This window comes from Vulpes vulpes, chromosome 14 (genome assembly GCF_048418805.1).
Source record: "Vulpes vulpes isolate BD-2025 chromosome 14, VulVul3, whole genome shotgun sequence".
Classification (NCBI taxonomy): domain Eukaryota; kingdom Metazoa; phylum Chordata; class Mammalia; order Carnivora; family Canidae; genus Vulpes; species Vulpes vulpes.
In genome coordinates, this window is record NC_132793.1 from 45,323,349 (window position 1) to 45,467,527 (window position 144,179).

Genomic DNA, 144,179 nt, shown 5'->3' on the forward strand with positions numbered 1-144,179 from the left:
AAGTCACATCCTCTGCTCTTTGCAGTCATTCTGTGTTCTTCCAGAGCCGCAGTGTTCTCCACTAGAATCTCTGAATGTAGTGGGCCAACAAACAGAAAATGGGGAAGAGAGTATAGAATATTTGGGGGTCATCCTCAGGAGTGGCTGCATCACTTCCACTCACATTCATTGGCCAGACTGGGCCATATAGACCCATCTAACTGCTAGAAAGCATCAGACATGTAGTGCCAAAGAGGAAAATGAACCGAATGGTGAACACATAGTGCTACATCACAGCATGTAGAAAAATGCATTTATCAGTGAACACTATTCCCCCAAACAATGAAACATGTCTACATAAAAACCCTCCTGCATACATTATAATTTTACACATCTCCTACAGAAAAATAAAAAGTATCAGTAGGTATTGATAAATAATAGCAAATAGTGAGTTTCAAGGCCATGTAGAATGGCGGTTAAGAAAGGATGGACTTTAGAATTAGAAAAGGTCTGTGTTTGAATTCTAGCACTACTGCTAGCTGGCCAAGAACATACTGACAACATAATCTTAGGCCAGTTGCTTAAACTTGCGGTGCCTTCAAAAGGACAGTCGTGGGGTTTAAATGATGCAACAAATGCTTACACCAGTAAATGCTGTGACAGGAGGGGTTACATAAACACATACATGTGACAGCCTCTTCTCCTATCTTTTTTTTCACTCCTACGTTCTACTTTTGAGTCCTCTCTTCTTACAAACTGTATTTTCTAATAGCATAGGATGCAATGTCTAATATTTTGGTAGAGTGATGGCAAAATGAAATAATTTTCCATGTTTGGTTTGTTGTAGGTTTAGTTGTACCCCCTCACAAATTCATATGTTGAAGTCCTAACTCCCAAAACCTCAGAATGTGACCTCATTTAGAACTGGGGTCATTGCAGATATAATGAGTTAAAATGAGGTCATACTGGAGGAAGGAGGGCTCTAATCCAACTGACTAGTATCCTTATAAAAGGAGACATTTGGAGACACGCATGCACATGGGGAGGACACAACGTGAAAAGGAAGTAGAGATCAGGGTGATGCATCTATGAGTCAAGGAATGGCAAAGATTGCCAACAAACCACCAGAAGCTAGGAGAGAGGCATGAAATAAGTTCTTCACAGCCCTCAGAAGGAGCCAATCCTGCCAACACCTTGATCTCAGACTTACAGCTTCCTGATCTGTGACACAATAAATTTTTGTGGTTTAAGCCACCCAGCGTGGGGTACTTTATTATGGCAGCCCTGGCCAACAAACATAATATCCAAGCAGTTATTGACTCAAATACACAGGATCCATTTGTAAAATGGCATTTAAAAGTGTAAAGTTTAAAAGTAAAATTCCAATTTCAACATATTTCCAAAACCAATTTTCCACTCATAAATCTGTTTTTGAGCTTACAAAATCAGCAGTTTTTCTTTTCTTTTAAGATTTTACTTATTTATTCATGAGAGACACAAAAAGAGGCAGAGACATAGGCAGAGGAAGAAACAGCATCCCTGCGGGGAGCCCAATGCAGGACTCCATCCCAAGACCCCGGGATCACACCCTGAGCCAAAGGCAGATGCTCAACCACTGAGCCACCCAGGTGTCCCACAAAAGCAGAGTTTCATATGGGTCACCCTAGGATCCATGATTACAGGGATAAAACACTGGCTTTCCTTGCTGTATGTTTAGTGGGGCTCCTGGGAACCCATATTTAGAACTAAATTCACTGATACCACACAGCTGTGGCCCTGGCCAAGTCCCTTACCTACCCTGAATCCTTTTCTTCTTCTAAAAAATAAAGAGGTGACAGATTCTCTCTTTCACCTATGATATTCGGTAGTTTATAGGAAGCCTTGCGGATCCAGGCAGACTTGTAGGCCTGCAGTCCAGGTAAGTGAAAACAAAGCTGCTTATAGAAATCAGCTCTACTAATATAAAGGGATTTAAAAATAATATTGAAAGACCATACTCCAGCAAATTAAATTTCTAAGTAAAGAACACTGAATTTATTAGAAGTGTCAACATTCAGAATACATAATTTTAGCATACTCTAGAAATATTCACTTAGTTTGCTATATTTTATTGTTAATAAAGAAGGTCCTATATCTAGATTTGTCATATGTCATTAATAAATCAGTTATAAAATGCAGATAATTATTTTGAATTATCTATTTACTGTTTAATTATATTTAAGTTTAGGTTCCCCTAAAATGGCCTAATAAAAATTTGAGATGCTAAGTGACTGCTTCATCTGTTTACTCTGTGTATTTGCTGAAAATGATTAGTTATATTAATTGAACTTTTTTTTCCTTTAAAAATCATTTGTGGGTGAGGCTGAATCTAAATAAAATATGCTAAAAATATGCATTATTTTTGCCATTGTGGGGGGTAAAATGTAGTTTGCACTAAAATGAGCAAAATAAACCTTTGTACATGACCATAGAATCAATTTGGTATAATAATTTGATATAACAACTAAACACAGAGTATTAGTACTACCCTGAGAACCAGGCAAGAGGACCCCTGCCTTGGCTTCTGTATATTAATAGAGTCTGTTCTGGCCCTTTTCTGGCCATGCTACTCCATACAAGGGAAGAGGCCCCAGTATATACTTGCCTGGAACTCACATATACACACACACACACCCTTCTTCTTCTTCTTCTTTTTTTTTAAGCTTTTATTTACTTATTCATGAGAGACACAGAGGCAGAGACATAGGCAGAGGGAGAAGCAGGCTTCATGCAGGGAGCCCAATGTGGGACTTGATCCTGGGACTCCAGGATCATGCCATGGGCTAAAGGTAGACACTCAACTGCTGAGCCACCCAGGTGTCCCTACACACACCTCTCTTAGAACACATTCCAGGTATGTACCACTCTAACATGCTTTGCTCAAGGCCTTGGAGCTTGCCAAGCTCCAAGGCCTTTAGAGACCTCTTTCCTGGATCATTCCTGAAAGGGTGACTATCACTGGTGGGCTCACCATTAGGCTTGGTGTGTGGCTATTACCCACCACACTGGCAAAAATAATGCAGTGACTGTCACTGGTGGGCTCACCCTTCGGCTTGGTGTGTGGCTATGAGAGGCTAAGGTGGGGATCAGGATAGTGTGGACTGGGTTGGGGGACACATACATTCCTGTCTGTTAGGAAGCTCCTCACAGTGCTTGATTGAGCCTCAAGTGGTAGAGGGTAAGTAGGGGAAGAAGTCACAGAACTAAATCCCCCTGTGGCTTTCCAGGTTCTTAGGAAGGCACATTGGTCAAGGTAGGGGGAAAGAACAGTTTATCTACAACTTGTCATTGTGAGTTATAATCGTTTCATACTTGAACAGATAGCATGAAGGCCTCCAAGTACTTTAGCCCTGGACCTGGCAAATAAGAAGAGCAAGCTGAGAAACATCATAATTGTATATTGCCACCCTTTAAGTGGTCCATCTATCTCACTAATGATCAATTTGCTACCTTTAGTCACACCTTGCACATAAGAATAAGTGAAATTAATGGCTGAGAAAAGAAACCAAGTGAAGAATAAGAGACTAAAGAAACTCTATAGTGTAGTTCTTCTTCCTCTACTCTGTGGGTTTGGAATATGTTTTTCTTCAGGAAGCTTATGCCCCAAGATGATGACAGTCATAAAAAGTGATGTTTACTATGTGTGGGGCGCTTTTATAAGCGTTACACACATTAATTAGTCATTATAACAATGGCATAGGTGGGTCCTGCAGTAACAGCCTCCCCATTCTACAAGAGGAAGTCTGGGCATGGAGAGAGTGACTTGCCTGCAGTCACACAGCTAGGTGGAGGAAGAGGAGATTTGAGCCCAGGCAGTCTGGCTCCAGAGGCTCCGCTGAAGGATTCGACAGGGCGTTTGTCCACTGAGTCACGTCTGCGCAAACAAATGTCTGCTTCACAAGCAACTAGTTAGCCACTCTTCCCTCTTCACAACCACATCCTTGGGGCAGCATGGACTTTCCAGCAAGCAGCTGTTCTTTTTTTTTTTTTTTTTTAATGGGGGAATGTTTTATTAAGAATAAAAAAAACCACACAACTTCCTGATAACATTTTAGAGCAAAAATGAATAAAGAAGATGCAATATTTCCCATAACAATATCGAAGAAATAACATCAATGAGTCCAGAAAATATCTTTAGGAGAAAACATGGTGTCATTTTGCAGAGTTCTGGGTGAAATCTTTTCTGAATCACCAAATTCAGACATTTGTAAAACAATTTCAGATTAAGTTGTTAATTTCTGTTTACATCCAGTTTAGAAATTACCATGATGATTTCCCTCCATTTATTAGAAAATGTATTTCAATAAGACAAACTTGACATTCTGGATTGGTAAGTACCCTTTGAAATTCCCAGAGATTAATCTAAAGAAAAACTGCAATATCTGTGTGTGTGTGGCGGGGGGGGGGGGGGGAGTATATGTGTAGGTGCCCCAGAAGCATGACACCCAGCATGTTGTGGACTTGACCATTTCCATCCAATTCAGCAGAATTGCTGGTTCACCACATCAGCCCAGGAGGAGGACATATCTTCATTTCAACAGACACCTCCTCAGGGTCCTCTGCTGTGGAGGACAAGTCTCTGAGTCCATGAGCTGTCTCATTCCCTATGAGAGTCTTCAGAGGATGGGGATACCTGCAGGTCTTCTTAGAGAACTCTCGAGGGGACATGCACACAAGTTCCCTCACTCTGAATGACACAATAAACTATTGGTCAGAAGAAACACAATTCCCAGACATAGAAGAAACTCTGATACTTTGTATCTCTAATCTGCCTTAGATATATGAAAACCTACAAAAAAGTGTGATTTGTTCACCAAAATTCCTATTTTCCTTTACTTTCCAGTAAGCATGACATTTCCAAATTTCAATATAGAGTGTAAATACATTATTGAGCCCTTAAATGCCAGTGCAAATGATGAGATGTTACAACTGCACATATACGGTCACACTCAGAGGCATTTGATTGGTCATGCAATAATTTCCATTCCACAATGAATTTGTCAGTCTCTTCTGTAAGAAATACAATGATAACAAAGAGCACCTACAACCTGACATGAAAAACCATTTTGCTAGATTCATGAACTTGGCACTGCTTTCCTGAGGTATAAACCGAGGTCCAAAATTGAAGTGACATGAAATCCAGGAGTCCACCTCTTATGTGTCAGGAGGTGTCACAAAGGGGGTGGTAGCAAAATCTTCCTGAAACCTTGTATTCACTGGGAGGCGGGGCAACTCCCTTTGGAATAAGGGTCCTTGTCAGTTTCCTTGTCTCCAGTCTTAACATAGGAGGTGGGGAAGGGAACATAATATAATCAACGTGGTTCAAGTAGGCTGGATGCAGTTATCTCCTGAAAAATAGACATTTAATTCCTTTTGTACCATTTCCAAGCGACGACCAAATGTGTCCATATTTTTGGGGAGACTTCTCGATCTACATTTTGTGCAAGTAAAACTTTGCACACTCACACGTTATTGTTTCGCAAGCAGCTGTTCTATTGTCAGGGCTGAGCGCAGTGTTTTGGGTTGTCTTCTTTTATGGTGTTTTCTTCTGCTTTTTAAGTGTGGTAGGAAAAAAAGTTTAGTGCAGTGCCCGGCTCAGAAATCCTGAAGAAGGGAGGGAGAGGTGGTAGGAGGGAGAGGGTGAATCCTGGATGCCGCAGGCAAAAGCAACCTAGTGAACCGCTCCTACCCGGCGGCGCTCCCCACAACACCTCAGCCGCTACCAAGGTCGGGGGCTTCGGGCTGGGTCCTCAGGGAGGCTCCTCGTCTCGGGGAGGGCCAGGGTCTCTGCCGCGAGAATTCTGAAGGGTGAGGGGAAAGGGAGACGCCAGACTCGGGAGAGAGAAGCCGCGGAACCGCGCCCACACTGCCTGCTGCCGCGTCACCCACACGGAGAACCTTCCCCGGGCCTCCGAAGCGGCCCGCGCAGGCTCACAGCACGCCCCGCCCCTGGCCCCGCCCCCTGCCCGCCCCGCCCCCCCGCGGCCCCGGCCCCGCCCCCCCGCGGCCCCGGCCCCGCCCCCGGCCCGCCCCGCCCCTCCGCGGCGCCGGCCCCGCCCCCTGCCCGCCCCGCCCCTCCGCGGCGGCCGGCGCCCTGTTTACCGCGGTGCATGGTGGGGCCGTCGCCCCGGACCACCCGGCCCCCCACCCCGCCCAGAACGCGGCTGCTCCTCGGCGGTGCCGGGGCAGGGGGCGCGGCGAGGGCAGCATGCGGCCGGCCTCCCAGCCTTCAGCGCCTCTGGCGAGCTCCGACTACTACGAGAGGCTGGGCCGCCTCCAGCGCGGGCTGCGGGACAGGTACGTCTCCGGGGGCCGGGGCGGGGGGCGGGCCCGGCCGAGGGTCAGCCGGCGCCCTAACTCCGGGGCCTCGCCACCCACCACCTCCGCCCACCTCCGCCGTGTTTCTCAGAGCCCGGGTCCGCCCGGGACGCTCCCCAAGCTCCCGGTGTGGCCTAGAGGACAAAGTTTACCAAATACGGTGCCCCGTCGTCCTTATTGGAGGTCTCCCACCGGAAGATGCGGCCGCGTCACGGAGTTTGCCCAGAAGTGAGCGTGGGAGTTCTCTGGCCTGTCACTCTCATCGCGCCTGTGGATTTCTCTACTCCCCTTCTACATGCCTCCTCCCTTGTCTCTCTTAAGATTGTCATCCCACCCTGACAGCTGCACTGCATCAGTGATGACAGGTCTGGGAGCGCAGGCGGGAGAGTGTGTGTGTGAGAGAGAGAGACAGAAAGACAAGCATATGCGCTGTTGAAATGCAGGAGACATTTTTTTGGGGGGGAACGAGGGCTGGCCGGATTTCCAGCAAAGAGGTGACATTTACAGAAGGAGAAGTCCAGCTTCCAGAGGGTTCATGATACTTTGATTAAGACATGAAAGATGAGAGCCGCTGAAAACATCTAGATCTAAGAGCACAGAGAGAAAATTATAAAGCAATTTACTATAAATAACCACATAAAAGATAAATTGTTGGAACTATTATTCAGCTGCTAAATTAATTGGAGTTGGAAATCTCATTAGTTGACAAGAAAGGAAATAGATATTTGGATCTCTTGATAAACACAGCGTTTAATGAATGTTAAAAGTTACAAAATCATTTCAGTGAAGAGGAGAGCTTTGTGTGTGGCAATTCTAAAATGACAATGATAATTACATATAAGGTAAAGGCAGTAATAGGTGGTTATAAAAAGGAATTATATTCATCTTAGCCTCGATTTAATTCTTGTCAAATATTTATAGAACATCCACAACAGGCCTCCTTAATTGCCCTCACCATATTTTACCCCTTGATCCTTTTCTATATCCTATTTTCTTTCTGACATACTGCCACTCACCCACTCCAGGGACCTCCTCACCTCCAACTTAAAAAAAAAAAAACAAAAAAACAAAAAACAAAACAAAACAAACAAAAAAACACTTCCTGCAGTGCTTTCCCTATGGCAAGTATTGATCAGCCCATTCCCTAATTTATGTTATCTCTATTTTAATAGCACTGTAGATAAATGGCTTGAGTGACTTGCTCCCTGCTTAGAGGGAGAATTCCAGGAGGACAGGAACCATATTTAGCTCTATCTTTAGCTGGTAATAGAGTACCTGAGGTGGAGGAGGAGCTTGACAAATTGTTGAGTGAATGGCAGAAATCCCAAAGTCAACCAGCCAGGACCCAGCAGTTTTGAATGTCATGTATACAACACTGTAGCCACACATTGTCACCAAATCTTGACAATTTGCCAACCAGGGAAAGTGAAGAGTATGATATTTCAAAAATGGTATTATGTCTGCACATACCTTATAATTAAAGGAGAAGACACTGCTCTGCACATCAGCACACCTAAAGTGCTTTTGCTCTGTTAGAAGAGTAGCTTAGTGTTCCTAGGCCTTTAGTTACTTGTATCTCTTAGCCCAAATTCTAATTTTAAAATGTTACTGGTTAAAATAAATAAATAATTAAATGTTACTGGTTTAAATGGCATTCTTTTTGAACTAAGTTCATTGTGAGTTATCATTTTTACTTTCTGTGCTAGGAACACCTGGTGGTTTATAGTCCTTATGGTATAATAACTGTGTAATGATTAGTACTCACTTTATGTTTAACACTTAAAATGTTTTAACTGTTAAGGTGAGGCTGTTGAAATTATATAAGAAATTCAAGTAAAATTTTGTAGCCTAATTCATGGTTCTACACTTGGAGGTTTTTAAAAATTGTTAAGTTGGTACAAAACTGTTGCTGTGTGTTTTCATCTTTCATTTAAAAAAATATTTTTTTAGAGAGGAAGTGTGGAGGGGCAGAGGGAGAGAGAGAGAAGCCCAAGTAGGCTCCTCGCTGAGCGCGGAGCCTGACATGGGGCTTGATCTCACTACCGTGAGATCATGACCTGAGTGGAAATCAAGAGTCAGATGCCTATCCACCTGAGCCACCCTGGTGCTCCTTATTTTTTCATCTTAAAAGTCCATAACTAACTTCTCATGCATAGTAAGTACAGAGGCATATAACTTTGGATGCAGAGAAACGTGGGTTCTGCTCTACAAAGAATTGTGTGACTTTGAGCAGGTTGTTTAGCTTCTCTGAACCTTGGCTGTTCACCAGAAATGAGGAGCACTGAATTACATGTATGGTAAGGCCACAGATTCGTTTTTTTCTCTAGTAATGAGCTTCAAACTAAAAGAGTTGAATGTTGTAGTTTTACAAAGAAACAAGTAATGAATATCATTGTTTGTATCCTATTTGAGTGTTTGAATGTACCTGCTTTTTGTTTAGTTTTGTTTTTTAATCACTCTCACTGACCACAAGGTCTCTAAAACTTCAGAGTCATTTTAAAGGCTGCATCCCTGGGTCATCCCAGCTGCTTTATCAGTCCAGAAATTTCCTGGGGGTAGGAGATAAAAACAGCCTGCCCTTTTCTGGCCTTCTTAGAGCTGGCTCACTGATGGTCTAATATAGCTGGTCTAATAACTGGGCCTTTCCCTGGTAAGTAGTATATTTCTAGCCCAGTTTGTCTTAGCTGAAGTCACACATAAATGTACTTTTACATTCTTAATTTTTTCCTCTTTGAGTATGGTGTTTTCTCTGCACTCTGGTGAAATCAATCATAGAATCTTAAAGAGCCTGCTGGAGTGACTTTGTTACAGTGTGTGTAGTGCCACATGCATGGTAGAAACATGTGAGTGGAATTGACTCTTATAATTGTATAAAAACATCCCTTTAAAAGGCCCATTAACCAGTTTTTTCAATGCCAGTATTGATTCAGAGTGAGATATCATAATAGTCCAGAAATTGATTCTGAGATACTAGCTAAGTGAAGCTGAAGTTGGTATTGAGACAAAAACAGAATAACAAGTGCTTAAAAGGAGAAAAGGGAATCATGTGGCTACACTCTTAAGGACTAGCAGCTGTGTAAACTTTTGAATGGTCGAGGTGAGGGATGCAGGTGACTAAAACCATGGACTATATTATGGGTATACGTCCCAGGGTTGGGTGTTTCAGAGATTCTGAGATAAAGATTTAGTATGTAGGGGTTGCAAGGTCATCTTCCCCATAAACCTTTCTCTGGCTTTTTATTGGAGTAAATATCTTGTTTTAAGTCTTACATTTAAAATAGAAATGAAAGACAGCATTCAGAAGCTCTGCAGCATGGATGAGGAGGTTGAGAAAAGGGCCTGTGATGAGATTAATGAGATTAGCATCATGTTGTACGCAGTGGAAGGCCAGGAAGTGTTTGTAGTTTTTCACCATCTGAAGTGCCATAATAGGTAAGTGTGACTGGCAGATGTGTTTATCTACTGAAGACAGAGGAGCAATGAAGAAGTTCTATGTTCATGATGAAAAAGAACTTGCTGCACAGGAGGTGATGGATTCCTAAAAAGACTGTGGTCTTTTTTCACTAGAGGTTGTAGGTGAATTTTTAAAATTATTTTGAATTAAATTCAAGCTTACAAAAAAGTTGCAAGTATAGCAGAAAGACTTTTAGTATTTCCCTCACCCAGATTCCCACTCTTAACATTTCATTATATTTTTTCTGTTTTTGTCTATCTGCCTGTCTAAAATTATTAGTCTTTTCTGAACTATGTGAGAAACTGCAGATAATGATGCCCCATTACTCCTAAAAACTCAAGTGTCTATTTCCAAAAATAAGGATGTTCCCTGACATGGATGCACCCTATGACTCTCCTAGTGTGGAAATCAACACTGATACCAGTCCACAGACTCCAATCACATTTCACTACCTGCCTATTTTGCCAACTGTCCTAAGACTGTTTTTCTTTTCTTTTCTTTTTTTTAAGATTTATTTATTTATTTATTCATGATAGACAGAGAGAGAGAAAGAGAAAGGCAGAGACACAGGAGGAGGGAGAAGCAGGCTCCATGCCGGGAGCCCGACGCAGGACTCGATCCTGGGACTCCAGGATTGCGCCCTCGGCCAAAGGCAGGTACTAAACCGCTGAGCCACCCAGGGATCCCCAAGACTCTTTTTTCTTTTCTGGACCAGGATCCCATCTGTGTACTCATTTGTTACATCCTTTCAGTCTCCCCCAGTATGGAGCTATTCCATAGTTGTTTCCTATCTTGTATTCTGACAATTTCATGGAGTCCAACTTCTAGAGGGTAATCCTCAAGCTGGATCCATCTAATGGTTCCTCATGATAAGACAATGATCACACTTTCTTGGCAGGAATAACACAGAAGTGAAGCAGGATGTCAGGGCACAAGGTCACAGATACACTTAAGGGTCTGTCTTTGTAATTTAATGATAGATGGCTCACTGTTCATTCTTCATGAACTAAGTATCCTACTAATCATGAAATTTTAGAAGCCGCGAAAGTGACTAATAAACAATTCTAACATGGAAGCAATTATGCCATATTTGCTTCTCTTCTAAGTTCACTCTTATTTTTTTAAATTTTAGTTTAAATTCAGTTAACATATAATATATTATTAGTTTCAAAGGTAGAGTTCATCAAAGGTGGTTCATCAGTAGCTTATAACACCCAGTGCTGCTCAAGGTGGTTCATCAGTAGCTTATAACACCCAGTGCTGCTCATCATATCACATGCCCTCCTTAATGTCCATCATCCAATTACCCAGCCCCCCACCCACCTCCTCTTTAGCAACTCTCAGGTTGTTTCCTAGAGTTAAGAATCTCTTATGGTTTATCTCCCTCTCTGATTTCATCTTATTTTATTTTTCCCTCCCTTCCCCTATGGTTCTGTTTCTATTTTTGTTTTTAAGATTTTATTTACTTATTCATGAGAGACACAGAGAGAGGCAGAGACACAGGCAGAGGAAGAAGTAGGCTCCCCTTGGGGAGCTTCATGTGGGACTCGATCCCAGGACCCTGGGATCACGACCTGAGCCAAAAGGCAGAAACTTAACCACTGAGCCACCCAGGTGCCCCTTTATTGTTCTGTTTTGTTTCTTAAATTCCACAGATGACTGAAATCATATGGTATTTGAGCTTCTCTGACTGACTTATTTTGCTTAGCATAATATCTTCCAGTTCCATCTACATCATTGCGATCTCTCTCTCTCTCTCTCTCTATATATATATATATCATATCTTCTTTATCCATTCATCTGTTGATGGACACTTGGGCTCTTTGCATATTTTAACTATCATGGACATGGCTGCTATAAACATTGGGGTGCAGGTACCTCTTTGAATCTCTATGTTTGTATCCTTTGGGGTAAATACCTAGTAGTGCTATTAATGAGTCATAGGGCAGGTCTATTTTTAACTTTTTAAGGAACCTCTATATTGTTTTATAGAGTGGCTGGACCAGTTTGCATTCCCACCAGCAGTGCAAGAGGGTTCCCCTTTCTACAGCCCTGCCAACATCTATCATTTCCTGACTTATTCATTTTAGCCATTCTGACTGGTGTGAGGTGGTATCTCATTGTGGTTTTGATATGTATTTCCCTGATACCTAGTGATGTTGAGCTTTTTTTTTTTTTTCATGTGTCTATTGGCCATTTGTATGTCTCCTGTGAAGAAATGTCTGTTCCTGTCTTCTGCCCATTTCTTGGCTGGATTGTTTATTTTTTGGGTGTTGAGTTTGATAAGTTATTTATAGATCTTGGATACCAGCCCTTTATCTGATAAGACATTCTCAAGTATCATTTCCCATTCTGTAGATTGTCTTTTGGTTTTGTTGATTGTTTCCTTTGCTGTGTAAAAGCTTTTTATCGTGATGAAGTCCCAGTAGTTCATTTTTTATTTTGTTTCCCTTGCCTTTAGAGACCTGTTTAGCAAGAAGTTGCTGCAGCTGAGGTCACAGACGTTGCTACCTATGTTCGCCTCTAGGATTTTAATGGATTCCTATCCCACATTTAGGTCTTTCATCCATTTTGAGTTTATTTTTGTGTATGGTATAAGTACCTCATACAGGAATTCAGCAAAGTGGCAGAATATAAAATCAATGCACAGAAACCTGTTGCATTTCTATACATTAACAATAAGACAGAAGAAAGAGAAAATAAGGAATTGATCCCATTTATGCAATTGCACCGAGAACCATAAGATACCTAGGAATAAATCCAAAGAGGTAAAGGATCTGTCCTCTGAAAACTGTAGAACACTTATGAAAGAAATTGAGGAAGATACAAAGAAATGGAAAAACAAGGGGCAGGCAAGATGGTGGAGGAGTAGGGTCCCCAAGTCACCGGTCCCCACCAACTTACCTAGATAACTTTCAAATCATCCTGAAAATCTGGGAATTCGACCTGATATTTAAAGAGAGAACAGCTGGAACTCTACAGAGAGAAGAGTTTGTGCTTCTATCAAGTACAATTCGTTTTTAGCCACTCTGCGTTAGGCAAAATGACTAGAAAGAAGAACTCCCCACAAAAGAAAGAATCAGAAACAGTACTCTCTCCCATACAGTTACAGAATTTGGATTACACTTCAATGTCAGAATGCCAATTCAGAAGCACCATTATAAAGCTACTTGTGGCTCTGGATAAAAGCATAAAGGATTCAAGAGACTTCATGACTGCAGAATTTAGATGTAAATCAGGCTGAAATTAAAAACCAATTAAATGAGATGCAATCCAAACTGGAGGTCCTAATGACAGGGTTATTAAGGATAGAGGGAACATTCCTCAGCATCTTAAAAGCCATCTATGAAAAGCCCACAGCAAATATCATTCTCAATGGGAAAATACTGGGAGCCTTTCCCCTAAGATCAGGAACACGGCAGGGATGTCCACTCTCACTACTGCTATTCAACATAGTACTAGAAGTCCTAGCCTCAGCAATCAGGCAACAAAAAGAAATAAAGGCATTCAAATTGGCAAAGAAGAGGTCAAACTCTACTTCTTCACAGATGACATGATACTGTACATAGAAAATCCAAAAGACTCCGCCCCAAGATTGCTAGAACTCATACAGCAATTCGGCAGTGTGGCAGGATACAAAATCAATGCTCAGAAATCAGTGGCATTTGTCTACACTAACAGTGAGGCTGAAGAAAGAGAAATTAAGGAGTCAATCCCATTTACAGTTGCACCCAAAAGCATAAGATACCTAGGAATAAACCTAACCAAAGAGGTAAAGGATCTGTACCCTAAAAACTATAGAACACTTCTGAAAGAAATTGAGGAAGACACAAAGAGATGGAAAGATATTCCATGCTCATGGGTTGGAAGAAATAATATTGTGAAAATGTCAATGCTACCCAGGGCAATTTACACATTTAATGCAATCCCTATCAAAATACCATAGACTTTCTTCAGAGAGTTGGAACAAATAATCATAATATTTGTGTGGAATCAGAAAAGACCCTGAATAGCCAGGGGAATATTGAACAAGAAAACCAGAGCCGGGGGCATCACAATGCCGGATTTTAAGTTGTACTACAAAGCTGTGATCATCAAGACAATGTGGTACTGGCACAAAAACAGACACATAGATCAATGGAACAGAATAGAGAACCCAGAAATGGGCCCTCAACTCTATGGTCAACTAATATTCGACAAAGCAGGAAAGACTATCCACTGGAAAAAGGACAGTCTCTTCAATAAATGGTGCTGGGAAAATTGGACAGCCACGTGTAGAAGAATGAAACTAGACCACTCTCTTTCACCAGACACAAAGATACACTCAAAATGGATGAAAGATCTAAATGTAAGACAAGAATCCATCAAAATCCTAGAGAACACAGGCAACACCCTTTTTGAACTTGGCCACAGCAATTTCTTGCAAGATACATCTAGGAAGGCAAGGGAAACAAAAGCAAAAATGAATTATTGGGACTTCATCAAGATAAAAAGCTTCTGCACAGCAAAAGAAACAGTCCACAAAACTAAAAGACAACCTACGGAATGGGAGAAGACATTTGCAAATGACCTATCAGATAAAGGGCTAGTATCTAAGATCTATAAGGAACCTATTAAACTCAACAGCAAAGAAGCAAACAATCCAATCATGAAATGGGCAAAAGACATGAAGAGAAATCTCACAGAGGAAGACATAGACGTGGCCAACAAGCACATGAGAAAATGCGCCACATCCCTTGTCCTCAGGGAAATACAAATCAAAACCACAATGAGATACCACCTCACACCAGTGAGAATGGGGAAAATTAACAAGGCAGGAAACCACAAATGTTGGAGAGGATGTGGATAAAGGGGAACCCTCTTGTACTGTTGGTGGGAATGTGAACTGGTGCAGTCACTCTGGAAAACTGCGTGGAGGTTCCTCAAAGAGTTAAAAATAGACCTGCCCTATGACCCAGCAATTGCACTGTTGGGGATTTACCCCAAAGATACAGATGTAGTGAAACAGCAGGACACCTGCACCCCAATGTTTAAAGCAGCAATGTCTACAATAGCCAAACTGTGGAAGGAGCCTCGGTGTCCATCGAAAGATGAATGGATAAAGAAGATATGGTCTGTGTATACAATGGAATATTCCTCAGCCATTAGAAATGACAAATACCCACCGTTTGCTTCAACGTGGATGGAACTGGAGGGTATTATTCTGAGTGAAGTAAGTCAATTGGAGAAGGACAAACATTATATGGTTTCATTCATTTGTGGAATATAAAAAATAGTGAAAGGGATTGAAGGGGAAAGGAGAGAAAATGAGTGGGAAATATCAGAGAGGGTAACAGACCATGAGAGACTCCTAACTCTGGGAAACAAACAAGGGGTAGTGGAAAGGGAGGTGGGCGGGGGGTTGGGGTGACTGGGTGACGGGCGCTGAGGGGGGCACTTGACGGGATGAGCACTGTGTGATATGCTGTATTTTGGCAAATTGAACTCCAATAAAAAATATACAAAAAAAGAAAGGAAAAACATTCCATGCTCATGGATTGGAAGAATAAATATTGTTAAAATGTCTATGTTACCCAGAGCAATCTACACATTCAATGTGATCCGTATCAAAATATTGTCGATTTTTTTTTCCTCAGAACTGGACAAATAATCCTAAAATTTGTATGAAACTAGAAAAGACCCCAAATAGCTAGAGGAACGTTAAAAAAGAAAACCAAAGCTATTGGCATCAGAATTCTGGACTTCAAGCTATATTGCAAAGCTGTATAATCATCAAGACAGTGTGGTACTGGCACAAAAACAGACACATAGATCAGTGGAACCGAATAAAGAACCCAGAAATAGACCCTCAATTCTATGGTCAACTAATCTTTGACAAAGCAGGAAAGAATATTCAATAGACAAAAGTCAATCTTCAACAAATGGTGTTGGGAAAATTGGACAGCCACATGCAGAAGAATGGAACCAGACTACTTTCTTACAGCCATACAGAAAAATAAGTTCACTCTTATTTCACAAAGTAAAGATGTGTGTGGTGCTACTACCTAAAATGGCATCTCTTTGATTTTTCTCTTTCGGAATCTTGTTTCTGTTTTAAATATAGGTACAGGGCAGCCCAGGTGACTCAGCGGTTTAGCGCCATCTTCAGCCCAGGGCCTGATCTTGGAGACCCAGGATCCAGTCCCATGTCGGTCTCCCTACAAGGAGCCTGCTTCTCCCTCTGCCTGTGTCTCTGCGTCTCTCTCTCTCTCTCTCTTTCTCATTAAACATAAATAAAATCTTTTAAAAAAATAAACAGGGACACCTGGGTGGCTCGGCAGTTGAGTGTCTGCCTTCAGCCCAGGGCGTGATCCTGGAGACCCAGGATCGAGTCCCACATCGGGCTCCCTGCATGGAGCCTGCTTCTCCTTCTGCCTATGTCTCTGCCTCTCTCTCTGTGTCCCTCATGAATAAATAAATAAAATCTTTAAAAAATTAAAAAATTAAAAAAATAAACATAGGTACACCTTAATTAAGAATAGATTGTGTTCCTAAGCAATGATTTGGTATTTGGATTTTGGACCGCATTTCCCTTTAAAAGAATTTGGTTAAATGGTAGTTTCCATTCTAGATTATGCTAAGCAAAGAAATTTACTTAACTTCTAATATAGCTAATAGTAACTTTTGACATTTTTTAAAAAGGGAAAACATATCTGAAGGAAAACAGAAACTGATAATTAAGAGCTCCCAAAGGGGAACATGGGCTCAGCCCCTTTTCCTCAGCAGAGGAAGGTGACCTGAGGTCCCCTTCTGCTGGACTCCTTCTCTTTGATTCACAGTCTCTCTTTTTTTTTATTCTCCATGCCATTTTTCTTGCAGACATTATGCGATTTCTCTTTTAGTTCATGTTAATTTGGCTTCAGTTGAAACTAGTACTTAGGTGGTAGAGCAGAAACCCCTAAGGTCAAACCCCTTGTAGTTAAAACCCCTCAAGGGCTCTTTCTGGGACTGGCTAGTCCTATTCAACAGTTTTACCCCCCAGCCTCTTGGTTTTGACTATTGCCACCTCCTCTGCTGCCTATTTCCTTTACCTCTTACCAGGCTTGGGTAGAGCTGTGTAGGATAAGCTTTGTCTTCTAGCTTACTGTCAGCACTCACCTGAACAGCACAAGCTAAGTCTTTACTGGAGAGTAGTTCCAGGGAATAGCAGTCAGTGACAAATCATCACCATGATGATTTGTGATGTCACAAAGTTATAAAAAAAGAAAGTTATAAAAAAGAAATTCCTCCAAATTCAAAGTAGTAGGGGACTTGTTCTTCATTAAATATGAATGGAACTAGGTCTACTTTTAAAAGACATGGCTCTTCTCAGGCTTGTCTGCTAGGGAGCAGAGCAAGCTACCAGTCTTCAATTGAAAGTGGATTTGTGCGCGTGAACACGGTGAACCCCACAGTGGTGATGACCCCCATGGGCCAGGCCAATTGGAGCAACCCTCAGAAGGCCAAGACCATGCTGGATCGAATCCCACTTGGCAAGTTTGCGGAGGTGTAGAACGTGGTGGACACCATCCTCTTCCTGCTGAGTGACCGGAGCAGCATGACCACGGGTTCCACTGTGCCGGTGGATGGGGGCTTCCTGGCCACCTGAGTCTCTACCTGACACCCCTGCTCCATGCGGCCCCCCCCCCCCCGCCCAGTTTCTCCAATAAACATGAGTCTTCTGCTCAAAAAAAAAAAAAAAAAAAAAAAAAGAAAGTGGATTTGTGGAAGTATGTTGTCTTGACCCTCATTACTCAAACGCCGCTATCTCAGAAAAATCTGGCCATATTTTATTTTACATATTACTCAAATGCCGCTATCTCAGAAAAATCTGGCCATATTTTATTTTACATATTTATCTTATTTATTGTCTGTCCTTCCCCCTAGAATGTTAGATGCCTGACAGTAGAGGCCTTGGCTGGCTTGTTCACCATGTTAGTTTTCAGGCTTGGAATAGTTACTGGTTCATCAAATACTTCACTCAAGAAATACTTGCTGAATGAATGAACCTACTTTCCAGTCTTTTCTTAGTGCCTCTCTCCCATTTGCTTTGAAAATCTTGTTCTTTTTGCTTCATATTGGTATCATTTTGCTTTTTAGATTTCTATGGTGATTGCCAAATATTTTTGTGTTTTGAGTTTCAAACAGCTGGCATTTTCTGCTTCTTAGGAAGACCAGAGGAGCATTCTCACAAAGGTGTAATTTCAAAAGAGATCATGTTCTAAATCCAACTGCCTATTATTTATCAGTGTAATTTATTCATAAAATATTTTCTTTCTATATTATAGTGAAAAAAAGAGACTGGACCTGGAAAGGAAACTTTATGAATATAACCAATCTGATATATGCAGGTAAGATGTGACAGTAGTAACAGTTTTTGAACCAGTTGGTGTATGTTAATCAATAAAAATACAATCCTAATGTATGTTACAGATACCATAATTGCAGTACTTTTACTGTTCTCTCAGGTCTAATGTGTACTTATTTCCAGTAAACACTGAAATTTAATATAATCACTGTCAAATGTAGGAATAAATTTTGTCAAAATTTCTGTAAAGATAAAAATTATTTTCACTATTTGGTATCTTGTGGTATTTCAAGAATCTATTTGGCTTACATGGCTGAGAGTAAGATGTATTATATAGTCTTTCTTATCTTTTTGATCACAATTTAAACACATCAAGCTTATGTAATGATTAAGGCATAATAACTGTGGCTGACCTTTTAACCAATTGTTGAAGGCAGGATTACGTGATGTCTCATTTGTTCATGGATGTTTGTCAATGCCTGAGAAAGTTATTATGAGCAATGGACAAAATCCATGTATCCTTTCTGGGTTCTTCTAATATGAAGAGCCAACTTTTAATATTTTTAATTCTGTTTTATGGAAATTGAACTTTACCCTTAAGCCAAATATGTGGTGTTACCTCCAATGTTATTCATATGAAAAATTTCTGGCTATGATAGCATTAATTTTTTTATTTAGCCACATTATGAGTGAGAAATGAAAACATCTCATCCAGAAGAAAGAGAAAACTTTAAAAGCAAATCACCTATCAGGTCCATTTGGTTTTCTCATTTGCAAAATTAATTTTTGGTTTTAGGTCTCAGTGTATTTTCAAGGATACCAGTCATGGTGGACAGTGATATGTCCCCAGTAGTTCTAGAAGAAACAAAAAAGCAGTGAGATGGTGCAAGGAATAGTAGTATTGTGGACACCATCACCTCAGAAGTGGGCCCAGGTCTGAGAGCGTCCATAGCAGCTGCCATTTTTCTAGCTTGCTGCCAAGAGGGAAGCCAGTGGGGTTGAGATTTTTTCTGCAGCCTGTTCCTGGCTTCCTGGCGACCTTTACCAAGCTGTCAGTTTGCTGAGTTTGTTCCCCTTTCTTACTTAGCCTCTTGTTTCCTGGAAGATGAAAGGAATGATTTGCTAAAAGTATACTTTCTTTGACTGCCTGACAGGATAAAATCCAAACTGGCTAATGTGGCTATTTCAATATGGGCGCCCCCCCCCCCCCCCCCCCCACCCTCAGAAGGCATTGCCTGAGACAAGGGTTTGTATGTAGATGGTAGTTTATTTTAGGAAGTGGTTACATAAAACTGGTGAGCAAGGCTGGGAAGAACGAAGTAGGAGCTGGTCACTGCTCTGGTGGGCATCTGGTGCTCTATCCTTTCAGACCTTCAGCGGAGCCACATAGACTGCTTCTCTGCTCCTCACAAGTGTTCACTTAAGGGAGGAAGGGAACCGTTTATCTACTGGCAACCCCACATTGGGCAGGAACACCCTAAGAGCTGTTAACTCCTTCTCACATCCATGCTGTGAACTCAGAGGAGCAACCCTGCAAAAGCAAGATACTAGGTGCATCTGAGACAGGTGCTACCAGGTGGCTGCAGCCATAGCTAGCAGAGGAAGAGCTAGGCCAAGAACGTGTGAGGAGGGCCTGCAGATATCTGGCACAACAGTGTACCAGACCCTCCATTATCTGCCCCTAGGTTTATCTTCATCACTCTCTCACCAGCCTCCCCTAACATGTTACACAGAATCTTCAGTGTCAGGATGGCACTGAAGCATGACAGGACTTTTTGGTATCATGTAAGCAGGGGGGCTGTGTTGCCAGGTGCCTCTGTTCAGTCTGAGCCCCACCAGCTCAGACTGGGGACAATTACTTCAACACTCTGTACTGTTTCTTCATCTGCCACATGGGGGTAATGGTAGTTATGAGAACTTAACAGAGCCTTGAAGTAGTATCTGACCCAGTGTAAGAGGCAATAATTTATTATTACTGTTTTCGCCAATATTAGTATAGTTATTTTCTTAATTATTGCCTTTGAACTTACCACCATGCTATTTCCCCTGCTTGAGCATTTCCCCTCATCTTCTCTCCCTGGCTTTCCCCAGTTTTGGGTTACCTCTGTGCATCAATCATGTCTAAGTTAAAAATCCATTTCCACTGGGAAGGCTGTCTTAATCCCCTCAATTAGGTCAGGTTACCCAGTCTGTAAGTAAGAGTCCCTGGCAGTTTTCTTCTTAGCATTCATGACACTGTATTAGACTTATCTAATTTTTTGTTTTCCCTGTTGACTAGCTGAGTGGCTTTCCTATTTACATTGCTGAATATACAAATGGCTGTATGGATGGGTGGGTGGACTTCTGTGGTCAGCTCTGAATGCTAATGTGGGAGCAGGAATGAAACTAGACTTTGGGTGGAAAAGACATGGTTACTGTTGTACACATTCCAGTTGGACACTGGCCACCACCACAGCTTCACGAAGTGCCTGCCTGTGTAGGACAATGCTTTAGGTTCCACCTCCATTACTGTCATTTGCGTCAAAAGTGGCAGACATGGACAGTAGTAAAACTAATCTTAAGTGTTTTGTTTAGAAGGAAAAATGGGGACAGCCACTAAAGTCAGCATAGACTTATTAGCATGATAAAGAATTTCTTGAAAATATTTGACCTAGACAGAGGTTTAAGGTCTGTTGCTGATTAGTTTTTAAGCTCTCCAGCATCTTTGCCAATCTGGTCTTGAGGGTGAACATTTTTGTGATTTTCAACTTAGTTTTGCTTGACAGAACAATGTTGAAAAATTGTGAGCACTGAGTAATACACAGAATTGTTGAGTCACTATGTTAAGCACTTGAAACTAATATAATACTCTAAGTTAACTAGAACTGGAATTAAAATTAGAAACTTAATTAAAAAAGACTGTTGAATTATTTTATTGAACTAACAATATAAATGCTTCATACCAGGTACTCTTATCATGTAAAACTTGTGAAGAAAGAGCTAGAATGAGCAGTGTTGGTTCTGTGGGAAGAGTGGGCTGCACAACTTGAGCCATTCAGTGTGCCTTCTGTTCTGTACCTTGGATGAGTCTCTAAAGGTTTTTTTCACAATTTGAGTAGAATTACAGAGCATATGATAATTTTATCATAAAATATTTTAAAAATATAGCATATTATAGTTCCTCATTAAAAATTTTAATATTATCTAAATGAGAGCCTTTGGGGTATTTTAAATTTTGGAATTTCTTCGGAATTTATGGATTGTGGTTTATAGTTTGATTCTATTTCCATAAAGCAGGTAGTTTTGAAATTGTCTGTCGTAAAAAGAATGCTAATGGGCTATTCATCCGACCATGGCCACATAGATATAGCTCTTGAAATCACATTTAATTTTGAGAAAGAAATCCATATCAATCTTTATTGTGTGAATGTTATAATGTAATCTTATATATATTTCTCAGGAGAGTTACGTCTGGATGTGCTACTCAGTGATGATGCATTAATTTCTTCTCTCTAAAAATGCATGTGCATTCTGCTCTTAGCTTTCAGTATTTGGGTAAAATACCTCCAAATACATTGTCTCGTTAATAATTTTGTTAAAGAAAAGTCTCCTCCTTTGATTTGTCAGAGTCTAACTGCATTATTTAAAAATCTGCTTTTTATTTTTCTAGAGTTAAGCTGAAGTATGTTAAATTAAAGAAATACCTGAAGGAAATACGTGAATCAGAAAAGAAGGCTCATACTCGAAACCAAGACTATTTAAAGTGGTTTGAACATGTCCAAGCTCATGTTGGACACTTTACCACAAATACAGAGAAGCTTCAAGAACTGAAGGTAACTTCTTGTTTTGTACTATATTTCTCTCTCTCTCTGTCTCTCTCACTCTCACTCTGGTCTCTTTTGCTAAAATTAGAAGGAGGTAATAGCAGTATGTATCAGATCAGTGGTGGTCAGTAATGTTCAGTTGTTCATCCATAAGATTAACTGCCCATTTTCTCTGTGGATTACCGTGAGGCTAGGTTTTGATTGTGGAACTTGAAATTGCATTTTTTCAATTTCTATTTTAGTTGAAGAATTAATGAAATAGCTTTACTTTGTTATACTACACAACTTGTACAGGCAAGAGCACTACCCACTACCAGGTTCAGCACCTAGCATATGATATTTGTTGGCCTCAAGATTGAATTTGAGCAACATTAGGGATCCCTCTAGAGTCTACCTCCTTCTTTATTATTATTTTTTAATTTATATTTTTTTCATTTATCAAGTTAACTTTGTAAAAAAAATTTTATTTAAGTTCTAGTTAGTTAACATATGGTATAATAGGGCACCCCGGATGGCTCAGTGGTTTGGTGCCAACTTCAGCCCAGGGTGTGCTCCTGGAGACCTGGGATCGAGTCCCATGTCAGGTTCCCTGTATGGAGCCTGCTTCTCCCTCTGCCTGTCTCTGCCTCTCTTTCTCTCTCTCTCTCTCTCTCTCTCTCTCTCTTTCTCTTTCTCTCTCTCTCTCTCTCTCTGTGTCTCTCATGAATAAATAAATAAAATCTAAAAAAAAAACAAAAAACCATACAATATAATATTGGTTTCAGGAGTGGAATTCAGTTATTCACCACTTACATACAACACCTAGTGCTCATGATAACATGTGCCCTCCTTAATACCCATCACCCATCCAATTTATCCTCTACCCACTTTCCTGCATCAACCCTCAGTTCTCTATCCTTAAGAATCTCTTATGGTTTGTTTCCCTCTATCTCTCCCTCCACCCCCCCCCCATATGTCCACCTATTTTGTTAAATTCCACATATGAGTGAAATTTTTTTTTAATTTTTATTTATTTATGATAGTCATACACAGAGAGAGAGAGAGAGAGGCAGAGACACAGGCAGAGGGAGAAGCAGGCTCCATGCACCGGGAGCCTGACGTGGGATTCGATCCCGGGTCTCCAGGATCGCGCCCTGGGCCAAAGGCAGGCGCCAAATCGCTGCGCCACCCAGGGATCCCCATATGAGTGAAATTATATGGTATTTGTCTTTCTCTGACTTATTTCACTTAGCATAATACATTCCAGCTCCATCCATGTCATTGCAAATGGCAAGATTTCATTCTCTCTGGGGATTTCTTCCTTCTTTAATGGATTATTTTTCTGGGGTCTGGGCTCCTCTGTCCTGGTTAGACAGTGTGTTGGGGAGAGACCAAGGGTAGAACTGGCTCCATAGAGTTCGCCTTTATGCTCCTCAACTGTGTGAACCAGAGCAGCTGCACTCTGTGGCCCTCTCTGATTCTGGGATCCCATTCTGTAAGGTGCTGGGCAACCTACAGCTCCACAAATGATGCCAGGTGTGGAGGGCTAGGCCTTTTTGTCACCATTTGTGCTGGCCAAGAGTTGTTGCTCAAGTTAACCCAACTGAATACTGGTTACAGAAGAAGTTGGCTTCAGTACTTCCCTTTCTCTTTTTTTCCTCTGGGAGTTTCCCACACTGAACCTTTATTTCAAAAACACAGAAAAAGGAAAGTAATTATTATAATCAACATTCATGCAATGGTCTGAATGTTTGTGTCCTCCTGAAATTCGTATCTTGAAATCTTAACCCCCAAATGTGATGGTATTCATAGCTGGGGCCTTCGAGACATGCTTATGTCATGAGGTTGGAGAGCTCATGGATGAAATAGGATGCCATCTAAAAAAAGCTCCAGAGACCTTCCTAGCCCCTTCTACAGTGTGGGGATGCAGTGGTGGTGGCTCTGAATGAGGAAGAGAGCCCTCACCAGAAGGTGACCACACTGGTGCCTTGATTTTGGACTTTCCAGCCTCCAAAACTGTGAATGATACATTTCTGATGTTTATAAGCCACCCAGCCAGTGGTGTTTTGTTATAGCAGCCTGAATGGACTAAGACAACTCACATACTTTCTACCAAGATGCAGTAGGTATAAATATTTTACCATATTTGCTTTGAGTACGTGTGTGTACGTACATTTTTTTCGTGAGCCACTGAAAGTATGCTGTAGACACCATGACATTTCTTCCCTAAATACTTGAGTGTGGATCTCCTAAGAACAAGGAAAGTCTCCTACATAATCATACTACCGTTATTACAGCTACCAAAATTAATAATATCATTTAATATCCACCGATATTTAATTTCCCCAATTCCCTCCAAAATTCTTTTTATTTTTCCAGACCAGGAGCCAGCTAGGATTTGCACATTACTTTTGGTTATTGTGTATTTTTTTGTCTTTAAATCTAAGTTAGTCTCCTACCACCCTTCCTTTTTTTTTTTTCATGACACTGACTTTTGAAGAAGGTAGTCTAGTTGCCTATAGAATGATCCGAATTTGACTGGTATTATTTAACTGAAAATTTGGATTAGACCAGCACTGCCCAATGGAACTTTCTGTAGTGATAGAAATGTTCTCTATCTATACTATTGCTGTCTAATAAGGTAGCCACTAGCTACACATGGCTACTGAGCCCTTAAAATGTGGCTTGTGACACCAAGGACTGAGTTTTTAATTTTGTTAATTTTAATTAGTTAAATTTAAAAAGTCATAGCTGAGGTTACTGTTGCATCCCATCAGGAGGCCTCATGAGTCATGCATGATGTCAGGTGGTCTGACCGGAGTGAGGTTGAGTTTGATGCATTGGTTAATATGACAATCTCTAGATCTCTCTATTATATGGTACTTTTATTCCCTTTGCAACTGAGCAAATAATCTATGGAATGATAGTTTGACATCTTAGCAATATCTTGTTCCTCAACAGCTTTTTACCTAGTGGCTTTAGGATCCATCAGTGATGCCTGAATTAGTTATATTGGAGGTTATGAAATGGTGATTTTCTAATTTGGTCTTCTACTTTATTAGCTGACATTCTTCTATAAAGAAGAGCTTTCTTTCCTTCTTTTCTCTCTTTTTTTAGGTATCACCAGGGACTTGTGAATTTTTAGTGTGTTCTTAGTCACTGTAATTATTCTTTTTGTTCATATTTTCCCAAATTTTGCCTGGGAAATTTCCCAGATTTCCCAGTTTCTCTTGAAATTGGCTTCTGTGTCCTTTTGACCCAACCCCATTAATTCTGAGCTTTCTTTGCTTTGGGGCACAAGGTATTCCAGGTTTGCTGGATGCGTCTCTGCCTCAGACATGGAATTAGCCTCTTTCCCAAGGAGCTGTGGTTCCTTTTAGTGGAGAAGGGTATTTAGAAACCAAGATCTGGAGGTTAGGTGTGCTCAAGCAATAGCAAGTTTTGGCTGCAACACTCTGGGTTTTCTTCTCTTAGTAGTCAAGCAAAATACTTACCATTCAAAAAGCAATTGTTGGTATCAGCAATGTAAATCTCTTTGCTGTTCAGAGATTTCACAGAGAAAATAAAAGTGGTGGACAAAGCAGGGAATGTTGCCTTCTCAATAGAAAAAAGAAAATAATAGAAATTTTCCTTTTATTTTCATATTGATGCTTTACTCAATTATTGATTTCACAATATAGCCAAATGTGAGACGGAGGAATTTGAAAGGGAGAATCCTCTTTTGTAAATATTTTTATATTGAGAGCAGTTGAATTTTCGGTAAGGAATGCCTTTTGAAAACAACCTGTGATGGTTTAGAAGAGCAGACTATGTAGCTACAGTTGGGAAAGCTGTGAGTTCCATGGAGAACTGTATATTGGGAATCACCCTAAGTCCAAGTTGAATGCTTGAAATGTGCTTGTGAAATCAGACAGTGATATTTGAAACTCTAGCCAGTGATACCACTTATCTCAGCAAATTGTGAAGTAAGAGTTTCAGAGAAGGAAATGTTTGTCCCTATTCTTTTCCCATTCCTTTCATCCTGGTGTCCAGTGGTGGTCTTAGGAAGGCTCAAACAATCTGTCTCCTCTTAATCCTGCCCCACTCAGGTCTCAGATCTTCACTTCCTTTACTGGCCGACCACACATAAGCCTTAGGAGAAAGATGTTCTGATGGAGCATATTGTCCACATACTCCAAAATGCCAGGGATATTTCCCCTTGAATAGAGTTCCAGAAAGTGAAATAGTGAAGCAGGGTGCAAGAAGTGGGAATTTGGCCCAAATTAAATTAAGTGCATTTCTCCCTCTTTGTAGGACAATGCCCTTTTTATTATATAATATTAAAATCTTTTTAAATGGGATAAAGGCTTTAAAAAAAACCCTTTCAACTGATTTTATTAATTATACTACTTAATTTGGGGGCCTGTGATCATTTTCAGGGCTTTTAGAGGCTATTGATCTGTCATGTAGGTTTGCAAATATGGTGTTGAGGCTGTGTTGCTACTTGTCAGATAAAGAGGCTGACTACACTCAGTTTAATAAGGTAAATATTACTAGTATTGTGAAGATCATGTTCTTCTCTCTTTCTCTCTTTCTCTCTCTGCCCCCATTCAACCCTTGCTCCCTGCATTAGTGCTTTTGTAGAAGATCCCCAGTTGGTCCTTAGAGCAGTTTTCTTTGGGTGCCCTTTGCCCTTATTTCAGTTTGGGTTCTCCTGAAGTGGACCCTGACACAAGGGTTCAAATGGAAGTAGTTTATTTGGGAAGTGCAGGGAGGGTCAGTAGGCTAGAGGGTAGATGAGACAGGGAAGTACAGGTGGCTGGAACAAGGTGTATTACTAAGCTAACTATCATAGTCAGCATCTGGAACTTAACCCTACACAGAAACCCTGGCAAGTGGTTCCGAACATTTGGAATATGCATACATGGCTCCTGAGCGTCACTGATTGAGGACTGATGGAGAAGAGAAGTAGGTGAAGGGAAATTAACTGTGAGCTCCTTAGGCACAGAGACAGGGATGCTGGGACTTAGGAGCATCCAAAGGGGTCCCAGGCACATGTGTGGAGCATGGCCAGCATCTGTTTCAGCCTCCCACATTCAAGTGCCAGGCATGACATTGGCATGCCAGGGCATTCAGGGGGTCCCCAGTTAAGGAGAGTCATCATCTGGTTATGTCTCTCATCTGCCTGAAATCCTTGAGTGCTTGCTCACCTTTTAGGATAGAGCCCAGATGCTGCTCTCAGCCTGCACACCACCTTGCAGCTCAGCTTTAGGACCCCTAGCACACATTCTCTCTCGCTGTCTGTCTCACACAAATACACAGACATGTGCACATTTTCTCTTCCCCATGTGCCCCCCCACCTCCTTCCTCTGTCCCCATCTCTGCTCACTCTCTCTTCCTACCCCTAGCTCTCCCCACCCCTGCCCCCTCATACCCCCAGAACTCATGCAATCTTCCCTCCACCCCCATGTCTTCCCACCATCCCTCTCCATTTTTATTTCCCACACGTGCACATTTTCTCTCCTTTACACACTCATGTACTCACATGCACCCACTGAATTTTAAACATGCTGAACACTGTACTTGAAAGCACCACATTATTTCCCATCTTCTTCAAGTAGAAGGCCTCTCTCCCTCTCTCCTAAGTCCTGCCTTAGGTCTGTGCCATAGTTATCTCAGTAAGCACTTCCTCCATGGTATTGTCATTGTTTATTTTATTTTTTTTTAATTTTTTTTTAATTTTTATTTATTTATGATAGTCACACAGAGAGAGAGAGAGGCAGAGACACAGGCAGAGGGAGAAGCAGGCTCCATGCACCGGGAGCCCGACGTGGGATTCGATCCCGGGTCTCCAAGATCGCGCCCTGGGCCAAAGGCAGGCACCAAACCACTGCGCCACCCAGGGATCCCCTTGTCATTGTTTATGTGTTTGCCCACCTCACTCTGGGTTCCTCATCTTATTATTTCAATGCTGTCAATGTCTGACCCAGAATGTAGCACATAATAAGCACTCAGTAAGCTTTAAGACTCCCCCCTTGACTGAAAATTAATTCTTCCATCTTTTTCATCTTTGACCATCATCTCATGGACCATGAACAACTATGTGAGAGCTAGTGTTGTCACATTGGTTCTATCCTGTGTTATACCTTCCCAGGAGCATTTCTGTTTAATAACAGAGGCACTTTATAAAGATATAATGTTACTATTTAAAGATGCAATTCTTGTTAAAAATTCAGTTCTTAGATGATATGTGCCTACTGGGGATAAAATTTGAAGAGAACAAATCTTTGAGCTCTCATTTGATTCCTACTGAGCATTGTGACAGGGCATGACCTTTAGCCTTCTGGAAGACAGTCTGTAGCTTATCCTATTTTTTATGAACCAGAATGTATTACTTGTTAATATGCATTAGTTGAATATAAGTAAGTATTCCTCTGTACCTTTTTGTAGAAACTCAGAATTTAAGAGGAAACCCATATACTGGAAAAAGAAGAGAAAACAAAAGATTGTGAACTGTAGTTCTCAGGGTCAAATCAGACAGTTTATGTAACTCTTTATACCAAAAGAGTTGGGTACATGAGGAAGCTGGGCCAGTTGATTTTAAATGTCTGTTCAGTTCTGTAACCGAGAATGTTTATATAATCCTAAGGACCACTGAAAAAAAGGAAGCCTGTTTAAATAGAAGGTAGTGGTGGCATCTTCAGGCAAAGTGATAATGTGATACGGGGAAATTGAAGGAATGTAAGTGGGGGTATGGAAGAAAAGAAGGAAAGAATGGAAAATGAAATGTGTCATGTGCATAGAGAGAAATCCCAGGGACCTGAAAGACCTGGCAGGACCTCCATCTCCTTTTCCCATGACCCCAAATCATCATTAACAGATTTCATCAGTTGAGATAAGATAAAATGGTTTGCACACAGTAAGGAAATGAATAGAAAGGTCCCTCTACATGTAGGTAGGCAGCATCTAGTCCAGTGCTGTGAAGCAAAATGGTAACTGATGGAACAAGTTACCTGATGGGTTGATTCCATGTTCTTAGGTTTATTAAAACAGATTTCCCTAGGGGAGTTGGGAGAAGAGGGAACTGTCCTTAGAGAGGCTATGGACTGGCAGGCACTGACAGGACATGAGAACTTTGCCCCCCTAAAGTAGCAAATCTGACAGATATCTAGGCCACATGGCAAGAAGAGAGCAGGAACCTGTCATCACCAGACAGAAGGATGCAGTATAAGCCCTCATGTATTGTGGAGGTATAATGGGACCTGATCAGAAAAGAAATGGAGAATAAATCATGAAAGACTGATGGGAAAAGCAGATGTGTGCTCTGCTATTTCATCAGACATTGTTAGCTGTGGAAGTTTTGGTAAGACTCATCTATACAGTTTTCCAAAAACTTTTAAACCTAGTACAACCCTTTGTTTATATGCAGATAGAACAGGAGATGGGGGCTGGAAATCCCTGCTCTCCAGTGTTCAGAAGGTGGATTTGATAGATAGTATCCAAGTGTCCTATGTATAAATAAAAGTTAAAGAACAAGGCATTTGTAGGTGGAAATTTGTGGTCCTAGGGGATACAAAGTTATAGTTTGTATCAATTATTAATTTATCATAGCAACTTTGGATTTCAAATACATTGTTCGGTTTTTATTTGCATCACTAATTTAGAGAAGTACCTACAATTCAGTAAATTATTTGGATGCATTGAGAACAATCTAAATTGGACTCATGAAGAGACGTTCCTTACTGTTCTTTATAAAGCCGTAATGCAATTATCAGTTTTTGCTACAGCAAAATGAATTAAACAAAACTCATATATTACATGAGAAAGTACTCTGTCTTTGGAAGATATAGCTCTGCAATGATTCCATAATGAGGAAATCAGGTACAACATGCCTGTTGCATGTTCATAACTGATCTCAAAGAATATGTGAAAATATTTGTAGCCACAGGAATGGAGGATTTTTGTATAACCTATAATTATTTAATAAAGCTCAGTGTTTTTTGTTTTTTTTTTTTTAATTTATCTACGATAGTCACAGAGAGAGAGGCAGAGACACAGGCAGAGGGAGAAGCAGGCTCCATGCACTGGGAGCCCGATGTGGGATTCGATCCCGGGTCTCCAGGACCGCGCCCTGAGCCAAAGGCAGGCGCCAAACCGCTGCGCCACCCAGGGATCCCAAGCTCAGTGTTTTTATTTTATTTTATAATTCACTCCCATTTTTAAGGATGCTTTCCCTTAAAATCTATAAAGTATGCCTTTTGAAAGCTCTTGAGGTTAAAAAGTAAATGTCTCTGAGTCCAAAGAAGTAGATATAGAACAGAAAGATATAAATTGTATTAACTTAATTGCCCTATTTCCTTATCTTTTCTTAGTTTATCGTGTATACTAGCCTTATAAAATTATTGCTTAATCAGGAATCTCTTTAGATCATTACTGTCATCTATCATGTTAATAGCATTTTGATAGAGAAAAAATTCCCTGCTTAACTGTTAATAAAAATGGGGCAACTATAATATCCTTTAAAATATTTTGAGGGAAATAAGTCAATTCTCATTAGGACTGTCTGGTTTTTTGTTTGTTTGTTTTTTGTTTTTTTTTGTATCTCAAATCTCAGGCCAATTACATGTTCAGACTGAGAACTAAGGAAACGGTTTTCCAATTTGGTTATCTCATAGGTGTCTTTCTAATTGCAGTGCATCATAACCTAACTTAGAAAATGTTCTATACTTATCTGTGATGGACCACCATCGGTGAATTTCTTAAGGCTTTAATTAATAACACTGAATCAAAGCACTTTTTATGCCTTGCTTTTAAAAAAAAAAGTCATTTTATGATGGAATCACTTTCATCAATTATAGTACAATAATGAAGCAGACATCTTTATGTAGTTATTAGTGCCAGAGCAAACTTCATTCCTATGGTGTTGATCACTGATGTCTACTATATGTTTTTATTCATAGAAAATGGAATTCATTTCAAGTCGAGGATCTGGCAAATAATATACTCTGTTGCTGTGACTGGTAGGACCATGATACTAATGTAGATACCATACAGATACAAAGTCAGTAGGATTGATTTCTTTTTCTTTAGGACAAAAGTTTTCAGGGTAAACACTGTCTAATGTGTTGTTTTCATACTAAAGTAACTGGATTTTCCTCAGAGTTTGATATAACAAGGTTTTATTCCCTATGTTGATGAAAGATGGTGAGAATCCATCAAATCTTATTTAAAAACCTGTGGCATCTTATAGAACTCAGTTTTTGACATTTTATTTGTGAAATCATCTGTTTTCTAAGATAAGTTTTATTTCTTGACATCAGCTTTTACTTTCTACTTCAGTGTTCTTTTCATGCTCTAATAACTGAAAAATATAGCTGGTTATCATAAGAGCCACCACAAAATCAAAACTTTGTTTATATTTAGAACGAATATGTGGCTCAAATGAAGAAGATGCAGCTACTGTCAAAAGAGAGTCCAGAAGCAAGAGGTGAACAGAAGGATAAAGACAGAGGAAAGGTAATACATTAAAATAATATACCTTCTGTTGACAGAGGACTTCTGGAACATTCCTCTTTTATCTTAGTGTTTTAAATAAAATCATCTTATTACAAAGATCTTTTTGATTAACCTATAAGTATTATTTAAAGACTTTTCCTTACAGAGTATTGCTTTAATGTTTAATTCAATTAAATGTGCTGAAAGGCCATCACGGCAGGCTTAAAAGAGACAAATTCCCAAGAAAACCTTAGTGTCGTTAGCAGGTGAAATTATGTTTGGCTAAATGATGCTTTATAGCTGCTTTTCTCCCCCCTTAGTTCCAGAAATGTTTTAAGTAAAAGGTAAACAAAATGTGGCCTTTTGCTTCTTTTCTTTGTATATATAATTTTGTACATTTTAACCTTTCACAGAGGAAGTGGAAAGAAAAGATTGCATATCTAAGCAACAGACAAAAAGACTGGCAAGGAATACTTAAATAAATTCTGCTATGTATCTGCTGTAATGCAGGCTACTAATCCTGCAGCCTATCTCCATATAAATGATTCTGTTCAAGACCATAGATGTTTTCTCCACTAAAAGCAGTAAAGCTCTTTTAGATGAAATGTCTAAAAACATCTTGTAATAACTTGGAGCATGCTGGCAAGAGTAGTCACTTGTGACTATGTGTGAAACCCCCTCAGCCAGTCGATATTGTAATAAGCAAAAATGGTAGCATCACTCCATTATTCAGAGAAGCCAACAGCGTGCTCGTTCCTTAGGCTGCAGCATTCATTAAGAAAAGCTTACTGGACTGAAAGCTGGAAACAGATGATAACGGGATATGATTTTCATATTTAATGCTTTCCTTGGAAGAGTATGTGTGCTACAGATTGATAGAAGAACCAACTGCTACTTTACTAAAAGACTTTCAGGTTTGCCCTATAGCTACCGATGGAATCATTCAGCCAAGAAATTAACTTTTTCTCCTTTTACCTGCTTTATATATCTGCTAAGCAGGCTGCCTGGCTGCCAGTAAATGTTATTATGCAGTTAACTGTTTGGTATTTAAGACTCTTATCAGAAAAGAAACAGAGGCCACACTATTTTGTTTTTATAGTAGGAGGAAGGTTTTAGTTTTCCTTTTTTCCATGCATTAGCAGGCATTAAGCTGAGTTTATAGGAAGTTTTAGTTTTCCTTCCCAAAGATTAAAAAGTTAAAAAACAGAATTTAGAGCATTCTTTAAACTGTAAGATACAAAACACCAAGGCCCAGCAACCTTGACCTATATAAAAAAGGCCTTTAATGATAAATGATTTCTGTACCATTAGATGTATGCCAAATGTGGTGTGATGTGATAGACTCCTAAACCATTCAGGCAGTGTTTCTGTTTGACATTGGGTCACAAAATAATTGACGTTTTTAATCTATAAACCAGTTTGTTCTTTCTATGCCATTCCTGATAAATGCATTTTAGTATGGCAGTGTCAATGGTACTTAGGTAAAATGGGAGACTTCTTTTTTTTCTATTTGCACTACTGATTCCTTACCTTACATACAGTTATGTAGTCTCCTTTTAAGTTACGTTGAAAATTAGGGCAAGAGACATATAGCTTACAACCCCTTAAAGATGTTACATATAATAATTAGAAGAGAAGTATTTCACTTTATGCTGAGAAGTGTCATCTTCTTAAAAGCTTTGATGATAGACTATGTGTAAGAATCAATTAGGTAACATTTTGAGAAATTTACATCTTGTCATTTTCAATTTCCTATTGATTTTCCATCAATTAAAAGGTAAATACATTTCAGTAAAATGATGAATTGGTTAATCCTTATTATATACCAATTCTAGAACAATTTCTTAGCATATGAGTTAATTTTTTTTTCCCCAGTGGAAATCCACACATCTCTTCTTTAGACAAATGTATTAGTCTCTGTTCCCAGAGATGTCGGTCTTCAGGGACTGGCCTGAAGCACAGTATAGTGTCACCATTGAAGTCAATAAATATGTTCTGAGCAACTGATTTGCGTGAGAAGCCACAGTAGGTCCTACTATGAATTCCAGTGTTTGCCTTCAAGGAGATGCCCTTTCTGAGGCCCAGGGTAGTATGTGATAAATGCTGGTTACATGGGGTAGGCATGTGCTACATGAAGAAAAAAGATGTGCTTCCACTGACATGAGTATCCCAAGGCTTGGTGGAGGAGGTGGCATTTGAACTAGCATGCAGGAATGGGAAGGATGTCAGTCAGGGGGAATATGGTAGACATTCTAAGGTTCAGAGATGTTATGAGTAAAGGAGCAGAAGCAAGAAAGCCCAGTGGGTAGTTATTCAGCCTGGTTAAAGTCTGATATTCTTATAGGGAAGTGGTAGACAATGAGTTTGGAAAGTTACATCATAGAACAACTTAGTACCAGGTGAAGAATTGAGATTTCCTCCTGGAACCCGTGTGTGCATGTATCTATGAATACATGTGTGTGTGTCCATGTATGTTGGGGCAGGTGAAGGCAGGGCTTGTGGATAGAGCAGTGACATCACAGATGTGCAGGTGCAGGAAGATGAGGCTGGTAGTGCTGTGCAGGATGAACTGAGGGAAGGAGTTGATAGAACTGAAGAAATCAAAGTTGGTTCAGACAGGAAGAATTAAGAGCCTAATTTGGAGGTTACCATTGAAGTGGAAAACACTAAGGAGGGGGAAAGGGTTTATCCAATTAGTGATACTTCTGAATTATAAAAGGTAGGATGTCTTTTTTTTTTTAAGATTTTATCCATCCATTCAAGAGAGAGAGAAAGGCAGGCTCCATGCAGAGAGCCCAATTTGGGACTCAATTCCAGGTCTCCAGGATCACGCCCTGGGCGGAAGGCAGACACCCAACTGCTGAGCCACCCAGGCATCCCAAAAGATAGGTCTTTTAAGTGGTTGTGTACTTTTTAACCATAGCAGGAACTTGGATATCTACTAAGAAAAGTCATGAGGTAGTAGTTGTCCATCTTCTTAATGTAAAACTCTAGTTTGGTTTCATAATAGGACATCCAGAGCTTTCATACATCCAATGGCTGCTCTTCAGAGTCATGTGTTCTTTTACAAGAATAAATAATTGGTCTACTCATTCCCCAAGTTGTTTCCACTATTAGTTTACTTAGTAGACTTTTGTTTTTTGGTTAATAGCAAAAAGACAAAGTTGGAGCCCCCCGCCCTCGAATCCTCACAAATTTTACTATAATTTAATAATACTTTCCCTCTATTATATATTGCATTTTTTGTCTTGGGAGTAAACTCTAATTCTGTTAGTCTTTAGGTATGTTCTAGTGCTCAGTTTTTCATATGAGCAATGACTAAAGAATATACATAAAAACACATCAAATCCTATGTACCCAAAAGAGATGCAGATGATATTTGTGAATGAGAGTATAAATTTGGGGGTAGAGATTGTGAAGTTTCTTTGAACTGTTGTACTGTGAAACATATTCTACTAAAAGTAGAACTAAACTAGAGACTTTACAGCTGGATTATACGGCGCTAGGCTTGGCTGGAGGTCATAGGACTAAAGGCTAACTGGGGAGTTCACTTTGCTGTTATAAACCTTCCTGCAAGGGTTACATGGAGAATGGTTATGCAGGTTGATACTTCCACTTCTGATACGAATAGTAACAATGGCTAATGATAATTGCACACTTACTCTGTGCCAGGTGCTACATTAAGCACTTTATATTCATCAACTCATCTAATATATTCAACAATCCTGGAAGTAAATACTGTTGTTATCCTCATTTCATGGCAGGGTTCAGAGGGGTTGATTAACTTGCCCAAAACTACACAGGGAAGCAGAGCCAAAACTCAAATCCAAACCATTTTTACTTTGGCGTCTGTGCTGTTAGCCATCTTGTTTCCCTGCCACTTAGGGTGGTATGGGTGAAATGTTCTTTATAAGTCGGGAGAAATTCCTGATCCAATAAAAACAGCCTGGCCACATCATGCAAAATATTTCAATTACCCATTTAGATGTTGCATTTGTCCCCAACCTTGGGAGAGAGTGAAATGGTTTCAGTATTCCAGCTATGTCGGATGAGCCAAGGAAAGCAGAGTGCCTGTCTCTGAACTGCTCATGTTTCTAATAGAAGGAGCATCTGCTTGAGTAGGCTTGGTGGGGCAGAAGAAATACCTGAAAGCCATACTGAAGAACTTCTAAACGAAAAGACAGATGCGCACCTGGTGCCGTGGTGGAGCCCTGACAGGAGAGGTGGTAGAGTTGTGGTTGGGAGCAGCCCTGATGTAGGGGAGGCACCAGACAAGGAAGACACCCCAGTGTTTCATGATGGAAAGGTTTCACTCCCAGAGGACAGACTGCAGCTCCCAGGAGCAGCCTGACCAAGGCAGGCCATTGTAGGGCCTGGGCTCATCTCCAAGGGCTAAAGTGACCAGTGATATGGAGGGGACACACGATTGAAATAAAAACATCATGGCAAGGGAAAAGGGGTCATAAGACTCTCCTGAAGTATCCATATTTAAAGAGAAATAGATTGGAATCTCATGGAAGTAGAACCTGAGACAAGATTGGAGTGTAAGTGGTTTATCTGAGAGGTGGTCCCAGGAAGCTCAGATAGAGGAGAGAGGAGAGCGATACGACCAGTAGTGTATGACCCAAGTAGGTTACCACTGTGAACACCTGGATCTCAGTTCCATCGGGAATCCTCGGAAGACTGTGTAACACACACCTCAGTGTCCTCGAACCCAGAGGAGGGGCAGGAGAGGGAGGGGCTTATTCCTTAGCTCCTGTCATTGTCTGGTTGTTGTACCTGGCTCCACTCCAGGCTGCTGCACAGCAGTGAGGGAAGCTCCCAGGCCAGTCCTGATGCAGGACTTGATCCAAGGACCTGATCACAACCTGAGCCAAAGGCAGATGCTCAACCACTGAGCCACTGAACTTTCAAAACTACTTTTCAAGTTGCATGGATAGTTCTGGACTCTGAATTCTGTTCCATTGATCTTTATGTATATCCTCATGCCAGTACAGTCTACAATTACCCTAGTTTTGTAATAAGTTTTGTAAGTCAGAAATATTAGGTCTCCAAGTTTGCTCTTTTTTTTTTGGAAAATTGTTTTGGTTATTCTGGGTTCCTCATATTTCCATATGAATTTAGCATCAGCTGGCCAATTTCTGTAAGAATGCCATGCCAATGCCAGTTTTTGGTATACAAGTCTTGTACTTCTTTTTAAACTTATTCTTCTATGTTTTTATGCTATTGTATATAGAATTGTTTTCTGATTTCAGTTTCAGTTGTTTATTGCTAGTGTATAGAAATAATTATTACTATTTGTATATTGCTCTTGTATCCTACATCCTTGCTGAACTTATTACCTCTAATTGTTTCTTGTGATTCCTGAGGGTTTTTTTTTATATGAGATGATGTCATTTGTCAATAGAGATAATTTACTTCTTCCTTTGAAGTCTTGATGCCTTCCATTTCTTTTTCTTGCCATACTATCCTGGCTAGAATCTGCGTGCCTTATTAAGTAGAAGTGGTAAAAGCAGATATTCTTGTGTTAATCCTGATCTTAGGGAGTAAGCTTTTTAGTCTTTCACCATTGACTATGATGTTACCTATGTGTTTTCCATAGAAGCACTTTATCAAGTTGTGGGAGTTCCCTTTTTTTTCCTAGTTTCTTTGTTGCTTTTTATCATGAACATGTGTTGGATCTTAACAAATGCTTTTTCTATGTCTATGGAGATAATCTTTTGTTTTTTCTTCCCCCCTTTATTGGCATAATGTATTACATTACTTGATTTTCATGTTGAATCAAATTTGTATTCATGGCATAAATCCTACATAGTCATGGTATATATAATTCTTTTTATGTGTTCCTGAATTCAGTTTACTAGTATTTTGCTGAGAATTTTCACAACTATATTCATAAGAAATATTAGCTTGTAGTTTTCTTTTTTAAAGACATCTTTGGTTTTGATCTTAGGGACTGGCCTTGTAGAATGAGTTGAGATGTATTGCTTCCTTGCCTATTTTTGGAAGAGTTTATGAAGGGTTGGTGTTAACCCTATAGATTTCTGGTAGAATTAACCAGTGAAGCCTGGTCCTGGACTTTTCTCTGTGGGAAATTTTTGATTACTAATTGAATTTCTTGCTACAAGTCTATTCAGATTTTTTCTTTCTTCTTGAGTCAGTTTTAGTAGTGTGTGTCTTTCCGAGAATTTGTCCAATTTGTCTAGGTTGTCTAATTTGTTGGCATATAATTATTTGTAGTATTCTGTTATAACCTTTTTTATATCTGTAAGGTTGGTCACAAAGCGCTCCCTTTTGATTTCTGATTTTGATAACTTAAATTCTTCTTTTTTTCCTTAGTCTAGCTAGAGGTATGCCAATCTGTTGATCTTTTCAAAGAATCAGCTTTTGGTTTTGTTGATTGTCACTATTGCTTTTCTCTAATTCTGCTCTGATCTTTATTATTTCCCTCTTTATGCTCACTTTGGATTTAACTGGCTCTTCTTTTTAAAATTTCTTTTCTTCTAAGATCTTATCTATTATTTGAGAAAGAGAGCACATGCCCACAGGTGTGCACACATGAGGAGGGGTGCAGAGGGAGAGGCAGAGAGAGAATCTCAAGCAGCCCGTATTGAGTGTGGAGCCCAGTGCAGAGCTTGATTCCCTGACCCTGAGATCATTACCCAAGCCAAAATTAGGAGTTGGATGCTCAACTGACTGAGCCACCCAGGTGCCCCTTCTTTTTAAAATTTCTTAACATGGAAGGTTAGGCTGTTGATTTGAGTTCTTTCTTCTTTTTCAGTATAGGCTTTTACAGTTATGAATTTCCCTCTAAGTGCTGCTTCTTATAGGTTTTAGTATATTGTATTTTCCTTTTCATTTATCTCTAACTCTTTTCCTGTAATTTCTTTTTGACCCATTATTTAGGAGTAATTTTCACATATTTTTGGATTTACCAAATTTCCTTCTTTTTTTTGACTTCTAATTTTATTTCATTGTCATCAGAGAACATACTTTCAACTCCTTTAAATGTATTAAGACTTGATTTATTGCCTAAAATATGGATCTTTCCATGTGCAATTTAGAATATGGATTCTGCTGGTGGTGGGTAGATACTTCTGTATATGTCTGTTAGGTCTAGTTGGTGTATAGTTGTTCAAGTCTTCTATTTCCTTATTGATCTTCTGCCTACTTATCTAGATCTTCTATTTTGTCTGATATTAGTATAGCCACTTCAGCTTTCTTTTGGTTACTATCTACATAGTATATTTTTTCATTTTCCTTTCTTGTTCTTTCAACCTATTTGTGTCTTTGAATCTAAAATGAGTCACTTTAGAGAGCATTTTGTTGGATAATGGCTTTTTAAACATTCACTCTGCCAATCTCTGACTTTAATTGTAGTGTTTAATCCATTTAAATTTAATGTGATTACTAAAAAGTTAAGATTTCGGGGTGCCTGGGTTAAGCATCCAACTCCTGATTTCAGCTCAGGTCATGATCTCAGGATCCTGAAATTGAGCTCCACATTGGGCTCTGTGCTCAGTGGAGAGTCTACATGAGATTCTCTCTCTCTCTCTCTCTCTCTCCCTCCCTCCCTCTGTCCCTCCCCCCACTTTTCTCCCTCTCCCTTTCTATCTCAAATAAATAAATATATCTTTAAAAAATACTAAAAAGGTAGAATTTGATTCTGCCATTTTGTACTTTGTTTTCCATATATCTTTTTTGTTCTTTTAATCCTTCACACTGCCTTCTTTTGCATTAAACATATATTTTCTAGTGTGCTATTTTAATTCCTTGTCATGTCTGTTACTGTGGGTTTCCTGGTATTATAATTAATATTTTAGCTTAAAATAATCTATTTTAGACTAATACTAACTTTAATAGCATGCCAAAATTTGTCTCCTGTATACTCCATTCCTTTCCCACTCCTTTGTGGTGTAGTTGTAGTATAAAGTATGTCTTTATATCTTACGTGCTGCTCATCCACATATATTTATAATTATTGCTTGATGTACTTGGCTTTTCAATCATATGGGAGAAAAAAGTTATAAAAATGGATTTATGCTATCTTTTATGTTTACCAATGTAGTTACCCTTATTAATGCTATTTATTTCTTTTTTTTTTTCATTTTTTTAATTGAAGTATAGTTGACACAAAATGTTACATTAGTTTCAGGTGTACAATATAGTGATTCAACACCTCTATACATTATGCTATGCTCATAGCCACAAGTATAGCTACTGTCTGTCACCATACAGTGCTATTACAGTATCATTGACTATATTCCCTATGCTGAACCTTTCATCCCCATGACTTACCCATTGTATAACTGGAAGCGTATACCTCTGACTCCCCTTCACCCATTTTACCTCTCTCTCCCCTCTTTTCCCGCTGACAACCATCAGTTTTTTCTCTGTATTTATATGTCTGTTTCTGCTTTTTTTTTTTAACAAAAATTTGCTTATTGTTGCATTTATTTTTTATATTCCACATATAAGTGAAATCATGTGGTATTTGTCTTTCTCTGCCTTATTTCACTTACCATAATGTCCTCTAGGCTCTATCAATGATGTTGCAAATGGCAAGATCTAATTCTTTTATGGCTGAGTAATATTCCATAGGGTATGTGCTCATGTGTGTACACATATATACATGCATACACACACACTACATCTTCTTTATCCATTTATCCATACACACTACATCTTCTTTATCCATTTATCTATCAGAAGACACTTAGGTTGCTTCCATATCTTGGCTGTTATAAATAATGGTGTAATAAACATAGGGGTGCATATATCTTTTTGAATTAGTGTTTTTGTTTTCTTTGGGTCAGTACCCTTAGTGGAGTTACTGGATCATATGGTATTTCTATTTTTAAATTTTTGAGGAAATAACATACTATTTTCCACAGAAGCTGCACCAATTTACATTCCCACCAAGAGTGCACAAGTGTTCCTTTTTCTTTCCATGTTCACCAACACTTTTTATTTCTTGTCTTTTTTATTCTAGCCATTCTGACTGTGAGATGATAGCTCATTGTGGTTTTGATTTGCATTTTCCCCAATTATTAGTGATGTTGAGCATCTTTTCATGTGTCTGTTGTCCATGTGTATGTTTTCTTTGGAAAAATGTCTATTCAGGTCCTCTGCCCATTTTTAATCAGATTATTAGGGTTTTTGGTGTTGAGTTGTAGAAGTTCTTTATATATTTTGAATATTAACCCCTTATCAGATGTATCATTTGCAAATATCTTCACTCATTCAGTAGGTTGCCTTTTTGTTCTACTGATGATTTCCTTCACTGTACAAAAGCTTATTTTGGTGTATCCAAATACTTTACTTTTGCTTTTGTTTACTTGCCCACAGAGGCAGACATACTTAGAAAATTGTCGCTAAGACTCATGGCAGAGAGATTACTGCCCATGTTTTCTAGAAGGTTTATGGTTTCAGGGAGGGACAGTATATTTGAAGAGAAGCAAGACCTGGATTCTGATTTCAGCTGAGTGTGTAATGTTTTCTTTCTTAAAATTTGGGCCTCATATTTTCCCATCCATGGAAGAGAGATGTGAATACATCTCCCCATCTATTCTATAGGGCTCTGTGAACTAAATAGTATTAAGTATATAGAAATGCTTTGGTCCCTTTAGGAGAAAAGCACTTAACTTCAAGGTTTCATTATTGTTACTTCCAGTTCTACTTACCATTATGTGTCTGTGATCAAGCCACTGAACCAGTTGCTTCTGTTGCTCCACTCAGCACCTCACCTCTCTTTTTTTTCCATCCCCCTCTCTTTTTAATGAAGAGACAATACTCATTTTCCCCATAGATATGACAGTAAGTTTATTCTTATTTTTTTCTTATTATTTAAATTCAGTTAGTTAACATAGGAGTGCCTGGGTGGCTCAGTTGGTGAAGCATCTGCCTTCAGCTCAGGCCATGATCCCAGGGTCCTAGGATCCAGCCCTATGTCAGGCTCCCTGCTCAACGGGGAGTCTGCTTCTTCCTTTCCCTCTGCTGTTCCTCCTGCTTGTGTGCATACGCATGCTCTCGCTCTCTCCCCCCCCCCCCGTGTGTCAAATAAATAAATGAAATCTTAAAGAAAAAATCAGTGAACATATCATATATCATTAGTTTCAGATGTAGAGTTCAGTAATTCATCAGTTGCATAGAACATGACAGCAAATTTCAATTGCTTTATATGTGTTTAAGATTACTTGAAGATGTTCAGGAAAAACTGCTGTTGTTATTTGCAGTTTGACTGGCAGTTAGGATTATTTTGCACAAATGAGGTATATTTTAATGTAATCCTGAATGTGATTATTTGAAGTTTTTTTTAATATTGTGCATAATACTAGAAATAGAGTTTTGAAACCTCCTCTAGTCCTTTTAATGCATCTTTCCCTTCCTTCCTCCCACTCTTTCTTTCTTTTTGTCTAATATTTCCCTAGCTCTATGAAATCCAAGCTTCTCTGTGAAAAGTGGTTAGAAATTCTAGCTTTTTTTTTAAATTGTAAAATATACTTAACATAAAATTTACCATTTTAGCCATGTGTAAGTGTACCATTCGGTGGCATTAAGTACTTTCACATAGTTGGGCGATGTGCACCTGTTTTTGAAAAATACCAATTCCATAGTTGCTGGGCAATATTTTGTGAACCAGTATTGTTATTCAAATTATATATAGTATGGACCCAGCACCTGGGTGGCTCAACGGTTGAGCATCTGTCTTCGGCTCAGGCTGTGATCCCAGGGTCCCAGGAACAAGTCCCACATGAGGCTCCCTGCTAGGAGCCTGCTTCTCCGTCTGCCTCTGTCTCTGCCTCTCTCTCTCTCTCTGTGTCTCTCATGAATAAATAAAATCTTAAATAAATAAATAGTATGGACTGCATTGTTTTTCTGACTTATTTTGTGGAAGCCACGAGCGAGGTCGGTATTCATTTTGGTGGTCACACTTCCTTTTCTTCACTTCATCTGAGCACAACCTAAACAACCTACCCATTTATCCATAATACATTTAACTCACGTCTCCTTTGGTGTCGCAGGTTGCAAGGCAGGTAGGAATTAACTCGGGGACAGCCGCGTCAAGAGGACTGTATCACCCAGCAACAATCTTTATGGGCCGCCAAATGTCAGCCATGTTGAGCATCAGAGGTTTCCATGCAGAGCAGAAATCTCCCCAGCCCACAAAGAGTGTTTCAATCCCTGACCCACATTCACGCCGACAGCCAGCCCGGAGTGGTGACGTGACAGACAGCTGTGTAGGACAAACTCACAGTGACACACAGCGCTTAAAGAAGTCTGACAAAATAGATGGCAAGACATCTCTTCAGATTGGTGAGAAAATGCCAGTCACAGGCAGCGCATTGTCTGAGGAGGAACAAACTCACTGCTCGCAGATAGGAAGCAACACACATCACGGCGAGAGTAGTTTATCTGAAGGCAAAAAGTCTGCCCAACTCCATTCCCTGTTGCTGGCAAGATTAAGTCCAGAGAACAGAACTACTGATGTAAAGTGTGACAGTTCCAACAGATCAGAGGGATCAGAGGGAGAAATACTGACACAGGAACATATTGAAGTCAAGGAAGAAAGAGCCGGACTGCCAGGTGCTCCCATATCAGCCTCGGAATGCTGCGCATCTGAAAATGAGTGTTCTCAAGAGAAGGGTTCGGCTTGGGAAGGTTGCTCAGGTGGGGTGAGAGGCTGAGATTGTTTGCTGATTTTTATTGGGGTTTAGTTTTGGGGGTCGTAGCAGTCTCCTGTCAGAACGACATACACTCTTTAATTTTATCTCTGTTAGAAAAACAAGCCAGTGACGTTGGCCAGTAAATTCCATTCTAATGAATTCTTGAATATAGGCATGGAAATATTTTACAAGCTAATATGCTGATTTTAAAACCCACTGTGATATTTTAAAATATACTTGTAGTGATTTTTCACATACTATAATTAGTTGTGGGTTGTTTCTACACATCTTTCTTTAGCTGACCAATTCTGCCCTCGAAGCAGAACATGTTCACCTCTCCCTGAAATTAGTGATCGGTAATCTATTCATATCTGCTTTTACAGATCATCTTCCTCCCAGGGACCCAGAGTCACAGAAACCCTTCAGAAAAATGCAGGAAGAGCAGGAAGAGGAAAGTTTGAGCAGCAGCAGCAGCAGCAGCGACCTCACAGTCTCTGTAAGTGAAGATGATCTCATTTTCAAGAGTCCAGAACCACAGCCAAATCCAAGTGACAAGATCAAGGGAGAAGATGGAATAGAGGCCTTAAAATTAATCCACTCTGAGCAAGAAAGAGATGCCCTGTCCACCGAAAAACATAATTGTATTTTGCAAACCCTAAGCTCTCCTGATTCAAAAAAAGAATCCTCCACTAACTCACCAACAAGAGAGTAAGCCATTCAATTTTTTTTATTGTTCTGTTTTTAATTATAGACATTTTTAGAGACCATTCCACTGGGAATGTATTATTGAACCCTTAGCCATAGATGAGTAAGTTCCTTAAGTGTCATGAACAGTCTTGTAGACAAGCTCTAATTTTCTTTCTTTTGTTTTGTTTAATGAAATAGCTTTTAAAGTCTGAATCATGGTGATTGGCAGTTTACAATTATATCCAATCGATCCTTGGTTAATTCGTGAGTTATTTCCCCCCACACCCTGCCCTCCAGCCTTGTAGAAAATAAATCATTTTGAAGTTGTGGTAACAAAGAAGGTGACAAATAGTTAAACTTAACTAGGAGTTCAGCTTTAGAGGCTAAGAACTTTGTATCTAATTAATTTGCTTAATCCTTCTATTCCTTGTCATGGTATCTTATGGTTTAATAAGAGTTTGAGTTCTGCCAAGTGTATTTCTAAGTCAGCTTTCGTTTTCTGAATATAAATATGAAGACCCTGGAATCTTTAATGTTAAATAGGAACAACATCAGTATTATATATTCTGAGCACTTAAAATATCCAACTCATAGGGGCACCTGGGTGGCTCATTTGGTTGAGCATCTGACCCGTGATTTTGGCTCAGGCTATGATCTCATGGGTCATGAGATTGAGTCCCCTGTCAGACTCTGTGCTGAGCAGGGAGTCTGCTTGAAAATTCTCTCCCTTTGCCCCTCACCCCACTCATGCACACACACTCTCTCTAAAGTAAATAAATAAATCTTAAAAAATAATATCTGGGATCCCTGGGTGGCGCAGCGGTTTGGTGCCTGCTTTTGGCCCAGGGCGCGATCCTGGAGACCCGGAATCGAATCCCACATCGGGCTCCCCAGTGCATGGAGCCTGCTTCTCCCTCTGCCTGTGTCTCTGCCTTTCTCTCTCTCTCTCTCTCTCTCTCTCTCTCTCTCTCTGACTATCATAAATAAATAAAAATTTTAAAAAAATTAAAAAAAAATATCCAACCCATAAAAGTTCATAGATGGTTTTCTATTAACTGACTTGTGTAGAGAACATGGAGACTGTTAGAAAACCAATTGTGTAGTGAAAATAGCATCACATCTCTTGTAGGGGTAGAAGGAACCTAAGTTAACAACCCAATGTAGATCTCATCTCTTAAAAATGAGGAAACCAAGGCCAGGGACATAGAGGTGACATTTGAGCCATTGGGGCAGACCTTCTATACAGCTTGCCTCCCAAGCCTCCACACTACCCCCAGAACTTTCTTTCATACCGTGATGGTGTCACTCTTTTCAACCATCTCAGCAACAGGAAAAGCTAAGTGGGCATTCTTGTGTATTAGGGTATATATTCTCTTTTAGAACACTTGTCCCTTTCAATATATTGCTTTTTAACATTCGTAATCTACTTATGTGAAAAGTTCATAGTCTGAATAACTCCAAGCTGACATTCAAGAAGTATTAATTAAGAGCACTCCCAAGGACACAGTACTTGCACTATAGATGGAAGAACTGACAAATTTCCTGTCCTGATTTATTGTGGAAGCAAGCCAAATAGATTTTTCTTGTCATAACACTTTTTTGCCATCAAAGAGGTATAGGTATTACATACTACATCATCAGAAACTTTATTACTGAAGATAACAATCTATTTTGGATTTTGTATTCACAGGCTTCTTTCTATAGCGGTTCATTGGCCAAGTTAGTACTTTGGTAGGCTAACCAAGGGGCTAGTGTATTTACTCAGGATTTAGTCTTTTTCTGAGATGAAAAACATTGATTAGGTGTGTGGAATTAAGAACATACTATCTCCTTTTCTTCTAGATGAATGACTTTTTCCTATGACCTTAAAGCCAAGCTCCTTAGAATTTGGGTATATGGTTTTCCAAAATTTATTAGAAAATATGGGAATTTGGGGAATTTTTAAATATTTGCCTTAAAGAGAATGCCCCCAGAATGAAAGGTCAGTCAGTACTGTTTGATGTCTGTACTATCAAATTTGAGCCTATTGATTTTTTGTGGTGAAAGTACTCACCACGAATAGGTTGAAAGTGGTTTTAAATGATGCTGGTTAACCTGCTGACATTCTCGCTGCTTTAGAGGCCCTACTTTCTCTTATTTGTTCTTTAGCATGAGTTATTCTTCTTTGCACTGTGGGTTATTAGTCTGGGGCTATATCATTGTATTTACACAGCCAACATTGTGACCTCCAAGGTTCATTATCTCAGTTTACTTCAGGGTCTTTTGGGGGCTTGGAGAAAAGTCACTTGAATGAATTTTGGCTAAGAAGGGTGAGGAAGTGGGACACAGACAGACACATAGAAAGATATGAACAGAAAACTGGAACCTCTGATAATGATGATGATAGTTATGTTTTAGCACATCTCTGCCAGCTGAATTGCTGTATTTGAACAGAAAACATGGTCTTAAGCTTCCCGGCAATAAAGGTGAAAAGAAGAGTGCAGTATGCTAAATAGCTCCCATCTGAGGAGAAAACTGAAGCCAAGGACTATTTTTGTGTTGTTTGGTTTTTGTTAGTTTTGTTTAGGAAAAAAGTGAATGGTTTCTTTGAAATATAATTCACATACCATACAATCCACCCATTTTAAGTGTACAGTATAAGGGTTTGGGATACATTACATTACTGATTTATAAAAATTGTACTTATGATATAAAAAACATTTAAAAATTACCATTTTAAGCATATAATTTAGTGACATTTCACCGTAGTGTACAGCCATTGCCACTATTTACAAAAGTCGTTCCTCACCCCAAATATAAACTCCATTAAGCAGTAACTCTCCATTCTTTCCTCCTCCCAGTCTCTGGTAATCTCTAATCTACTTTCTATCTATGAATTTGTCTATTCTGTTGGTAACTAGACAATATTTGATCTCTTGTGTCTGGCTTATTTCTGATCTTAGTATAAGATCTTTAAGGTTTTAAAAAAAAGATCTTTAAGGTTTAAACAGGTTGTAAATATCAGAACTTCGTTCTATTTTATGGTTAAATAATATTCCAGTGTATGGATATACAAAATGTGGTATATTGTGGATATGCCACATTTAATGTTCATTAACATTCATCTGTTAATGAACACTTGGATTGTTTCTACCTAAAAGCCAAGTGCTTTTGAAAAGCTTCATGACTCAATCCTATGGATACTTCCAGATACTGAAAATCAGCCTGTGCTTCATGCACAGCTCCTTTATCACAAGTTATAATTAACCCTTCTCACAAGAAAGCATACTAAAATGAAGCTGAAGGAGAAAACTATCAAAAAGGAGGACCCAGAATCTTATTTTTTAGGAGTAAATCATTTGCTGCAAACGTTGGTACAAAGCTCCATGACTTAAGACATCAGACATTACTTTTCATGTGTTGGGTATGGCCCAGTGTCAGTTGGTGCCACAGAGTAATTTGGCCATATGTCCCTCTTCATCCAGGAGAATAGTTCAACCTGTCACCTGATGCTGGTAGCCGAGTTCCCAGGACAGCAAAAGGGCAAGCCCCAGGGCCCAGATGCTTTATAGTATCTGCCTGAGTCACATTTGCTAGTGTCCTGTGGCTAAAGAAAATCACAGACCCCAGCCTAGAGTCAAGAGGTGGAAAAGTCAAGTCGTCCATCTCTTGATAGGATATGTGGTAGAGTCACATTACAAAAGGCGGGGGGGGGGGGGGAACACAGGGAAAGGAAGTTCATGGTCATCTTTTGCAAACCACCACAGTACTTTAGGACAAATTCAAATGAAGGTAAGCTCAGTGTGAGTCCAAAGGGCAGGAAAGGCTTTGTACCGGTGCTAATGCAGCATCTTGAAAGCTGTCAAGGCTTTGAGTAAGAAGGAGGTAGGCAGAGGTGAGTTAGGTTTGGAGGGAGAGTGCTGGAAGGCTTACAGATGTAGAGAACATGGAGGGCAAGACAGGGTAGAACAAAGGGTGTGACTAAGGCTCACTGAACAGGACTCCTTGAAGTGAAGGAAGGTTTAAAATGGTGCCTGAGACATGGCCGAGGGCAGGCCTAGACTCTCCGGTTAATGAGTCGAGAGTTCATTTTCTATCTTTTGCACACCTGCTGAAGGGTAGTATGGTGAGTAATTTCTTTAGGAGAATTAATATGACATGATTAGTTTCATCAGGATTAATTATCCATGAGGTAGGCAAAATTCTGAGGTGGCTCCCAAATCCTGCCTCCTGGCATACACTCTGTATAATCCCTTTACCTCGAGTGTGGAGTGGACTGTACATCTGATGGATTTTCCTCCCACCATTAGTCTATGTTATATAACAGACATGAAAGATTTTGCAAATATGGTAAAGACTCAAATCAGTTGCTTTTGAACTAATCAAAAAAGAATTATCCAGAGTGGGCCTAACCTAAACAGATCAGCCTTTAAAAAGGGTCCTTATGAAGTTAGAAATACAAAGCAGCTGATATATGCCCCTATTTGCCTTGAAAAAGCAAACTGCCATGTTGGGGAGAAGGCCACATGGCAGGAAATGGTTGGCAGAAAATTCAGTTGCCAACAACCAGTGAGCTTGGAGAAGACCCAGATTTAGGCAAGATTGCAGACCTGGCCTGCACCTTGATTTCTGCATGGTGAGACTGGGCATAAGACTCCACTTACCTGGGTGGCTCAGCAGGGAATCTGCCCTCACTCCTCCGCTGCCCTTCCCCGCTGCTTGCACACCCGCATTCTCTCTCAAATAAATAAATCTTAAAAAAAAAAAAAAAAAAAAGACTCCACTAACCTAGACCCAGACCTCTGACCCATGAAAACTGTGAGGTAAATTTGTGGTCTGTGCAGAATATGTGGTAATTTGTTATGCAGTCATAGACAATTAATACTATCCAATTGAAGAATTAGCATCAAAGATTGTATCTTTGCAAGGATTGTATGAGTAGAAATTGCTACCTGTAGTGACTCAAGGCAGGCTGAATCAGATATGTTCAGGGTCCAGTGTGGTGCTGGGGTGGCAAAGTGGGTGGCCCAGCAGCCATCTGGACTGGGCCCAGCAGCTGATGTGTGCTTTTTCTTGCCGTATACCCTCACCATCTGAGCAAGTACATTTTCAACACATGGCCACATGCAGGTAAGCAGGGATGGAACATGGTAGACTGGTAGGGACCTAGAAAAGTGGCGGGGGGGGGGGCACATCTGCATTACTTAACAAGCAGTTTTTTATGCAAGCAGTATATCTCTGCTTCCTTCTCTAATGAATGAAGCAAAGTATTGAGGATTTTTTTACTTCTCTTTGTTTACAATGCATAATGTTGTATATGCACCTTTACAATATCACAGAATACTTTCACTGCCTGAAAATGCCTTATGCTCTACTTATCTCTCTTTCTCCCTTCCCTCACCCAAACCTCTGGTTACCATTGGTCTATTGTCTCTATAGTTTTACCTTTACTAGAATGTCTTATTTTTGAAATCATTCAGTATGTAGCCTTCTCAAATTGACTTCTTTCCCTAAGCAACATGCCTTTTAAATTCCTTCTTGTCTTTTTTTTATGGCTTGATAGCTCATTTCCTTTATAGTGCTGAATAATATTTTGTTATCTGAATATACCACAGTTTATTTATCCATTTATCTACTGAAGGACTTCTTTGTGACTTATACATTTTGTGAATGATGAATAAATCTGCTATAGACATTTGTGTGCAGGTTTTTGTGCAGACATAATTTTTAAACTCATTTGTGTAAATATCAAGGAGTATAATTGCTAAATTGTGTGGTAAGACTGTGTTTAACTTTGTAAGAAACTGCTAAATTGTCTTCCATGGTGGTTATCCCATTTTGCATTCCCACCAGCAATGAATGAGAATTCCTGTTCCATATCCTTATAAGCCTTTGGTATTGTCAATTTCACTTTAACTGTTCTAATAGATACACAATGGTATATGTTTTAGTTTATAATTTCCTAATGGCATATGGTGTTAAGCATGTTTTCATATACTTTATTTACTATTTGTATATCTTCTTTGGGGAAGTACCTGTTCAGTTCTTTTCCCCAGTTTTTAATTGGATTGATTTTTTTTATTGAGCTTAAGGAATTCTTTACATATTTTGGATACAAGTGCTTTATGAGGGGGATAATGTATTTTGTTCATACTTTCTCCCAGTCTGTGGCTTGTCTTTCCATTCTCTTAACAGTGCCTTTTTCAGTACAGAAGTTTTTTTGTCTTTGTTTTTTGTTTTCTTTCTTTTTTATTTAGCCTCTTCCAGAGTGGTGGATCCCAGTAATGAGTGCTGTCCCCTCCAGGACTGCAGGGCCTAGCTAGTTGGAGCCCCTGCCACCATCTTGAAGCCCCCAAAAGTTTTTTATTTTAACAAAGTTAAACTTACCAATTTTGTTCTTTCATTGTGCTTATGCTACTGTATCTAGAAACTCACCACAAAATCTGAGGTCACCTAGATTTTCTCCTTTGTTATTTTCTAGAAATATTATGGTTTTCCAGTTTACATTTAGATATGTGCTCCATTCTGAGTTAATTTCTGTAAAAGACAAAATGTCAATTTCCAGATTCATTGTCTTTTTGCATGTGGATGTCTTATTTGTTCCAATACCATCTGTTGAAAAGATGATCCTTTTTCCATTAAAGAATTGAATAGTTTGGTGGGTCTATTTCTGGGCTTCTGGGCTTTCTATTCTAAGCCATTTATTGTTTACCAGTACCACGCTGTCTTCTTTATAGTAGCTTTATAGTAAATCTTGAAGTCATGTAGTATCAGTCCTTTTACTTTGCTTTTCTTCAGTACTGTGTTGGCTCCATATAAACTGTAGAATCAATTTGTCAATATCCAGAAAGATAACTTGCCGGGCTCTTGATTGATATTGTATCGAATCCGGAGTTGGGATTCAAAGGGGCACCTGCCTGTCTCAGTTGGTAGAGCATGTAACTCCTGATCTCAGGGTCGAGAGTTTAAGCCCCATATTGGGTGTGGAGCCTGAGAGAGAGAGAGAGAGAGAGAGAGAGAAAGGAAGGAAGGAAGGAAGGAAGGAAGGAAGGAAGGAAGGAAGGAAGGAAGGAAGGAGAGAAGGAGAAAGAGAGAAAGAGAAAGAGAAAGAGAAAGAACGAGCAAGAGTTGGGAATTCAAGTTGGGAAAAACTGACATCTTAACAATGTTGAGACTTTCTATGCCTGAACATGGAGTATCTCTTCATTTATTTTAGTTCTTTGATTTCTTTAATCAGTTTTGTAGTTTTCTTCTTGGAGTTCTTCTTCTACATATATACTGTTAGATTTATTCTTAAGTACTTCTCTCTTTTTTTGGTGCTAACGTAAATAGAGTGTGTTTTTAATTTCAAATTTAAATTGCTCATAAGAAAGCAATGGACTTCAAATAATTTTTTTACATTCAATTTAATTAACTTATTCTGTATTATTAGTTTCAGAAGTAGAAGTCATTGATTCATCAGTTGCATACAACACCCAGTGCTCATTACTTCAAGTGCCCTTTTTAGTGTCCATCACCCAGTTAACCCCCACCCACTTCCCCTCCAGCAACCCTTAGCTTGTTCTTATAGTTAGGAGTCTCTTATGGTTTGCTTCCCTCTGTTTTAATATTATTTTATTTTTCCTTCCCTTCCCCTAGGAGGAGTGAAATCATGGTATTTGTCTTTCTCTGACTGACTTATTTTGGTTAGCATAATACCTTCTAGTTCCATCCACATTGTCCACATAGTTCCATCCACATTGCAATCATAATGCCTATGGTATCATCAACTCTGTTCCAGGCAGCGTTATAACAGCTTTGTAATAACCCATTTATTCCTGTTATCATCACCATTTTACAGAGAAGGAAACAAACAGAGGTTATGTTCTGTCACACTGCAGCTCAGTGAACTTTGAACTCAGCTGCCTACGTCCATAGTCTGCAGTCCTAACTGGTACCCTGGACTGTTTCCCAGTAATCCTCTCCTGCTTAAATAACTGGAGTGTCATCAAGGATAATATTTCATAAGGTTGAATAAAAAAGTTCAGGGAGCAAATTTTTTTTTAAAGATTTTATTTATTTATTCATGAGAGAGAGAGGTAGAGACACAGGCAGAGAGAGACGCAGGCTCCATGTGGGGAGCCCGACGTGGGACCCGATCCCGAGACTCCAGGATCGTGCCCTGGAACAAAGGCAGGCGCCAAACCGCTGAGCCACACAGAGATCCCCTCAGGGAGCAAATTAAATTCTTTAATTAGAAAAAGAAAACTAAGCCATGGCAATTTGACCTTTTACTCTGTCCATACTGATTTTTGTGCCTTCCAGTCTCAAATAAGCTAATGAAATGCTGTGCCCTTCTTCATACTTGAACAAAGTACTTGCAGAGTTGCTGTGTTCTTCCCCACCCCACCTCCCCCACCCCTGCCCCAGAGTAGGACTGAAAGCAAAATGTAATGCTCCATTTTAGGTTAAGTAACATGAAAGCTTTAGTTTCTCAAGGTCGCAAAGATGTGATCACATGGATTGAATATCATCCAATGATATTAATTTAGCCCCTCTTCAAAGTTAGACACAGGAAGGAAGTTCTTGTATCGGAGAAAGATTTGCTACTGGAAATCACATTGTCAGGAATCAGATGTTATAATTGTTCCTTTAGAATTTACCCTCAATTCACTTTAAGAGGAGCTGGAAACATATTGCTTCAGACGTAATGATGCCTTCAGATACCTGTTCTCACTTTTTTTTTTTCCTCACTACTGTCATTTGTTTTTCTTGGACATGACCTCTCACCCTCAGTGCAGGTGGCCCCCTGAGCTATTTCTTGCCACCCCCACAGATTCTGGCCTTTGTTCCCAAAGTAAGGTTGTGCTTTATACTTCTGGAAAAATAACCCCGTGCCAGCAGGTGGGGCCATCGGTGTATCTTCTTCATGTTATACTTGACACATCATTCCCCAGTTTTGCCTTTTCTTCTTCAGTTTTGCAAAAGGCAAATTTCTCTTGTTTCAGCTAACTTATTTGATCTGAAAAATCTGAGACTTTCCTTATCTCTACTTTGGTTAAAACTTAAAAAGTCCAGAATCAGGTTTCCAAGATGGCAGTAGTTCTGAGACATGATCATTAGCAAAATGGACAGTAATCACAATCATTGTTACCTGGTGTCTGTGCAAGAGATTTAAAAAACAAGCAAACAAACAAAAAAAAAACCCCACAGCTCTGTTGACCATTTTGCACCTGATTCCTCAGCTTTTGCAAGCCATCCCACCCTAGCTGCTGGCCTGGGTCGGAAGAGGTGAGTGACCTGTAGCAAAGACAGGCTTGCAGAATAATACTGAGAAGCCCTTGTGAAGGTTACAGCCTGAAGGACTTCTTTAAACATTTTTTGCAAGACGCATCTACCAGTGAATATTCCATCAATTTTTGTTTGATTACTTATTCCATTTCTTAAATGCTCATGTATATATTTATGTTTTCATTCATCTCAAGTCAATTTGCAAATGTATACTATACTAGAAATAGATCCATTTTCTAAGTTCTCAAATGTGTGGGTCTATTTTATATTTTAGAATTTCTACCATGTCAATAATTATGCTCCTTTTCTCATTCATAAGTTTATGTCTGCCCTATTTTTTTTTAAATCAGTCAACCCTGCATGAGATTTGTCTATTTTATTAATTTCTTCAAATCAGATTTGATCCCACCTATTGCTTTTTAAAAATCTTATTAATTTCTATTATTATCTTCATTATTCCTTTATTTCTTTCCTTGGAATTTATTATGTGGTTCTTTTTCTAAGGCTTTAAGCTTCCGCCTAAGTACTGCTTAACTTGTATCCCACTGGTTTTGACAAGTAACACTATCAATGTCATTCAGTTTTAAATATTTTAATGTAATTATCTAAATGTTTCTAAATAAGTATTAAACTTTCTTCTTTAACATAGGCATTATTGAGAAGTGATTTTTTTTTAAGTTCTTAAACATTGGGGGAAAGAAGCATTATCTTTTTATTTTAGAGATCCAGTTTTATCACATTCTTGGCAGAGAATGTGCTCTGAACAGCATCTGCTCTTTGGCCTTTGTTGATTGGCCATAGTAATGGTCAGTTTTTATAAACACTTCTGTGTGCTTGTAAAGAATGTCTATCCAATTCTTTGTGAGGTGTAGAGTTCTGTATGTTTCCATTAGCTCAAACTTATTAATTACATAGTTCTAATCTGTGTGTTCACTAATTTTTGATCTATGAGTTTCTGACCTTTAAAAATCTATTGTTAACCTATTTTTACATTCTTCCTGGATAATATAAGTACCTTAAACACTGTACCCCCATTTACTCCCTGTGTGTCTATTTTCTTTTGTTTCTTTTGGTTTTTAATCACTGTCTTATTTTTCTCAAATCTCTAGTAATTTTTAATGGCTAGCATTAATTTTTATGGAAGCATTTTCAGAGTGATTTCAGACCTAGGAAGTTCTCTGAAGAAGATTTACCTATGCTTCTGGCAGGTGTCTGGAGCAGAAGCAATCTTGGATTCTTTCATCCAGGTATGAGGATTTTGATGGCTTGGAACCAGACTTTGGTCCCTTTGATTACCAAACTATTCTGTTTCACCCTTATCTGCAAAAAGTAGCCCTTTAAGGTTCCAGTTCAAAGTGTGGATGACTTATTAGGGTTCCCTTCTTTAGTAGACCTGAACATCAGTTTTTATTCTCCTAACTCTGTGAAGTTGTCTGAGCTCTGCTTAGCTTCTCAGGCTCTCAGCCCCCTCTTCTGGAATTGGCACATGCTCTTCAAAGAAAAGTGGCCCCACATATTAGGTTCATTTCTTTGAATTTCCTTTTTCTATATTTTGATCTTGTAATTCTTCATTACCTCTCTAATGCTATCAAAGAGATTTTTCAAATATGTTTTTGTTCTTAGTGCAAGGCTTCACGTTCATTACCTAGGATGCCATTAGGAGAAGCTGAAATCCTTGTCATATGCACTTTTAAAAATAAATTTTAGGGATCCCTGGGTGGCGCAGTGGTTTAGCGCCTACCTTTGGCCCAGGGCGCGATCCTGGAGACCCGGGATCGAATCCCACATTGGGCTCCCGGTGCATGGAGCCTGCTTCTCCCTCTGCCTATGTCTCTGCCTCTCTCTCTCTCTCTCTCTCTTGTGTGTGTGACTATCATAAATAAAAATTTTAAAAAAATAATAAATTTTATGATTGAAGTATAGCATAACGCAGGAACAAATCATCATGATACACTGTTTGATTAATTATCACAGAGTGGACATCCCTAATAGCCCTGTTCTATCAAGAAGTGGTATCAGCACTGGAAGCTTGCCCTGTGTGCCCTCTCCCTTCTCCTTCATCATCACTTTGACTCACTGCTGCTTCCTTTCTGAAGACCAAGGAAACCAGATATCACTGGGCCCCTTTTGGTTTTTTTCTTTTTAAGATATTTATTTATTTGACAGTGAGAGAGAGAAAACACAAGCAGGGGGAGTGGGAAAGACAAGGGGAGAAGCAGGCCCCTTGCTGAGTAGGGAGCTCGATGCAGAGCTCGATCTGAACTGAAGGCAGACACTTAACCCAACTGAGCCACCCAGGCACCCCATCATTGGGTCCCTTTTAATTATAAAATGCATAGTTTTGGTCAAGCCTTCCTAATTTGGTTTGCCTTTTCCCCTTTAAATCTGTTACTTGGAAGGTTTTCTTCCCTTCCATTTTATCTTTCTTCCCTGTATGAGTCCTCTCAAGTCTTCTAACAATTTGTCTTTTTAGAATGCACACAGTACTTTCTTGTTTTCCTGTATGCGGTTACTAGAGAGGCTTCTAAATTCATGACTGTCTTTTGACGTGTAGAATATGCTATTTCAGAATGTTGTTCTGTTTTATACCCATTTACAAAAAAAATCATCCAGAATATGAACCTGTTTCTTTACTTTTATTTCTCCTGTCAGGCAAATGCTCTCTCTAGTCCCCTTTCTTTAACTACAGATGATCACAAGAAATAAATCAGGAATGCACTTATTTGGTTTAGAGTTTTCTCTTGCTCTCTGCCTGCTGTAGACATGTTTGAAATCACAGAAGGCATGACAGAGCCATGACCTCTTGTGGTTATGATCTTGGATCTCCTTTTGGCTGGTATTACAATTGACTAACTGAACTTGACTTCTAGTTCTCACCACCTTTATCAGATTAGTGTTCTTCAGCTCCAGCATCTCATACAGTGGCTGCCACATGTTGGCATTTGATACTTAATTAGTTAAAGGCAATGTGACATGGTGGTTCTAGAAGTCAAGATGCAGGGACATCATGAGATGAAACAAATGGCCAACTTGTTTTTCTTTTTTTAAAATTAATTAATTTTTTGTTTTGTTTTGTTTTTGTTTTAAGTTAGAAACGAACTTGTCTTCTGTCTTTCTTACTTCTGATTCTTGGCAATTTGATAAATTCATTTCCTAGCATCAAAGAGTCAGAATCATGACAAAGGGGACATTTTGTTTTACTTAACATTTTTCATTGAAAAGTGTTGGATTAAAAAAAAAAGTGTGGGATATGATGCACTCACTGTAAGTATAGTTTGTACTTAACATCAGTATATAAGGTCACTGCAGAGCCCCAGAATTCTGGGAGTTCAACAAGGAAATCATCATCCAAATGGGTACGACCAGAAGTTTTTCTAAAAAATGGGATACTTTTCAGAAAAAAGATATGGGTATACCTCATTTTATTGTGCTTCACTTTATGGCACTTCTGCATTTTTTACAAATTGAAAGATTAAGACTGCAGTGGGAAGTACCTACAGATGTGGAAACAGCAAGAGAACTAGAATTAGAAGTGGGGCCTGGAGATGGGGCTGACTTGCTGCCATCTCATGAGAAAACTTGAACGGATGAGAAGTTGCTTCTTATAGATGAGCAAGAGTAGTTTCTTGAGATGGAATCTGCCCCTGGTGAAGATGCTGTGAAGGTTGCTGAAATGACAACAGAGGATTTGGAATAGTACATAAACTTAGTTGATAAAGCAGTGACAGGCTTGAGAAGATTGACTCCAGATATGAGATAGGTTCTCCTGTGGGTGAAATGCTATCAAACAGCATTGCCTACTACAGAGAAATTTTTCATGAAAGGAGAGTCAATTAACACATCAAACTTCATTGTTTTATTTTAAGAAATTGCCACAGCCACCCAGCCTTCAGCAGCCACCACCCCAGTCAGTCAGCAGCCATCAACATAAAGGTGAGAACGTCCGCCAGCATAAAGATTATGATTCACTGAAAGCTCCAATGTTGGTTAGCAGTTTTTAGCCATATTTTTTAATTAAGTTATTTACATTGCCTTTTTAGACATAATGCTATTGCACACTTAATAGACTACAGTATAGTATAAAAATAACTTTTATACGTACTGGAAAATGAGAATATTCATTTGACTCACTTTATCCTGTTATTTGCTTTATTGCAATAGTCCCTTTGTTATGATGGCCCAGTACCGAACCCACAATATCTCTGAGGTTTGCCTGTAAACACGGCTGAAAAGTTATCATAAAGGAAAATCATAGACTAATCAGCTGTGGGAATCTCTCTGAAGCAAGCACATGTGAGCAGCTAGAACAGGGTCAGCCTCCAGCCCAGGAAGGGAAAGGCTCAAGGCAGAACCGGGTAGTTTGATTTCCAGTACAGATGTGGGGAGAGGCAGTGAGTCCAGGGGACAACAACTTGGGAGGTGTCCCTTGGAGTGGGACAGTGGTGTTTTATTACACTTCACCTGGCCTCCCTGAAATCCTTTATGTTTTGTTAGAGTGTGACTTAAGGTTGTTCTACGAATTTGATATGCTAATATTTATAATAATAGTGATAATTTCTATTATGTTTGAGTGCCATGCCAGCCTCTGTATAGACATTATGTCATTCATGACAGCAGTCCTATACAGTAGAGGTGCCATTACCTGCATTTTACTGATAAGGGGACCCAGAATCTCTGCAGGGACTGCGTTCCACGAGACGCCATCTCCTACACTCTGGAAGGGCAGGTGAGCCAGGCCGGCTTTCCTACTTTTATGGCTCCAGAGCTCCCTCTTCTGTGGTTCTCCCATAATGTTTCTAAGTGTGGCTTCTTACTTTCTTGGATCTCTTGCCTCTTTCCCCTATTCCACTTTAAGTGGAAAGATTCATTCTTTCTTATTGTCTCAGTTCAGCTCAATTTAGGACTTGCTTCCAGCATTTTCTTCTCAGGGCTGAACTCCGCTGAGAGGGCACTTAGACTAGTAAGGTCCTAGAGTCACAGGGCCTGCACTGCTGCTGCTGATCCTGCCCCCACGGCAGCCTTTGTGTTCTCATCCTTGAAATGGACCTGCAGACCCCCTTTCAGATAGGCTGCTGTCCTTCCAGTGAGAGAACCACCTGCCGATGTGGAGGTTCTCATGTTCTAGGGAACATCTTGTGTCCCTTCACTGTCCCCCCACTTGCTTCTGCAGTCGCAGATGTCATGGTTTGGATTGCTATCAGGAGTTAGTCACACTCCCTCATATTTTGTCATCTAATTTTATAATAGATATTTCCTGTGAGTGTTTGGTTTTTGCTCTCCTAATCATTCTCTTTCATTTTATAAAGGGAATTCTGAGAAGTTTTTTTAAAAGACCATGCTGGTACTATTTTCTTTTTACCATTTGATATATCAGTAAATTACAACAAATGGAGTGGTAAGATACCATGCTGCAGCTCTCTGGGAGCCAAACAAAAGATGGAGGGTGGGGGGGAAGAGGAGAGAAGGGAAGGAGAGAAGGGGAGGAGAGAAAGACAGATGAGGGAGGCTAGTGAGAGAATGTAGCAGACCTATACCTGTTCCAGGGAGGGAATAACAGTCAGGCCAAATCCTGCTAGGAATGTAGCAAAACTAGACCTCAGAGACTGAGGTCCTTTCCATTTCCTTGCCCTGTCACCCCCAGTGCTAGCCTCATCCTAAGGTCAGGAGCAAGTTGGCTGCAGCAGTGCTATTATGGACTGAATTGTGTCCCCTCAAAAGTCATGCCAAAGCCCTCACCCCCAATTTGATGATATTTAGAGACAGGATCTTTAGGAGGTGTTAGAGTTAGATGGAGTCATGAGGGTAGGGTCCTCATGATGGGAGTAGTGCCCTTATAAGAAGTGACATGAGAGAACTTCCTTTCTGTCTCTACCATGTGAGGACACAGTAGGAAGGCTTCTCTACAAGCCACGAAGAGGATCCTCACCAGGAACCAAGTCAAACAATATCTTGATCTTGGACTTCCTACCCTCCAGAGTTGTGAAGAATAAGTTATTTAAGCCACCTAGTCTGTGGTATTTTGTTGTAGAAGCCCAAGCTGATGAATACAAATAACGAAGAACCTCATCTCAACACCACAAAGATAGATAGCAAAGATAGAAAGACATTCACTCTTCTCGAGTCTCTTTATTAGGAGCAAGGAAACCCTTCAGTAAATAGACTTCCTCTAACATCTCATTGACTAAAATTCATTATATGCCCATTCCTAAACCAGTCATTAGTAAGGATTATTATAATGAGCTGAGATGGGGGGAAACCTTTACTGTAAGGGGCCAGATAATAAATATTTCAGGCTTTGCTTCTCCTCTTCCCATCCCCTTCTTCTTTCCCTCACCCTCCCTCTTTTTAAATCTTAGCTCAAGAGTTGTACAAAAGCAGGCTGTGGCTGGATTCCGTCACCCTTGGCTTAGAATAATTGTGATTTACTTCTGAATGAGGGTTACTTGAGGGGGAGGTTGATTCCTGAACAAAATTGTCTTTCTGTAAAAGGAAAGAAAGGATCTGGACATTGAATAGGCAACCACAGTGTTGCTACACTTGGTAAAAATAAGTTTGTGGATGCAGGAAATAGGCAAAGGAGCTGTGTCCAAGAGACAGAACTCAAATTTTTTATAATGAGTATTTTATAATTAGTAAAATAATTAAACTGAAGACAAGCCCCAAAATTATCTTTTGGAAAAATTCTAAAATTAGATTGTGTGAAGTTACACAATTCTATATTAGTAAAAGCCATTAGTAAATACTTTAAATATTTGAGTTTTATGGTATGTGAATTATATCACAGTGAAGCTGGTTTTTTCAAAATCTTCCAAATTCCAGAACAAAGACATGTCTTGCAGCTCTGTGGTGTTTGCCCTGTGGAGGCGAGGGCACGTTTGGTTGTATGGCTGGTTTTAGAGCTTTCACTGGTGGCCTTAGAAATCTTCCTATAGTGGGGATGCTTTTGATGACCACTTTTTGGACATATATATTAAATATCCTTCATGCCATAGAAGATATTTTATATTTTATAATCAAATGCTTAGCATGCTTGTAATAAATATAAAACTGATGCAGGGGCGCATGGGTGGTGCAGTTGGTTAAGCAACCGACCCTTGGTTTCGGCCTGGATCTTGATCTCAGGGTCCTGAGATGGAGCCCTGCACTCAGCACAGACTACTTGGGATTCTTTCCCTCTTCCTCTTTCTTCCCCTCTGCCCTTCACCCCAAATATAATCTTTAAAAAAATAAAACTGACGCAGAAGCAAGAAATTACTGAATATTTTTGTCCTTGCCTCTTTTAAACTTTATTTATTACTCTTTGTGTCCATTAGGACTCTTTCTGTTGTATTTACCCTATGTTAAACTCTTAAGTCAAAGAGAACTCTGCTGTTGTACAGCAAGAAGTCCAGTGGTAGATGGTCTGCAGGCTGGTTTCACCAGGGCACAGATGATGCCACTCCTCTCCTTTTCTTGGTTCAATTTCTCCTGGATTGGCTCAGTTTTCAGGCCCAGCATCCTGGTGGCCTTTGTCCTGGCATGCTGAGCAGAGTCTTTCATTGGCTCTGATCTCGTCATTGGCCCTTCCCCCCTCCACAGTCACTGTAGCAAGGGGAGAGCACCACTGGCTTGCACCTGGACCCCATGCTTCACCCTGAGCCCCATCCAAGTGGGTGGGCTAGGATGGGGGAGTGGTTGTTCATTAGAGCAAAATGGCAGTGTTACAGGCAGGCTGTTGGGTGGCAAATCTTCACACTTTCCTTCTCTCCATCCCTGACTTCATTTCTGCATTTGGTTGCCTATTTTATTCCTCCTCCTTCAGTGTCTTATGGCTCATCTTTCCTTTTATTCTCTTTAACTTATATTTTTTATGGGCTTCTGGAAAAACCAAATGCAGTTTAAGGTAGGATTTAAAAAAGAATATTGAGCCTGATAGCTGAGTGGGACAGCTTCCCTTCAGTGATGGCTTTTGTTAAGGAGTGTATGCGGACAAGTAGATGAGACAAGGAAAAAAACAAAAAGTTAAGCAAAAAGTGAGACTTTGATATGTTTGCTTGTACTCTTATACTTGATCTCACCATTTTGAGCCCTAGTTGGGAAACTGACACTATTGCCTTAACCCTACAGGAGAGATGCAAGGAGCAGTTCTGAATCCTCTTGTCTTTTGTGGCTTTCAACTAGTTGTCAAACTTTTTTTTTTTATTTTCCTTTTTCAGTGTAAATTTATTTTAATTTGTCCTTTTGATGGACAGGGTGTGTGTTTTAATCTGCTTAAAACAATTCTGTTTGGTTTTTTTATTCCAGTGACTCTCAGATATATTTCAGTAGAATTATTCTGCAGTTGAATAAAATGATCTTTTCCAAGTTGGTAGGAGAATGAATCTTTGTAATTTTGGGAACTTCCTCAAAATCATTTCACTAAAACTTTGGTACCAGCTACTGCCTGCCTGCTTGAAGATAAAATGCAGGCATGTGAGTAGCAGATGAATAATAATGAACCATGTGGGAACAGCTGATCTTGTTAGCTTTGACAGATTGTATTTTTAATCATGGGTCTATGTGCTCATGGTTTGATTTTGATATCGCATACACATTATTCATACGTGTATATGAATACATAACGTATGTGATGAAATGAAATACATCTGTATTTCATGCTGTTTTGCAAAAAAAAAAAAAAGTTCTGTGAATTCTGGTGTTCTATCACCTTAAACACTGGAAAGCACTACTTTCCAGGGCAATTGAATCCCTGAAAGAATTTCCGGGATGGAATCATGTGACTGATGATCCTTACTGATCAACTGTGTTATGTATTAAAAGGACATGCTCTGGACACAGTAGGTTTGGAACATTATTACATCTGTAATCATAAGCACATTTGGAATTGATTCCTACTGTTTTTGAAAAGTGCACTTAGCAGGAATCAGGGATGTGCTTGCCTGACCCCCCTGAACTCTGACACAGAGGAGACAGGCCTTTTCACCTGGTTGCCAGGCTCTACCCAGGAAGGCCAGCTCGCTTTCCCTGTTTTCTTGCATGCATCCTGCCTCTCCTCCACTGTTAACCCATTTATTCATTCATAAGGATGAGTCAGCATCTTCCACATTCTTGTTTCTCACTTCCTCTTTTGGTCTTTGGCTTCCTCTGAGCAGCTTCTTGTGAATGCACATTTGACTAGTAAATTGATTCAGCTTCTTCATTGTGCTACAGTAGTGACCCTGTGAAGGGCCAGCAGCACGCCAGCACAGTCTTTTCAGGACTCCTCCATTTAACTTTCACCATCCTTGCACAGTAGAAGTGTTAATCACAGTAGAAGTGTTAATAGCCAAGTCCTTAGTGGATCTTTGGTGGCAGGTGCCCTCCCTGGGGAGCTGCCACTCCCATGTCAGTCATTGTGGAGGTGGGCCCAGAACTTGGAATCAGAATCCAGAGAGGGAACTGGCCTGCTTCTCTGAGCTCCCCCTCAGTAGGGGTGACTGCACAGGACCCCATTCCTATTCGTCACTTACTGGCCTCCAAGGAGACTTAACTATGCCACGGAGGTGGAATATTAATTTATTACAGGGTTTGAACGTGGCAAGAGTCCTCCATAAGCCCATTTAACCACCCCATGGTGCCCTCTGATTTCCCTTCTCCCTGGATCCCCTTACATGCTATAACCCTTGCCAGCCCAATCTAAGGCTCCTTTCCTCCCTTTTAATTAATTAATTAATTAATTTATTTATTTATTTATTTATTTATGACTGTCACACACACACACAGAGAGAGAGAGAGAGAGAGAGGCAGAGACACAGGCAGAGGGAGAAGCAGGCTCCATGCACCGGGAGCCCGACATGGGATTCGATCCCGGGTCTCCAGGATCGCGCCCTGGGCCAAAGGCAGGTGCTAAACCGCTGCGCCACCCAGGGATCCCCCTTACCTCCCTTCTTATACACAGATGCACACACATATACCAAGACAGGCAGACATGTAACAGCTCAGCAAAAGTCTGATGCTTGGTTTTATGGTCCTCTATCAGTCATTAAGCCCCAATGAAGAGGGTTCTGCCCTGACAATATCAGATGCCCTTTTACCAAAAAGCACCCCTTTGAGTTTAATTATAGAACCGATTAGGGATCCCTGGGTGGCGCAGCGGTTTAGCAACTGCCTTTGGCCCAGGGCGCGATCCTGGAGACCCAGGATCGAATCCCACGTCGCGCTCCCGGTGCATGGAGCCTGCTTCTCCCTCTGCCTATGTCTCTGCCTCTCTCTCTCTCTCTCTCTGTGACTATCATAAATAAATAAAAAAATTAAAAAAAAATTATAGAACCGATTATGATGATGCCTAATAAGCAAATGTTTATTGTGTTCATAGTATTTTTCAAACTTTTCCAAAATGCAGGGCCTGATTGTATTCCACTTTTTTCTAAAGATTTTATTTATTTATTTATTTATTTATTTATTTATTTATTTATTTATTTGAGAGAGAGAGAGCACACAAGAAAGCACAAGTGGGAAGAGCAGCAGAGGGAGGGAGAAGCAGGCTCCCCACTAACCGGGGAACCTGATGTGGGGCTTGATCCCAGGACCCTGGGATCATGACATGAGCCAAAGACAGACATTAACCGACCGAGCCACCCAGGTACCCCGTGTATTCCATTTTTGAAAAGGCATAAAGTTGCATGATAATAAGATTTAGCCTCCATGATCTTTTCTGCAGCAGATATTCAAAGCCAGGTAGCTTTAGGGAACCAGTTCCATAAATCCACTGTGTGGACTCAGGACCCAAATGACAGCACCCTTCTGGTGACATGTCATTGGTGATTTTTTTTTTTTAAGATTTTTATTTATTCATGAGAATACACAGAGAGGAGAGAGAGAGAGAGAGAGAGAGAGAGAGGCAGAGACACAGGCAGAGGAAGAAGCAGGCTTCATGCAAGGAGCCCGACGTGGGACTCGATCCCGGGTCTCCAGGATCAGGCCCTGGGCCCAAGGCAACACCAAACCACTGAGCCACCCGGGCTGCCCTGTCATTGGTGATTTAAAAGAAACCTTAGGAGCAAGAGTAAATGTTGCGAGTCTGGTAAGGATTTTTATCAACCAGAGTGTTAAGTTTGGGATCCATAGATTAGCAAGGAGAAAATGGACTGGAACACTTATGCATTTCACAGAGGATATCTGCAGCCATAAGTACTGATTCTGGGCTACTTAAAACTCCTCCTAAGTTCAGGCTGCTTATCTCTCTTTAAGGGCAGAGAAAACACCCATTACAAATTCTCTCAGGCTGTCCAGTGCCTCATTAAGGAACTTGGGGGGGGGGGGGAGGTGGCATGAGAGAGGGAGTAGTTCTGCGAATTAAAGTGGAATAGAATGATGAGGTCTGTTTTGAGGCCAAAGTGGGGGAAAAGGCAAGGGTTTTGCTTGTGCGCCTCTGCTACAATACAGAGGACCTTAACACAGACGGACGGTACCCTACAAAATGTAGCCCATAATTCAAGCTGTCAGCTTAATCACACTGTTTCCAGGTAAAGAGAAGGAGCCCTTGTTTCCTGGGTAAAGAGAAGGAGCGTTGTTTGCTGACCCCTGGTCCTCAGCCTGCAGCGGACTGCCCCACTCTGTTGGCCTTTGTGTCACTGTCCCCTCCTTCCCTCCTTTTTGGCATTGTGCTCCCTTCAAGTGGCCCCCTGGAAGGGACCACCCAGGGTGCTGTACAATGCTCCCCACCCCCACCACCGCCCCCTCCCCGAGGTAGCCACCAAAACATAGGTTTTGTAAGACAGCCCGTTAAAAGAAAAATACTGTTTAACTATGTATGTGTTTGTCCTTTCTACAACTGTTTTGTGTGGCCAACAAAACCCCGTATACAGACTTCACTGTGGCCGCACATACAGCTGTTCCAGCCATCAGGTGTCAGGCTTGAGATAGTTGCTTCCAGTTTATTTTCCCAGGGTACTAATTCTTGATGCAGTTTATATTTACACATTTGGATTTATGGTCAGGATATTTGATATCAAAGCAAACAAATTGCACTGGCTTTATGAAACTCTTATCTGTAGTCTTTGGAGTTGGTGGCTTGGCATTGCTCTTGGATGAAATTTGTCTGTAATGCTACTTAACAAAAGCTAGCAGCCGGGGAATTCGGTTCTCAATAGCCATTTACACCTCTGTAAAAGGATTAGCTCTGGCCAATTGTTACACTGTTTAAATCTTAATTTGCATCTTTATGGAGGTAGAGATTCTAGAGACCTCTCTGGTTCTCTGTTGTATTTGTGTACCTATGGGTGGGAGGTCACTGGAGGTTTTCTCTTATTGGTGAAGGTGCTAAATTGCTTCAGGGTGACCAGTAAGCTACACAAATTGAATTAGCGTCCCGGGTTGGGTTTTGACTGACAACGGTCGGCTTTGATTCGTTAGTTATATTTTGTAGCAGTTGTGGTCTGAGTGTTTGGTACATGAATGCACACTCTGTTAGTTCTGTTCAAACTTAAGAATCCTTAAGGTCCTTAGGATTTGAAACATTCGTTGTAATCAGCAAATGCCCATGGGAATAAAGTGTAAAAAATCAGAACCCTAACTGGATAAAACGATGTTTATAAAAAGTAATCTTTTCTATCCAGACCATGTGTTCTTAGCCTTTCTTTAAAGATCAAAGCCTTGTTGCCTTTAGGAAGGAAGGTGGGTCAGACCAGTGAGGAGGAAGAAGCTGAGATACCCTGGCCAGTGTTGCTGTAGGCTCTGGGAATTGGAAACAAAAGCCGGTTGAGTTGCCTTTTTCCCACCTTTCTGTGTATGGGTTATTCCTAAATGACATGCCCCTAACCTTTGGACCACCTCTTCGAATGATGCCTTTTCATTGTTGCTCATTTTGAAATACAGATCTCCTTCCCCTAAAATTTTGTTCTGGAAGTGACCCGCTTGGGTGCTTTATGATCCTTTAGTTGCATTAAAAACACGGTACATATATATCATAAAACTTTTTTATTTTTTATTTTATTTTTTAAAACTTTTTAAAAGTAACGTTAGATTATATAAATGTTGCAAGCCAACTCATTGCCATTTACAGTCAGTGATTACCATACTTTTTTGTGTGTGTGATTACCATACTTGAGACTATTGTTCCCTACCTGAAATAAAACCTGAAAGTTGAGCCTGTAGTGCTGCAGCTGCAACACTTAAATTCTGTCCCCAAAAAAAGCTAACACCCACAGGAATGGGACTTTCTATATCCCTCAGACAGGATTTTAAAAAAAATTTTGTTTAGGTTTTTGTTTTGCCAAAAAGTAATTCTCAGTTTGCAATCCTGAAAGAAAAACCACAGCACCTTTTCTCTTTTCCTCATTTTTTTTCAGAAAAACTGTATATTAATTTGAGTGTTCCCATTCACCTGGAAAGGGTTGTTTTCTTTCAAATCATTTCCAAAATTCTACATGACTGAAAAATGAAAGTGAAGCTAAGAAGCAATTACTTTAAATTCGGCCCGCTCAAATTCTATGTATCGTATGCTATAACCCTGTTGGGTAAAATTAAATACACTTCTTTAAAGTTCCATCTGTGTTTCTAATGATTCTTTATCAACCAGCAGGTTTGTCCACTTGCTGGACTTAAGAGAATGGACTAGTGCCATGTGTTGATGCCAGGCCAGTCCACACATTCCTGTGGAAAGACTGGACCTGGCCTCATCAGACTGAGATCCCTCCAGTGAGGATTATTTTGGTTGGAATGCAAATGAAAGACATAAAAGAAGTTAAGATCTTAAATTCCAACATAGTCAGTCTTTCCATAACATATAGTCTTTAATCTTTAGCTCCATTGCTTTGAATTCTTGAATAGAGTCATTTGTAGCAAAGGGCTGATGGATATTTTGTTAAGGCCAGGTAAAGCTATTAGAAATGCTCAGCACAGACTAACTCTTCATTTAGCCAGAGAAGCTCCTGAGTTTATCGAAAGTAGACCTAAGCTCTCTGTGCAGAAGAATCCTTATGGCCCTCTGACTAATCACTTGTTGCTCGGCCCTACCTGGGCTGGTCTAACAACAACCATGTAAAAACATACTGTAGAAATAGATGGGACATGACTTTCTCTAATCTGAATTTAAATCTTGGCCTGTCATTCAGCACATAGTGTTGTTAAGGATGTCTTCAGTGTTGTGCTGAATGCTACGTGAAACTTAAAGTAAGATAAAAATTCTCAAGTCCAGCTGCTGATTCCAACAAGCTTTTGGTTTTGTAGAGCAGGCTAAGCAGACATGACATAACTAGAGGTCAGTTCCATACGATGAAGGATGCTGTCTATACAGTGAGTGCTAAAGGAAGTCAGGGATAAGAAAGAGCCCTGAACCGAGCTACTCAGAGAAGTGCCTAGACAAGTGTGAGATGAGCTAGTCTAAGGGAACCTGACATTTGGATTGAGCTGCTGGGAGATGAGCAAGGGTCATGTGACTGGACTATCTGATACCCTGAAACACTGACTCACCTTGCAGGAGGATGGGGGAGCTGCAGTTGGAGACAGCAAGGGGTGCCTTGTCTGTAGAAAATTTATAAACAATAACAAAAAACTGCTTTCTCTTACCACCATTCCTAAGAATGGCAAATATAAAATACTCCTCCCTGGAGGGAAGCTGTTCCCACTGCAACACCCCATACACACCCTGCCTTGGTATACCAGCATCCCAGAGTATCTGCTAACTTCTACTACTATACTGGCATTTTAGAGGAGGTGCACAAACGTCAGGCCATGGTCCTTGTTCTGGAAGTCAGACTAAAGGCGTTCTAAGCTGGAGATTCCACACTTGCAGATAGGCTGTCTGCCCAGCACTGTATTTAACCTTCTTTTGAATTAATTGTCACATTTGTAAATCTGGGAGATGTCATATAAACATAAACTTTGAATTTGTGAATCTCTGGCTTGTCCTGAACTCTTGGAGGATCAGCGTCACTGAGGCACCACAGTGGGAGCCGTGACTGATGAGCCCTTGGCTGGTAGCGCCCTTGGCTGGTAGCATGGCCCCAAGCCTTCCGATCCCCAGCTCGATCCCCAGCTCGTAGCCCCCACCATGGGCGCTCACGACCTCCACCTCCACCCCCACTGCTGCTCTCACACTTCTGTCTCTTCCCCTGCCAGCTGGAGCACAAGCTCCATCTCCTGGCTGGTTTGGGGCCTTAAGGTTTCTCCCTTCATCAATAGCATCAGCAGGGCCACCAGGCTGACCCTCTCTAAAACTGCTTTCAAGAAACCAACCAAAGCTCAGAAATCAGAAAGGTTTATTGCTATTTTCTCACCAGAGTTTTATATTGAATTTTATTTCCCATTATAGTTGCCCCTTGAACAGCAGGTTTGAACTGCATGGGTCCACTTATGTGTGGCTTTTTGTCAATAAATACACTATAGTAAATGTATTTTCTCTTCCTGATGAATTTCTTTTTTTTTTTTTTAAGATTTGTTTATTTATTCATGAGAGACACGGAGAGAGAGGCACACACAGGCAGATGGAGAAGCAGGCTCTCCATGGGAAGCTTGATGCAGGACTTGATCCCAGGACCTCGGGATCACGACCTGAGCCAAAGGCAGATGCTCAACCAGTGAGCCACCCAGGCATCCTTCCTTATGATTTCCTTACTGTCATGTTCTTTTCTCTAGCTTACTTTATTGTAAGAATACAATAGATTACACATATGCAAAATGTGTGTTAAGAAACTATATTATCAGTAAGGCTTTAGGTCAGCAGTAGGCTATTAGAAAGTAAGTTTGAGGACAGTCAAAAATTATGTATGGGGATACCTAGGTGGCTCAGTCAGTTAAGCATCTGACTCTTGGTTTCTGCTCAGGTCATAGTCTCAGGGTCGAGCCCTGCTTGGGGCTCTATGCTCAGTGTGGAGTCTGCCTGAGATTCTCTCTCCCTGCCTCCACCCCTCCCACTGGTGCGTTCTCTGTCTCTCTCTCTCTCCCCAACAAATACATCTTTAAAAATAAATAAATAAAATTTATGTATGGATATTTGACTGTATGGGCTGAGGGGGGTTGGTGCCTATAACCCCCGTGTTCTTCAGGAGTTACCTGTACTAATCCTGTCACCACCTGCACCAACCCTTGTCTGGCCAAACTTGTCTACTTGCTGATTTCCCACCCCTCTCACTTAGCATTTCCTGTCACCTTTGCTGTGCCACTCCGAAGCTGTCTAAATACTGGTAGAGGGTCCTCCTCACCATTCCTGATTGTCTGCCTACTGATTCTGAGCTCCCCTTTACATCTCTAAAATTGGCTCATCACTGGCAGACTTATCTTCCCCTTCTTAAGAGCAGGTGTTGGGCAGCCCAGGTGGCTCAGCAGTTTAACGCCACCTTTGGTCCAGGGCGTGATCCTGGAGACCTGGGATTGAGTCCCACATCAGGCTCCCTGCATGGAGCCTATTTTTCCCTCTGCTTCTCCCTTTGCCTCTGTGTGTGTGTGTGTGTGTGTGTGTGTGTGTGTCTCATGAGTAAATTAAAAAATAAAATCTTAAAAAAAAAGAGCAGGTGTTATAATGTGAATTGAGTGGTGGCAAGATAAAGCCTTTTAGGAAGAATTAGGATCTAGATTTTGCCCCCAAAAAAGTATTCATAGGTCCTGTCAGTGATATAGGCCAGGAGGCTGGAAGCTTTTTGGCAGCAGAGCTTCAGACTGAAGGTCTCAACCCAGAATCTGGCCCACAGGGACTAAGAATCCAAACTGAGTCTAGACAAGAGATCAGGACTTGGCAAGGAGCTGGGGCACTGACATTGTGTCCCAGAGCCCGGAATAGGTCCCAAATCCAGAGGGTCCATTATTATTTCCTGCCCAGAGTAAAAGCCTGCATCAGAGTAGAGAGAGCAGAGGAAGGAGGGAGGACTCTGCCTGCTGTTGTCTCTCACCCTCCCATAGGACAGAGCACATCTCCTTTATCCTTGTGCTGTCAGGCACATGGCTATCAAATGGATCCAGTAACTTAACCGACTATAGAAGTAATTACAAATTAGTAATATTTTGCTAATGTGTTGCTTTAGGAGTTGCTTCATTTTCATTTGGAGTATATATCGAACATTCTCAACTGTGATTATCTCCTTTGAAATAGAAATACGTTTTGTTTTTTATATCCTATCCAATAGCTTTTCAGGATCATGCTTTCCATCAAATAGACACTTTTTAAAAGGAAGTTACTAGCCAATCTCTTTGGAGGCTAATGGTGCAATGACAGACCTAACTAGAAACAGTGGCCAAATTGTCAAACTCTGCCAGTCCCCCCGGTAGACTGGAAGTAGATAATGAAGGCTCAAGCCCCCTTCCCACGCCTTCCTGTTCTTACTAAGAGTAAAGAAAATTTTATTGTAGTGGATCTGAATGGAGAAATCATAGTCATTTTTCTGCATTCGGAAATAGAGGACGTAACCTATACTTCAATCAGCAGTTTGCAATTTCTTAGCAGTGACAATTTAAGTAAATTTCCCACAAGTTGTGGAGCTCTAACTTTGTTATGATTGACAATATAAAATTAGCCTTTTCTGCTGTTAAGATTATCTAGCATTCCTATCAGTCAGCTGCAATGTGGAATGAGATTGCACAGCTGTAGATTAAGCAACATTGAAGTCTCCAAAGGGTTAACAGTTACTTCCTCTGATGGATTTAAAACTGCCACATACCCACAAACAAGTTTTTCAAACTGCCCCATTTTACATTTTTGTCGAGAGACAGTCTAGTTGCTGCATTTTTATGTCTAGATTATATTACAGATATATTTCAATAAACCACGAAGAACCGCCATAGATTCTAAAAGCGGGCTGTCTGTGCTTAAATAAACATCTCATGCAGCACCTGTTTTATTTTATAGGCTCTATAATCGCAGTGACATTCTGAAAGAAGACCTTGAAGCCTGCAGAGCAGCTGTCCTTCACCAGCTTCCGAGACTCTTACCTGAGGGTAGCAGCGATGAAAAACAAGTCAGGTATTAATCACTGCTGGGGTGGAATGACTGTTCTTGCTCCAAGATCCTTACAAATGTAAAGGATCACAGAGTTGCAGACTGCTAGCTCATATGGTTACCACTGGGGTAGATGCTTGCAGTTGTCAATTTAACTTTTTTACAAACTGTATCATTTACTTTTTTGTAAGAGTATTTGTTTCTGTTAATTGGATATATCCACTCAATTCCCTGCTCATAGCAGTGTTTTAAGGGCTTATTTGTGGAGTGTGAGTACAGGTAGCCTTTGTCTGGCATATTAGCATACTTTGAGAACAACCCAGTATATGATCCAGGGTAGCCATCGCCTAGAGAGATGCATTCCTCAGTATCCAAGGTCATGCTAGTGATACAGACCTCCAGTCTGTAGGTGTGGTCACTGGACCAGCAGCCTCAACAAGACCTGGGAACTTGTTAGAAATACGTGTTTTTGGGCCCCACCTCAGACCTACTGAATCAGGAATCTGGGGGTAGGGTGTGGCCATCTGGATTTTAATAAACCCTTAAGGGAACTCTGTTTCTTCAAGTTTGAGAGCCACTATTCCAAAGATGTGCCTTAAATGGCCACAAATCTGGGATAAGACAAGAGAGAGGGAGTTAATTAAATGTAGGGTAGTTGGCACATATGAACTATATATAACTCATATATTTTCCTAAGTCGCTCAGAAATCCATTCCATAGTCTCTACCCACCTTTTAGGCAAGCTGGGTTTCTTTTCATGACTCAGAAGTTCTGTGGCATTAGGCCACTTACTGAGTTCATAGAATCACAAATGTGTAATGTGTGTAATGGTTTGTCCAGTACTCTCATCTGGCAGGTGCCTAATTTATGTGGCATAAATGTTGCCAGTGTTCTTTGATTTGTATTTTGAGGATTGACTATGTTTCCTCTTATAAAAATATGTCCTACCATTTACTAGCAGAGAACAGATTATTACTCAGACCTGGTCAGCAGATGGGTGTCTGTGAAAGCCTTTCTGCAAGGACCTTCTGTGGCTGAGAGCTTGGGAGGGCCTCTTGGGGTCTGCTTATCTTACCTCCAACATCACCTTCTCTAACTTTAGTGCACCAAGTAGGCTGTTTTATGTTCACATCTTTCTTTAGAACAGAATTCAGACTGTCTAGCATGTATTGGATACCATCAAGGCATGAGAAAGGAGGATAATGGTCTCTAAAAGGGCCTTATCACAAGAAAACTTGGCCAATTGAATGTTTCCATTTCACAGACCACGATGAGCTTCACAAGTCCTGAGTGTATTTAATTTACCTTCTGTATCTCCACTAGTGATCCCCAAACTATAGGAAATGTTGGAAATGACCTTCCTAGTCAGTAGCTTTTCAGCCTAAAGCAGTAAAGGCAAGAAAATCCACTTCCATGTATTTATCATGTGAAATAAAAAACAGCAGTCTTAAAATACTCCTTTACAAGGTAGTGGAAGAAACTGCCTGGGAGGAATCTTCCTGAGCTCTATAGGTTGATTGGTGCTTATGTGGTGTAAGGCTCTTTGTCCCTCTTTTTCTTTCTCACTGCTTTTTATATCTGTTGATATACTATTTGGCATAAACCACAGTTGTGGCATGTGGCATAGGAAGCATATACGCATTTATAATTCTCATACAAACTGACTTGTTAGACTAAATGATTCATTGTTGGACTCTCTTAACCTAGGTTGCCAAACTGATTGTGGGTGAGAAGATATAATATCTGCATCTACTAGACTAACGTTTGTTATAGTTTCTCAACATGCATGATAGAGGATTGATTTTCATTATGAAAAGTTGCATTTTATATGACTATTGATCTATAGTTGTGTATAAATCAGCCTTCCCTAAGAAATGATTCTTCTTATAACCAACACAAATTTTAAAATTAATATCTGGAGGCTTCAAGACTGTTTGGTTACCATCATCATTTTTTAAAGCTAGATAAAGAAGTCAAGAATGGTTACTAATGTCAGTGTTATGTTCTGTTACAATTAGAATTGTCCCATGTACTGTGACTGGCGATACTATTTAATGCACACTGTCACTGCTTCGCTATCTAACCTTGGAAAAAGTGCCAACTCTTTATAGGACCTGTGAGAGACAAGTAGTCAGGTCTTTAATACATGTTCTTTTTAATGATTTTAACCATGGCATCTGACTCCACCCTGCCGTCCTTGCTCTAACCACCTCCCTGCACCCCTCAACACCCAGTAGTTATTGCTGGGTACTCCTCTAAGTGAGATATTCCTGTCTGCTTGGTGATCTGCCCTGGACCAAACTAGTCAATTTGATAAACCATTCCAGAAACACATTCAGAGAGAATGATCTGCTTCTGTTCCTTGATTGCTAATGATTCTGGTGTCATTGAAGTCTAAGCCAGGCAGAGTAGGAAGCCTCTAACAAGTTATGAACTCCTTAAAACCCATTGAATAGAACCATGTTTGATGTGGCCAAAGTCCTGCTTGTGCCCCTGACCAAACTATGGCAATGGACATCTGTCTCTTTAATCTCATCTGTAATATAGGACACCTGCCCCATAGTATACTCTAAAAGATAATGTGAAGACTTCCAAATTCCTGCTCATAAAATGAAGCATCTTAGAAGAAAAAAAGACCAAAACCATTACTATCATCATTATTGATTTAGTGTTCAAAGACCTTCATTTGAAAGAAAGATTTTCTATTAGGTAGGGGACCAAGTCGCTATTGTAGACAATTATGAACCACTAAAATATGATTCATGACATTTGGAGTACTTGATAAAAATTTTTGTTCATCATTGCCTTTGGGAAAACATTTTAACATAAAAACAATTACTTATAAGTAGTTTTATATGATGAGCCATTATGAGACTGTTTTATTTTTTTTCCAGGTGCAACTAATTAATTGTCTCTCTTAGTGGCTATTCTCAATTACAGTTGCCCAATTGTGTTCTCAAACTCATGCTTAAAAATTGAGTCAGCTTTATATTGTTTGAATTACAGTATGTAAAAACCTCTTTATTTTATTCTGCCTGTATTCAGAATGAAAATCAAGGTGTTTATTAATTTGTCTGCATTTAAAACTTTGGTTGGTCAAATTACCAATCTGTTGTAAATCAGTTGTGCTTAAGAAGTTCTGGTTCGTGGGCAGCCCGGTGGCGCAGCGGTTTGGCGCCGCCTGCAGCCCAGGGCGTGATCCTGGAGACGCTGGATCGAGTCCCACGTCAGGCTCTCTGTATGATGCCTGCTTCTCCCTCTGCCTGTGTCTCTGCCTCTCCCTCTCTGTCTCTATGAATAAATAAATAAAATCTTTAAAAAAAAAAAAAAAAAAAAGAAGTTCTGGTTCGTTTGTGTTAATTGCAGGTTTCTGATTGGAAGCCATTCCAAACATATGAAATTAATTATAGATTCGAGTCTCATCTTTTGTTATATATATATATATATATTTAAAGATTTTATTTATTAGAGAGAAAGAGAGGGCATGAGCAGTGGGGAGGGGCAGAGGGAGAGGGAGAAGCAGGATCCCTGCTGAGCCAGGAGTCAGATCATGACTTGAGCCGAAGGTGACTCTTAACTGACTGAGCCACCCAGGCGCCCCTCTTTTGTTATATTTTTAATCAAACTTTGTTTTCTCTCTGTAACACCGATATTACAAATTTTCCAAGAAAGTGGGCAAAAGTGGAAAAAAACCTTTTTAAGTTCTTTGTACCACTTTGCGAATTTTCTGATTTGGTGTATTTATGTAGAACCATGGGAACACCTCATGCAAAGACAGCCACGGCTCTTGCACTCCTTGCCCAATCGATCCTGAAATAAATCTGCAGGAAAGCCTGGTTTTGTGCTTTAAGTGTTGGCTTAGCTGTTCCAAAGTCACAGATTCTAGATGCTGTAACTCCTTCAGTAGTTCATTTGCTGTTTCACCCTGTGCAAATTGATTAATGGTTTTGTCCCTTTGTGAAGTTTGTGTAATAATTGTAGGAAACCTTAGCTTATTCTTCATCCCAGGACCTGAAGGATGGTTATAGTTGGTGAGGATATTAGTACCCCGAGTCTTGCCTTGGCTTTGTCTCTGCAGAAATCACGTGTATCAATCACCTGAGAGACTGGTCTCTGAACATTCAGGCCATCCCAACTAATTTAATTAATTTAATTCATCCTAATTCAACTTGTTTTCAAGTTTAAGTCAACCTAGCAAAACATGCTTTCAGACCAGAAACAAAATTGATTTACTCATTATAAGGAATACAACAGCTGAATAGACTAGAATTTGCTCCTGTCCTGTGAATGCATTTTCCCAGTAGGGAAATCTATTGTGAAACCAAATGCAGATGGATGTTCGTTCATTTATATAGAATCAGAACAAAAGAATTGGGTGGCATTATGACTTCAGTGAAGTCTGGAAGAAACTAAGAAATTCAAGTTGCTGAAGGAGCTTTCTGCCCAACCAGCCAGAAACTTTGGAATCATTCTGGAAAGTTTTTAAAGAGTTTCAAGGATCGCCGTGACACATCCTACTTTATGCAACTGTTCGTTAGGTCAAGCAAAGATGATAACAATTAAGATGCACTAATAAGGTTCTGAATTATACATAGACTTACTTTTTTCCAAGCATACAGAAAAATAAAAGGAACTGTACAGTGAGCGTCCCTATATCCACCACCCAGATCTACCATTGACATTTTACTGCACACCACACCCATATCTGTCTATCCTTCTGTTTATTTCAATCTCTTATTTTGGTGAATTTACAAGTAAGTTAAGTAAGCTATAGACATTAGTATACTAGGTTTTCTTTTTAACTTTTTATTTTGAAATTTTAAAAAATTCACAAAAGTAAATATAATGAAATCCCATGTATTTATCACTGGGATCCACAATTGTCAACATTTTTTTAGTCTTGTATTATCTCTTTTTCTCCTCCACACTCTTCTTGAGTCATTTAAAACAGACGATATGTTTCATTTACAAATACAAGTACTTACCTCTCTAATAAATAAGCATTTAATACATAACTGTTTAACAAGATTCCTTATCTAATACCTATTCTTTACCAGTTGTCCTTGATTGTCTCAAAGTCTTTTTACATTTGATTTATTTAAAAAGGATCCAAATGATATTACCCATAAACTGGTGGTTCAACCCAGATGCAAGATTATATTCCAGACCAGCTATTTTGGCAAGATGACATTGTAACTATACTTCTGTTACACTTCTGCAGGCAGCATGTGGTGGCTGATTGTTCCACTGTTAGTGGTGCTAGGACTGATCCATGGGTTCAAGCGTTGGCATGCTGATGCCTTTAGTATGGTATTTACCATTATGCAATTTTCAGAAAATTATGATCATTTCTTAGATGCAGTCATTAATTTGGATTTACAAAATACTGACTAATTCATTAGTTGGAAGAACTTTGCCCATCAACTACTTGGTAGTCCTGAAATGTGTTTTTTTGACCACAAAAGTGGGATAAATGATTCTGTCCCTTTACTTACCAATTTTAAGAATGAGTTGTGGCCCTAGCATCCTCCAAAAGTTTGTTGGTTGGTTGGTTATATTTTTAATTGTGGTAAAACACAGCAAAAGTTACCATCTTAACGATTTTTTTTAAAAGATTTTATTTGTTCGAGAAAAAGAGAGAGAGCGCGCAAATAGGGGGGGGAGGGACAGAGGGAGGAGACCCTATGTAGGGCTTCATCCCAGGACCCTGGGATCCTGACTGGAGCTGAATGCAGACACTTAACTGAGCCACACAGGAACATCCTCCCCACCAATCTTAACTATTTTTAAGTGTTCCGTAGCATTAAGTACATTTATATTATTTTGTACCAGATCCCCAGAACTTTCTCATTTTACAAAACTGAAACTCTATACTCATTATTTAACTCTCCATTTCTTCTTCCCTCTAAGCCCCTGGCAAGCACCGATCTGCTCTGTTTCTATGAACTTGACCATTTTAGGTACTTTATGTAAATCAAATCGTGCATTATTTGCCTTTTTGTGACTAGCTTATTTAACTTAGCATGATGTCCTTAAGATTCATGCATGTTGCAGCATGTGACAAGATTTGCTTCCTTTTTAAGGCTGAATCCAAAGGTTTTTATTATTTTAAAAACTTACTTTTTTTTATTTTTCACATGAATTCATGATTTTCCTATATTTGCTGTATATCAGTCGATTGGAGTCATGATTCTTTTTGGTGCTCAAATTGTCTCGTCTTGGGCCAGTGGGATCCCCCTCAGGATAGTCTCTGAGGCCTTTTGACATGATTCAGTAGTCTCTGATAGCTTCCTTTGTGATGCCAGGATGTTCCAGGTTCATCCTGTCCATCTCTCATATGCAAGAGATATACTACATGCCATAGTCTGGGCATATAATTTAGGTACACTTTTCAATTCTTTCCTAATATTATCTTAATGCTTTTTAATTGCAAATAGACTGTAGTAAGAGTCTAATAAGGATAAACTGATGTTAAAAATAAAATGTGATTGGTTTCTTTTAACTACACGTAAGAGGAACCTGACCATCTATGCTGTGATTTGAAACCAAGGCTAAAAAAAAAAAAAAAAGAAACCAAGGCTACATATTAGAACCACTCTGTGAGCCTTAAAAAAAATCCTAATGGGCAGGGCACACCTCAGTCCAGTGTTACTAGATTTTTTAAGGGTGGCACCAGGTACCCCAGATTTTGCAGAGCTCCCTACGTGGTTCCAGTAGGCAGCGAAAGTTGAGAATGCTAAAATTTAGTGGTGAAATTATAACCAAAATAAATGAAAAAGAAAGAAAGATAATCTAGACTCTGGAAATTACCTCAGTCCTGAATATATTAGGTTCCATACTTTTCTGGATGAACTGTCCTTTGCTAACTTGAATGTGGTACCTCTAAAAATGAAGGCATCTCGTAAATAACACAATACTGCAAATCTCTAACGTGTCTTCTGTTTCTGTTTTATAGATTTGAACATGCACTAGCAGCAGGCTTGAGGGCACGATTGGGTCAGCATGTTGCCACCTTGAAAGAACAGGATAATTCTATCAGAGAAGCGGTAGCTAAACCATCTGAAGTTTTCCCAGTTAAAAACATGAACCAGACAACAAGGGTCAGTAATATTTATTTTTTTTAAATAAAGTTTCAAGTTTATGCAAATGATTCATTTGAGGACATAGTCACATTCTTGACAATGGTTAAAATATCTTTTATTTATTCATTCATTCATTCATTCATTCGAGACAGAGAGAGAGAGAGAGGCAGAGACATAGGCAGAGGGAGAAGCAGGCTCCATGCAGGGAGCCCAATGTGGGATTCGATCCTGGGACTTCAGAATCACTCCCTGAGCCGAAAGCAGACACTTAACCACTGAGCCACCCAGGTGTCCTAAAATATTTTTTTAAATTTTACCTAATAAGTGAAGTTTTATGATTTGTTTTCACTTTCTGATCTCAGGCCTTTTGCAGTTTTGTGTAGGAATCACACAAGCAAAGGGGCACCCGAGGGCATGAAGATGCTAAACAGATGAAGCAGATGGAGCTGATCCCCAAGGAGAACATGAAGGAGGTCCCAAAAGCCAGGTCTAGAGCATGCCCTGTATAGTCTTCATCATTCTCTAGAAGGCCATATATTCAGAGATGGCACTCCTAAGTTTAATGACATGTCAGTGTGTCTTGTCTCAAAGTATGTTTTCTCACCTCTATCTGTAATGTAGGGTTTTCTGGCTTGGATCCTTTTTAAGTTTTTATTTTTTATCATGTTCAAAGTCCAAGGATTTGACATGTGCCCCTCCTGGAGGCAAGCCTTACCACCCAGGACTGAAGTCAGACACCTCTCTCACTGGGCAGTCCAGAGTCTCTGCTATTGCTCCCTTTCCTGAGCCTTTCAAAGCACCTTCAGTCCTTCCCATGCCCCCTTTCTTTGCCTCTTTAATTAAAAGAGAGGAGGAAGAGGGTTTTTTTTAAGCATTTCAAACATACACACATAGAATGATGTAATGAATTTAACATGCCTACCCAAGTTCATGTGTGTTGTTACCATTACACTGGATTTGTTTAAAACTTCACCTTCTGCTTCCTTCCCCCTACCCCATCAGTCCCCCCCACATCACCCTATACCTCCTCTTCCTCCTCTTACCTGCTTCCTCCCCCCTTTCCTTCTTCTGAAACCAACTATTACAAATATAGATACAGCCGCATGTGCCTTTCACAGATCCCCTTTCCCTTCTCACAGATAACCTGGGATGTATCCTTCCCACACATTTGCATTTTACTGCATATTTGTGTGATTCAGTAAAGAAAGAACAATATTGTTTAGGAAAAACAGAACCTGTGTTTCTTAGGTCCATTCCATATCTGTTGATAATTGTAGTTCTTAAGAAGGATTTTTGTTCTCAGGTTTTATTTAGTACTCTTTCATAGCAACATTGTTTCCCATTCATTCCATTCACTACAAATACCTCACATCTTAGCCACATCAAGGGTGAAAGAAATATTGGTCTACTGCCCTTTGCTATCCAATTGTCTCATTATTTAAGTTGTTTATAGTAGAAAACATATTCCAAGTTCAGACAACCAATTCACTCATAATTTTTCAAATAATAACTCCAGTATTAATGAAAAGGGGGATGCCTGATGAAGAACTTAGAAATCAAATGATATTCTGCCTCCCTTAGTAGATCTTTGGTTCCTTTTTAAATCGTCATGACCTCATCTTCATGACAATAGTGAAAGTTACCAAAAAAGTAATGATGAAGCCTGTCCTTAAAAATAGAAGTAAGCAGGCAGTTTCTGTTAGTTTGGGACTGAAGAAATGTGCAACCCTGAAGAACTGTGTTGCCAAAATGACTTGAGCGTTGTGAACTCTATAATAAAATGCTTGTGTGGGTTCTAGGACTGCTTTGGTTTACACAATCATCTAGTCACAGTTAGCAAAAATCAAGTGTCTCTGAGTCATTTCTCATCATTCATTGAAACAATATACACAGTAAATAGTATAGTATGGGTTAAATATTTCTCCATAGGTAAAAATCATAAAACTAAGAGATTTTCAAAATTTAAGAAAGCTCTGCTAGAAATTACTTGGTGAAGAATCTAATGAAGCTCAGAAATATTTACTTTGATCTCTTGGGTAAATGGCTAATTAAACAGCCACATGTAAATGATGTTTACCTGTGGGTCCCTTTGCTGTCAGCTGGAGTCAATCCCGTCTCTTGAGTAAATACATCATTAAAGCCGCCGAAACTCGGATTATGTCCCCTCGAGACCAGATAAGATCCACAGCACCTGCATAACCTATTAGGTAATTACATAATTGAGCTGCATGCTTTTAAATCAGAAAAATTTGTAATTACTCTATGTGGGGAAAAAAATGAGTTGGGTGCTTCATTAAAACACAAAGTGCCTTAATACTCCTTTTCTCCTAAGTGATGTCTCTTTCTGCCCGGGAGAACTTCTCCAGGCAAAGCAGAGTAGCTTCCTCGTGTACCCACAGAGAAAGTCAGTCCTGTCCCCCACCACATATGCACCGCCACAGAGACATGTGATTGGTCACAGAAATCCCTTCACCTCTTCCTAAATGATGGACTGTTTTTTTATCTTATCTCTTGAATGCTCCTTTGCTGGCCCATCTGAATACTTGCTCATTTCTTTTAATTGCTACATAGATAATCCCTTTTTCTTTCTCTTTTCCCCTTTTCCTCCTATAACTTAGATATAACTTGAGAGCATTCTGCTTTAAGCTGTGAATAATTACTTCTGATGTGTAAGAGGAAGGTCAGTTAAATCTATATGTTAGGAGAAAATGTTACCTATCTATGGCCATATTCTCTTGCTTTTTTTGTATCTGCATTAATAGCACTGATATACATATAGAAGAGAATTTAATTTTACTAAATATTTTCACATTCGTTTTCTGTGTGTATTTATACCACCCATCACAGAAATTGGATTCTTAGGGGTAGCATATTTTTTTTAAAAAACCTAGCAGAAAAAAACCCCTCCAAATTTGGAATATTAAAGTAAAAAAAAAGAAAAGAAAGTTGTCTATTGACATTGCAGTGTGTGGTTTTTAATATTTAATATATTGACAAACATGGACTGTACTATTTGTGTACAAAGCTTTTCTTCCCCCACTTGTCACAAATGGACTTCATATCATCAGATGTTCTACATCATTTCAAATGGCTGCACAGAGACCCCCATAAAGATACTCTAGTCTCTAACCATTCCTGTTGTTGAGGTTTGTTTTTAATTGTTCCTCTAGTAAAAAAAATTGCAAAGAACATCTGAGCCATTCAATTTTTACAACTGTCCATGCTATTTCGTTATGATGAATTTCTAGATGTGGGATTATCAGGTCAGAAGGTGTGTGTATCTCTCAGGCTGTAGCTAATCACTGGTACATCTCACCCTGGAAGGGTAATCAGTTATGAGGAGTGAATGAAATATTGTTTCTTTGAGATTTTTATGAAACTGGATACTATTGACTTTTTTTTTTTTTTTTGGACACCAAGATTGAGAAATACAAATGATGTCTGATTTTCTCGTTCATTTGACCTTTATAGTACAACTGAGGTCAAATTTTCCCCTACCTATTTGTTAGCCATTTGTATTTCTTCTTTAATAATTGGCAGGTTCATGTTCTTTGCTCATTTTTCTATTAGGTTAGTAATCTTTTTCTTATTGACTTGTAAGAATTTTTTTTCTACTGCACAATTTATTGCAGTATTTTGAGCAGTTTTTCTTTCATTTCTTTTAATGGTGTTTTGGACATAATGTCTTTTCCAGTAATACCCTCATCTATCTATCTATGCATGTGAATATCACAATTGATTGTTTCTGGATATAAATTAAGAAATGACTCTTGAGGTTCTCGACCCAGCAGGATCCATATTTAAACTGAACTTTGAGAAAAATTCTGGTAGAGTTGAACCAATAACTCTAGGTGTCCTGCTGAGTATAATTAATGGGACAATTTATCTTTTGTAAGATCTGAAATGTGGAGATATCACTGTCAGTCATTCTGCAAACAGTGTGTGCATTGGCATTGAATTTCCCTTTCTCCTGGCTCCGGGGAAGGCATTAAAGTGAGAGACTAGTTTGTTGGTATGGACTTAATCATCAGACTACTGATAGCAGTGAGACAGTCTCCATCTCCCTCCTGGGCTCAAAATGTAGGAAATCCAAGAGAGAGCCTTTATTAGCTAACGGATAAGTTGAAACCCAAGCATAGTCCATTCATAAGCACCATCTGGAGGCCAGTAAGAAAGTTGTTGTGTGGTGGCATTTTTCACATAGAGAGTTGCAATTTGCAGAGCCCATTCAGTCCCAGCGTGAGCTGTGTAAAGCAGCTTGCTCACTTTTCTCTGGGCTTTTGTCCATGCAGGTATGGGTTAGTGTCGTAGCCTTGGACTGCAAGCTCCTTCAAGATGGGGGTTTCCCTAAAAATACGCCTTTCTAAAAGGTCTGCAGACATGACCGCTTGAGAATGTATTACAAATGTTTCTCCCAACTCTACTGAAGTTGTTTTCGACTCAAAACTTTCTGACTGTTCCTTGTCTGAGGCTGATGTTTCTTTCTGTTCTGCTTATTATTATTCCCTGCTTGTTAAGTCTTATATTGTGGATTCCTTTACGGATGACCCACTGGACACATCTGCTACTCTCTGTTGGCTCCATGGTCCAGTAAAACCAAGCCAGCCATTCTAATGTAGTAATTTGACCTTCTACCAAAATCCTTGCAGATATAAAAAACTGACCTTTGAGAAATTATCTATAGAATTATCTTAGAAGATGAGTTGCTTTAGGGATTCCTGGGTGGCTCAGCGGTTGAGCGTCTGCCTTTGGCTCAGGTCAGAATGCCAGAGTCCTGGGATCGAGTCCTACATCAGGCTCCCTGTAGGGAGCCTGCTTCTCCCTCTGCCTATGTCTGTGCCTCTCTCTGTGTGTCTCTCATGAATAAATACATAAAATCTTTAAAAAAAAATGATGAGCCATTTTATAAATGCCTCTATCAAAACAGTAAGAGAAATTGGGACACCTAGGTGTCTCAGCCAGTTAAGTGTCTGCCTTCAGCTCGGGTCAGGATCTCAGGATCCTGGGATCGAGCCCCACATTGGGCTCCCTGCTCAGTAGGGTGTCTGCTTCCGTCTCTCCTCCTGCCCCTCCCAATTCATTCTCCCTCTTTCTCTCTAATAAATAAAATCTTTAAAAAAAAAAAAAAAGTAAGAGAAATCCTAGAGCTAGGAATATTGAGTAGTAAAGATAATTTATCTCCATTTATGAAATATACAAAATAAATAAAAACCTGCAGTATGCTCACCACTCTACCTACCTCTAGTTAAAAAAAAAAAAAAGAGGGCTCAGTGTAGAACTGGTGGCAGTGGTGATATGGTTATCAAGCAAATAAGGATTTATTAGAAAGGCATTTACAGTACTATTATAGCATTTTATTCTGTGTTCTTTTGAGGCCCAGTTGGAACCCAGCTAAAGCAAAGAAGGGGCTTGTATGAAAAGGGATGTGCAAAGCTGTGAGATAAATTGTGTGTCATCACTGAGGGCCTATTGAGAAGTAATCTGAGTCACTGGCAACCCCAGTTTCTATTGTCAGCAAATTCTACAGCACAAAGTGCAGGAAGCTTCAACAGTCCTTGAACAATTTTATTCTTAAGATGTGTGTTAAGACAGAGGCTGTTATGAATTCATGCCAAGAAATTATTACTTATAACCATTACATAAGGCAAGATGTGGAAAAAGTACATCTTTGAGGCTCTCAGATATTTGGAGTTTTTTCTATTAGAAAAAGAAGATTACAGAATTGGCCAGAATCTGGGCCAGTTCTTTTTGTTCATATTCTAAAATGGTTTTCACATAGCCAGGGTTATTGGGCACACAGAACTGGAGCTTAGCTCTCTGTGGGAAGAGACTAGATCAGGATGAGTGGTGATCTAGAAATGAGACATGCCAGGATGGTCCAGAGATCATACTGACAGCTGAGAGATGGCAGTTCAAGGACGTGGTCCTACTCTTCATACCTCTCTACCTAGACAGATCCTGGAAACAGGTGCAGCGCAATGGTCCATGAAGGCAGCTCTGTGTGGGGCACTATGGCAGCCGGTGATGGGAACCAGCCCTGGCCTGAGCTTTGGAGGCAGGACTTTTATACCTGAACCCTAAGTCTGTGGAAGCAGGGATAGATGTCACATCATCCCAACAGAGTGTTACCACAATTGGAATAAAATCTAGGACTGATTTAAACAAATGGAGGAAAAGCTCCTGGTTACTAGAAGTGGACCACAGACAGGTCTTGGCTGTAAGTCTAACTTGATGCCAAGTCCCTTGGCCAAGGAGAGTAGAACTCTTTAAATACCTTCTAATCAGCTGCTCTAGCCCCTAGGATAGGCAAGAGTCCAAAAGGCCAGCTGGTCCTAGGGAGGGCAGAGGGCAAGAGCCTTGCAGGGATGTCAAGGTCCATGGCAGTGACTTCTAAGTATGTTCCAGGCCAAACTCACAAGGCTATATCTCCCATATTCTGCCTCAGTGATTCTCCCTTTTGGGGTATCTTCACTTTCTTTCATGTTAATCACAAGGAAAGTTTATTCTGTTTCCTGTTATTCCCTAGATAGTAATGGTGTTGCTCCTTTGCACTTAGACTGAAGATGACTGGGGAGGCTTTATCGAGTCCACTCTTCATATCAACTTGTAGAGTCTCATGTTCATTTTCCACAGAAACACCCTCTTTCTCGAGGTTGGGTTGGATACCGCCCTGTATTTGCTCCTGTCATCAGATACTAGTGATAGCTAAATTGGTACCACCGCCTAGGTTTTCACTGCCAAAAGTGTGGGCAAGTCACCAATTCCAAGTAAGAAGTGAAAGAAGATATACACCCTGGAAGGTTACTCTCTTGATTACCTCTTGTTACCAGTATATTTGTGTTTCTCAGGAGGAGAGTACTGACCTGGAAATGAAAGACATGAGTATTAACTTGTCCTGTTAATTGCCACTTGCTCTCCACCTCTCAAGTTGGCCATGATGAAAGCTGTACCCACCTGTCTGCCCATGAGACATGAGGTGATAGGAGTAAGACAGTTCAGGGCCCTTGGAAAATAGATAGGTAGTGTGGCAGGCCAGCTTCCTGAGTTCCCAGCAGACTGAGGGGCAAAGTGCAGAGTATCTTTATTTATCATTGATTGAGGATTGATTTAGAATAAGGTTAGCTCTCTTTTTGCTTTAGTGTAACCTCCTCAGCCACAAGTTTTTCTATAATCTCATTTTGGGGAAATTCAGGGGTCATTTCGAGAAAGAGGGAGGTATCTCAAGGTCACATTCATTTCAAACTGTCTTCAGTGCCTGAAAAACAGATTCATGTAATGAAAGATAAATCTTAGATAAACTAGCCCAGATTAATGGTGGTGGTCACATCTCATAAACATACTTCACGAGTCAAAGAACACTTCTGCATTCTGTAAGTCCTCAAAGAAGGTATCACTGCAAGTGTGAGTTGTTGTAAAGAAATTATGCTGGAAAATAATCAGATGTTGTCTCATCTCAAAGACATTTTAATTTCAGTTAAATGTCAGGAAGCAAATTAAATCCCAAGTAAAGCTTAACCTAAAATTACATTTGAAGGCTGGGTTTTCAAGACCAAGGGTAATGCAGCTAGAGTTTGTTTTTATTTCTTTGTGCTTTCTTCTAAACACTGTAGGCAGCAGCCTTATTGAAAAAAGCCCTTACAGAAGAATGTGACGGTAGGTCAGCTATTCATAGTAATGAATCATCCTGCAGCTTGCCATCTATTCTGAATGACAATAGTGGAATAAAGGAAGAAAAACCTGCTCCATGGCTCAACAGTGTTCATACAAAGGAACAAGGTAACTCTTGCTATAAATTCTGTCCACAGAAAACATGCATTCAGAGTCAGTGCAACACCCTCTTTCTCGAGGTATACCTATAAAATTGAGCTGACTAGAGAATATCTGATTTTAATATGCATGATATGTTCTTTGTTTTATACCACCTTTTAGGAAATATATTTGTTTTCATTTAGTCTATCAGGAATGGAAAACCTAATCATAGATCTGCAGTTCTGCTGAATTTCCGATAAGGTTTTTTTTAAGATTTTATTTATTTATTGGAAAGAGAGAGCACAAGCCAGGGGGTAGGAAGAGGCAGAGAGAAAGGGAGAAGCAGATTCCCTGCTGAGTGGGGAGCCAGACACAGGTTCCAGGACCCCCGAAATCATGACCTGACTCAAAGTCAGGCGCTTAACTGATTGAGCCACCTAGTGCCTCTCTAATAAGTTTTTATAAGTAATGAAATCTTAGCAAAATGAATCTCTTGGCAGTAGATCATTTTGATCATGTGACAAAGATGAAAGTGATTCCATTAAAGTGATTCCATAAAATACCATGGAGTTTTTGATATCACTTCATAAAATTTACTCATAATTTGTAAAAACTCTTTTTAATTTTAATGGAAATTTTTTTTTAAGATTTATTTATTCATGAGAGACACAGAGAGAAAGAGAGAGGCAGAGACACAGGCAGAGGGAGAAGCAGGCTTCCCATGGGGAACCTGATGCAGGACTCAATCCCAGGACCCCGGGATCATGCCCTGAGCCAAAGGCAGATGCTCAACCGCTGAGCCACCCAGGCATCCCAACTGTAATGTAACCTTATAAAAGTTTCAACTGATGACTAAGAATCAACAAGTTTATGCCCCCCAAACTTCATAGCCAATTTTTATTTTCTGGAGATTATGATTATTTTAGTTCTGTTAAGGCCTGTTAGTAAACTGCTGTAATGACATTTCTAAGACAGCCATGAGTTGCTCAGGACATACTGAGAAGTCAGTATACTCTTGCAGAATTTGGAGCTCACTTGTTTTAAGCCCTATTTGAATTTGATAGATGTCAGACTACAGTATTTTGCTTGAAGGTGACATAGAGATACCTTAGATTTTGAATAAGTTTCCTTAGGAAACAATACTGTTTTAGACAAAAAAAATAAACTAAGCCACAGAAAGGAATATGGGGAGGCAGTGAAAATATAAGGAACGGCAGTTTTAAAAAAAGGCAAACAAAGGTCTACTCCATAAATATAGCCTTGAGATACATCATGTGTTCTTTTTTTTAGAAATTTCCAGTGACTGTGGAGGTGAAAGCAGGGAAGAAAGCATGGCAGCAAAGATCCCGATCACAGGTAAAGTTACTGTCATCAGTGAGTTTCAAATGGGATTCAACCTTATCATGTAACCAGAACCTTGTAGGTTAGTGGTTTGTGGACTCCACTAAGAGCAAGGATATTCAACAGCTACGCACTGAAGCAGGCGATTAATCCTAAGAGCCAAATGTGCAAGCTTACGTTTAACATAAACTAAGAGTGGAAAATAACGGTGTCTATTGAATTCTTCATAATCACTCATACATTTACACGTGTGAACACTCCATCACATAGCCTTTCAGCACCTGCATCTGGGTGACAAGGTCAGTCTCCATGGGGAACACCCAGTCATTATATGGCAAACTACAGATATTTGTGATGTTACTCTTTTCTTGCCTGTAATAATTGAATGTGTATCATTAAAATAAGGGGTGGGGGAAGTGCCAGACAGGAAGCTTTCCTTGTACCTCCAATAACTTAAAACTAACCAAAAATAGGAGATGGTTAACTCATCTGATAATTTAACAATTTAGCAGTAAGGTTTCATCAAGATCTATTAAGATTTCTGTATAAGTGTTAGGCTTATTTCGATGGAATCTCAGTATCTTTATTTTTTCTGGTTTTAGAATATCAACAGCAGCAATTAGTATTCTGAACAGAGTTCTATTTGTCGTACATCTAAATTTACTAGTACCTTATTTTGTAAAGTGGTGTACTACTTTATTAGAAATTCAAAGGTCTGACTTTAAATATTTATACAAGTAAATACACCGTTGCACCGAGGTACTGAGGCATGCATCTGCATATGTGGTCGTTTTGTTGTTTATAAGCAGAAAAGAATGGCTTTCTTTTATGGCAGTACAATTCATGGCCTGATGATTAATTTTTTAAACCCATGTTTCTGTGATGAACTCTGGTTTTGAAAAAGGAGTATATAGTAGAGCAATTATTCTATATATTCTGCATCAGATAATATTTCACCCCAAAATACAGAGGTTTTCTTTTCTTTTCAGTGTTTACCCAGTGATATAGTTTATTGCATTTTTATTCTTCACTTTGAGAAAAACTCTGTTAGAGTCTCTTCTTTATTTTTTTTTTTTATTAATAGAAGTGTAGATATCCCAAGCTGCAAATAACCAAGAAGTTATTTGGATGCTTTTCCTTTGCAATTTATCTTTGAATGCAGAAGTATCTAATGACCTCTGAATTTATTTCAGTTAAAATGACAAAAACTTACTGGGTAGAAATCAGGAAATGACCCAGTTGCCCATTCTTACTTCTCCAGTATTCTTTCTTTCTTTCTTTTTTTTTTTTTAAATTTTTATTTATTATAGTCACAGAGAGAGAGAGAGAGAGAGGCAGAGACACAGGCAGAGGGAGAAGCAGGCTCCATGCACCGGGAGCCCGATGTGGGATTCGATCCCGGGTCTCCAGGATCGCGCCCTGGGCCAAAGGCAAGCGCCAAACCACTGCGCCACCCAGGGATCCCTCCAGTATTCTTTCTAATCATCCCTTGCAAGTAGTTGACTCTCCCCCAAATTAATGTAGATAGTATTTTCCATAGACTTTCTTTGAAATAGAAGAGATAGTTAAGTACTAGATTAAATTAACTTGGGGGAAAAAACACACACACAAAACAAAAAACCTTTTCAAAGCCAATGACTTTGTTAGAGCATTGCCAGTTCTGTCCTGGCTACCTCATTCTCTTCTGTACTCCCCATTTACCGGACCTCCATGAAGTTAATGTTCGAGGGTTTCAGGCACCTTGGCCCTGCTTAAGGGCCACTACTGTGACACAGGTCACTGAAGTTACTTTGATCTGAAGTTCTTTTTTCCCCCCCACTATTTTGTGAGATATAATTGTCATATAACATTGTATTAGTTTAACGCCCCAGTTCTTGACCATCACCTTTTTATTAAATATTTATGTCTTTTGGCATAATTATTTGGAGATTTGGCCTTTGGTAGAGTTAGGGCAAGTGTGTCATTTGATTTAAGTTAGAGTCCACCTCTCCCTTCATAATAATTTTGTTGAGGCTTTCTTGTTGTATGAGCTACATTCTTTCTACAGTATTCCAAAGAAAAGGAATATTCCAGAGGCTGCCCTCTGGAAGTTAAGGATATATGGTGGCTGTCCCTTGGCTTTGGCATCGGTTGTCTATGTGAGCTCTTTACTCATTGCTCTATTTCTCCACCCTTCTGAGCCTCTGAACTGGGAAAGCAGACAAGTTACTACCTGGCAAGTTTGTCTTAAAGTTGAAATGAGATTGTATGAAAGTGCCAACTGTGTACTACATACTCAATACATGAATGCTACCTGCTGAGTTGCAGTAGGCACTTGAGAATGAGACCAACCCGAGCCCTGTGCTGCATAATTCCTCATCGACAGCACTTCCGGTAGTACCACTAAATTAGATTCTGCAAGAGATTTCCGATGGTTGAAAACTCAGTGGTTCGAATCCAGAAAGATGTTTACTTTATCAAGAAGGTATCTTAAGGAGAGTTTCATGGTATTTTAGGAACTTCTAATTAGTCCCATGAAAAAAAGGTTAGAGAGGAATAACTAGCAGGAGTTGATGAAGTGATTCCTGGATGTCTCCTTGGTGGAGGCTACCCGTCTCTGCCTATGAGTGCTCATGCACGGGTTGAGGACACTACACGGTGCCTGATCGCCAGGCGAGTCTTCCTATGGTGTGCTGTCACAAGGGTGGCTGGACGGTTGCAGCATTTCCCCGGTCTGTTCTGTGCAGTGCTCCACCTGGAAGATACTTTGAGAAATATGTATTTTGGACCCAACCCAACGTGACCCCTCTTTCTCTCTATAGCCAGCACAGTGTGCTGCAGCCTGTTAGACTTTTACAACTTAAAGTAAATGCACCATTTAAAAGTGTGAACCTAGAGTTTCAAATAACTTATTTTCCATCTGAAAATGGAATCTTTCCTATAAATGGCCAACAGTTAATATTCTGTGGGACAGATTTTGGGAAATGTAAATATGCACACATATATGTTGAATGTTTAGTAAATCCTTAAGTCGGGCAGCCCCTGTGGCGCACCACTTTGGCGCCGCCTACAGCCCGGGGTGTGATCCTGGACACCCGGGATCGAGTTCTGCATCAGGATCCCTGTGTGGAGCCTGCTTCTCCCTCTGCCTGTGTCTCTGCCTCTCTCTCTCTCTCTCTCTCTCTCTCTCTGTGTGTGTGTGTCTATGAATAAATAAATAAAATCTTAAAGAAATAAAATAAATCCTTAAGTCTAGGGGTGCCTGGATGGCTCAGTCAGTTAAGCGTCTGACTCTTGATTTCAGCTCAGGTCACAAGCTCAGGGGCGTGAGATTGAGCCCCCCTCATTGGGCTTCATGCTGGGCATAGAGCCTGCTTGGGATTCTCTCACTTTCCTTTTGTCCCTGTCCCCTAAAAACAAACAAACAAACAAACAAAACCAAAAACCCTAAGTCTAATGAGGACATCAATTTTCTCAATAGTCTAAATTTATCTTCAGCATTTTCCTGCAGTTTCTTTTTGTGGGAACATCTCTCGTGGATGAAATTGCTTTATGTTATAGACGTTGGGCTGCTTCAGCATAACTAAACCCAGATGATGTTATGATTGAAAGTTATATGTTAAAGCTGCTCCCCAAATTGATGACCAGCAGGTTACAGTAGTAACATGTAACAGTTCAAAGCACTCCTCTTTGGTGTGGGTCCTCTGTGTGACATTATGTGCTTTACAGCCATCTCAGGAGAGGTACAGTAAAGACAGAGGCTGAGGCAAAATGCAGGAAGCTGGGTAGAATGGGTGGGAGGCCCTGAAGTGACACTGTTTTCAGAATGACAAGGGTCCTGGGGAAGTTTAACCCAAAAAAGGCACAGAAGCTATCTGTAAGTATTTGTGGGGCTGCCACATACCAAATATTTATCAATAACTATAGCGTGTAGCTTGTGGGGAGGAGGCCTGTATGTGAGTGTTGCAAGGAAGGAATTCAGCATTGGTCATGGAAGAACTTTCTGGCTCTTCATTCCAGCAAAAACAAGGTGAGTGTCTTCCGGCTGCTGGCTGGTTGCACCCCAGCAGGAACCTGCTCCCTAGAGGGGCACTATGGAAGGAATTTCTGTTCCTGGGAACACTAACATTCCTTTAAATGCTGGGAGTCTGTGATTCTCAGTCCATAGTAAAGGAATCAACTGTGCCAACATTCTCATTTATTTTTTTTCCCTTTATTTGCTTATCACTCCCAAACATAGGTTTTCCTGACAGAGGGGCTCATCCTTAACAAATTTGCTGTCACTCTGAAAAGGATCTGCTTTGTTGATCATCATCTGGGAGAGTGTGAGTCTCATGATTCTGGCTCCCACAGTCTGTGCAAAAATTTACACAGAAATCCTTCCCTACACCCCAGCCCCCACACACAGCCTGTATGATCTGCCATTGTTAACAGGCTACTCCTTTCATTAGTCTCGCTGTTCAAACTAAAGAATCCAGATAGGAAGCAAGGATTAATTTGAATGCCTCTGAATGTGTGGTTTTCTGTATATAATAAATAGTATATCATCTGCATGTATGCTGCAGCTTTACTTGGGCTGCATGTGGAAATACCAGGATAGCAAAAGCCTGCGGCCCTGCCCTCATTAAAGCCTCTGTCCCCTCCAATTTTCATAACAGCCTGTGGGGCATAAATATCAGTAACTTGTTCTACACACAGTCCAACAGAAACCTAGAAAGGTTAAGATTCCTGCTCAAAGCCATATTGCTAGCTAAGGTATTGGATCTTGAACTCAAACTTCAAAATTTAAGCCTTGACCTCTTTCCATTCTACCACTCTTTTTGTTTGACATGAGAGGCAACTGTATCAGGATGGCTACATCAGTGAAATGTCAGTGTATGGCCCAATAAAAGATGAGCTCAGCAAGGACACTTTGAGAGCTTAATGAGCAAAGCCATACCTTTCCTTTTTCTTGTGTTAGGCCTAGAGAGGTGGGCAGCTTGCAAGGATTTCCAAGTACAGGTTGTACCAGAGGTCTGCCCTTAGTAAAGAGTGCAGTTAGGCCTGAGACCACACGTGGGTGATAGGCTATTCAGGTCAGCGTTTCCCTGAAAAATTTAGGCTTAGGATTAAAGTGATGCTTACCTAGCTGATGAGAGAAAGTGTCCCTCTGAACTACTTATACCCTCAGGTAAAATCTCCCACATTGGCAATTTTATTTGTATTCACACCAAATTTACCTTTAAGAGGTGAGTTTCCGTTGTATCAAGTGATGCAGCTAATGCTAAATGTCAAAAAAAACCCATCACCTTATAGTTTCCGGCACACAGTGGGCACTCATCTTGTCAAACGAATGAATAAAAATGAGAGTATTAAGGAGTTTCCTTAATGCTTGTTGATTCAGGCCAGAATAGTATCTCTTGCAGTCATTCACTCCACCAGTACTTTTCCCACCCACGTGCCCATCCTGGCAAAACTCATCTCCTTAAGCTCCATGTGAAAAGGCCTCTTAGCTTTTATCTCAAGAGGATTAAGCCTCTAAGAATGTCCATTCAGCCTCTCATTCTTTTAACACCAATTCTCTTGGTCAAGCTGTGTTGAAAGTGGTTGCCTGACTGTGCCATTTCTCACTGATATTCTTTGGAAGCTGAAATATTCAAGGTCATACTAAGGTACGTCCATTTAAAAGCTTTGTGGGAGGTCAGCATAGATTTGAAGGTTGCCACTTAGGGTTCTGGGCAGTGCTTCCCAAAACATGATTACTTGAGTTTTTTATCACACTGCAAAAGGGCTGGAAATCTACAACAGCCAAATTGTCATTGGTGACTAGATTTATCCTGGGAGAAAAGACTGCAGTCACAACTTTTGGTGGCGGGAGAACCACAGCATAACACCTCTACTGAGCCTTTTCCAAGACTGTGTCTTGCTTGTCCTGACCCAGAAATGCACAAGAATCATGCAAAGACATGTTACCTGTTATACTTGGGACCAGGAGCACCAAAACCAAGGAAGCCACCATGTGCTGCTGGATTGTCCACTGCAGTCCATATGGTCCTCTCCCTGTGGCAGGGGTCAGACTGCTGGTGCTTCACTGGTGGGGCCAACTGCCTACTGCTTGCTACAGGAAAGCATTCCTCTCTCATGACATTGAGGGTGGTGGTGGTGATTTAAAGTGGTTAGTAAAGAATGAAAGGCATCTATCCAGAGAGTGCTCTTGATTGGATGCTCCCATGTTCAAGAAAACCAACTCCTTAAGTGCCCAGAGAAATTCTCCTCTGTGGTTGTGCAGTAGCATCCCATGCAGGCTTTTAAACATGTCCATACTCCAGCCACACCCTTGACCAGTTACATCAGAACCTCTGGGGGTGGGGTGGGAGCACTGGGTATCAGTCTTCTAGATACCCAGGTGACTCCCGAGTTTTGAGAACCACTGAGCTGGGGGGTCTCAAAGCTGAGAGAGCCCTTGTGGGTCATGTAGTGAAACACCCTCATTTTACACAAGAGACCCAAGTGAAAAGAAAGGAGGAAAAGGGATTGGGCTTTAGATATTTCAATAAAATTGTGGCTCAGGGAGTGTATTATTTTCCCAGGGCTGCTACAACTAAGTACCACAAACTTAAAACAACAAAAATGTATTCTCTCACAGTTCTGGTTGCTAGAAGTCTAAAATCAGAGTGTCAGCAGGGCTGTGCTCCTTCTGAACCCCTCCATGCCTGCTCCAGCTTCTGGTAACTCCAGTCTCTGTCCCGTGTTCACGCTGCTACCTTTTCTGTTTCTCTGTTTGCTCTCCTTCCTACCAGGACCCCAGTCACTGGATACAAGGGTCACCATAAATCAGGGATGACTTCATCTTAAGGTCCATAACTAATTACATCTACAAGGAACCTGTTTCCAAAGAGCATATTCTGAGATTCTAGGTTAACATAAGCCTGGCAGGAGGCGGGTGCGGGGAGATACTTTGCAACCCACTACAGTGGATGAGGGATTTCTGCATATTTTACATTTCTAGCACCCAGGTCATCTTATACAGTGATTATTCCGGGCCCTAATCTAAATGATGATGATAATATTACTGTCTTTATTTCTGATTCTTCTCATATAAATCATTGCATACAAAGCTGCTAAAAATCCTGTGTTGTGTGCCAATAAAATACAGCTTCCTGATCAGATTACTCCATCTTTGAAAAGTTGAAGATTCCATACTTTCAGAGTTGAACACCCACCTCCCAGGACTGAACTGTGTTAAGTGGCAGGCACTAGAGCTATATAAATTTACATGTGAAGAAGTGTTTTGGTTTGGTTTTGAAATGTTAAAGGGCAGTTACAAACCTGCCATTTATTTTCAGGTGTAATTGTTGAATTGCCCCATTAGAAATTAAGAATGATGCTACTATATGTTGGCAAATCGAATTCCAATAAAAAAAAAAAAAAAGCCCTAGGTGGAGAAAAAAAAAAGAAATTAAGAATGTAATGTAAATACTTATTTTCTGAAGCAGCTCCAGGCAACTCATCTGGATTAGGCTTTCTTTCGTCTCTTCTGTATGCATTGGCCCTCTTCTTGGTGATAGATTTATGGGCCCAGGATGACTGGTGGAGTGGGATGTATTGCAGAAAATCTGGACATGAAAGGCAATTCTCGTTATTCTCGTGTCTCACCTTCACAAACACTTGTGGCCTTCAATTTTAAAAATCCTAAATACAGATGAGTTTTCTGTATTTTCTGGTCATGGAAGCACTCCTATCCTAATATTCTCTCATTTTCATTTGAACAGATTATTAGACAAATGATTTCTGGATTTTAAGTGATAATCCTTAGAATTAATTTTAGAAATACTTATCACAATTTTTATTTTCTTTGGTAAATATGACTTGGTTTGCCAGAATCAGCCATACATCTAGCACAGCATGAGGGGGTAATTGAATGGGTGTAGACATGTGTGAAGGGTAACAGCACTGGGAAACTCAGAGGTTGGAAAATACTTTTCAAATTTCGTTTTAAAATTACTGCACACTTCATACAGAAATAGTAATTATCTTCCTGTACTCGAGGCTACCCAGTTCTTTGTCAGTTCAAGGTCATTTTTTCCTAGCCGGAATGATAGTATTGTTTGCATCCCCTTTTGTTATTCCTTTTCCTGGCCCAGCTCTTCCCTTTTTTCTTGAGGGATTTCTGCGAAAGCCCTGGGCAGACTGCCTTGGAGACACCCCTTCAGGGCTGGTGAACCCCACATTTATCTGGCTCTTGGAAAGGGCTGTTAAAAGCACTTGTTCATCAGATATTTTCTTTTTCTCTTTATTTGTCAATTTAGAAGTATTTTAGCAGGTGTACATTTGCATATAAAAGAGAACAGAAGATAAGAAGTTGAGGCTTTTTCTCTCTCCCCCTCTCACCAACATCATCTCTCTCCTACCTCCCTTTATTCAGCGTGTTTTCTCTTTCTTTCCCTGGCTGTTCCATTTTCTAGACACAAAATGCATATCAAAAAGGAAAACACAGTCTCAGTGATCGCTCACCACTTTGCAGGAAGACAAATGATTGGGTTTGGCCAGCTTATGGAACAAACTAGGGAAAAATATATTTATCTTGTTGTGTCACTGGTCTGGAATTAATAGCCAGGGGTGGATTTTAACCACCATCACCCCCGACCCCTTGCCTTGTTTTATGTTTTAAACTCCGTCCACTCTTTTCTACTTTTTAAACTAAATCTTGTTGTAGATTTGAGTATATAGTGGATGCTTCTGGAGAGATCCGGAATGGAACAGTTGAGCATGCATGTACACCAGAACATGAAAAAGAATGAATGAATGAATGAATGAATGAATGAATGAAAAAGAGTCGTATTCTTTTAACTATTTGTTTTATTGAATTATTTGCACTACTCAATAATTTTCTGAGAGTCTGACATTGTTAATAGGAGGAAGCATTTCTCTGGAGTTTTAAGGCACAGGCTGGAAAATGAAGCTGTAAGGGGCCACCCAGGCCTTCCAAGTAAACTGGCAGACTTCAGGTTAACTTGAAGTGGGGAAAAGGCAAATCTTTTTTTCTTTTTCTTTTTCTTTTTTCTTTTTAAAGATTTTTACCCATCTGTCTGAGAGAGAAAGAGAGAAAATGTATGAACAGGGGCAAGGGGTGGGGAGAGGGAGAAGCAGACTCCCTGCTGAGCAGGGAGCCAACCTGGGGCTCGATTGGAGGACCCCAAGACCATGACCTGAGCTGAAGACACTCAACCAACTGAGCCACCCAGGTGCCCCTAAAGTCTTCTTCTTGGGAACCACGTGAGCCCTTGTCCCTACCTTGTTTAAGCAGACTAACTTGAACCTCTAGATTTGTTACTTTTGCTCCTTTGTTCATTCATTCGTTAAATAACTATGAATTTTCAGGGCAAGGCAGTGCAACTTTTAACAGCCTGATTCTTTACTGATCTTCCCTCCAGAAAAGCCTGGGCCTGAGTTGCCACAAAATTTGTGCCTGAGCTTTGCCTTTTTCGCTCTATAAAGCTGACATCCTAGTCTTCTAAGCCATTCCAGGAGGGTATCTGAACTGTTGGAGCCCTCTACCAAAAACTGCACCCTTGCCTCCACAAAGAGTGTGCAGCCTGGTCCATTTGATATAGATGTCTATTTAAAAATCTCTACACAGCTGTGTAAGCCCCCCTTGATAATACATTTCGATCAACTTTCAACTAAGAAAGCTTTTCCTAGGGATCCCTGGGTGGCACATCGGTTTAGCGCCTGCCTTTGGCCCAGGGCGCGATCCTGGAGACCCGGGATCGAATCCCACCTTGGGCTCCCTGCCTGGAGCCTGCTTCTCCCTCTGCCTGTGTCTCTGCCTCTCTCTCTCTCTCTCTCTGTGACTATCATGAATAAATAAATAAAATCCTAAAAAAAAAAAAAAAAAAGAAAGAAAGCTTTTCCTAATATCGAACTTGTATCCCTTGGCTGAAGGTTTTCTCTAAGGGTTCCAGTACTTATACAATCAACACAGAAAAAAACTGTTTACCACCTTCAAGTTTGGAGGTTGCAGGTATGTTCTGTTTGGCCTTTAAAAAAAAAAAAAGTCGAGCAGCCCGGGTGGCTCAGTGGTTTAGCGCCACCTTCCGCCCGGGATGTGATCTCGGAGACCCGGAATCAAGTCCTGCGTTGGGCTCCCTGCATGGAGCCTGCTTCTCTCTCTGCCTGTGTCTCTGCCTCTTTCTCTCTCTGCGTCTGTCATGAATAAATACATAAAATCTTTAAAAAAAAAAAAAAAAAAAAGTGTGCCCTCTGGAGGAGGTTGCTCTCCAGCATGCTACAGCACTCCCATTCCCCCTACCCTACTCCTCTGAAGTCACTTAGTGCAGTACCTACTTGGCCCCAGAAAGCAACTGCATTTACAGTCCCACCCTGTCCCAACTGTTGCAGTATCTGTGTACCTGAACTCTTCTCCTCCTGTTTCTACACAGGCTATGTAGCCTTTAATCTCACCTGATTTTTTTTTTTTTTAACAAACCATTTTTGGGTCAGCTCCCAATCTTTCATATGTTGTTGTAGCTCTACTCGCTAAAATAAGGATGTGGACATGCTGTGGGAGCATAACTCCCAGCTCTGAGCATCTGATCCCTAATACAGACCTCTATGGTCAGGCAACAGCTTGCGCTGTCTACTCCAACTCCACCAGCTGTCTCTGGTGTCCTGTCTCCATTGGTGTTTATTCCTCCAAGTGAATGCATTTAATTCTATTACCTTTTAAGCTTCATTTTGCCATTAAACTACTGAAGGAATCATGCGTAGGGATGGGGTAGGTGATGTGTCCAGCAGTCCTCAGCTTGATTTTGCCAAAAGCTTCTATCACTCAGGTCAGGGCAGCTAGAGATAAAATGTGTCCATGTGGGCTTCAGTGACTCTAATTAGAGAAGGGCCCACAGAAGTTTTCAGGATCACATACCAGTGAAGATCCGTGGTTGGGAAGGGGTCTGGGCTTTGGTTGAATGGAACAGGAGAGATGAGCTATCTCTCAAAGTAAACTTGGAGCAGTCTTGAAGGGAAAGTCTACAGGCCAGTTACAGAGACCAAGTCCCTTAAGAAGAAAGGGAAGATAGATCTTTAAAGTCCTCATCACAAGAAAAAAAAAAAAAAGTAACTCTGTAAGGTGATGGATGGTAACTAGACTTACTGTGGTGATCATTTCACAGTGCATACAGATGCCAAATCACCATGTGGTATACCTAAAACTAATATCACATTGTATGTCAATTATATCTCTATTTAAACAAAGAGAGAAAAGGAAAGGAAACCAGAATAAAAGTGGGTAGAACATGGAAATGGCTGATCTTTCCAGAGTAGTGGAATGGTCCTTTGTCACTAAGAGTGAACTCACTTCACGTTTCTCCATTGCTAGACTTAGACCAGTAACAATATCAGTACTGTCTAATATTTGGATGGAACATTTAATCCCCCCAAATCTGAAATTACCTTTCAGCTACCAGCCTGCCATTTTTCACAAAAAAACCCTCTCCTGAAAATAAAAGGCACATGTCTTCCCAGTCTCTGAGAAACAGGAGACCCAGCTCACTGAAGTGAAATGATTTACCTTAAGATAATAGACCAGAGGAACCCCAATCCCAGTCTCCAGCTACCAGGAATGTCTGTCTTTGCTATCTTTTCCTAGACCAAGTAAGTGTAATTGAATTCAGAAATAGCATATGGTCATTATGCTCTAGACTTAGATCCTAAAAGCTGAAACTTTTAATAAAATAAAACCAAAACAGCACATTCTCCTCTCCTTTATAATGATTCTTTACCTACTTAGAATCCAGATGCCCTGTCTTTGATTTTATTAATATCTCCCCTCTTTGCAAATAATGTTACAAGTCTGAAGTAATATGGACACTAGGATTAATTGGAGAGTATTATGATGCCATCCTATTGGAGCCACCCTAGGACAATGAGACTAACCTACAACAAGAAATACTTTCTGTCCCAGGCCAGCATGTGTGTGTCCATGTGTACACACACACACACACACACACAACAGTACATTCCCATCCTGCATGCATCTGGTGTTTTTTGTATTAAATTTTTCACAAATCTGGTTCCAGTGCTTCAAACTGATTTTACAACCCAGCAGTGTTTAAAGATGTTGCCTTAGAATTTATTTTCAGAGTTAAGGATCCTTGATCTGTACATATTTTAATTATATAATTATTTTAATTATGTTTAACATTCTAAAATATGCTCATTTTCAAGACTTATCTTTATCTTGATTGACTCTCAGGGCAAGAGACGTTATATTTTCATTCTTCAGTGTGATAGTAGTTTTAATCCAGTAATAAGGGCCTCATGCTTAAGTTCTTAGATGGAGCCAGCAAACACAGGAATGCAGCCCCTGGTGCTGACAGCGGGAATCCTTTTATTTTGTCTGTGCTTTCGGTTTCATTCAGGTATCCTTGAGACTTGAGGTGATAAGGAAGGTTGTGTCACTCTGGTCCTTTATGTTGCCCACAACGTTAACTCACAACTGATGTGATTAGAAGCCGTGCAGTCCCCCACCCACAGTCCTGGACCTGTGGACCTGAGCCAGGTCTGTGCTGCTGCTGATCCCTCTGGGGCACTTGGCTTTTTTGCTCCGTCCCTACAATAAGCCTAGGTTGGATTTTCTCAGCTGTGGGCCTCTGAGCACATCCTGCTGTGCCTAGTCTTCCCCATCTTCCTGCCCTCATCCAGCCTGTCCTCAGCCCTCACTGCACTCCAGAGCCAGGAGTGCTCCGGAGGGACCAGGAGACCAGGGAAATCAGTGCTGTCTCTTGGATTTGTTCCTCTAGTGGCTCGTGCAAGGCCCAGAGAAGAAACCATTTTACTATGATGTGGAGCCTACCCCAGACCCACTCAAAATAATGACTAGAATTTGGCCACTTTAGATGAACTCCTACAACTTGTCTTTGAGTCTTGAAACCTGGGTTCAACTAAATTGTTTTTTGTTTTTCAGAATTTCTAAAAAGTGACAGCTTGAAAAATAATTTGCATGCATTTGAAAAGTGTAAATGGCATATGAAGAATTTAAGAAAGTTCTCTCTGGTAGTAGAGAACAGTAGAATATTCTGTATTTATGTGATTTTTTTCCCCACAACTAAACCAATATTAATTTATCAGCATCATCAACTATCCAATCGGTGTTCTAGTGTTTTTTACAGGTTTTTTTTTTTTTTTTCTGACACAGCCAGACTGTGCCAACATATTGCATTTGGTTTAGATGACCAGACAAGTCACTATCTAAACAAGGAAACATTTGACAATAAAAGGGAATTCTATTCATAGTTACACCAGGACAACAGGCATGAACCTGAATCATCATGGACAAATTGGGATGTCTGGTCACTCTACTTTTTTTTAAATTATTATTAAAAAAATACATATAACATTAAATTTACCATCTTAACCAAGTTAAGTGTACAGTTCAGTAGTAGTCAATATATTCACATTGTTGTGCAACAGCTCTCTGAAACTTTTTCATCTTGCAGAACTGAACTACTGTACCCATTTAACACCTATTTCCCCTTCCCCCTTGCCCTCAGTGACCACCTTTCCACTTTCTGTTTCTATCATTTTGACTACTTTCAATACTTTATTTGAGCAGAATCATACAATATTGATTCTTTTGTGACGGCTCATTTCACTTAGCATAATGCCGTCAAAGTTCGTCTATATCGTAGCATGTGTCAGGATTTCCCTCTTTTGAAAGGCTGCTTAATATTCAATTATATGTCTATGCTGCGTTTTGTCCAGTATCTGTTGATGGATGTTTGGGTTCCTTCTGCCTCTTGGCCTATTATGAATAATGCTGCAGTGAACATGGGTGTGCCAGTATCTCTTCAAGATCCTGCTTTAAAAAAAAAATCCTGCTTTTTAATATATATTTTGGATATATAGTCAGAAGTAGGATTGCTGAATCATGTGGCAGTTTTCTTCATAACTTGTTGGGGAACTTCTATAGTATTTTCCAGAATGACAGCACCATTCTACACTCCCACTACCAGGCACAGGGTTCCAACTTTTCTGCAACCTTGCCAACACTTGTTATTTTCTGTTGTTTTGATACTAATCATCCTGATGGGTCAGATGTGACTATTTCATTGTGGTTTTCAATTCCATTTCCCAAATGATTAATGATTCTGAGCATCTTTTCTTGTGTTTATTGGTCATTTGTATGTCTTCTTTGGAGAAATGTCTGCTCAAGTTCTTTCCCCATGTTTTCATTGGATCATTTTTGTTGTTGTTGTTGTGCAGTTGTAGAAGTTCTTTATATATTCTCGATATTAACCACTAATCAAATGTTTTTTCAATCATTCTGTGCCATTCTGTAGGTTGCCTTTTCACTCTGTCCATTTTTTCCTTTGACATGCAGTAGTTTTTAAGTTTGTTAGAGTCCCATTTGTCCATTTTTAACTTTGTCAACTAGGCTTCTGGTGCCGTCCAATAAATCATTGCCAAGTCAAATGTCCTGAAACTTTTGTGCCATGTTTTCTTCCAGGGATTTAATAGTCTTAGGTCTTGTGTTTTAAGTCTATAATCCACTTCGAATTGATTTTTGTCTGTGGTATAAAGCAAGGGTCCAAATTCATTCTTTTACATGTGTATATCCAGCTATCTGTATCTTTTTTTAAATCTGTAGAGACAAAAGCCTATCAGTTGTTGAAGCAGTCTACCCTTCAGGATAATATAAATCACACTGAAGACAGATTCCAAAAAGCAGATGTTTCTGTCTTACAGCTGTCAGGTAAGCGGGGCATATTCACTCAAAGCCAGTGTCCAGGGGACCTAGGGTGGCAGTGAATGGTATGTTCAGGCAAGGGTTCATCCTTTGAAGGTTTCTGGAGATTGCTTTGTAAAAAGCTGTCACCAGGTCAGAATAAACCAGTACTTTTTCTGTTCTTAATGAACGACAGATTGGCAGTCTTCCCTCCTGGATCTGTGCTGGCCCCCAGCATGGCAACGGCCCAAACAGACCCTCAGATTCTACTGGTATGTCATAATAGTAACTTGTCACTAAGTACCACTGGAGACACTGCCAAATTCCTTCTTTTTCCCACATCTCCCAGTTTCTTAATCATCAGTGGGAGCATCATGCTGGGCTACCTTCCTCTCCAGAATGTTGGGGGACTTGGGGTTCTTTAAAAGAAAATACTCTAAAAACCCAGTAAAGCTAAATTTTAAGCTTAAATGTAGTTCCTTCAACCTAGGATTTTTATTGTAACTGTAATTTTCTTTGTTCTCAGATATTCTGTTCCTGTATTTTTATTGTTTTCAGTGGTTTTTCTCTTATTACACCTTTTTTTTTAGTATGAGTCACCTCAGCTCCTTTGTTAAAGTAAATGCATTAAAGAATGCTTTAATGACTTTCTTATTTTTACATAAACCACCATGTTGCAATTTCACCTACTGGAATAAATAATTTTTTTAATATCATGTAATTCCCAGTCCATATCTAGATTGCTCAATCATCTCATGAGATAGTTCTTTTTTTTTTTTTTTTTTTCTTGAGGGACATACTTATGGTGCATTAAACTTAGCTGTCTGTCTTTGGAGAGCTATTTCATAGATAGTATTAGTGTTCAAATCAGTTGCTGCAAAGTTCAGTATTTTGGGTGTTTTGAGGATTCATGGAGGCCTAGCATAGAGCCTGTTAAAGTCCTCAGAGAGTGGTGGTGGTGGTGATAGTCTGAACTCTGCAGATGTGAGACTTTGCAGTCTGCTGCCGTAGAAAGCAGGGCCTCTGCCTGGGTGGAGGTCTTTAGCACTTGGGAAGGATACAGCATGCGTGAGCCCTCACCTGGGCTTTTCATCACCTTCTGCACATTTAAGTCACAGAATTCAAGTCCAGAGGGATCTTAGAAAGTATTAAAAAAAAAAAAAAAGAAAGAAAAAAAGAAAGTATTTATCTGACCCCTCATTTTACAAATGAGACCCCAAGAGAGTGATGCTTCTCTCAGAGCAGTACAGCCAGTCAGCAAACACACCCGTTTGGAAGGTGACTCCACCAGTCTGTTTGTGGTAAGTGTATTTGCGATAGTTAATTGGACAGGGTCAAAAGATCAGTAAATTAGACAGGAAATTATAGTCCCTTGGATGTATATCAGACAATTTGGTACTGTTAATATAGTAATAATCAATATATTCATTTATTAACCTTTTCATAAGCAACGGGATAGGTTGTATCGTCAGGCACTCCTACATTCAATTTCCTCTCTCTACCCTCAAAATGACACTGTATGTTTTGCAAGATTCCAGATTTTCTAGCACTGAGATCACAGGACTTCTCATGGTCCTGGCTGTCATCACAGTTAGATGCTGCTTCTGATATTTTACCTTTGGTCACCATTACCTTTTCACCCTCATGCCTACTCTGATCCTAGGGACTTCTCTGAGCTCCAAAGAAAAGTGGGAAGTGGGCGGGGAGGGCAGAGGGAAATGGAAGCCACATACCCATGTTAGACCTCACAGCCTGCTTACAGGGTAGCAGGAGGGATGTGGGCCCTGAGCTCGGGAGCCACCCCTATGTCTAACTGTGGAAGAAGTACAGACTTCAGTTACTTTTTGCATCAGATGTCTTAGGTTCTGTCTCTGGACCTGTCACCAAGGTAAGCTGCTTAAACCTCCTGCCTTTGTTTTCAAGAACTTGTCTTGTTAAGCATGTGGGAACTCTCTTCAGATGAACGTGGACACCTTGTTAAGTATCACTTGGCTGCAAAGGTCCTGTGAGGGGGAGCAGGTTACAGGTCAGAAATTCAGCCAGTGCCTTTCCCAGCGATGCCCATGCACCTCCACCCGTGACACCTGTGACCACCACTTTGGAATCAGACTGGTAGCTGACACATCCAAGGTGCCCAGGATGCAGGGGTGGTCCGACCCCCTTCCCCCACCTGCAAGGAAGAGGTGGATTGTGTGTCTTCCCCATCAACCTTTCCAGACTGGTTAATGAGTGGCCTTGATAACTTTCAATGGAGGTTCATTCTCCTCCACAAAATGGAAAAAAAGAGGATTCGACAGAGGGATCACTGTCATCCTGGGGAATCAGTGATTTCTGAGCCCTGGTTCCTAGCACCCATCATTTTGGTGATCTCTCAGTGCTGTGTCATGTTACAAGGTGAATTATCAGTGAGTGCCTAGTGCCAGGGGAGACACCCATATGTGTACACGTATGGTAAATGACCAAGACATTGGTCATTTAAACTAGAGCTCCTTGAGTGATTTTTACTTTTTGTGACTGCTGTGTGTCATAGGACCCCCCCCCCAACACACACACACACACACATACACACACACACACTTCCTTTCAGTATTCTGCCAACATGTAGTTCCTGGCCTCAGAAGCTCCCTTGCCTGCTGTGGCTTGAACAGCATCTTCCCCGTCGACATTTGTTTCACCAAAGTTATTGTGCGGCTGCTGCTCCATTCAGCGCAGTCCTTCACTGCGTGGTGGCCAGCACTCACTCTCTACGTTTGTGCTTATCACAGGTTTGAACATTAGCAGCGGGACATTCAAGACAAAGACAACTAACAAAATTGCTTCAGAGGCTAGTTTTTCATCGAGCGAAGGAAGTCCTTTGTCAAGGTAAAGTCGTGAAAGCCTTTCTGAACAGTGGCGACAAGAAGAGAAATGTCACTCTGTTAATGAATGAAACTCTGGCTGCATATTATTTTGTTGTTGTGACTCGAGGGAAGGTTAGGGTTTGGGTTTTTGTTGATCTGAAATAACAGTCGAAACTTCAGTCTACCTTTGAAAATATTTGCACCAGAGCCAAGCATTGTTTTGCAGCTGTTGTTTCGTTGGTTTAAGACTCAATTGACACCTCAGTGAACCACAAATTAGCGGCTACAGCTGCTCGCAGTAGGGCTGCTTAGAGACCACATAATGGAGTGTGTCGGAAAAGGGCAGAGAGAAAACCTCGGGCCTTAAAAGAAATAAAGTGGCCTGTTTCTTCTTCCTGAGGCGGCTGACATGTATACTGGCAATTGCTGGGGACTTGTTTTTGTATTCCTCTTTTTCACCAAGCCTTTGGGCCAGGTTACCCTTTCCTTTCCTGCTTCTTCCCTGCTTATTGTCCATAAAGAACAAAATTCATCCTTTCACATTTGGGGAACTGTAGCCCTTCTCATAACTTTTCCAGACAACAATAAGTGAGCTGGCCAGTTGTGTGCTGGATTTGTCACTGACATGAAATACTGACGGGGCAGTGGTGTTGGGTCAGAAAGAATTTATAGATGGGAATAGAAGCAGTTGCCTGAGGAGATACTTAACTGTTTTGGCTTCGGGCTACATGTTGTTTAAAACCACACAAATTTCCTTTTGTGATAACATTTCCCAATTAAAACCTTGTCCTTTAGATGATTGAGTTATATTTGAATTAACTTCTTATCCTGATGAAATTTTCAAACAGAAACGTCACATTTCTAATGTCACATATAATGTCCCGTAAGATAGTGATTTGATCCAGAAACAATTTGAAGCAAAAAAAAAAAAAAAAAGTCCTGCTTTCACTTATATTGTGAAAAACATTGTAATATTTTTAGGACCTGGAATATCTTAAAATGAGATTGATCTTCTAAAATTAGATTGTTGGGCAGCCCTGGTGGCTCAGCGGTTTAGCGCCGCCTTCAGTCCAGGGCCTGATCCTGGAGACTCGGGATCGAGTCCCACATCGAGCTCCCTGCATGGAGCCTGCTTCTCCCTCTGCCTGTGTCTCTGCCTCTCTCTCTCTCTCTCTCTGTGTGTCTATCATGAATAAATAAATAACATCTTTAAAAAAAAAAAGTCTTTAAAAAAATAAAATAAAATAAAATTAGATTGTTGCATTTAGAAACCTGACAAGTTCAATTTTAGAAAATTACTCATGTGGTTATCAGAAACCAGCATCTTTAGTACCTGGGTTTTCATCCTTATTTTTGAAGGAAGTGGGAGGAAATGAAGTACAGGACAGGAAGAGTGTTAAAGTTTTGTTTTTTTTTTGTTGTTTTGTTTTTTTGTTTTTTTGGATAAATTCAAGTTCTGGGTCTTCTAAAGGAAATTTTAAAAGGTAGTGAGTTCTACAGGTGGTTTCAGGGCTCCCTGTTACCATTTGACTCCATGATACATCTGTAGTTGTTAAAGATTGTTAGAAGTGCTTTTTCCATTATATCATAGAGGCACTAAAAAGCTCAATCCTTCCTTAACTTGTCTTTATATATATATATATATATGCTCTTGACGCAGTTTTAAAATACATTGAGAAAGCAGCTGGGCCCCAAGAACATTTACTCAGCCTTGTGTCTGTATTTCACTAAATTATCACTTTCTTCCCCCTTCATTCCAAGGCAGAGACCTATTGTTCCTGGATGAAATTAACTTTCTAAAAGAATTACAAGTCATTTCATCAAGTCCTTTAAGAGAAAAAAAAAAAAAGGCCTTCAAGGAACCTTTGGTCTAGACCCTTGATAATCCAGTGATGAAAAGGTGCAGGCGTTGAGTGTGTGGTTTTGGCGTGCTGTTGGTCATGGTGTGGTTCCTGTGCTGGGTTTGGTGTTGTGAGTACGGCACCCTGGGCTTTGGAGAGCTCTGGGTTTGCTGTTTGTGCTTGGATTCACTGAAATTTCTTAGAGGCTTACATTTAAGGATCCCACTTACTGCAGTCACTCCTTGTGCTTTATTGCTTTTACAAGTGGTCTCGAAACCCAGTACTTGAGAATAAACATAACAGTGCAGTGCTGCTGTAGCACTTTTAAAAATTCTTCTTTGCTCTATTTTGTCAGTGAGCTGATGAGCAACCTCAAAAAAAAAAAAAAAAAAAAAAAAGCCCTGCTGGACCTTAAAAAAAAAAAAATGGCTTCCTCTGATGTCCTAGAGACAATAATTATGATGTGCTAGTTAAGCCCAAACTACAGCTGAGGGATTTTACTTTAAAGCAGCGGCTTGGGTGCAAAAATGCATTTATAGCTCTTTGTCTGCACCTCATTATGTGTGGGCCTGATTCATTAAGTAATTGGTTTGCAGTTGTTTACATGAGTATTAAGGCCTTCTTTTCAGCCGCCTTTGAGAGATACATTGTGCAAATGTTGCCTGTGATGAATGCAGAATGAGGGCCAGAGGGTCCGTCCTATTGGCTAAACAGTGCACTCTGTTGAAAAGCCAGAGAAAGAGATTGGGTGCTGCTTTGCATAGCAATGACTTTCTTAATAAGCGTTGCAGATTAATACACACAAGCTATAAAAGATGCAAAGAGATACTCTTAGCACATTTATACATGCTCATTTCATTGTGATGGTGGTGGGATCTGGGTGCTTTCATATTCCGATTTTCAGAGCAGCAGCTTCAGTGCATGAGCCGTAATAGAATCCGATGTTTATTGTATTATAAATCACGGGCAAGTAGGCAGATCGGCAACAGTTTATTATTAAAGATTCTTTCAGTGTAAATCTTTTTCTACCATTGTATTTGCTTCAGCAAAATCATTTTGTGGTTGAGTGGGGATGAAAGGCATAATGTACGAAGGAGTGAGTCCTAATAGGAAGCCGTTCTCTGAGTAAAGACCACTTGTTCCCTTTTGTTCAGGGGTGCATGCCAGAGCTTCCTCTCCTCTGCAAACATTGTCTCGCTTTACCTTCCCCAGGAAGCGTTTTTCACGCTCCCGATCCATTTATTCAATTGAGAGTATACTTTAACAGCCTGCCGTGTAACTTCAGTTTACTGGCTGGATCGAGATAACATTTTACCCAAAGAAAAGGATGTGTGCTTGCAACATAATTGCCTGGGGGAAAGGTAGCAGAAGTCACCCAGCTGCAGCACTCTGGCAGGGCCACTGTGGGTGGCATTCCTGCCCACCCTGCAGCCGGGAGCGGCCAGCGGAGGGCGCCAGGCTGCAGCTGATGCTGTGGTCTGCTCTCTCTCTTCCTGCTTGGTCACTGTGCCCTTTTCCCTTGGGAGAACACAGAGATCACAAGGAAGCCATTCCAGGGAAATAAAAATGTGGTTTTCCTGGGAGTCCTTTAAGGTTTCCTATTAAAGCTCCTGTTCTTCGTCTCTGGCTTACCCAATCTGCATTCCCCTTAAATTCTACTAAGTAAGCAGCTGCCTAAATATCCTACCTGTTTCTCGTCACAAACCCACACACTTTATTTTTTCTATACAGAGCATGAAAGATCAGTCACTTGCTTGACTAACTGAAAGGAAGTAGTTAACAAGTGGACTCTAGGCAGCTAAAAAAAAAAAAAGGCATTTGCTGCAGGGTCCCTAGCTAACCATCAGGGGGCGCTCGGACTTTGTCAAATTAAAACTGCCCACCTTCCATCAGCCCTTAAAACTTAAAGTTAGCATTTACAGAGATTGGTTGGCATACTTGCATACTTGTGGGTTGTTTCTTCTTCTTCCTCTTCCTCTTCCTCCTCCTCCTCCTCTTCTTCTTCTTTTTCTTCTTCTTTTTTTTCTTCACTTTCTGAATTGTTTTATGCCTTCTGGCTTTTCAGAAATATGTCTTTTTTTGAGGAAAATTCTAGCTGAAGATGCTGTTGGAGACATTTTAATAATTTATTTTAGCTAGCAGTCAAATCATTCAAAATTAGAATTCAGAGTTTTGAGATCACATCTTCCCATTACTTAGTTATTTTCAGTCTCAGAGTGAGACCCTAGAACTGGAAGGGCACTTCCCACTAGGAATCCCTCCTCATTGTCCCTGACACCATAGACCCTGTCCTCAGCAGGATCTTAAGTCTCGTTGCTAGACTCCACACATGACCTCAAAGTCACAATAACTTGGGTAGTTTGTTTACAGGCTGTGGACACTTTTTTCCTTTAAAATAATGATCTTGACAATGAGGTTGAGAGTCATTGTGTTACTAATGTTAGGACATCTCTCAGATCTGGCTGTTTTCCAGATTCCTCTTCCCACAGGGCCAAGAATGAGTGTCTGACACACTAGCCTGAAGGTTGCTTCTCTGTTGCTAAACCCTCATGGTTCCTGTTGCTCATACCCCACTCAACCACCACAGGTCCTACAGTCTGCAGTGCCCCCCTGCCTGCTCCCCCATGTCTCTGTGCCCACTGGACAGCCTCATGTCATGCCCTCATACAACCTGCTGTGTCATGTGCCCCGGCTTCTATTCCTCCTCTTTTGCCAGAATTCTTCTGCCCCACTCTACCATGTGGCTGATGCCTACTAGATTGTCAAGACTTAACTATTAACATTCTAAAAGTTTCCAAAGTGGAGGATCTGGTCATATAGATGCCCCTATTGTGGCCCTGTGGCTACTTCCAGTGTCATCTGTAGCATAGGGGTGGCAGCCATTTGCAAATACCTTGCCCCCACTGTAAGCTCCTCACTGGGGCTTGGGAGGTTTTCCTCAATTGCCAGTGCTCAATAACTATTGCACTTGCTGAATGAGTGAGCATCTGTATATAGCTCCACCATTTACTCAAGCATCTGTCTTAGATGCCCTTACCTCTGGACGGCATCACGTACCCCAGCCACAGGGAATTACGCATTCCACAAATGTCCAAATGTCTCTGTCCACACAAGTGTGTGGAAGAAGGAGGGCCAGGTGCACACTCATATTTCCAAAGGGAGACCCATACAGTCCATTTTGACTGCATGTGGTGTGCTCGTGCGCTCTGCAGTGTATGGGTGTGGACACTTACACACCCATACACACCCATACACCCAGGAGTGCCTTCCTGGGGTCCTGACCAGACTGCCATCCTGTCTGTTGGAGAAATGATGTCTGGCTCCTGGTCCTGAACCTGACATGGCCTTATGGGCTCTTGGTACAAATGGGGCCTGGATGTTGCCACCCAATTTAGCTGCCATCAATTCTCAGTTCATTCCACAGTTGCCTTTTATTTTGGCTTGTGTCACATTCTTAATTTGGTTTCACTGGAGCAGTAGAGGCCCAGACAGAGATCAAATGTGTCTTGTTTGTTGCTGTAGGGCCAGCACAGAGCTGATGTGTAGTGTCACCTGTATGAGATTTATGAGAGAGTGAATGAGTGAGTGAATGAGTGGGTAGACAAACAAACAGCTTATTGCAGATGAGATGCCTCTGCCCACTGCATGTGTCGGGCCTGGCAGAGGCAATTTCCCTGTCTTTTCCTTATCCTCAGGGCTCCTACCCATCAGGCTCCTCAAGGAGGAGACTTCATGCATCCTGAGCCTGTTTCTTTTCAGTCTGGACCCAGACTTTCCCTTTCCTTGGCCACTGTGCCAGAGGACCTGTCCCCTCCACTTAGACCCCATGACTGTACATCACTAAACCAAGCATGTGCCTTGTTCTCCCAAAAGTCTTGACTGTGCAGCAGTGCCGCTCCCCAAGGCCTGCTGTACCCAGGCTGTTGAGCAGGATTGTCTCAAAGCTTAGCAGAACACTGCAAGGAAGGCCTTACTACCCCATTTTGCAGACAGAAAAGGGATTCTCAGAGAGGTTGGGAACTTGCCCAGGGCCACACAGGGCCCAGAGTCGAGCATTGAGCGTAGACGCTGTCTGGCCCCAGAGCTGACACTCCCATCAGCAATCCTGCTGTCCCAGGTTGGGACTGGCTGTCCCAACCCAGATTCTCCCCACCCTGCTGTTTGAGCACTTCTCACAAGTGTCCATGGAGACAAGTGTTTGCCGCGTGTGCCTTTGGGAAGCGTCAGTGTTACAGGAGGAGCCCTGTCCCACCTCTGCCCCACCATCTGCTGGCTCAATATGCCTTGGGACATACCCTTCACTCAACCTCTCTGGGCCCCACCACCCATACAGTGAAAGTGTGGATTGATAATCCATAAATGCTCAGCTATCATTTATTAATAGATTTCTTAGAAACTCATAGATTTTCCACACCTCATTTTTGCCTCTGCTTGCTGGTTCCACAAAGCAAAACTTCATGTTTACAATAGGCCTTGCCTTCTAACTTTGTGTTTATGATGACTGTGTTGACTAAGTGACTCTAGCCTTTCGATTCTATAAAATGAACAGTTGACACACATAATTCTTTAATACTCTGCCACCATGATTGCATATGTAGGTGCCAGGTACTGCTCTTACAATAAAACCTGTTAAGACCCTAGCCAACCTTAACTTCTTAAGGTTAGCAAGAATGAGAACAAAAGTGACTTTGATTAGAGTTGTCCTAATCTGGTTTGTCAATGGCAGAGAAATTTATAAACAATTACTGAAATGCATCAAAAAATAAGATGGCTTAATGGATAGACAGAGGGAAGGTATGTGATAAAGCCAATATGGCAGGAGGTTAACCATTGAGAGTCCCCTTCATGAGTATGTGGTGTTCACTAAGGGAGAAATTACCAAACCTGGGAAATTCTGCAGAATTTAGATGTAAAGTCTAAAAGTAAACTTTTAGGGGAAAAATCAAGTCTGCTATCTTCGATTCCAAAAGTTACCCACGAAAGACCCATGCAGGGGAAAGGTAGGCCCTTTGGTGGGCTGCAAGTATGGTGCGTATCACCCATGCAGTAGGCGTGGTGTGCTGTGGCCCAAGGGCCAAGTCCTGGCCTGGCCACTGCCTGGTCCTGTGCAGCCTGCAAGCTAAGAGTGATTTTTGCAGTTTTAAATGGTTGAGGGAAATCCAAAGAATAATGTTGTATGACACCTGAAAGTTCTATGAAATTCAAATTCTAGTGCCTATAGATGAGGTTGAATTGTAATACAGCCATGTCTGTCAGTTTACACATTGTCCACTGGGACTGTTGTCATGCTACAAGCACACAAGTGAGTAGTTGTGGCTGAGACTATATGGCCCACAACACCCAAACTATTTGCTCTCTGGCTCTTTATAGCAAACCTTTGCCAACCTGGGCTTTTTAAGATGGAAATATTTCTTCCCTGCCCTCAAAGAAAGTGGAGCAGTCAGATTCCAAGCTTCCAAGCACATGTAATGGAATATGGTGACTCTATCTCATGGCCTGTAAGACTAACTCTTCCATTTCTTATGCCCTCCGAAGTAGAAGTGTTCTTTCTCTTACTGACTATAGTAGCTAAACAAGTTGGCTATATCCAGTATTACAGGGAAAGCTCTCCCACCATGGTCTCATCTTAGCTTTACACATTAGGTGCAGCTCAGAAAGAACTGTTGACCCAAAGAATTGTGTGTGTGATCAATTTGAGATTTGTGACACTCCAGATCAACTTTGTGGTGTCACATTGGCGTGCAGAGATGGTTTCCCACACGGAAAAAAATATTGCCCCTAAGGTGTGGCGATGGAATAGGAAACACCTGGAAGCATTGTCCACCTTTCTCAGTGGGTGAACTACATGCAGTTATTAGTTCTGCAACATATTTCTTGCCCATTTCCAGTAAGAAACTTGAACAACCTGATTCTGAAGTCCCATAAGTAAAAGCATGCCAATCAAATAATGTGTCAGCAAATATTGGTTAGGGGTCTTTAAGCAGGGCCCTGCTCTTGGTGAGGTTCCTCTTTTCATTCATATGTAAGCCCCAAGCACCCACTAAGTGCAAAGCACTAGGTTACCCAGGTAAGCTGAGACAGGTACGGTCACTACCTTCGTGGAGTTCACACTCTATAGGGGGAGTGATCATATATGCTTCAATTACACAGATGAGTGTGAGACAGCAACCTGGATGAGGACTCAATGTGGCAGTGAGGGAGGGCAGGAATGAGGAGCTGAAGGGCCCACCCAAGTCTGGAGATCAACCTTGGAGGTGCTGTTCAGGATTCAGGGCTTTTGCCAAAAAACAATAGGAAGGCATCATGGGGCTTTAGTGATGAAGTGGAGATATCAGGCTTGTGTTTCAACAAGTTCACTCTTGTTGCTGAGTGGAAAATGGACTACAGGGGACATGATGTTTTTGGCATCATCAATCAGGGGCTGTTCCAAAGGTCCAGGCAAGAGATGATGGTGTAGTTGGATAGTTGGTGGCAGCCTAGAGGGAAGAGCAACGACTACAGGAAGTACTGGAAAATAAATTGGTGGAACGAAGGCCTTGATTGGGTGCAGGAGGGCCCAGGAGTAGAAGGAGTTGGGGAGGGAGCAGAGGGTCCAGGTGCCTTTGGCAGAGACGGGAGGGGCCTGGCCTGGCAGGGGAAGGGAACCACGCTGGGGAGATTGTGAATTTGGTCATGAATGGGCATGTTGACCACAGGACGCTTTGAAGGCAACCAAGTAGAGTGAGCATGTGAGCCCTGGCCATGTTTCTGGAGCTCAGAGAAGTGGCTGCCCCACCCCCCACCCTGGGATCTGGCCTGTGCTCACGGGCTATTCTGCACTTGCTCTTGCCAAGGGCTCCACTACCACATCTCACCGCATCCCCCTTTCCTCTGTCCCAGGTTTGCTCCAGCTTTTAAAAGCAGAGCCCAGGAGGTACCCTGCCTTCTCAGGGGTCCTGCAGCCACTTACCACCCACTCTGTTCTCACAGTTCTCCCAGCCCTTGGCTCTCTCCCCCTCTCCCCCTGCAGCTCTCCTTGCTACAGCTGGAAAATTATCCTCTCTGTACCCCACCAGGATTGTTATAACCAACCTCTGCCCTCCGCCTCTGGACCAGTGTCCTCATGAAATGGGAAGTAGGTAAACAGTAGACACACAACACAATAGTTGCATTTAGAGTGTGTATGTGTGTGTGGGGGGGGGCGTGTAGGCTAGTACTTCATGTCAGATGGATCCATGTGGGCAGCACCTTTCTGCCACCTCCATGTCTGCTGGTGAGTGCCAGACCCTCTCAGAAGGCCATGGGGGCGCCCTTTCTTCGTGGGGAAATAGCTCCGGCCCCTAGGTGGTCATGGCAGATCATGAAACAGGTACCAAGTTTAAAGGAAGCGTGGAAAGATATTGAGCCTAGAAAGTAATAACCTGAGTGGAACTTATTTTACAGAAGAAAAAACATAAATAACATTACCTATGGCAAAGAGCAGATTTTTAAGCCACAGGTTAGCCATAGAGAGGGAGAAGGTGAGTTAACAGTGTTTCCTATGTCAAGAGGACCGGGGTCCTGGTCAGGAGCAGACCGTGCACATTGGCAACTGTGTTTTCTTCATTCTACTCAACTAAAAGGCTGGGTGGAATCTGTTTTATTTTTTTTTTAATTTTTATTTATTTATGATAGTCACACACACAGAGAGAGAGAGAGAGAGAGAGAGGCAGAGACACAGGCAGAGGGAGAAGCAGGCTCCATGCACCAGGAGCCCGACGTGGGATTCGATCCCGGGTCTCCAGGATCCCGCCCTGGGCCAAAGGCAGGCGCCAAACCACTGCACCACCCAGGGATCCCCTGGAATCTGTTTTAATGAAATAATCTGTAAATATAAATGCTAGCAGATACCCTGCCAGGACCACGTTGCTAGTATTTGATGCCATAAACACTAGCATCTTGTGCATGTGACACCTAGAAACCTACACAGTGGTGCCCGGGATCTTTGTTTTTCTTTCCCGTGCCTTAGTGCATTTCTGTAAGCATGCTGGGAGTTTATTCTGCACTCCCTTACTAAGCTGTTAAGGATTGCCATCACTGGCTTGATGGAGAGGAGTCTTCACTTCCTCACTAGCTTCTTGCATTCCATCCTGGATTCTCTACTTCAGGTACTTGACTTTTAGCTTGTTTGAAAGTGCCAAAGCTCTGGCATTTTGTGGTTTTTAGAGGGCTGTCAGAGGGAAGTCGGTGCTCTGCCTCACTGACCATGTCCTCGTTGTCTAGCTGCAAGCGGCACAGACTGACCTGGTCTCTGCAGAGCCAGTAGGGAGTGCGCTCAGGGACACGAGTGATGCTGTCACAGTAGGGACCCACCCCCCCAAAGCATCAGCGAGCACCTCTGGCCACTGTGGTCCTGACATTTTCTTCTTGTTCTTAAGACTTGGAGAGCACACATAAAACATCTGGCCTTTCCGTGCATCGTACGTGCTTCTTTGCTGATGCACTCATTGTAAAAATATCAGTCTGATTGTCATTTTTTTTTTCAGGACTTAGGCTATTTCTTTATCTTTCAGGTATGAAAACGAAAAGAAATTAACTACCAATTTAGAGTCTAAAGGTAAGAGGATTCCTTTTGTGCTTTAATCAAGAGTTGTTTGTTACCTTCTATTTGTTTTCTGCATCGTAGTGCAAGGAGCGTGAAATGTGCCTGTGATCACAGGGGGCCCTTCCACCTCCCCATTTCTGAGGGGAGTGGAGGGCTGCTCGAGGCACCATTCTTCGGTGGCAGGGCAGGGACCTGACAACACATGAGGAGCCACGGGCCACAATGGCTTAGCATTCTAATTTGCAAGTATGAACACAGGGTATCCTGGCCTCCACATCCACTTGTTGTCAACACGGGTATATTCTACCTGTGAAATGTTTTTTGCCTCTGTCCCCAACGTCTCACAGTGAGTGCCCACAAGTACCCACTGCTCATGACATGACAGGGCTCTTGCATTAGACTAACTGGCTTCCTTATATCCAGTCCCTCCCCAAGTCCTGATTGTCCTCCACCTGGCCACCAGCATCCAAAACCTCAATGAACCTTCTTTCCTTCCTGGTTAAAAATTGCTGGTGTCCTCCACTATGTGCAGGATAGAGTCTGTAACTTTCTCCCTTGTGGTCTGTCCCTTCCCTCATTTCCAGCTCAGTGCCTTGCAAGGTCTTGTCTTCTTCTGGTCATGACTTGAGTCATTTTTTTTCCAAATAAAGACATACCTCGGAGGCATTGCAGCTTGGTTCCAGACCACTGCAATAAAGCCATTATTCATAATAACACCAAATAAATTTTTTGGTCTCCCAATGCCTATAAAAGTTGTGTTTACACTATATTGTAGTTTCTTAAGTATGCAACAGCATTATGTCTAAAAAAATGTTAATTAACATAATTTAAAATAATTTTTAAAACACTTTATTACTAAAAGATGCTAACTGTCATCTGAGCTTTCTGCGAGTCATGATCACTAATCACAGGTCACTGTATGAAATGAAATAATAATGGAAAAGTTTGAAATAATGAGAGAATTACCAAAATGTGACAGGGACACAAGATGAACAAATGCTATTGGAAAAATGGCACCAGTAGGCTTGCCTGATGTGGGGTTGCCACAAACCTTCAATTTGTAAAAAACACAATCTCTGAAAGCACAGAGAAAATGAGGTGTGCCTGGATACCACACTTGTACCTCTGTGCCTTTCCTCATACTGCTCCTACCCTTTTCCTTCGCACTCTGAGCCCCTATTCGTCTCTGAACCCTCAGCTCACAGAGAGCATCTCCTCCACCTTGCATGCTAATGCTGTGGCATATCCCTTGGAGCTTGGGCTCCCCTACTCTGTCTGCTTAGACCCCCTTCCCAGTGGGCCCTGATCGAGAGTGTGGGTATAAGTCAGACATACTGGGTGGGACTCCTGGCTGGAGCACCCACCAATGCTGTGATCAGGGTGGTCACAGCCTCTCTCCGCCTGTTTGCTCAGTTGATGGAGGCAGTCATACTTGCCTTCCCAGGTTGGTACAAGGATGAAATGGGGTTCAATATAAGCAGTCATCAAGAGTGGCAGGCAGTGAGTCCCATGGAGATAACAGTGGTCGTGGAGATGGTCACTGAGCAGACCATGCCCCCCCACATTCTGTCCTACTACCTTGGAGATCGCAGCACCGTTTGCAGGCAGCCGTGGCCTTCCACTGCAGGCAGCTAGCCTCAGCCTGAGGGCTCTCTCTGGCCCTGGAAGCATGCACCATCCCCACGGGGCTGCCCAGAGTGCCAGGGACTGGGTGCCCTGGTTGAGAATAACCCTCAACCAATAAGAAGTGGAAGTGGGTTGGGAAATAACCCCACTTCCTTGCTCTGTTGGGACAGTTTGAGGAGAGTTCTGAGTGTCTCAGAGGGTACCCTCAGGACTGAGCCCCCTGTCTACTGCGCACCCCGCTGTGGGCTCTCGCTTCCTGTGTCACTCTTCTAGCTGCTCCCATCATTCCCAGGGATCACCTCCCAAGTAAGCTATGTGCACCCAAGGCCTGGTCTCAGTATGCACCTCACTTCTTTCCTTTCACCACGTCTTCCCTTCTCTCATCTGCTCTTGTGAAGACCAGAGGAGATCAAAGTGCCAGAGCAGCAGAGCTGAGGTCATCCCCAGTCTGATGAAATGCTTAGCTAGCTGTGCTTCTATGGTACCCTGGTCTTAAACCCCCATCCTACAGTAAGGAGGTGGTCACAACAAGAAGGGAAGGAAATATTCTGCAGTGTTTTCCATAGAACACACTGAAATGTTCGCATTTGTGCAGTATTGACACACATTCCAGACACATGTGGTTGGGTTCATCCCTCCATGTCCCTGGTAGGCCTTTTGCAGGCCTTGTCTGGCTATTGAAGACAAGCTGATCAGAGTGGAGAGATGTTAAATAGCTGTCTGGTTTTCTTTTCCAGCCTTCTGGGGTGAGTCTGATGACAGTAACTCAGAAATTGAAGCTGCTTTACGTCCTAGAAACCGTAACACATCCGCCAATGATTTTGATGATTTTTATGACTGAGTAACGACTGTTGGAAATAAAGTCGTTAAGGAAACTAAAGACCTGTGTTCGTACGTAGTGTCCTAAATAAGCATGTCATTTTAAGCTTTCTAATTGTTTAATGGGAAAACTTGGGACCACATTGCCATTGGAGCGAAATTTCATAGCATAAACATAAATAGCATATTCATTTGAAGTGTCATCAAAAAACAAAGTGATAAATGCAATGCCCATCAAAATTCAGGTTGGTTTCTTTGTAGAAATTGACAGGCTGATCCTATAATTCATATGGAAATCCAAGGGAACTAGAATAGCTAAAACAGTCTTAAAAAAGAAAACCAGGGATCCCTGGGTGGCGTAGCGGTTTGGCGCCTGCCTTTGGCCCAGGGCGCGATCCTGGAGACCCGGGATCGAATCCCACATCAGGCTCCCGGTGCATGGAGCCTGCTTCTCCCTCCGCCTGTGTCTCTGCCTCTCTCTCTCTCTCTGTGACTATCATAAATAAATAAAAAATTAAAAAAAAAAAAAAAACCAGAGTCAGAGCACTCATATTTCCCAATTTTGAAATTTACTTTAAAAACTGTAGTAATTGGGAGGCCAGGTGGCTCAGGGATTTAGCACCACCCTCGGCCCAGGGCCTGATCCTGGAGACTGGGGATCGAGTCCTACATCAGGCTCCCTCCCTGCATGGAGCCTGCTTCTCCCTCTGCCTGTGTCTCTGCCTTTCTCTCTCTTCTCTCTCTCTCTCTCTCTCTCTCTCTCTCTCTCTGTCTCTGTCTCTCATTAATAAATAAATGAAATTCTTAGAAAATGTAGTAATTGATACAGTGTGGGACTGCAATTGACATACAGATTAATAAAATATCAATATATACAATTTAGAATTGATAATCCAGAAACAACTCCTTACATATATGGTCACTTAATTTTTCACAAAGGCACCAAACCATTTAGTGGGGAAAGAATAGTCTTTCCACATAGGGCGCTAGGTCAACTAGATAGCCACCTGCAAAAGAATGAAGCTTGCACTGTATACAAAATTAACTCAAAATAGATCAAGTACCTAAATATAAGAGCTGAGCTAGATTATAAAACTCTTAAAAGAAAACATAGATGTAAATCTTTGTGACCTTGCATTAGGCGATGCTTTCTTTGTTATGACACCAAAAGCCCTGAAGAGAGAAAAACAGATATATTAGACTTCATCAAAATTAAAACTTTTTTTGCTGCAAAGGACACATCAGGAAAGTGAAAAGAGGGCAGCCCTGGTGGCTCAGCAGTTTAGCGCCACCTTTGGCCCAGGGCCTGATCCTGGAGACCCAGGATCAAGTCCCGCATTGGGCTCAGTGCGTGGAGCCTGCTTTTCCCTCTGCCTGTGTCTCTGCCTCTCTCTCTCTCTCTCTCTCTCAGGAATAAATAAATATTTTTTTTTTTAAAAAAAAGGAAAGCAAAAAGAATGGGAGAAATATTTGCAAATCATTTATCTAAAAAGAGATTTGTATCCAGAATATATAAAGAATTTTTATAACTCAATAACAAAAAGACAACTAATCCAACTTAAAAATGAGCAAAGGATCTGAATCAACATGGCTCCAAAGAAAATATACATTTGACCAACAAGTACATGGAAAAAATGCTGGACATATTAGTCATCAGGGAAATGCAAGTGAGAATCACAATGAAATATCACTAGGTATCCTCATTCCCACTGCAATGGCTAGAATCAAAAAAGGTAATACCGGTGTTGGTGAGAATATGGAGAAAACCTCTCATACACTGCTGGTGGGGATGTGAGACAGTGCAACAACTTTGGAAAACACTGGCAATTCCTCAAAAGGACAAAAAGGTGGGAAGCGGTTATCAGGGAAATCCCATCCCTTGTGAAGCCCAGTGGGGTGAGATCTCAGGACAGCAGGCACAGCATCTGGAACATTTCTTAGGGTGCTTACAGAGATCCCATCTGGAAAATAATAGATGACCACAATTGAATGTTGCCAGTGAGAGATTATGTATGCATCATGCCCCCACTGTGCTGTGATGAGAGGGACACTTCACTGGTGTGATGTTCTCTCCAGAAACTCCTAACCAGAGTCTGATCGTGGGGGAAAAAAAATCAGACAAACTCCAATTGAGGGACATTTAGCAAAATACCTGGTCATCTTCAAGACTGTCAAAGTCATGAAAATCAAGAGGAGATGAAAGTGTCACAAACCAAAGGAGACATGACGACTAAATGCAACATGGGATCCTAAGTTGGACCCTCAAACTAAAGGGAAAAAAAAAGGCATTAGTGGAAAATTTAGAGAAACCCAAATGAAGTTCAGAGTTTAGCTGACAGTAATGTACTAGTGTTGGGTTCTTAGCTTTTACAAATGTACCGTGCTAATGTAAGATCAGGGGGATGTAACATTAGGAACCAGACAATACAAGAACTCTCTGTGATATCTTTGCAACGTTTCTATAAATCTGAAATTATTCCACACAAAAATCCAGCAGTAAACGTTGACAATGGAGTGATAACCTTCTGACCTCATCTCTGTGTATAGATGTTTGTTTTTTAAAAATAGTCTTAAACGTTTCTATTTTAATTCTAAATATTATCAGAAAATATAACAGCCCTTCAGCTGGACACTAACAGGTATTTGTCAGCAGTGCTAACAGAAAGCACAGAGTCCTACATCTAGAACACCTTTTACTGGAGATCACAAGTCGTGTGTACTGATGATGATCCAGAAGAAAGCTGGGTTGGTAACAACCTACCACTTTGCTAGCACTTAATCTCACTTTTGAGTAGTGGGAGAGTAGGCCTGGGGCTCAATGCCTTTACCAGGCAAATTGTCCAGCTAAATTTAATAAGATTCCTTTTTCAGTTGCTTTCTATTTAGCTTAAGTGACCCAGATTTAAAATGAATAGAAATAAAGTTTCCTTTATATATACATTTTAGGAAAAAGAAGATAATCAACTTTTTAAAATATACTAAATAAATAGCAATATAAATGATGCACAGGACATGTGCAGGAAGGGTGAGCATTGAGTCTGTGAAGGCAGGTGGGCACATCATATCGGAGCAGGTCCAGTGGGGAAGGAGAGAATTTGTGGGCATTATCCGCAGGTTTCAAATGTTCCCCCCCCCAAAAAAAACAGAAGTAAAACCATTGACTCACTGACATTTGTTGGCAGCATATCAAATGGTTTGCAAACCAGGAGCACTAAAACCATAACATTGGGATAAGGTCAGAGGTCTGTTGTCAAGGGGCTTAGATAGTATAGAACCAGGAACTATTTAGTGATTGGTTACATTAGAATTTTCTTAAATGAGAGGAAATTGGTTGGTGGCTACCATATATCAACTTGGGAGAACAATTTAAGTTTCACTTATGATTTTCATAAGCAAGAGGTGAAAGTCAAGTGAGCCTCGCCTGTCTTAACAAAATAAGCTAAATTAAGATTTGCTTGTATGACTAAAGTGATTTTGTCTGCTCAGAATTTTCAAGACTGGTCTCTGTGTGTGTTTTAACACAGACAATATGATTGTCCACAAAGAAAATCAAGAGACTCAAAAGGCAAAGTGTTGAACCAGTGAGCTCAGCAAAGTTGGTGGCTTTTCATCAAAAATCAACATTATAGCAATACACTAGGAAAACCAGTTTGAAAACCTTTGAGAGATGTCATTCACAGTAACAACAGAAATGATATGTCAAAAATCTAAAGCTTATTTAAAGACAAATTTTAAATTTTTTTATTTAAATTCAATTTAATTAACATATGCTGTATTATTAGTTTCAGAGGTAGAATTTAGTAATTCATCCGTTGCATATAACACCCAGTACTCATTACATCATGTGCCCTTCTTTTTTTTTTTTTTTTTTTTTTTTAATTTTTATTTATTTATGATAGTCACAGAGAGATAGAGAGAGAGGCAGAGACACAGGCAGAGGGAGAAGCAGGCTCCATGCACCGGGAGCCCGATGTGGGATTCGATCCCGGGTCTCCAGGATCGCGCCCTGGGCCAAAGGCAGGCGCCAAACCGCTGCGCCACCCAGGGATCCCCTCATGTGCCCTTCTTAATGCCCATCACCCAGTTACCCCTCCAGCAACCCTCAGTTTGTTTTCTATATTTAAGGGTCTTATGGTTTACTTCCCTTTCTGTTTTAATATTTTATTCCCTTCCCCTATGTTTTGTGTCTTAAATTCCACAGATGAGTGAAATCATATGGTATTTGTCTTTCTCTGACTGACTTATTTCACTTAGCATAATACTCTCTAGTTCCATTTATGTCGTTGCAAATGGCAAGATTGCATTCTTTTTGAGGGCTGGGTAATATTCCATTATATACATCATTTCCTTATCCATTCATCTGTTGATGGACACCTGGGCTCTTTCCGTATTTTGGCTATCATGGACATAGCTGTTATAAACATTGGGGTGCATGTGCCACTTTGAATCACTATGTTTGTATCCTTTGGGTAAATACCTAGTAGTACAATTGCTGGATCATAGGGCAGCTCTATTTTTAACTTTTTAAGGACCCTCCATACCGTTTTCCAGAGTGGCTGCACCAGTTTGCATTCCCACCAACAGTGCAAGAGGGTTCCCCTTTCTCTGCATCCTCGCCAACATCTATCATTTCCTGACTTTTAATTTTAGCCATTCTGACTGGTGTGAGGTGGTATCTCATTGTGGTTTTGATTTGTATTTTCCTGATGCCAAGTGATACAGAGCATTTTCTCATGTGCTTGTTGGCCCTGTGTATGTCTTCTTTGGAGAAATGTCTCTTCATGTCTTCTGCCGATTTCTTGACTGGATTATTTGTTTTTTGGGTGTTGAGTTTGATAAGTTCTTTTTTTTTTAAGATTTTATTTATTTATTCATGAGAGACACAGAGAGAGGCAGAGACACAGGCAGAGGAAGAAGCAGGCTCCATGCAGGGAGCCCAACATGGGTCTCGATCCTGGGTCTCCAAGATCACACCCTGGGCTGCAGGCAGTGCTAAACCGCTGCGCCACCGGGGCTGCCCTGATAAGTTCTTTATAGATCTTAGATACTAGCCCTTTATCTGATAAGACATTCACAAGTATCTTCTCTCTTTCTGTAGGTTGTCTTTTGGTTTTGTCAACTGTCTCCTTTGCTGTGCAGAAGCTTTTTATCTTGATGAAGTCCCAGTAGTTCAATTTGGCTTTTGTTTCCCTTGCCTTCATAGACATGTCTAGCAAGAAGTTGCTCCAGCCAAAGTAAAGGGGTTGCTGCCTATATTCTCCTCTAGGATTTTGATGGATTCCTGTCTCACATTTAGGTCTTTCATCCATTTTGAGTTTATTTTTGTGTCTGGTGTAAGGAAGTGGTCCAGTTTCATTCTTCTGCACGTGGCTGTCCAATTTTCCCAACATCATTTTTTGAAGAGACTGTCCTTTTTCCAGTGGATATTCTTTCCTGCTTTGTTGAAGATGAGTTGACCATAGAGTTGAGGGTTCATTTCTGAGGCCTCTATTCTGTTCCATTGATCTATGTGTCTGTTTTTGTACCAGTACCACACTGTCTTGATGATCACAGCTTTGTAGTACAGCCTAAAATCTGGCATTGTGATGCCCCCAGCTCTGGTTTTCTTTTTCAACATTACTTTGGATATATGGGGTCTTTTGTGGTTCCATACAAATTTTAGGATTGTTCCAGCTCTCTGAAAAAAATGCTGATGGTATTTTGATAGGGATTGCACTGAATATGTAAATTGCTTTAAGTAGCATAGACATTTTAACAATATTTATTCTTCTAATCCATGAGCATGGAATGTTTTTTCCATCTCTTTGTGTCTTCCTCCATTTCTTTTGTAAGTGTTCTATAGTTTTCAGAATGCCGATCCTTTACCTCTTCGGTTAGGTTTATTCCTAGATATCTTATGTTTTTTGATGCAATTGTAAATCGAATCACTTCCTTGATTTCTTTTTCTTCCACCTCATTTGTATAGAAATGCAACTGACTTCTGTGCATTATTTTTATATCCTGACTCTTTGTTGAATTCCTCAATGAGTTCTAGCAGTTTGGGGGTTTTCTACGTAGAGTATGCTGTCATCCATGAACAGTGAAAGTTTGACTTCTTCTTTGCCAATTTTGATGCCTTTTATTTCTTTTTGTTGTCTGATTGCAGAGCCTAGGTCTTCCAGTACTAGTTGAACAATAGTGATGAGAGTGGACATCCCTGTCATGTTCCTGACCTTAGGGGAAAAGTTCTCAGTTTGGAAGACAAAATTTAAAACATTTACTGACAAGAGAGAACTCAGTGTTCTGGGGGCGGGGTGGGGGTGGGGGATCCTATATCTTAAAATTCACAATTCTATCCAAATTAATGCTGGAAGTCCATTCCAATTCAATCAAAATCCCAACAGGTCTTTCACAGAACTTAACAAGATCATCATAAAATTCAGAAGGAATATAAAGGGCCAAATGAAATTAAAAAAGAAAGAAAAGAAGAAAAAAAGAATGAAAAAAGGAATGGGAAAAAAATGGAAAAAAAAAAGAAAAAAGGAATGGAAGGAGGAGGGAGGAGGGAGGAAGGAAAGCAGGAACAAACGAACGAAGGACGAGCCAAGACAAGTTTGAAGAATAAAAAGGAGGTCTTGCGGTGGCAAACATCAGGATTTATTGAAAAGAATAGTAATTAGGCCTTGTGGTATTGGCTTAAGGATAGAACCGGGGAGCAGAAGGAAGGCCCTAGCCATAGTCTCAGGCAGGAGAATCAGTGTAGATAGATGTAGTTTCAGAAATCAGTGAGGTGGTAACAGACTTTTCATAAATGATGTTGGATCAATTGGCAATCCACTTGGCAAAACACCAAATTAATTTTTTTACATGGTAATCATAAAATATTTATTTTTGTATCAATTTCACTCTCAGTATATCTAAGTGATCCTTTACAGTTCACTAGGAGAGCACACTAGCGCTTCTATACCTCTTTCTTCCCCAGGCTGTGTTTGCTAAGATTGCTAGTTTGCTAAGATTGAAGCTCCTTTGTCTTCCTTTCATTGCCATCTCTTCATGGCTGGCATCTCTTCTCTTTCCAAAGGAAAGAAAGGAAAGATCCTTCTTTCTTCCTGCCTCACTGTTCCCCACCATTAATTAAATCATTTAGGGCACATCTGATGCCCTTCTACTTCCCCTGGTACATTTTTCCTCATTCTTTTTTATTGTGGCAAAATATATACAACATAAAACATATCATCTTAATCATTTGCAAGTGTACAGTTTGGTAGTATGAAATACATTCACAATGTGCAGTTGCCACCACTATCCATCTCCAGAACTGTCATCTTGTAAAACTAAAAGTCTGAATGCCCCCTCCCTAAAACCCCTGGCAACCACCATTTTACTTTCTGTCTCTATGATTTTGACCATTCAAAGTACCTCATATAAGTGGAAGCATGCGGTATTTGTCTTTTTGTGACTGGCTTATTTCACTCAATATAATGTTCTAAGGTTCATCCACACTATCGCATATGTCAGAATTTCTTTCCTTCTTAAGGCTGAATAATATTCCATCAAATGTGTATGCTACATTTGTTTATCCATTCATCTGTCAGTGGACACTTGAGTTGCTTTCATGTTTTAGCTACCGTGAGTAATGCTGCTATGAACCTGAATGTACAAACATCTCTTCAAGATCCTGATTTCAGGGGATCCCTGGGTGGCTCAGCGGTTTGGCGCCTGCCTTTGGTCCAGGGCACAATCCTGGAGTCCCAGGATCAAGTCCCGCGTCAGGCTCCCTGCATGGAGCCTGCTTCTCCCTCTGCCTGTGTCTCTGCCTCTCTCTCTCTCTATGTCTATCATGAATAAATAAATAAAACCTTTAAAAAAATATCCTGATTTCAGTTCTTCTGGATATACACCTAGAAGTGGAATTGCTGGATCATATGAATCATAAATTCTATTTTTAATTTTTTGAAGAAATGCCATACAAGTTTTTGTTTGTGTAACGATTATTGTAGCACCATGCATGTTTTCCACAGTGGCTGCACCATTTTACATTCCTAAGGACAGTGCACAGGGGGTTCCCCTTCTCCACCTCCTCACCAATGCATATTTTCTGTGTTTTTGATAGGAACCATCCTGAGGGGTATGAGGTAGTAAAATTAAGTTTCCACCTCACTCTTCATACAAAGGAAATTCCAGCTAAAATAAAGAACCAAATGTGAAAAAGAAAAACTTGAAAACTCTTAAAGAAAAACAATAAGCAACTATCTTTATGACTTTAGACCAAGGAAGAATTTCTTAACCCATGCAGAAAATGCATGAACTTGTAAAAGAAAACATTGAAAAAAAAAAAAAAGAAAACATTGATAAATATTACCACATTGAAATGAAAATATTCTGAATAACCAAAACACTAACAATCTGAAAAGACAAATCTTGGACTAGAAGATGACATATGTAGGATATATGCCCATCAAAGATCTGTATATAGAATATATAGAGAACCATATATCAATAAAAGAATACAACTCAGTGGAAAATGAAAAAAGGATCAGAATGAGCAGTTCATAGAAAAAATTCAAATGTAGACATAAAATAGACTTACTAGTGTAGCAAACAGCAAAAGTAAAGTATTTCAAAAGGTGACATTTCATGCCCAGTAGACTGGAAGCGGATCACTCTGAGCATCAAGAAGTATTCCAGGAAAGAGGGACATAAACTATGAAGAACACAGCTTACAGTATCAGGTAAGGTTGCAGGTGGCATATCATATCCTATGACCCTATGGTTCCCTCTCTAAATATTTGGAGTCACACCGTCCAATACAGTAATCACAAGCCATGTGTGACTCCTGAGCACTCTCAAGTGCTAGCCCAAATTCATTTCGGATTAAGACTTTGTATGAAAGAAATAATGTAACACATCACCATATAACACTGTTCTAATACCATTGACTATATTCCCTATGCTGTGCCTTTCATCCCTGTGACTTATGCTTCCATAAGTGGAACACTATACCTCCCACTCCCCTTCATCCATTATGCCCATTCCTCTATTGCCACCTGTGGCAACCACCAGTTTGTCCTCTGTATTTATGATTCCACATATAAGCAAATCATTATATTTTCCATTATATTATTATTTCATTAACTTTTATATCAGTTATAGGTTGAAATGGATACATTGGCTATGTTGAGTTAAAATATATTATTAGGGACACCTGAATGACTCAGCAGTTGAGCGTCTGCCTTTGGCTCAGGTTGCAATCCCAGAGTCCTGGGATCGAGTCCCACATCAGGCTTCCTGCCAGGAGCCTGCTTGTCCCTCTGACTATGTCTCTGCCTCTCTCTCTCTCTCTCTCTCTCTCTCTCTCTCTCTGTCTCTCATGAATAAATAAAAATAAAATCTTTTAAAAATTTATTATTAAAGTTAATTTCAAGGACACCTGGGTGGCTCAGTGATTGAGCATCTGCCTTCATCTCAGGTCCTGATCCCAGAGTCCCAGGATCAAGTCCCACATCAGGCTCCTCACTGGGAGCCTGCTTCTCCCTCTGCCTATGTCTCTGTCTCTCTGTGTCTCTCATGAATAAATAAATAAAATATTTTTTAAAAATAAGGTTAATTTCAACCAGTTTTTTTTTTACATTTTCTAATGTGGCTACTAGAAAATAAAAAATTATTACATGACTCACATTTGTGGCTTTCTAATATCTCTGGGACAAAGCTGCTATAGAGAAACTCTCACTGTTGTACAAAGAGAGACAAAAACTTAATTGTGCTGTTATTTGAAATACTGAAAATTTGGAAACATTAGTGCCCACCAACAGAAAAACAATAAGAGACACATTGCTGAAGGATTTATACAGTTGGTAAAATACATGTAAAAGTGGAAAAACACAAAACAATTCAGTGTGTTGTTTACAGAAAAAGAGGGAAAGGTTTGTATATAATAAAAGTATAAAAACATGCATGGAAGAGGTTTTGACATCTCCAAGAAAGCAATTAGCTCTGGGAAGAAGAGAAAACACTACAATGGTTGGTATACAGAGAACTGTAATGCATCAGTAACAGCTTGTTTCTTTAGGTTAAAAAACAAATGCTCTAGGCAAATATGGCTAAGTGTTAACATCTGTCAAATATCTGTCCAATTTGGATGGTGGTTTCATGTCATTCATATTATGCTATTCTCTGCATTTTTGTGTTTCAAATAGTTTATAATTTTTTAAAGAAATGAATCATGAAGAGCTTTTTATCCCATCCTAAGGAGTTTGGACTTTCTTCTGTTGATAGTGTTTGGAAGCCATAGAAGGGTTTTAAGCAGAGATTTCCATCTAGAGAGAACATTTTGCGATCTCAGGCTCATCCACCCCATCAGCAAATAACAGGAAAAATATTTCATTGTTTCTGGTGCATGCTTCCCCCCCCACCCCACATTTGAACAACTCTGCAACTGGCATGTGTTGTGTTGCCCAGTCAACACTCAGGGCATAGGCGTTGTTGCCTGTGCTGATGCACCAACATGCAGAATGCCAGTTATCATCCTCTTGGATAACATTATGGGGACTCTAGGGGATCTCTCTTAAATGCTACACTGCTGGGCGCCTGGGTGACTCAGTCAGTAAAGCCTCTGCCTTTGGCTCAGGTCATGATCCCAGGGTCCTAGTCAAGTCCAACACTGGGTTCCCTGCTCAGCAAGGAGTCTGCTCTTCTCTCCCCCTCCGCCCCTCCCCCTGCCTGTGCTCTCTCTCTCTCACTCTCCTTCTCAAATAAATAAATAAAATCTTTTTTAAAATGCTACACTGCCAACACACTTCATGGCACAGAGAAAGAAAACATGGAAAATCCTTCACATCAGCAACTTTGAATCAAAATGTAATTTAGAAGATGCACGTTCTATACATGAAGGAGTTTTAGGAAACCATTATTTAATTGGTCAATGTTTGCGTTTTTATACGTGCACAAGAGTGGAATGATTTCTTTAAGATTTTTTAAAATTCTGGTAAAACACGCATAACATAAAATTTACCATCTTAACCATTCTTCAGGGTACAGTTGAGGACATTCACATTGTTAGGCAGCCATCCATCTCTAGAACTCTTCTCATCCTGTACAGCTGAAACTCTGTGCCCATTAGACACCAATTCCCCCTTCCTGGCCACTATAATGAGACCACTGTGCAAACCTCATACGTCTGCTTGGTAGGACCTGCCTAAGTCACAGAGAACTCTACCTTAAAGGGACTCTGGACAATGTCATTGTTATCTTTCCAGGCTCTGCAGGGGAGCAAGCACACCGCAGGGGCTGGGATGGTGTTGAGCACCATCCTACCATATCTACTCTAAGTATCTACCAGTACTGGTCTCACAATACACGTGGGAAGGGTTGTTCTACATAGGCAAACCAAATTCCGCGGCGAATTCTGTTGAGTTTGATGACTGAAATCAACTTCAGTGAAGTCTGTCCCTGAGACCCAGCCCTGTAACTCCCAGCAGAAGCCTGTGCAGGGTTTTCCAACAACAGTGGGAAATCACACTTCCCCTGGCATAAACCCTACTGGAGCCAGTCCTGGCGAGAAGACCTGACACTGGCTGCTGCCGGGATTTGACTATCCTTGAACCTTTCATCTCAGTGAATTGCTTTTCTAATTGCACTTCCTTTTTAAATGGTCTGTTTGCATCGTGTCCTCCCAGACCTCCCTCCTTACCATGTGGTTTGCTACTCTCAGCATTTAATTGTGTTACTGACTGACAAGATCTGTTTAGGGCCCGATTTTCTACTGGTGACAGCTCATGAGTTCCCTCCTCCTTTCCCTCAAGAAAAAATGAGGAAACCAAACAACTGTGAATCCTAACAGCTTTTATCCCGTTCTCAAGCTTTCGTCCGCTTTCAATATTCCTGTCACTACGGCTGTGTCATCGGCAGAGTGCTTTGGTGATGATCAGATTTCAATGTATCAAACTGGCAAAAACACATTAAAGAAGATTGCAATAATTCCAGCCCCAAATCCAAGCAGATAAGGATTATATTACTCAAGAACTTACCCCAAGTGACAGAAACTGAACTCATCCAGTGGACACACTCATTAGCATTCAGCAGCCAAGATTTCAAGTCTAACTGCTTCTGGTAGTGGCTCTGTATATTTATTTCGGAATCATCTGGAAATCTCTGGCTCCTTAAGGTAGCTCCCTTTAAATCTTTTTGAACGACATGGTGTCGTCATTTGCCTCACTGCGTCGATGTTTTCCATTTCCTCAGGCCAGTCCAGCCATTGATACAAAGACTAATATTTGATGACAGATGGCTCTGTGAGCTTCTGGGAAGGCCATATCTCACTTTTGGAATGCAAGCGATAACCGAGTTCCTCTAGAGCCTTATTTATTATACTATTATTGTGCACAAACTCATTAGATGTAAAACATTCTGCCAGTCAACCTGATCCTGCTCTTCCCCAGCTGTCACGCTGGCAGCTCAAAGATGGCGACAGATGATACTGATGGACAGTACGGCTGCCATCTCCTGCTTCCCAAATTTAAAGCTGGATGCTTCTCAACCGAAGGAACATGCCAGAGAAAAGAGCTAGGAAGTCACTCTGCCGCATCCTGTGGTTTGATCACCGTGGTAGTTTACTAAATGGTATTCATTGGGCCCTGCTGGCCAGGCTTTTCTGGCACTCACAAGCATACTTATGGCAACTATATAAAATCAAACTGAAATCAAACTACATCCCTCCCTCTGGTGCAACAAGAATGTTGTCAGTTTTGCATCCTGGTCCCATTCTTGCCAAGCACCAATTCTTTCTCCCTTTTCAGATGTGCATGTATCTGGCCTCAATGCTCATACATTTCCCATAGACATTTTTGCAATAATATAAGAAATAACTATTCAATCACTTGTTTAAGAACATTCATTCTAGAGTACTTGCTGTGCCCTAGCCATTATGCCAGGCCAAATGTATGGAGAAATGAATCAAGGACTTCCCTGTCTCATGGGAAAGAAACAGCTCATCTACATGCAAATTGTTTAGGGTGATATTTTAGCTGCTATGACAAATAGGCCCCAAATACAGTGGCTTGGAGAATATGTAAGTTTATTTCTCTCTCATTAACAGACCCAAGATTGGCAGGCGGTTCTTCTCTTACATGTTCAGAAATCCAGGTCCCTTCCATTTTTTTCCTCCACCCTACCTAGGGCATCATCCTTGTCTGCATGACAAAACTGTGTTGCAGACACACGAGGAGGTGGAAAATGGAAGTCCTAGGACAGGAACTTTCTTTTGAGGAATCACATGGTTATTTCTCACAATCCACCAGTGAATGCTTACTTATTTGGCAATACCTAGCTATAAAGTAGATTGGGAAACAATCTCCAGCTGGACAATCATATTCCCAGGAAGAAGAGGAAAATGGATTTGGGTGGAAAACTGGCAGTCTTTTCTACAAATACTATGTGTTAAATATTGTTAGAGGAACATCTCTGGAGAGGCTAAATCATGAAATGGCTACACACTCAGGTTCAGGAGTCAGACAAGCCTATATTTGAGTCCCAGTACACAACACAGTATCATTCATTTAGTAGGTACCCAGTAAATATTAGATAAGAATATCATTTGCAATTCCATGGAAGTACAGTCAAAAGATTAGATAGACTGCCTATGAGTGGGTCCTATCGGGTATAGATTAGGAGGTAAACTTTGGCTGAGTCTTGAAGGACCAACAGAAATTGAGCAAGTGTGGGGCACCTGGATGGCTCAGTTGGTTAAGCATCTGCCTTCAGCTCAGATCATGGTCTCAGGGTCCTGGGATCAAGCCCTGCTTCAGGCTCCCTGTTCAGTGGAGACTCTGCTTTTCCGTCTCCCTTTGCCCTTCTCCCCACTCATGCTTTCTCTGCCTCTCCCAAATAAGTAAAGAAAGTCTTAAAAAAAAAAATAAGAAATTGAGCAAATGGAAGTTCAGTCATTCTGAGCATACACATGCCAAAGTAAGTACATGACAGGTAAATTTTTATACCTGTGAGCAATTAGAATTTTCTCATACCAGGGGAGCTCGTATTAGGTTCCTGAGTCTCACATTCTGACTCCATAGTGACACTGAACCTCAGATCCCTTTGGAAGGATTTGGCAGAAAAGAGGCTATAAACTTACGTGAGACTCAGGAGACAGGGGCCGTGCTGGCACTGAAGACAGGCAACAGAAAAGCCAGAGTTATAATTCAATGAGAAACTCATCCTCCATGTTTGGAGGACAAGAATCCAAACGAGAAGAAAGGATTCTGGAAGGATGGCAGAGTAGGAAGCACCAGGAATCTGTCCCTGATATAGACAGTGATTTCACTGGCAAAATCTGACTGATAAAACTATTTTGGAATTCTGGAGTCTGTTTCAAGCCCTGCAATTTCCAGAGGAGATTTAAATGCCTGTTGCAGTTATTTTGGTCAATTTTAGCTTCCAACATTGTATCACTCCCCCCCCCCCCCCCCCCCCACACACACTCTCAGCTATATGGTATACAGCTTCTGTCAACTTTTGGGAGCCAGAGTGAGTAATAAGGACTCCGTCCTCCAAAAATTGAGGATCTATATGCTGATTGCCTAATTGTTGCTTCCGATCTTGAAGATGCAGAAACATAGGCAGGTGGCCATTGTCACACCTCTCCTCACAATGTTACAAGCCCTCCCCCTCCATCTGAAGCAACTTCCAAGGGAACTCAAGGGCCAACACCCCTTCCATCCCTTCTTATCCCCTTCAATTTTCTCCATTCCATTTTCCCATTTTGAGAGACAGACGTTTAAAGTCAAGGGATTTCAAAAGGAGCTACATATATGAAGGAACTTAAAAAATCACCATGCATGGCCAGGGAGAGGCACAGGCTTTAAAAAAAGACCTAAGAAGAACTTAAGTTTATGCCTCAGGCTGGTCCCCAGCACAGATACAGCCTACAGCAATCAAAACACAAAAACAAAAATCAGCAATCCCAAGAAAGAGGGAGAATCTGATTTCCAGAGTAACTACATTATTAGATTTAAATGTCCAGTTTTTAACAAAAAAATCACAAGGCATCCAGGAAAATATGGCCCATTCAAAGGAAAAAAAGAAAGCAACAGAAACCATCACCAAGAAAGAACAGATGGCAGACTTGCTAGACAAAGACTTTAAAACAGTCGTATTAAAGGTGCTCAAAGAACTAAAGAAAGTCAGGGAGAAAGTCAAAATAATGAGTAAAATGGAAATACCAATAAAGAGGTAGAAGACCTAAAAAGAAACTAAATGAAATTCTGGAACTGAAAAGTATAATAACTGAAATGAAAAATTCACTAGAGTGATTCAAAAGTATGCTGGAGCAGCCAGAAGGAAAAAAAAAAATCTGTGAACTTGAAGATAGGACAATTGAAATTATCCAGTCTGAAGATCAAAGATTAAAAATACTGAAGAAAAGTGAATGGAGCCTAAAGGACATGTGGGACTCTGTAAAATGGACCAATATATGTATGTGGAAATCCTGGAAAGAGAAAAGAGAGAGAGAGAAAGAGGCAGAGAGATCACTCAAAGAAATAATGACCCCAAAATTTCCAAGTCTTATGAACGACATGAATATGAACACCTAAGAAGCTCAACAAACTCCAAGTGAGATGAATTCAAAGAGACCTATGCCAAGACACATTGTAATCAAGCTGTTCAAAGACAAAGACAAAAAGAAAATCTTAAGAGCAGCAATAGAGAAATAATGTATCCCACAGAAGGGATCCTCAATAATATTATTAGCAGATTTCCCATTAAATACTTTGGAGGCCAGAAGGTAGTGGGCTGTTATATTAAAAGTGCTGAAAGAAAACAAAACTTCAACCAAGAATCATGTATTTGGCAAAACTGTCCCTCAAAAGTGAGGGAGAAATTAAGACATTCCCAGATAAACAAAAGCTGAGAAAGCTTTTTACCTCTAGTCCTGCCTTGCAAGAATGCTAAAAGAAATCCTGCAGGTTGAAGTGGAAGGCCACTAGATGGTAATGTGAAGCTGTATAAAGAAATAAAGATCTCAGTAAAGATAAATACATGAACAATTGTAAAAGCTAATATTATTTTAACTTTGGTTTATAGCTCCAGTTTTTGTATTCTACATAATTTAAGAGACTAATACATTTTCTAAAACTATTAGTTTAGAAACTACCATTATAACTGGTAATAATTCCACATTTTGTTTTCTACATAATTTAAGAGATTGATGCATTAAAAATAATTACTAGTTTATGCGTTTGGGCATACAATGTATAAAGATATAATGTTTTAACCCTAATAACTGAAAGGGGTAAGGGGTTTTTTATGCTACTGGGGTTATTCTGGTAAAATTCCAATTGGAGTGTTATCATGTTAGGATGTTAAATGTAATCCCTATGGTAATCAAAAAAAAAAAAAAGCTATAGAATATACACAAAAGAAAATGAAAAGGATTACATTTCACTGCAAAAGATCAACTAAACAAGAAGTTACTAATGCATGAAATAAGACACAAAAAGAGCTACAAGGCACATCAAATTGACATAAATCCCTCATTATCAGTAATTACTTTAAATGTAAGTGGACTAAAATATCCAATCAAAAGACAGAGATTGGCAGACTGGATTAAAAAAAAAAAAAGCATGATGCAAGTCTATACCATGTATAAAAGACTCACTTTAAATCTAGACACAGGGATGCCTGGGTGGCTCAGCAGTTGAGCATCTGCCTTCAGCTCAGGGCATGATCCATGATCCCGGGGTCTGGGATCGAGTCCCACATCAAGTTCCCCGCAGGGAGTCTGCTTCTCCCTCTGCCTGTGTCTCTGCCTCTCTCTGTGTCTCTCATAAATAAATAAATAAAATCTTTTAAAAAATAGAAAATAAATCTAGAGACGTAAACAGGTTGCAAATGAAAGTATGAAAAAATATATTCCATGTAAATAGTAACCAAAAGAAAGTAGGTATGGCTATCAATAAGTGAATCACAAAAAGACAAATACTGTATGATTCCACTTATATAATGTGCTTTGATCATACACACAGAGAGAAGAGTGGTGTTTGCTGGGGGCAAGTGGTGTTGGGAGGAGAGGTAAGTGGGGAGTTATTGTTTAATGAATATGGCCTTTTAGTTTTGCACGACAAAAAGAGTTCTGGAGATGGATAGTGGTGATGGTTACACAATAATGTGAATGCACTTAATACCACAGAACTATTCATTTTAAAATGGTTAAGAAAGTAAATTTTATGTTATGTACATTTTACCACAGTTTTTTTAAGTGCTATTAAATTTTAAGAAATTTACTTTCATCCAAGTGGGAGTTTTTATGGTACTAATGACCCAATTGATACTCTGATTAGAAAAAAAAAAAAGTGTGCACCATGGTCAGAGAAGTCCAGGAAACACTTTATATTATACCTCAATGCATATGAGCTTCTTCAGTTCTCAGAGAGGAGCTACAATAAGGATGCCTTTGTTTTCCCCTATTTTCATGGAAGAATTTGATCATTACTGTTCAACAGGGATCAAAGAACCAAAGATTCTTGAAACATAGCCACCTCTCCTGTACCCTGTTCCTGCAGTTGCTGGCCTACAGGACATTTCATTGACCAGAGTTCCTGATCCCTGCCTGTGGCAAACTGTTCATTTAGTGGCCCCTACAATGAGCCTCTCTCTCTGGGATTTAAGTCTTTGAATCTGGCCTGGCCCTATAACCTGCAACAGGACGGACATGGTGCCAATCCTAGGCCTAAGACTTATGAAGGTCTGGAAGCTTCCACGTTTGTGTTTTTCCGGGAACCAGCTGCTGTGTAAGAAAGCTAACTTCTCTGAGATCACCATGCTGTGAGGAAGCCTAGGCTAACCACGTAAGAGGGTCTGAGAAGGAGAACCAGGGAACCTGGCAACCGCAAGTCATTCCGTTCAGCTCTCAACCCTTTGAGTACAGGAGGTGATGCCCACAGGAAGCAGAGGTTAGCAGCCTGCTGCCCAAGTGCAGATTGGAAACAAACAAGCAATTGTTGTTTTAAGCCTCCATGTTTCAGGCTAGTTTATTTACACAGCAAGAGACTTGCAAAACAGTATGTTTTCCATCTGACTGAGTAGGGTCCTGAGCAGACCACTGGGGGCTTCTGGCATCTTCCTTCTCCCTCTGTGGTACCCTTTTTTCCTGAGGTTCTACATTCTCCAGCCTGCATGTCTAAAGAATAAGGACGTCTGCTACCAAATCACAGTACTATTGTCATATTTAAGACAGTTAACATTTAGCTCAACAATGCGATTCAACGTACAGTCCACATTTGAATTTTGCTATTTGTGCCCACATAAATTCTTCTGGCAACTTTTTCAAGCTGCAGAAGCTACCTGATGCTTACTTACCGCATTTGGCTTTTATAGACATGATGAATTCTTGAAATTACTGAAGGAGAAGATAATAACTCGAAATCCCAGTGTCATTATTACCTGGGCATCTCTTTGCTCCTCTCAGAATGGTGAGCAATACCTATTCTACTTTTGTCACAGGTCCTAAGTTTTTATAGGAGTTATCGTTTGTGATAAATGCTATTCTAAACTAGTTCTTTCTAGATTATAATGTGCTTTGTGCTTTCACATAAATTATTTTCATTTATGGCATACATAAATACCTAGCATCCTTGATATTTGGTATATATTGGCTTCTTCATGGGTCTTATCTATGTTCTTATTTTATTTCTTGTAGATCATTTCTTTCTCTCCATAGTAATTCCAAGCTCTGCATTTCCCTTATGGGAACCCCTACCCCCTTCATGTTTACTTCGGTGTACCTTTTTTCAGTAAAGTGAGACTTCGTGGTTGCAAAGAAAAGAGGAAGGGAAAACAGTTTTTGCAAGGTAGTATCAAGAGAGTGAAAATAAATAAGTCCAGGGCCTTCCTGCCTCTGTTGGTGGAAGATATGGTAACACATCCCCAGACACAGGGAGGAGTCCAGAATACAAGAATCTATTAACCCTAGTCTTGGCACCAAACAAAAGTATTTTTCTTGCATGAAGAACCAGACATACACTGTTATAATTCTTCTTGGTTTACACATTATCTAGCCCAAAGCCAAACACGTTCATAAGCTTCATATTGATACTGCTGGAAGGATCCTGCAGGTTCCTGGTGAGCTTCTACTGCCTTTACATCATATGGGACAGTCATTATTTTATTCCAAGAGATGCCAAAATATGTACAAGGACTTTGGAAGCTTTATTCGTCATCTCAGTTCTCTAAGGTGGGGTCCCTTTCTTGTGAGTCCTTTACCTGCAGGAAAAGGGACCATGACCTTTGGTGTGGACAGTTCTCCTCTCCACCCTTCCCCGGGAAACTGTCAGGAAACAGAATGATACAGGAGCCACACTGACTATCCCTAGGACCGTGGAAGTCGGATGTAAATGTTTACCTATTTCTTCCTAAGGGAACAGCTCTGCACAACCTGAGGAAGGGCTTTAGATAGAGAAAAGAAGGCAAAAGGACAGATTGCAGGCTCCATCTTCTGTGTGGCCTCAGGGGAAGAACCATTGATTAAAATGGAATGTCAACATCATCCCTGCTGGGCAAATTTGAGATTCTTGAAGAGCCTCTCAGCCCAGTAGGACTCTCAAGCCCGGCTTTGAGTGGGTGGAAAGAGACTCAGCGATTCTCCCTTAGAGGCCAGTCTTGGCCTGAACTCATCTTTAAATACAGAACATTTGGATCTTTATGCTGCCTGTGCTGCCCTGGTCAGGAAAGCATTTGTCACAGCTCTTAGTTTTGTAATTTCCTGAAGAAAGGTTTAAGTCACCCTGAGCCTCTCTTTGCAGAAAGTGGGAGATGACATTGGCCCACACCAATCCAGAATAGCACACTGGGTCCTGTTTGCACACCTTATTTACAAGGCTTTTCAAGACCATTCCTGGCCCGTCTACTGTAACTCTGCATCCATTTGCTGAACACACCAGTCCCTTTTTCTAGGACAGCAGAAAGCCTAATCCTAAAATTGTAAATAGATGCCAAATATTATGATAGTTGCAGTTTGGGATCATGGTCGTCTTCCCTCAACCTCATGGTTATAACAGAGATTCTGAAGTGGCTGCCTTCTCATGAGGGGATGGAGTTGGGGGGATGCTCCTTGGCCTGTGAATGGCAGACCACAAGGCCAGGGAGAAGCTCCCTCCACCTTCATCCCTACTCACTAGCTCTAGCTCCCGACCTTTTCCACATCAGACTATTCTGCTAGGGCTTCCCAAAGCTATTCCTTTGGAATACCTACACCCTCACTTGTCACGTGAGACTCAACAAGGAGAAAATCAACATCCCAAAAGGGCTGCTCTGAAACAAAATCAAGTATATGTTGGGGAGCCAGTGGAGACAGCGAACAGAAATGACTTTTGGTCTCACTGGTGTTAAATTACACATGGAGGCCACTCAATGAGATGACTTTAATGCTTTAGTAGCCTATGTAAGCAAACCAAAACCTAAATCTCTCAAAGTTTAAAAGTCAAAACCTAAGGCATTTTCAAATAAGGCAACCACTCAAGCTTCAGCCAATCAAAAACTTTCCTTGCTTTGTTTCTGCCTCTTCTCTGTGCAAGTCTTTCTGTATATGGAGTCCTCCTAACTACTTCCTGTTTGGTGCTCCCTGATTCAAATGAATTTTTGCTCAAATTAACTTCTAATTTTTAAAAAGATTTTAAGTAATCTCTACATCCAATTGTGGGGCTTGAACTTACAATGCCAAGATCAAGAGTTGCATGCTCCACCGACTGAGCCAGCCAGGCGCCCCACAAATTAACTTATAATCTTTAATATTCCTTGCTTTATCTCCAAACACAGTTCTCTGTGGATTTTCTGTGAACACAGAAAACTCTCCACTCAGAGCTTTTCCTGAAGGTTCTGGTTCACCTGAACACCTGGATCTGGACAAACCTGGAGCTGTTTGAGCCTGCCCCCTTAAGAATAAGATGCTTCCCTTTCCTGCTGCCTGCCTGTGAACACTGGAAAACCCGCTGGCTTATTAGGAGGTGCAACTCTGACCTCCCACCCTACTCCTTAGAACGTTGATTTCCAAACTTGAGCAGCATTAGAATCATCCGAATCCCCTGGAGCGAGTGTTAAAACCAAGATTTCTGAGCCTCCCTCCCCTCCCCCCCCACAAAAATTCAGATCCAGAGTTCTGGGTGGGGACTGAGAACATGCAGTTTTTACTAGTTTCTAGGAGATGCTATTACTACTGGTCTGGGGACCACATATTGAGAACCACTCCCTAAAATCTCTGTGGCACCAATTACCCTCTCTCACCTTGTTTTCTTTGCACATCCTTGCATTTTGGACAAACCAAGTCTCCAAACTATGGGACATGGTAGAAAACCCCCTTTTTCCCGACTTCATTAGACAAGTATTTTCTGAACTGACCGCTGGTAGAACATGGGGAAAAAATGGAAGAGCTGAGTCACATGATAAAAGGATACCTTCCACCTACAGCAAGAGTCAAGCTTTGAGATGATTTGCAATTTAGAGTAATTACAGATGTTGAGTTTAATAAGTTCTTTATAAATCTTGGAAACTAGCCCTTTATCTGATACGTCATTTGCAAATATCTTCTCCCATTCTGTAGGTTGTCTTTGAGTTTTGTTGACTGTGTCCTTTGCTGTGCAAAAGCTTCTTATCTTGATGAAGTCCCAATAGTTCATTTTTGCTTTTGTTTCTTTTGCCTTCGTGGATGTATCTTGCAAGAAGTTACTGTGGCCGAGTTCAAAAAGGGTGTTGCCTGTGTTCTCCTCTGGGATTTTGATGGAATCTTGTCTCACATTTAGATCTTTCGTCCATTTTGAGTTTCTCTTTGTGTATGGTGCAAGAGAGTGGTCTAGTTTCATTCTTCTGCATGTGGATGTCCGATTTTCCCAGCACCATTTATTGAAGAGACTGTCTTATTAAACTCAACACCAAAGAAACAAACAATCCAATCATGAAATGGGCAAAAGACATGAACAGAAATCTCACAGAGGAAGACATAGACATGGCCAACATGCACATGAGAAAATGCTCTGCATCACTTGCCATCAGGGAAATACAAATCAAAACCACAATGAGATACCACCTCACACCAGTGAGAATGGGGAAAATTAACAAGGCAGGAAACCACAAATGTTGGAGAGGATGTGGAGAAATGGGAACCCTCTTGCACTGTTGGTGGGAATGTGAACTGGTGCAGCCTCTCTGGAAAACTGTGTGGAGGTTCCTCAAAGAGTTAAAAATAGAGCTGCCCTATGACCCAGGAATTGCACTGCTGGGGATTTACCCCAAAGATACAGATGCAATGAAACGCAGGGACACCTGCACCCCGATGTTTCTATCAGCAATGGCCACAATAGCCAAACTGTGGAAGGAGCCTCGGTGTCCATCGAAAGATGAATGGATAAAGAAGATGTGGTTTATGTATACAATGGAATATTACTCAGCCATTAGAAACAACAAATGCCCACCATTTGCTTCAACGTGGATGGAACTGGAGGGTATTATGCTGAGTGAAATGAGTCAATCGGAGAAGGACTAACATTATATGTTCTCATTCATTTGGGGAATATAAATAATGGTGAAAGGGAATAGAAGGGAAGGGAGAAGAAATGGGTAGGAAATATCAGAAAGGGAGACAGAACATAAATACTCCTAACTCTGGGAAACAAACTAGGGGTGGTGGAAGGGGAGGAGAGCGGGGGGGGGGGGGGTGAATGGGTGACGGGCACTGAGGGGGGCACTTGACGGGATGAGCACTGGGTGTTATTCTGTATGTTGGCAAATTGAACACCAATAAAAAATAAATTTATTATTAAAAAAATAATAAAATCAAAGTAATTACAGGGATCCCCGGGTGGCTCAGCGGTTGAGCGTCTTCCTACGGCCCAGGGCGTGATCCCAGAGACCCAGGAGACCCAGGAGACCCAGATTGGATCCCACGTCAGGCTCCCTGCATGGAGCCTGCTTCTCCCTCTGCCTGTGTCTCTGCCTCTCTTTCTCTCTGTGTGTGTCTCATGAATAAATAAATCTTTTTTTAAAGGTAATTACAGATGAATAGAAGCAAAAGAATTTCAGGAGTAATGGAGAATTTAAACTTCAATGGATAGTTCAACTGTCTTTTGAATCCATCTTATGAATAATTTATCTTTCAAAGTCATTTGCTAATGGGTAGTTTTCACCTTTAGAAAGCATTTTCCCCGTACAAACAGTACTCTATATGATGGCTAAGAAGGTGTTCAGTGAGCCTTACTCACTCCATTGTGTGGCTGAAAGTATTCATTTTATCCCAAAACTAAAGGTAGGAAATGATATTATATTTTGTTCTAAATTTCATAAGACATTTAAACATATAGAGTACATCAAAAGTCTCTTTTTAATGAGTACTTCACAATGTATTATACTACAAATAATTAAGACAAAATAAAATAAAATTAAATGAGATAAGCTTTCAGTGCTGAAGGAAAGGACACTTCCATTTTTACTGTAAAAAGATGGGATGCTTTGTGGCTATCCCAATAGAGCATATCCCAATAGAGCACAATGTATTATACTACAAATAATTAAGACAAAATAAAATTAAATGAGATAAGTTTTCAGTGCTGAAGGAAAGGACACTTCCATTTTTACTGTAAAAAGATGGGATGCTTTGTGGCTATCCCAATAGAGAGCAATTTTAAAGGCTTTAGACATAAAAAATTCTGGCTCTATATTAGATCTAGTTGCATTTCTGAACATATAAGCTTCCAGGGCACTTTGGAGAAATAGCTGATTCTGGTGCGGGGGCATGGAAAGTTCAAGAAGAGCTGGGCACTACTTCTTGTGCCAGAAAGAAAGGACTGACTCTAAAAATCATGGAAATATATCAAAAGAATACAGGAACTATCTTGAAGAGGTTCCCACTGACCAAACTTGAGACAATTTAACCATCAAAATAATTAGACAGTAATAGATTGTAACTTACAAATAAAATAAGAATTACACACACACTGTGTATATATGTATGTGTATGTGAAAGCATACATATGCACATGTAAAATTTAGATATAGAATGTCAATAGTATAAACTTCATATAGAAAGTATATATAAACATACATCATTAGTATACTATATATATGTTTGTGTGTGTGTGTGTGTGTGTGTGCCTAAATATAGTACACATTATTAGCTGGCATTATACTATAAAAAAGAGCTTTCTCCCATGTATATCTCCTTAGGATGACAACTAATAAATGTAGAAGAAATCAGGCAGTTAGAAATATCACCATTTAAATAAAAATAAAAAGAAATATCACCATTTTGCAATCATCATAATATTAATAGTGATGCAAAACTCATCAATGGATGATGCTAAAGTTCATGTATGAACATTTGATTAGGAATGGGGATATCTATTCTCAAAATGTTCACTCTCAAATTACTCATTAATCACAAAGAGAAAATAGGCACTTTACAGTGGAGAAACTTGAGATCAGCATTAACATCACCAACAATGGGACACATCCACCTCTGATGTACCAAGAAGAAAGCAGTGTCAATTGTGGGCTATTCCTCCCAATATCTGTAATCCAAAACTAATCATGAGAAAAAAATCAGACAAACCCACGCTAAGGCACATCCTGTAGAAGGGATAACCTATATTTCCAAAAAATGTTAAGGTCAAGAAAGACAAGGAGGGAATTAGGAACACTCCCAGACTGAAGGAGGATAAAGAGTTGCAACAACCAAGTGCAAATGTGTGATCCAGAATTACGTCCCAGTCTGGAAAAAATCTGCCATGGAGGGCATTATTAGGACAGAAGGCAAAATTTGAACAAGGAACAATTAATTAATAATAATATTTAATGTCCATCAATGTGTCCATCAATGGATGAATGGATAAGAAGATGTGATATATATATAATGGAATACTCAGTCATAAAAGAATGAAATCTATCCATTTGCAACAACATGGATGGACCTAGAAGACATTATGCTAAGTAAAATAAATCAGACAAAAAAAAAAAAAGACAAATACCATGCAATTTCACTTATATGTGCAATCTAAAAAACAAAAGAACAAAGAACCAAAAAGCAGTTTCTTAAATAAAGAGAACAAACTAGTGTTGCCAGAGAGGAGATGGGTGGGTGAACAAGTGAAATAGATAAGGGGATTAGGAGGTACAAACTTCCAGTTGTAAAATAAATAAGTCAAGGTATGAAAACTACAGCATTGGGAATATAGTCATTAACAATGTAATAACAGGGGATCCCTAGGTGGCTCAGCAGTTTGGCACCTGCCTTTGGCCCAGGGCATGATCCTGGAGGCCCGGGATTGAGTCCCAGGATTGAGTCCCACATCGGGCTCCCAGCATGGAGCCTGCTTCTCCCTCTGTCTGTCTGTCTGTCTCTCTCTCTATGTCTATCATGAATAAATAAATAAATAAATCTTAAAAAAAAAAACATTGTAATAACATTGTGATCACACTTATGGTGAGCTCTGAGTAATGTATAGAATTGTCAGATCACTGTTGTACATCTGGAACTAATGTAATCTTGCATGTCAACTGTACTTTCATAATAAAAAATATTGTGTTTCTGTGGCCAGGCCCTCAAGCATTTCTACTCTGGCCTTTGGTTGCCTAGTCCCTATGTCCCAGACCCACCAGGCTCAACTCTAGTGTGTAGTTTATCTGAAGGATAAGGAAGGAGAAAGGTTCCTGGAGATCTTGCCAACTTCTTGTGAACCTAGCAATGCCTCAAAGAGTGTGTAGTGTCTAGCTATTGTGGGGCACATGGGCCCCAGAGCCCTTGGTTTCTCATGACAATGAAAGCCAAATATGCCTCTATCTCTCTATATTTTTTAAATTTAACATACAGAAGTTTAATATTTTATACATAGATCATTAGTGCTTCTTTTTTTTTTAAATTTCCACTATTCTATTTATTCTAATATTAGAAAGTTCTCTCTCCAGTTACTTATTGATATTATAGCAAACCACTCCAAAACTTAATGGCTTGAAACAATGACTTATTATTTCCTCACAGTTCTGTGGGTTGACTGGGATTAGCTTGGTGGTGCTTGCCTGGGATCTTGCATATGGTAATGCCATGGCTGAAATTGGAGTCATCTGAATGCTTGCCAGGGCTGGATGTCCAGGATGGCTTCTTCACTCTGTCTGGCACCTGGACTGAGATGGTTGGATTTTTTTTTTAAAAGGCCATTTTTCATTCAAAAGAAACACATAAAAAATAAGAATACAGAATGACTAGAAGAAAAAGAAAGGAAGTTATATATCTGACAAGTATCAAAAGAAAGCTACTAGAGCTATATGAATGTTATAAAAATTAGATTTTTATGACACAAAGCTTTTCTCAAAATAAAGAATCACCTCATAAGGATGTAACACCATAACAATCTAAACAGTCTAAATCTGAATGCCCCTAATAACATAGCCTCAAAATATATAAAGGAAAAAAATTGACAAAACTACAAAGAGAAATATGTAAAATCACCCATTAGTGGGTAATTTTAACAAGCTATTTTCAGTAATGGATAGATCAAAGAGACCAAAAGAATAATGAAAGATATAAGGGATTTGAACACAATTAGTGGGCTTTATCTGACTTGTACAGAATACTGCACCCCTTGCTGCGAAAGACACATTAATAAACATTGATTGCATACTCAGCCACAGAGCAAGTTTCAACAAATATGAAATAATTAGTACAATAGCAGACTTTGTAGCTGCACTCAAGGAATGCATCAGCTGCATTGGGCATAGTTGTTCTCCCTTCTTGAAACATACTCTTCTCTTGGCCTCTAGGACACAGT

At 40.5% G+C, this 144,179-nt stretch overlaps 1 protein-coding gene across 9 annotated transcripts; it reads left to right on the top strand.

The window, feature by feature from the left end:
• The first annotated feature begins 6,086 nt into the window (after positions 1-6,086).
• KIZ (kizuna centrosomal protein) lies at positions 6,087-117,466 on the top strand. Of its 9 annotated transcripts, XM_072736518.1 has the most exons (15): positions 6,087-6,315; positions 10,300-10,446; positions 18,097-18,159; positions 21,766-21,928; positions 31,301-31,393; positions 42,397-43,042; positions 43,422-43,746; positions 70,772-70,885; positions 77,817-77,961; positions 85,554-85,719; positions 86,983-87,048; positions 101,639-101,743; positions 104,482-104,578; positions 114,929-114,972; positions 117,324-117,466. In XM_072736518.1, exons 1-15 carry the CDS (start codon positions 6,227-6,229, stop codon positions 117,425-117,427), a joined length of 2,367 nt encoding a protein of 788 aa, XP_072592619.1. In that variant the 5' UTR covers positions 6,087-6,226; the 3' UTR covers positions 117,428-117,466. The 9 variants fall into 9 exon arrangements, with proteins under 9 accessions (XP_072592619.1, XP_072592621.1, XP_072592620.1 ...); XM_072736520.1 differs by lacking the exon at positions 101,639-101,743; XM_072736519.1 differs by lacking the exon at positions 31,301-31,393.
• Positions 117,467-144,179: the final 26,713 nt, after the last annotated feature.

Bases quoted from the DNA above. Each gene is read 5' to 3' on its own strand.
- KIZ (XM_072736518.1), top strand. From the start codon at position 6,227: ATGCGGCCGGCCTCCCAGCCTTCAGCGCCTCTGGCGAGCTCCGACTAC. The intron at 10,447-18,096 runs GTACTAAACCGC...TCTATATTATAG, and splicing joins GCGCCCTCGGCCAAAGGCAG to TGAAAAAAAGAGACTGGACC. The intron at 114,973-117,323 runs GTAAGAGGATTC...TTTCTTTTCCAG, and splicing joins TACCAATTTAGAGTCTAAAG to CCTTCTGGGGTGAGTCTGAT.